The sequence below is a fragment of the Callospermophilus lateralis genome, chromosome 4, assembly GCF_048772815.1.
Source record: "Callospermophilus lateralis isolate mCalLat2 chromosome 4, mCalLat2.hap1, whole genome shotgun sequence".
Classification (NCBI taxonomy): domain Eukaryota; kingdom Metazoa; phylum Chordata; class Mammalia; order Rodentia; family Sciuridae; genus Callospermophilus; species Callospermophilus lateralis.
In genome coordinates, this window is record NC_135308.1 from 75639287 (window position 1) to 75754369 (window position 115083).

General features: G+C 38.2%; 2 protein-coding genes, 1 non-coding gene and 1 pseudogene across 6 annotated transcripts; 2 read left to right on the forward strand and 2 right to left on the reverse strand.

The window, feature by feature from the left end:
- Positions 1 to 7015: 7015 nt before the first annotated feature.
- On the forward strand, positions 7016 to 93723 carry Slc2a3 (solute carrier family 2 member 3). 4 transcript variants are annotated; one of them, XM_076852625.1, is made up of 11 exons: positions 7016 to 7082; positions 80510 to 80688; positions 82120 to 82212; positions 82715 to 82875; positions 84712 to 84952; positions 85260 to 85422; positions 85731 to 85918; positions 89112 to 89216; positions 89548 to 89649; positions 90022 to 90225; positions 91107 to 93723. In XM_076852625.1, the coding sequence occupies exons 2-11, from the start codon at positions 80674 to 80676 to the stop codon at positions 91326 to 91328; spliced, it is 1494 nt and encodes a 497-aa protein (XP_076708740.1). In that variant the 5' UTR covers positions 7016 to 7082; positions 80510 to 80673; the 3' UTR covers positions 91329 to 93723. The 4 variants fall into 4 exon arrangements, with proteins under 4 accessions (XP_076708740.1, XP_076708739.1, XP_076708742.1 ...); XM_076852624.1 differs by lacking the exon at positions 7016 to 7082 and adding an exon at positions 80277 to 80312; XM_076852626.1 differs by lacking the exon at positions 7016 to 7082 and adding an exon at positions 80353 to 80395.
- Positions 43862 to 44683, reverse strand: LOC143396678 (nucleoporin-62 C-terminal-like protein). The gene has a single exon (XM_076852623.2). It carries the CDS (start codon positions 44681 to 44683, stop codon positions 44015 to 44017), a length of 669 nt encoding a protein of 222 aa, XP_076708738.1. The 3' UTR covers positions 43862 to 44014.
- LOC143398706 (small nucleolar RNA SNORA70) lies at positions 69715 to 69824 on the forward strand (annotated as a pseudogene).
- A 1277-nt stretch (positions 93724 to 95000) lies between the features above and the next one.
- LOC143398775 (U6 spliceosomal RNA) lies at positions 95001 to 95107 on the reverse strand. Its single transcript, XR_013091359.1, has one exon. It is a non-coding gene; the product is annotated as a U6 spliceosomal RNA (small nuclear RNA).
- Positions 95108 to 115083: the final 19976 nt, after the last annotated feature.

Genomic DNA, 115083 nt, shown 5'->3' on the forward strand with positions numbered 1-115083 from the left:
AAGAGGGGGCAAGTTTTCCATTCTCCGCCCCAATTCCCCATCTTCATTTTAATTGGTTGGCTTTAGAATGGGCTAGGCCCAAGGTTGCTCGTTGATTGGCTACGTAGGCAATCTATCACAGGGTGTCGCAAGAGAGGAGTGGCCATTTGGGGAGGAAGTGAAGATTATTTTCGTACCTCCTACCCTAACTACTGATTGGTTAAGATTTGCGGTGATGTAAAACTAGAAATGAAAATGTCCACTCACGGGAATACCCTATTGGCCGTTCTCTCAGGATCGAAGTCTAGGGTGGGACTGGGAAGAGGACCAAATTGATTGAAACCCGGAAATGAGTTTAGAAGGAAAATGAGGGAAATCCGAGGCACCTTCTTTGCCCTCAAAGCAGGTCATTTCCTGTATGGGATCGATAGTTTCCTGTTTACTCCTCCGAAGTCAGAGAGTAAGCTGGCTTTTTGGAATATTCGTGACAATTTAACCTTTATGAACTTTTGGTCTCAAACTTCCCATTTATTTATGCTATCCTAGAGAATGAATGAGATGGAGAAAAAGAAAAACTGGGAGTTTATCCCTGTCTGTAGAAAAGGATGAGAAAACTGAAGGTCATGGTATCTAAGAAGATAGGTTAATAAAGTGTGAAGGAGATACCAGACCTGATTATAAAATGAAATTATAAGAACATTATAATGAAGACAGTGCCTAAGGAAAGAGTTAATTTTCCTATACTTTGTAACTTTCTGAACTCTGTAGGAATGTACCTACCTCACTTAATTGCAAGTATAAATTGTAGGTTACTATGCCAATTAACTGCTGTCTAAACTATAACATCGTTGGCTTAGTTCTTGGAAGTGTAACTCTTCAGGAGATAAAAATCAAAGTTATCTTGAGTTACTGCTGCCTTGGGTTAAGGCCACTAAACAATATTATTCGCAGGTGTTTTACTGTCTTTGTTTTACAGGTGTGAACTAGTTATTCTCTGTGCATAATGGCCCTTGGTCGCGTAGGTCAAGAATTCAAACCCACCAATGTTGTAATGGTTAAGAAATGTCAAATTTCCTATAAAAGCTACATGTAACCTCAGCTTGGGACCCAGAATTTAAGAGCACTAGTTCATCTGGGTCCGCCAGGGAAAATAGACTGTTCTCCAATACTGCAAGTGGTGCTTGGTCTCTTGCAGAGCATGATTTCCATAACAAAAGAAGTCATTTGTACAATAATTGGAGAGTGTCGGGAGTTGAAAAAAACTATAAAGATTTATCTGAAGAAAAGTCATTAATCACATACAGAAACTTTCCTGGTACTGCATTTTACTTATTGTATGTCTAGTGCCTGGCAGTATAGGATAAGGAGTCAATTGCTGAATTAAATTAAATTGCTGAATTAAATTAAACCAGCATGAGAGAACTTTAGAATGTATGCTGGACAAATCATATAAATGTCAGAATTTTAGAATGTTTTAAAAGATGGCTATGTCAATTTTATGAGCCTCAAAAAAAAAAAAAAAAATGTTTCACACTCACTTACCACCTGGATTAATTCAGCTGTAAATTCAGAAGTAGGTCTGCTTCCCAGACCTCCTGTGAAGTTATCCATCTGGGAAAATGCTACCACTTTCTCTTTAACACCCAGAGGCCTTTAACATTTGAAAGCAAATTGCCCCTCAAAGTGCCTTTCTAGAAAAATGGAAAAGATGTGCTCTACATCCAGTGAGTGCAAAATAAGAACATGTTTAACCTACAACCTGAGGTTCAAAGCTAGGAAGAAGTTACTACTTGAGAGCATTGAGAGAGATTCTCAATATTATGTTAAATAGGCAACATGAATTTGCCTTCCTACATGAATATATACTTTTTTTTTTTCTAGTACACATTTTTCTTACACTCTTCCTCCATGAGATTCTGCCTCACCTTGGGCCCAGAGCAATGGAGTTGGCCATCTATGGACAGAGATTTCTGAAACCGAATGTACTGCAACAGATCCCCAATTCCTCCACCCTCTGAAAGCGTCTCACAGAAAATTCCTTCAGTCAAAGAAGTTTCTAATTCCAGAAAACTTTTGTGTTCCCAGACTGGCAGATTTCACCAGGAAAAATACATCACCATATCCAGTTTCTGGACTAACAAGTCAATTCCAGCCATCATGGCCCAAGTGGGGCTCAGAAAGCTTCAGACCTCCAAGAAGATTCCTTTACTATGCCCCAGATTTTTACTCTCTCATTATTTTTCTTACTGAAGCTACAGCCAGATCTCTTTCCTTTCTTTCTCCACAAAATGTCTTTAAAATACTCCTCACTTATTATGTTTGTATTTCATTTCTACTCCTTTTTGCCTCTCCCTACATTTACTTCTGTAGCCTATTATGTTTGGTTTGTTTTGTTTTGGGTACCTGGGATTGAACCCAGTAGTGCTAAATCACTGAGTCACACACTTTTTTAAAAAAAATTTGAAACAGGATCTTGCTAAGTTGCTTAGGACATCACTAATTTGCTGAGGCTGGTCTTGAACTTGTGATCCACCTGCCTCAGTCTCGCCAGTTGCTGGAATTACAGGCATGCAACACCAGGCCTGGCCTATATGTTCACTTTAAAGGCCACCACACAGGCACAGTGGTGCATACCTCTAATCCCAGGAGCTCAGGAGGCTGAGGCGGGAGGATCGCCAGTTCAAAGTCAGCCTCAGCAACTTAATGAGGCACTTAGTAACTCAGGGAGACCCTGTCTCTAAATAAAATATAAAAAAGGGCTGGGGATGTGGGCTTAGTGGTTGAGCACCCCTGTGTTCACTCCTCAATACAAAAAATAAAATTAAAGGCCATCAATATCCTCCCAATGGGTCCTTCTCCACATGTCCTGTTCAATCAACAGTGTTGACCCTGCTTGCCTTTGAAAATCCCTTTTCTTTCTTGACATCAGAGAGCTTTTCTATCCCAATTTCTATTCTCACTTTTACCAGTCTTTTATAATTTCACTCACTAGTTCTTCTTCCTCCAGCCTTCCCTGAATGAGGTATTCTTTAGAATTCTGTCTTCTACCTCTACTTATTCTAAAAGTGCTCATTTCTAATCTCACACATTAATAAACAACTTCCAAATAAACAATTTCTTTCCTGGTCTCCATAAATTTTTTTTAAAGTGTTTGAAAGAAAACCACAGTTCCTTCCTAGTAATGCTAAATAAGTCATGCAAAAACAATAATTATTTTTTAAAAATATGTTTTAATTATAGACACAATGCCTTTATTTCATTTATTTATTTTTATGTGGTGGTGAGGATCAAACCCAGTGCTTCACATGTGTGAGGCAAGTGCTCTATCAGTAAGCCACAACCCCAGGCTCTACAAAAATTATTTTTAAGTTAATAATTAATACATTTATAGCACTCTTTTCCTTTAGTTATACTCTGTAAGACAAAACAAATTGTCAGGGATGATGGAAGGGGCATGGGAGTTGATAATGTAGAACCCAGCACCAAGTCTAAGAAAGGAAAAAGAAAATTATTACCGGGTGCATGACACACACCTGTAATCCTAGTGGCTCAGGAGACAGAAACAGGAGGATCTAGAGTTCAAAGCCAGCTTCAGCAATGGCGAGGCTCTAAGCAACTCAGTGAGACCCTGTTTCTAAATAAAATACAAAATAGTACTGGGGATGTGGCTCAGTGGTTGAGTGCCCCTGAGTTTAATCCCTGATACCCACCCCCCAAAAAAAAATTATTGTTCCCAGTCACAGATCCAAGCCCTTAAACAAATAAAAAGGTTGTGTGTGTGTGTGTGTGTATGTTTGTGTGTGTGTTTGCATGCATGCGTGTGCACATTTACTGGGGATGGAATAAACCTGGTACTTTGCACATGCTAGGCAAGTACTTTACCACTGAGCTACATGCCCAACCCAAGAGTGGTATCTTGACTGGTAACAACAAGAGATATTGAGTAAAAGAGAACCTTGGGTTCTAGAAAAATCCTTAATTAGAGCTTGGCTGCCTTCTCTTTTGAAATAATGGTAATTGAGTTTCTTTCATCTATGGAGACCCAAGAAGCAGCTATAAGACCTCAAAAGATCAGGGATGAAAGCAACATGTTACACTTCATTTGGCATTTGTGGAAAAAGGGAAAAAAGGGACATAAGAGTATAAGAGGAACTTATTGAGGCATAGAAGGGACAATGTACTTACTGTGGCTCAGTCAGGTATGATTTGTCAGGGTTGGTTGCACTAAACAGAAACCCCCTTAAGTAGAAAAGGCTTTAATATAGGGATGTAAGTACTTACAAAATCTTTGAAAGTATTGGAGGGACAGGGTCTCTGTTATATTCCAGAAATTGCTCTAAGCCCATGAGGGGAGCTTCAGAAAGGAGAGAAATGAAGACTATTTGGTTAGACTATGCATAACTACACTATAGTCTTATGCATAGTCGAAGCATAGTTATACTATGCTTTGAATTGAAAAGCACTTCACCCTGCCTGTGATCCAGGAATCAGCGACCTACTGCTAATGCTGCCTCAACAGTCTTCATTAACCATGAATCCAGTAATTAAGCATTGCAACACTGCTACAGAAAAGCCAACAAGCCACTGATGGTGGTATATGCCTGTAATCCCAGCAGCTCAGGAGGCTGAGGCAGGAGGATCCCAAGTTCTAAACCAGCTTCAGCATATTAGCAAGGCCCTGTATCAAAAAAAAAAAAAAAAAATGCTGAGTGCCCCTGAATTTAATACCCAGTTTAAAAAAAAAAAAAAAAAAAAAAAAAAACAAGAAAAGAAAAGCTGGCCAGCAGGAGCAGCTAATGCAGCCAGAATATGCCCTGTGCCTGACTTTCATTTATCAAGTTTCTCCAGTGTGCAAATTATTGATAGATTCGTAATTTATAGCTAGAATCCTAGCTGCAAGAAAATCTGTGAAATAGTTTTTAATTTTCCATCCTCTGCAGTACAGAAAAGAGATTGGTGACTTGAGAAGAATTCTTGGGCAATAGACAAGAATAGATATTCTAGTATACTAGAAAGAGTTAAATATGTGCCTCTTTACAATGGGGCTATATCTGTAATCCCAGCTACTCGGGAGGCTAAGGCAGGAGAATCACAAGTTTAAAGCTGGCCTCAGCAACTTAGAGAGATCCTGTCTCAAAAAAAAAAAAAAAAAAAAAAAAAAAAAAAAAAAAACTACAAAGATCTGAGAATATAGCTCAATGGTAGAGAACCCTTGGTTCAATCTCTAATAACAACAACAGCAACAACAACAAAAAAAAAAGATAGAATGTGGATCAACCATATCCACAAGTACACGTGGATGCACATTTAAAATTTTTTTCTTGGTAGCAAGTTCTGAGCCAGAAGCAGCACAAGAATGAGACAAAAGGGCTGGGAATATAGCCCAATGGTAGAATGTTTGTGGCATGCTTCATGCCTGAGTTCAATCACCAGCACTGAAAAAAAAAAAAAAAAGGTTGAAGCTATCCAGACTTTTTATTTTATAAGCCAGTTGTGAAATAAGGGGGAGCATAAAACTTATTATATTGTCAGGCAAAGACATGACCAACTGCAGTTGTCCATGACCATTATTTTAATGCACAAGGCCCCAGGTTCAATTCTGAGCACTGCAGGAAGAGTAAAGCAGGTGGCATCACTATACCAGACCTTACTTAAACTATGCTACAGAGCAATAGTAACAAAAACAGCATGGTATTGGCACCAAATCAGACTGGTAGACCAATGGTACAGAATAGAGGACACAGAGACTAACCCACAAAATTATATTATAATTATTTTATATTAGACAAAGACACCAAAAACATGCATTGGAGAAAAGATAGCCTCTTCAACAAATGGTGTTGGAAACCTGGAAATCCATATGCAACAAAATGAGATTAAACCCCAATCTCTCACCATCACAAAACTCAACTGCAAATGGATCAAGAACCTAAAAATAAAACCAGAGACCCTGCCTAATAGAAGAAAAAGTATGTCCTAATCTCCATCATGTGGGCTAAGGCCCCAACTTTCTTAATAAGACTCCTTTGGCACAAGAATTAAAATGAAGAATCAATAAACGGGATAGACTCAAACTAAAAAGTTTCTCCTCAGCAAAAGAAACAATCTGTGAGGTGACTAAAGAGCCTACTTCTTGGAGCAAATCTTTACCCCTCACACATCAGATCTCTAGGTATATAAAGAACTCAAAAAGCTAAGCACCAAAAACAAAACAACAACAAAAAATAAATAAAAATAAAAAATAAATGGGCCAAGGACCTGAACAGACATTTCTCCGATGTGGTTTTAATTAGAAGTTCCCTGATGACTCATTCAGTTACAACCTTGCAGGTGTTTAATGTCCACTGGGAAATCCTCTTTTGAGAAGTGCAGTGCAGACCTTTTTAAAAACTCAACCTGTCTACTCAACACTTTCCTTACCATATTTTCATGGTGAGACACAAGTGATTCTAAGTTAGGTCCAACATTTTTGTCTGGCGGAGGACAATCTCTAAATGACCTTTGCGTCCTATATATGGGGGGCCCTGTTGGAGACAGCAGGGAGTGACCTTTATTACCACTAACCCCCAAATTCCAGTCCTTTACAGGAGGTGAAAGGACAGTTGACCTATAATTAACAGCTGCCAGGCACGGTGGCCCATGCTGAAGCAGGAGGACCGCAGGTTCACGGCCAGCCTGCACAACTTAACAAGATCCAGTCTCAAAAAACGAAAGGGTTTGGGGATGTAGTTCATTCAGTGGTGAAGTGATCCTAGGTTAAGACCTCCACACCATAAATAAATATATTATTTTTAAAAAAGAAAACGAAGAAGAAGTAAGGAAAAAGCCTGAACTGCCTGAAAATGCCCTCAGCCTCCCCAGCCGGGACGGGACAGCCGGCGAGGATATATGGGGGCACCTTTAGGGGCATGGAGGCAACGAGCGGCCCGGGTATCTCTTAAAGCAGAAATGGTAACACCCTTTTAACCGCGGCTGTGGCGCGGGTGGGGCCCAGAAGTGTTGCCCGGTAAAGGGCTCCCCGCTTCCGCCGCAGGAAGCCGCCTGAGGGGGCGCCCGGAGGAAACCTCGAGCGGCCGTGGCTGGTCAGTTGGCACAAGTGGAAGGTGAGAAGCAGGACTGGGGCTGGGGTGGCCCCGACTTGGCCAACACGGCGGAATCCCTACGCAGAGGCGGGTGGGTGGGTGACCTGCTGACGGAAAGAGCCGGGAGTCACGTTTTACCATCCTATCAACGGATCACTCAAAATAGAATGCTGGGTTTGGTGAGGCAGAGCCGGGGTCCTAACGGCTGCGCGGCGTGGCGGGCGGAAGCGCAGCGGCGCCGGCGCTGTCACTCCGGGTCGCGACGGCCTGGGATCAGCGCGGAGGCTCGGGTGGCCGGGAGATCTAACCGCAGTTGCCGGTAGGGATGGTCGGTGCGCAGCTTTGTCCCTGGGACCTGCAGGTGGGGGAACGCGGTCTGCGGTCGTGTAGAGGCGAGGTTAAGGGAGGAAGAGGCTTGCGGTTCTGCTGAAACTAGCAAGTAGCTTCCTGGCATTGGGAGAATATTTATTTACTGAGCACCTACTATGCCCCAGCACTGCTTAAAACACTGGAATCCCACAGTGAACTGGGTGGGCCAGTACCCCGCCCTCCTGGACCGAACATTCAGGCAACAGACAAGAAAATGCATAGGTGTATAATACTATACAGACAGTGATCAGTCTTATTAAGAAAAACTTAACGTAATAGAGCTGTGAAATAGGGGGATGATTTATGTTAAGATAAGGTGGGGCAGGGGAAGATGCCTTTCAGAGAAGACCTTTCTGAGGAAGTGTCCTTTCACCCAGACCTGAAGGAAGTGAGGATGCTTTGGAAGAAGAATGGTCCCAGCAGAGAAAATAGGAGGATTGATCTGTTGCTTGGCCTTGAAACTTGTCTACCTGGAGCTTAAATGTTGTGTAGATAGAATTACCTTTGTAGGTTTTAGTAAAGGAAAATTGACATTTTCTTAGCAAATTATGTAATATTCATTCATCTAGCTCTGGATTCGTTCAGTGCTTTATTCCTGAAGTGTGAGAGAAGGGTTGGAAGGTCAACTGCCTTAGTTATTAGTTTGGCAAAATTAGTTTTTAGTTAAGTACATATACTAAGTGTAGAATTTCCACTGGTTTTCAAGAAGACTTAATCTGAATTCATTTTTAGGAAAAAATTAAATAAAAACCTCACTTTTAAAGGAAGTGTGTTTATTTTAATTAAAGGAGTAGGGAGGTGTTTTTTTTTTTTTTTTTGGGGGGGGGGGCTTTGTTTGCTTGTTTTCCCAAATAAGAATAACCTTGAGGACAAAAACTAGCTGATAGAAGAAAGAAGGGAGATGATTCTAGAAACTGAGGAAGGTAGCAGAAGATATGAAAAGAAAAGGTAGTAAGGATGATGTGAAATAACCAAAAGAAAAATCTGTCCTCATTCTTCTCCTCCTAATAAACTCAGGAAACAGTACTAGTGCTTCAACATACCACATCTCAACTGATTTTCAAAATTACCCATCCTAGTCAAGAGAATGGGTAGAAGAGAAAACAGGCTCAGACTTGATGACTGGTTAAGCAAAAAAATCATGATTTCCAACACCACCATAGCTTCCTAGCAGTTTAAGCTAAGATAAAACTTAAGGAGACAGCTTGTTTCAAATATTTTTAACTTTATATGACAAAGTAAACCACACTAAAATCGTGGAGTTTTTGGCATCAAGGTCACCATCTAATCTCTGTTCATTTTTCGATAGGAAAACTGTGCTAGTTTTTGACCAAGCAGTGACTCAAAATATAGAGCTGCTGTTTTTGCCAGCAGCTTTTCTCTCCCTAGAACCTCTAACTTGATTAAAATTCTTCCTTCCCATGCTATTGAACAGATGAAAAGAACTTTGTTGAGGATCCCAGAATTGACTTAATCTAAGATCTAAGTTGTATGAGATTTTACCTTCCACAAGTGTTTGTAGAAATGTCCTTTAGCCACTCCTAAATCACATCTTCTCTCAGGCAGCCTAATTAGATAGAGTGAATAAATAACAAGCTAATTAAAATTTATAGAAAGTTCTACTTGAAGAGGATTGAAGGGAGAGTCAGTTCTTAGTAGAACAGAGAGATGGAGAACAACACATACAATGTGAGTATTAAGATATCAAATTAGTTTGTCATTGTTATGTTGATAATCACAATATCATCTTCCTGGATTTCTCTTGTCTTTTTTATTCTTTTTTCACTTTGATTTTATTTACTTTAAGGGATAGCTAACAACAATATTGAAAATAGTTGAATATTTAGTGTTGGAGAAGTAATCTATTCATGTTTTGCCTTCTAATCTTTCATCTGGTAGTATTCAGTTTCTTCTTTATGTTAAGAACATAGTCATGATGGACGGCAATATCTTCTATATGGCATTTGCCTTGTACAAAAATTTGAGAAATACATTCTATATTTTGTTTATAGTATCTATAAAACATTCTTTTCCCAATTTTAAAGTTGTGAAATAAATTTAGAAGATTTATTTAAGGAGTACATTTCCAAAATTAGCCATAACTAGTGATATTATTTAGTGGATCTCTCATTTTTAAGAGAAACGAAATTTTTTTCTCAAGTATTAGTTATTCACTAATAGCCATATTTGTATATATAAATGGTACCTTACTACAAAATTGTATAGAATATACACATTACACATTTATTTGTTAAAGATAAAAACTTGAGGAGTTACTTTTTCCCAAAATAGAAAAATTAGTATTATCTTCGTAGTTTTTTGTCTTTTTTTTTTTTTTTTTTTTTTGCTGCTGAGTATCAAATAGCCTTTTTCACCTGTTAGTGAATACTCTACTACTGAACTGAGTCTCCAGCCCTATCTCAGATTCTTACTTGCATTATATGGTCAAGATAAATGTTGGTCTTCTGTCTTTTGATAAAAACTCTGTAAACACTTAAATTTAATTATGAAAAATGTGCACTTTTATGACTTGCAGCTTAATGAGAATTTTTGGAGATGTTCTCTATTTGTATTTTGCCCATGTACTTCATCTTATTTTCGCACTTTGAGAGAATTGTAATTTAATGCTAGATTTGGACATATATTTTTTTAATGAAGAAAGATGAAAATCAATAATCAGAGAAGAGATTGAGATAATAGAGAATAAAGTATTGAAAAGAAGAGCTACATACCTGCAAATCCAATGGAGAGTATAGATAAATCCACGTTAAGTCCAGTTTCACTATTTGGAAAATGTTTGATGTTTGAAAGGATTAAAGAAAACCCACCAAACCTTATAAATAGTTACTAAGGTAGAGTTTATCAAGGGGATTAAAATTAACATCCTAAATTTATAACAATCTAGTTTTAAGTGATACCATCTGAGCTCCAGTAATGTATATTGATTTTGCTCCTAACTCCATCCTCCCCTTCATGTTGTTGTTATCACAAATTAGAACAAATTATTAATTAAAATTTGTTCTAATCAGTTATACATGACAGCATATGATCTTTGATTCATTGTACACAAATAGAGCACAATTTTTCACTTCTCTGGTTGTTCATGAAGTAGAGTCACACCATTTGTGCAATCATACATGTACCTAGGGTAATGATGTCCATCTCATTCCTTTTCTTGTCTTGATAACACATAGGACATACTTAAGTATGGTTAAAAGACTATTATAGCCAACAGACTTTGTACATTTCTACATTTTTAAAATTCACAGTTAATTAGCATTGCCATTTGTGGTGTTTTGTGCTTAAATATGTATTATCAGAACAATAAGAACACTCATGTTCATCATTATAATTGCAAACAGGTCTCATTAAAAATTATAGAAAACTGGTTTTGAGGAAATCTTGAACCATGGCAATATAGATATGAAGAGTAACAGTGAAATGAATTTGCTCAATTATAACTATTCTTATTGAGCTGACTCTAGAGTGTGAGTCATGTTACTTGCAAAATATTGTTATAAAGATCCACAAAGACGATTAAGTAAGATGTCAGTCTTGGGGCTGGGGTCGTGGCTCTGCAGTAGAGCACTCACCTGACATGTGTGAGGCACTGGGTTCGATCCTCAGCAACACATAGAAATAAATAAAGGTATTGTGTCCACCTAAAATATATATATATTTTTTTTTCTTTAGAATGAGCTGGGACTGGGAGTAGGGTAGGTGTTCTCTGATGGTTAAATTACATGTTTCCTAAATGCAATAAGGAGGGGTCATACTTGGAAACATTTTACATAAACTGCTTCTCTGGGAATTCACTGGTATCTTGAATGACTTGCATCTTAGACTTTCAGATTGTTTTCTTCCTGGACATTTTAATGGTCATTCTTAGGGAAGCAGAACTGGAAGAAGGGAAGCATTTGTTTTCTTTCACATTTTCTAAAAGATACATTAAAAAGTCAACTCATTTTAAAAGAGCATATATTTATAGCTTGGTATGGCTGTGCATACTTGTAATCCAGCTACTCAGGAGGCTGAGGCAGGAGAATCAAAAGTTCAAGGCCAGCCTGGGTAGCTTGGTAAGACCTTGTCCCAAAATAAGAAATAAAAAGTGCTATAGGTGTACCTCACTGATATAGAGCACCACCTGTGGGTTCAATTCCTAGTGTGTGTGTGTGGGGGGGGGGGGTATTTATATAACAATTTTAAGATGGTTTTGAAAAGATATTAGAGGAATTACCACAAAAACCAAGATATGGGACATAGAAATTAGTCAAAAAGTGATCTTTTTAAAGTATATATATATATATATATATATATATATATATATATATATAATTTTTTAGTTGTGGTTGGACACAATACCTTTTATTTTATTTTATTTTGTATGTGGTGCTGAGCATTGAACCCAGGCCCCTGCACGTGCTAGGCGAGCACTCTACCACTGAGCCACAACCCCAGCTCGATCTTTTTTTTAATGTGTTCATTTCTTTAACAACCAAGAATGAGGCCCCTGTAATCTCTGCTCAATCCAGCTCCCCACCAAGTCTCCCTGGTGCAGATCCAGGCTTAATCTATTTATTTAATTTAATAATTATAATTGAACATTTAAGACCAGGAATTACTTTTTTTTTTTAATTTCAAAAATCATAAGCTATTCTACCTCTGTTATTTCTGTACTTCCTGATTATGCCAATTTTATTATTATTAAGTTATCTTCTCATTGTTGCTTATTTAAAAAGATCTGTATACCTGTGAATCTCCCAATAATATAGAAATCAAGGATAGAAACTTGATGGAAATTAAGGATAAAGTTTAAAAGTGTTTGTTGGTGTTGTTACTAGCAATTTTACTTCAACAAAACCATTTTTTCTTGGGGGGCGGTTAACCAGAAATTGAACTCAGGGGCTCTGGACCGCTGAGCCACATCCCCAGCCCTATTTTGTATTTTATATAGAGACAGGGTCTCACCTAGTTGCTTAGCACCTCGATTTTTGCTGAGGCTGGCTTTGATCCTCCTGCCTCACAGCCTCCCGAGCCACTGGGATTACAGGTGTGTGCCACTGCTCCTGGTGACAAAACCATTTTGACATAGCCAAATAAACTGATTGTGAAATTTTGTCCAAATTGACTGATTAGACAGATCAAGAGGTTCAGAATCAAGAGGAGACATCAAGAAGAGAGGTTCAGAATCAATGAGGAGACATGAATATAATACATACTATGAAAAAAATAACCTTATATCATTATCTACCCATTGGATTTTAGTTTAGGTCCAAGAGGGGATAAGGAAGGAATACAGATTCAGGAATTTTTTTTTTTTATGGTACTGGGGATCAAACCCAGGGTCTCCCACATGCTAGGTGAGCACTCTCCCACTGAGTTATATCCCTAGCCCTTTTAATTTTTAATTTTGAGACAGGGTCTCTCAATGTTATGGAGGCTGGCCTTGAACTTGTGGTCATTATGCCTCAGCCTGCTAAGTAACTGGGATTACAGGCATGGGCTATGATGTTCATTTGATAGGGATACAGATTTAGAAAACAAACCTAAAGACTTTCTTTTTCTTTTCTTTTTTTTTTTTTTTTAAGAGAGGGAGAGAGAGAATTTTTTTTTTAATATTCATTTTTTCAGTTCTTGGCAGACATAACATCTTTGTTTGTATGTGGTGCTGAGGATCGAACCTGGGCCACACGCATGCCAGGCGAGCACGCTACCGCTTGAGCCACATCCCCAGCCCCTAAAGACTTTCAAACATCCTATTTTCTAGCCCTATGTAATTCCTCAGCTTCATATGTTGAATAACATGCACGTAAAGTGCTCCATAAATATGATTTATATAAATTATGGGAATCAGCCATATTGTTCTTTTATTCAAGCATTCTTCCTCTAATAAACAACTTATGAGTTAATAAGTAACATTTATTTTCTAGAAATATGTAGTAGTTCTCCATGACTCATTTATTCATTTGAACTGCTTAAATGGCTGGTATATGACAAGTCTGGGACTGCCCTCATAGAACTTACATTATAGTGAAGGAAATGACAAATTCTAAGAAAAATATAGCAATGCAAGGGGATAGAAAATAGGACAGGAGGGGCTGGGGATGTGGCTCAAGTGATAGCGCGCTCGCCTGGCATGCGTGCGGCCTGGGTTCGATTCTCAGCACCACGTACAAACAAAGATGTTGTGTCCGCCCATAACTAAAAAATAAATATTAAAAAATTCTCTCTCTCTCTCTCTCTCTCTCTCTCTCTCTCTCTCTCTCTCTCCTCTCTCACTCTCTCTTTAAAAAAAAGAAAATAGGACAGGAGGGAAGGAATTTACTTACTCTAGTGTGGTCAAGGATAGACTCTTTAAGGTGAATCTGATAGGAAACCAGAATGATGATAAGGAGTTAGCCATAAGAAGATCTGGAGAATTGGTGTTGCATACAGAGGGAGTGACATATGTAAAGGTCATCGACAGGGGTCTTTCAAAGTTGCAGAGTCTGGCCTTAAACTCAAGCCTTCTGCTAAAGGTTTAGCAGATTAAAGCAGGGGTCAGCATGCTCTTGTGTAAAGAGCCAGAAAGTTAACTACTTTAGACTTTGTGGACCATATGGTTTGGTTCACAAGTATTCAGCAGCTCTAATGTGATATTATTAAAGCAGCCATAGACAGTACATAAATAATTGATCATGACTATATTAAAGTGAAACCTTATTTATAAAAAGAGGCAGACTTGACAGCAAAAGCACAAGCCATAAAAAGAAAAATGAATAATTGGGGCTTATCAAAATGAAAAGCTTTTGCTCTGCAAAAACCCTGTAGGAGCTGGGGACCGTTGCACACACCTGTAATCCCAGTGACTCAGGAGGCTGAAGCAGGAGACTAACATGTTCAAAACCAGCCTCAGCAATCTAGAAGGGCCCTAAGCAACTTAGTGAGACTGTGCATTTCAAAAAATAAAAAGGGATGGGATGTGGCTCAGTGAATAAGGACCACAGGGCTCAATCCCTGGTGCTAAAAACAAAAATAATGAACACACAAAAAGAGCCCTTGTGTGGATGACTATGAAAAGGGTCTTCTTGAAAAGACAAGCAGCAGAAAGAATATTTGCAAACCACATATCCAAAGGACTTGTGTATAGAAAATATAAAGCATTCTCAAAACTCATCAGTAAACTGTGATAAAACTAGTGTGGTACCAGCATATGGACAGACATATGAAATACAAGAATAGAACTTAGAGTTCAGAAATAAACCCCCTGTGTTGTGATAGTTATGGATAACTTGACCTTCATATTATTTCCCAACCCCCTGTATAAATTTTTGAGTTTTAAGACCATTTAATGGAGAACAGTCTTTTTAACAAATTATATAGGGGCAGGTTGATTGGACCCTTACCTCACATTATATACAAAAATTAATTAAAAATGAATCAAATATCTAGATGTAGGAGCTAAAATCATAAAAATCTTAGGAAAAAATATAGATATAAATCTTTGTGATATTAGATTAGGTGGTTGTTCCTTAGGGAAAAAAGCATGAGCAACAAATGGAAAAATAGATATATTGGACATAATCATAACTAAAAACTTTCTTCTTCCAAAGACACCATCAAGAAAGTGAGAAGATGACCCACAGAATGGGAGATAATTGTATTAAATCATGTATCTGATAAGGGACTTTTATCTAGAATATATAAAGGACTATTACAATTCAGTAATAAAAATACAAACAACACAATTAAAAATAGACAGGCTAAGACAGTCGGTGATTAAGCCTCCCATTTACCAGGGATGCTTACATTTATCCCTGGCAGCCCTGGATCAAAGGCTTGGGGGAAGCCTTGGCACAATGACATAATCCCAACTTCCTGGTGGAGTTTCATCTCCTAATTTTATTTTTCTGATTATAAAAAGTATATGTGCTCACTGTGTGAACCTTCTTGAACACAAAAATCACAAGAAGAAAACTTTGAAACATTTTTCTGTTTCTGCTATGTGGATAGATATACTATCAAAATTATGATATAGAAACTTCTAGCCTTTGTTTTCTATTCTTGTGCATATTTGAACATAATTGGAATAATTTTTTTGCACATAAAAAAATAAAATAAAAATAGACAGGGCCAAGAATAGAGCTCACTAGTAGAGCACTTGCCTAGTATGCATAAGGCCTATGGTTCATCCCTTGGCACCATTGAGGGGGAAAAAAAAAGGACATTTTTTAGAAGAAGATATACAAATGGCCAATAAATACATGAAAAGATGTTCAATGTTACTAACTGGCAAGGAAATCAAATTGCAACCACTGTAAAATGCACTTCAAATTCACTAGATTTTTCTATAACTGAAAAACTGAAAATCCAGGCATTAACAATTGTTGGCAAGGATATGGAGAAATTGATCCTGGTATGATGGTGCATTCCTGTAACCCAGCTACTCAGCAAGCTGTGGCCAGAGTATCACAAGTTCAAACCCAGCCTTCACAACTTAGTGAGACTGTCTCAAAACAAAAAGTAAAAAGGGGTGGAGTTGTAGCTCCATGGTTTAGACCCCTGAATTCAATCCCCAGTACTAGGGGTGAAACAAACAAACAAAACTTGGATTCAGGTGTTCATTGCAGGATCATTCATAATTTTGGAAACACTCAAACATTCATCAACTTATAATCGGATAAGTAAAATATGGTATATCCATACCATGAAGTATTATTGAGAAATAAAAAATGAAATACTGTTATATGTACAACATGAATGAACCTTGAAAATATTCTGAGTAAAAGAAGCCAGTGACAAAAGACTGCACATTAATGTGATTTCACTTTTATGAAAAGTCAATAATAGGCAAATGCATGAAGATAAAAGGTAGAGGTGATTAAACAACTTTGAATACACTACAACCTATCACAGTATATACTTTAGAGAATGAATTATATAGTATGTGAGCTTAGAGAGGGGCTGGAGCTGTGGCTGTGGCTCAGCAGTAGAGCGCTTGCCTTGCTCGTGCGAGACCCTGGGTTCAATCCTCAGTACCACATAAAAATAAATAAAGATATTGTCTCCAGCTACAACTAAAAAATAAATATTTAAAAATAAATAAGTCTCAATAGAGCTGTTATTAAAAACACAAAATGTTTTAAAAAATGATAATCATTATAAGAATAAATAAAGATATTGTGCCCATCTACAACTAAAAAAATAAAAACATTTTAAAAAAGATAGTCAAAAAAGATGAGCAGATATTTCACTATGAGGATATACAGATACAAATAAGCACATGAAAAGTTGCCTAGCATTTTTAACCATCAGGGAAATACAAATTAAAACCACAATGATTTGGGCATGGTGGCACATGCCAATCCCAGCTACTTGGAAGGGTGAGGCAGGAAGATCATAAGTTCAAGGCCAGCTTGGGCAACTTAGTGAAACCCTGTCAAACTTTTAAAAATGGGACTGGTGATGCAGCTCAGTGGTAGTGCACATGGCAAAAAATAAGACCACCAAATATCACTTTGTATTCTTTTTTAAATTTTTTAGTTGTAGTTGGACATAATACCTTTATTTTATTCATTTATTATTTTTTTAATTTTTTTTTTTAGTTGTAGTTGGACACAATACCTTTATTTTATTCATTTATTTGAAAATTGTGGGGAGAAGCAGTTGGGGTAGGAGCTTGGAGCGCTCTTAAGTTTGAGATTCCTATTAGCCATTTTGGTGTAGACATCAAGTCTGCAGCTCAGAGATAAGGTCTAGGTTGGAGACTCAGATTTGATATGGATAATAATTAAAGGCACAGGCCTTGAGGAAAACCCAGGGAGTGATTGTTAAAGAAAAGTATTTTGAAGATTGAAACTTGAGGACACAGCAACATTCAGAAATGCTGAGAAAAGATAGTGAGAATGTAGAAACTAGAATCAGGCACAGTGGCACATGTCTATAATCCCAGCTACTTAGGAAGCTAAGGCAGGAAGCTCAGTTCAGGGTCAGGGACTGGGGATATACCTCAGTTGGTAGAGTGCTTGCCTTGTATGCACAAGGCCCTGGGTTCAATCCTCAGTACCACCACCAAAAAAAAAAAAAAAAAAAAGTTCAAAGCCAGCCTGAATAATGCAAGTCTCTCTCTGTCTCAAAATAAAAATAAAAAGGAATGAGGATGAAGCTCAGTGATAGAGCATCCCTGGGTTTCAATCCCCAGTACTAAAAAAAAAAAAAAAAAAAAAAACAGGACCAGATTGGTGTATCAAGTACCAAGAAAATTAAACCTGGAGGGAGTGGTCAGTTTTACCAGATATAATTTTTTGCATAAAAACAATACAGAACTGACCATCTGGTAAATTGAAGTTTCTTGACCTTGAGTGGAGCCTTCAAACAAAGGCATAGGGACAAAGCCAAAAGACACAGGGCATGTATTAAACAGAAAGAATTTTGCTTTAAATGGGAACACAGGGCTAGTTCAGTGGTAGAGTATTTGCCTGTCATGCTTGAGGCCTGGGCTCAATCCTCAGCATGGCAAAATGAATAAATAAATAGAAGCATACATATGGGGTTCTCATCTTGAGTAGTGCATAAACCAAGAGAATTATTTATTTAATGGCCATGAAGGAGTCTGTGCATTGTAAGAATTTTTTTAAGGGGCTAGGGTTTTGGCAGTAGTACAGTGATTGCCTAGCACGGGCAGGGTGCTGGGTTTGATCCTCAGCACCACATAAAAATAAAATAAAGGTATTGTGTCCAACTGCAACTAAAAAAAGATGTTTTTTAGATAATTTTTTTTTAAAAAAATGTACACCTTGATACCCATCACATTGGCTAAGAAAGAATTTTGCCAGGCATAGTGGCTCAGCTACTAGGGAGGCTGAATCAGGAAGATCATAAACTCAAGGACAACCTCAGCAATTTAGGGAGACCCTGTCTCAAAAATAAACTAGAAGAGTAAGGGATATAGCTCAGTGATAAGAATGCTTGCCTAGTGTGTCTGAGGCCCTAGGTTCAATACCTACTACCACTAAGAGAAATAGAATCTTACAGGAATTAAGGATTCCCCCTAGCCTTATCACTATCCCAGAAGTATCCACTTTTCTGCCCTGCGGCAATAAATTGATTTGGGAAGTAAAGCTCTGCAGAGCAGTGCTAAGGATTTGCTTCAGATTATATCCTAACTTTAACTTGAAACTATTTAGCACAGTGTGGACTTTTCCCTAGCTATGTTTATTTAATTAGTAAGTATAGGCAAGAAGAGTAAGTAGAGCTGGATTTAACCAAGGGTTGGAATTTTACTATGGAATATAACAGGAGGGAAGGAAGTGCCAGATAATTTCAAGTTTATGCAAGGCAGTCTCGGAGTTGATCAATCAGAGAATTTAAATTGGTTGAAGTGAAAAGTCAAAACAGAAGGAAAGTGATGAGACAATGAAAAATTGATAGACTTGATAATTTAGAGACTGCCTTTTTTGTTGTTGTTTGTTGTTACCAGGGATTGAACCCAGGGGTGCTTAATCATTGAGCCACATCCCCAGCTCTTTTTTATTTTTTATTTAGAGACAGGGTCTTGCTAAATTGCTTAGGGCCTTGCTAAATTGCTGAGGCTGGCTTTGAAATTGTGATCCTGAGCTGCTGGGATTATAGGCTTGGGCTACCATGCCCATCAGACTGTGTTCTATCAAATTTTTGTAGAAGCCAGGCATGGTGATTCAAGCCTGTATTCCCAGCAATTCCAGAGACTCAGGCCCAGGCAATTTAGCAAGATCCTGTCTCAAAATAAAAGTAAAAAAAAGGACTGGGGATGGTACTTAGTGGTAAAGTGACCCTGGGTTTAATCCCCAATACTGAAAAAAACAAATCTTGGGAGAGAAAGTGATGGGTGGTTAGTATGAGAGGCACTGTGAATGACCACTGATGGTAGTATTTATTGTTTAAAGCAGTCAGTTTGAGTGTGAGTAGAGGTGTGGAAAGGGTACATTTTTATTAATGACTAAGGCTAGGGTATTGCCATGGAGATAAGATAGATGATTGGAAATAAGTGGACAAGAAACTGAGAGGACAGTGTACTGGACAAACTGTCTCCATGAATGTTGACAGTGGGAGTGGTTTAAAACCAAGAGAATGAGTCAAGTTTTAAAATCTTCAGGAAATGAGAGGAAGTGACCCAGGGGATCAGCACATGATTGTAATATCCTGATGGCATGAACTTCAAAGGAGTTGAGTTTTTGAGGGGACTAACAGATGAGAAACGTTTGAGATAGGCAATGAGGAGCTTCAGAAGAGTGGCAAATGACATGCTGAACCTGCTCTGTGATACTCTTGAGATGAGTGAGCTACTCTTAACTTGAAAGATGAGGAAGGGATTCGTGGGGAAAGTGGCATTTTCGGTGGATTTTGAAAGATAAAAAGAATTTCCAGGGAAATAAACTTGGAAAGATAATTACAGTCAGGGGAAATGCTGTTACCAAAGCAGGAGCTGTTGTGTCCCACCCACGACTGGTGCCTTCAGGAATCCACCTCCAAGGGCCTGTTGCTATGGAGCTAACACCGTCCCTGGTATTGCAAGATCTATTTGGCAGTAGGCCGCCAGGTGGCGGTGTATGTCTTTATGGCACCTCTCCCCGTACTGGGTGTTTCTCGGTCCAAGAGAAAAAATTCAAGAATTAGCCTAAGGATAGCTGAGGTAAGACTGGTGCCAAGCGGATTGCTGTATATAATTAGGCCCAGGAGGTAAAACCCTCGGGAGAGGAGAGTAAATTTGAAAAAAATTGGAGAGGAGATCAGGGAGAAAGTAAAAGGAAAGGCAGTGGCTGGAGTCAGGGGTACAAGGTGGGCTTTTAAGAAGTAAGAGACCAACTCTGCTCCTGACGCCCCAAGTTGTGCTCTCCCGGAAGAACTAGCAAATCAGGGAGTTAAAGATACCCCTGGAATCGAGGTGGCTAGTCTCGAATTAGAATTACTCTAACCCACTGTAAGTAAATTCCCCAGAGAAGCTATGTTCTGAATTGATCTGAGGTTCTAAGGAAAACAATCTCAATGTGGAAAACCAATTCAGATGCCCATGGAGACTGTGAGAATCACTAGGAGAAAAACATCTTGGAAAAGTTCTAAGACCTAGATTGGTTTCCAGAGGAGAACCCACAAATGATTCACTAACAAACACAGGCCTTCTGAGGTGGTCAAACAGGTTGCTTCCATCAGTATTGAACCAGGAGTTGAGAACAAAGTCACCAATGCAGATGCTTAAATCAACTATTTTAAGAAATTATTCATTGTTTAAAGCAGCAGCAGCAGCAGCAGCAACTAAAAGGAGGAACCAAAGAGAAAGGAAGAGACTTGTAGTCTTGTGGTATAGGGTGGGGAAGAGGCACCCAGGCATCACTGAAAAAAAGGAGCAACCATCTTCAACACTTTCTTTTTTCTCTGTTTACTCCCAAAATAACTTTGAAAACTATGTAACTCCCTTACACATCAGGACATCTAGGAAAAAAATATGTTTAAGTTGCTTCTAGGGATTAACTTCTGCTATCTAGTATACAGGAAACATGCATTCAGGGCCACTGCTAGCCTTTCTAGTGCTTTTGTGCAAATTAGGAAAAGGTGCTACTGTAGGGAAAAACAGGTTTTCTAAGGATGTGCCCTTATACAAAGAAACAAGTGCTGAGTTCTCTGGCTAAGGAGCAGCCCCTGACCAATATGTTACAAGCTGTATTTTTCCTCTGTCTATTCTAAGACCTACACAGAAAAGTTTCAGCCTCCACTTGTCCCCGGAAACTGTGCCATCATACATAAAAGCATTTTAGATTTTTAGCTTTTTTCTTTAAATTTGGCATACAGACTTAGCTTATTCAATTTATGGAAATATAAACAAAAGCGTCAAAGCCTTTGTTCATGGGCAAACCCATGAGCAGATCAAGTCTTACTACTTTTTTTTTTTTTTTTAATTTCAAATAAAAATGTTAAGTCAGGTGCAGTGGTGGGTGCATACCTGTAATCCCAGCTACTCAGGAGGCTGAGACAGGAAGACTGTAAATTCAAGGCTATCACTGGCAATTTATAAAGTCACTATCTCAAAAGAAAAAATATCCAGGATATAGCTCAGTGGTAGAGTGCTCCTGGGTCCAACCCTACTACCCCCAAAAAGAAAGAGTCTGTGCCAACCATCTTACCCGTTTGTTGCTGTTGTTATTTTTCCTGGTGGGGATTAAACCCCGGAATGCCAGCCTGAGCAACTTCGGGAAACCTTGTCTGAAAATAAAAGAAAAAAGGGGGCTTGGGAATGTAGCTCAGTGTGGTTGAGTGCCCCTAGACTTAAAACAGAGTATTGCCCCCCAGAAAAGTTTAAGATGGGTTAGAGATAAGCCTTTCTTTTTCAAAGTAGAAGAAAATAATGAAAAGAGTAGAGAATAAAAAGGAGTAAACCAGGCACATTCTCAAGAAAACCAGTTTTAGGAAAGAAAACACATAAAAACCCAAAATGTGGGAAATTACTTCAATTAAAACAGGTATGGCCAGGCATGGTGGCACACACCTGTAATCCCAGTGACTCAGGAGGCTGAGGCGGGAGAATCGAAAGTTTGAGGCCAGCCTCAGCAATTTATGACCCTATCTCAGAAATAAAGAGGGCTGGGGATGTGGCTCAGTGGTTAAGCACCCCTGGATTAAATCCCTGGAACCAAAAGCAAAATAAAACAGGTATTCAAATTTGAAGGCTATTAAATCAAAAAACTTGTGACCAAAGTAGTCAGAATTTTACATGTCATTTTTATACTAAAAATAAAATTTTGAACATGATATAGCTAATTATCTTTAAATTATTCTTTTCAGTTCGTTTTATGTTATGAGGCTGATACATAAGGAAGGAGTAATTGTGGATTAGAGAAAGTGGTATTTAGCATAACAGGGGCATCCCAACCTAATCTAGGAGAATATAAAGCTATAGGAGAATTATATGGCCTGCTTAGATTGATTTTTAAGTTCTCAATGTTGTTGATCCAACCATTTGGGGAACAAGGGAAAAAGTCATCAGAAAACGAATAGCAACTGAAACTGACATAACTATCTTAAGAGGATATAAAGATGGATTGCCTAATATCCAGTGTGGGAGTCATGGAGTTTCCCTGGAAAATGATGAAGTCATTGTAATGGGCCAATGTTACTTCACTGATTTCCCAAGCTACATATGAAGAGAAATGTTGTGTGGAAAGTCTGCCTGTGGACTAAGCTATTGTAAGACTTCTGGTTCAAGGAATCCTGAATTCCACGCTATGTGAGACTCAGGATAATAACAACTTAGTACTTTCCAGTTTTACAAAGAACCTTAACATGTATTATTTAATCCTTCCATTAATACTCTTTACATATAAACCTTAAAGCACAACTTGGCCAAAGTCATACAGTTTGTAAAAGGCCTTCCATTTTATATAGTGAGTGCTTTCTAACATTTGAAACTGCCCAATGTAAAGCCAGTTATTTGTACTGAAGAAAGCTATTGTGTGGGCTGGGGTTATAATCAGTGGTGCAGAGCTTGCCTAACATGTGTGAGACACTGGGTTCAATTCTCAACACCACATATAAATAAATAAAATACAAGCCAGCTTGGTGGCACATGCCTGTAATCGCAGCAGCTCGAGAGGCTGAGGCAGGAGGATCTCAAGTTCAAAGCCAGCCTCAATAAAAATGAGGTGCTAAGCAACTCAGTGAGACTCTGTATCAAAATAAAACACAAAATAGGTTTGGGGATGTGGCTCAGTGGTTGAATGCCACTGAGTTCATCCCGGTAGCAAAAAAAAAAAAAAAGAACATTTTGACAACTAAAAAAAAAATTTTTTTTTTTAAAGACTGCTATTGTGTGACTAACCCACAATAATTTATGACCCTTTCAATATCACTAGCAGATTTACTTAAATAATTATGTTTTATCCATTATTAAATATTACTATTTTCATAGCTAAGGCAGATCAATGTCAGGGAAAAATGAACCAGAAGTATACTGGGTGACTAGAGTTTGACTTTTTATGGACAGTCTACACATAGATAATTAAAATATATCAGTAGTATATTCTTTAGCCTAAGAATTGTATTAGGTATTTACTTTATCTGATTTAATTAATCCTCTTAACAATCTGAAGAGAAATGGAACTTTATCAACCTCTGTTTAGAATTGCCAGACAAGGGGCCCAGGTTGTGGCTCAGTGGTAGAACACTTACCTAGCATGCATGAGGCACTGGGTTCAATCCCAGGCACCATATAAAAATAAACAAAATAAAGGTATTGTGTACATCTACAACTTAAAAAAAAAAGGCAGACCAAAAAAAATTTTTTTGGCATAGGTATCTCCATATCTTTTATGGGACATACTTACACTTTAAAGAAAAATAGCTGGATGGGGCTGGGGATGTGGCTCAAGCGGTAGTGCGCTAGTCTGGCAGGCGTGCGGCCCAGGTTCAGTCCTCAGCACGACATACAATCAGTGTCCCCAGAAAACTAAAAAATAAATATTAAAAATTCTCTCTCTCTCTCTTTAAAAAAAAAAGAAAAGAAAAAGAACTGGATGTGGTACATGCCTGTAATCCCAGCTTCTTGGGAAAGTGGGACCAGCCTGGGCTTGATTCAAAATAAAATAAAAACGTCTGGGCATGAAACTCAGAGATAGAATGCTCCTGAATTCAATCACAAGTACTGCCCCCATCATTGTTTATCTGAAATTCAAATCTAATAGAATGTCCTGGTTTTTTTTTTTTTGTTGTTGTTGTTGTTGTTGTTGTTTCTGTTTCTTTTGTCTCTCATATTAAGAAGAAATTACTCTTCTCCTTCTCTTGGGGTAGGGGTGGGGGTCGAGGGAAAGAAGAGAGGAAACAAAGATTACTTCAAAACACATTGCAGGGCCAGGGTTGTGGCTCAGTGGTAGAGTGTTTGCCTAGCATTCGTGAGGCACTAGGTTTGTTCCTTAGCACCATATAAAAAATAAACACAAATAAAATAAAGGTATTGTGTCCATCTACAACTAAAAATAAATAAATAAATAAACAAACATTGCTGGGCGTTGGGATGTAATAGTAGAGTGCTTGTTGCCTAACATGTGCAAGTCCCTGGGTTGCATTCCTAGTACTGAGGAAAACACATACACATACTCTACAAACTTCCCTACCTAATAGTTTTTTGTCTTACAGATGTTTGGATGGTAAGAGGAGCCAAAAGTTAGAAGCGAAAAATTGTTAATGTTTTGAATGGTTTTTACAGAAATCTACTGAAGGAACTATATCAAGTCCCAGAAAATTTCTAATCCCAGATTTATCTATAAATCTAAAATCCTAAACCTAATTGTAAGTAGGATTTATTTCTCTTTACAAATCAACCTTGTTGCTATTTTGCAATGAGCATTGTAAAATGTTAGAGAACTGAAAAGGACCTTGGAGATCATCCAATCACCTAGAATCTAACTTTTAAATCTTAACCCTGACCAGTTATCTGCAGGACACGTGAGGACTTTCTATACAGTGCTTCTTTTACCTACTGCCAGGAGATTGTCAGCCTGCCTCACTTTTCCCCTATTGTTGCCTATGCTCTCTCCCAGACTCCTCTCCTTGTCTGAGTACACAACATTCCAAATACCTTTTGTTCTTAGGTCTTAAAGTCTTATCTATGGCTCCAACGTGGCTGTGATAAATACTCAGCAGGAGAGGGAAAGTGATATGGAACAATTAAAGATGAATAAAAAGAAACTGAGATTAGCTGAATATTTTCTGAAGACTTCCTTCTACAAAGGAAGGCCACTAGCCCTCAGAAAAACTGTTTTTCACGAGCAGATAGCACTTTTTGGATACTTAGCAATGGCTTTAAACCATAAGAATACAATATATCTCTATGAGTATACAGAAAATAGTGCCAAGAGGGCCGGCTTTTATAGTAGTTGATCAATAAATATTTATTGAATGAATACCCCAAGGTCAAGCTTTGTTATTTTTCCTGCTTTGTCACAGCTATGCCTTATTTTTTCCATCTATATTGAGGGGGCGGGGGGAAGAAGAAATCATGAGACCTGCTTCTCTAGAAAGTTTACTTAAAAACAAAGTTTTGCATTAGATATACTTTTTAAATCCTTTTGATACTTGATATTCCAAGTCCACTGCCAGTATATCTCAGTCCTAGTCATCATCATCTTTTAGTATAACAGCCTCCTTACTTATTTTTTCAGTGCACTCTGTGATCTTTCTAAAATTCACATCTGATCATGTTATTACAGTTCTTAACCTTTTAGCTCTTTGTGGTATTCAGAACAAAGTCCATACTTCTTGACCTGGCATGCCTGTCATATTTGGCCACTTATGATAAACCCTGTCTACCTCCTGACCTCTTCTCACTCCTTTTTTTTTTTTTTTTTTTTGGTGCTGGGGATTGAACCCAGGCCCTTGTGCTTGACTTGCACAAACACTCTACCAACTGAGCTACACCCCAGCCCCCTGACCTCTTCTCACTCTTGAATCATCTTTGCTGCAGCCAGGCTGCATTCTTGCAGGATCAAGACATACCACACCCTGTCTTTCAAGGTTTTGCTCTCACTGTACCAAAACTTAGAACACTTTTTTTCTCCTATCTCCCTTCATTTTACTTTGTTAAAGTAACTACTACTTAGTCTTCAGTTATTGATCAATTTATATTCTCACAGAGCCAGTCTTTTTACATACTACCACACTCACCTCTTTTTTTTTATTTATTTATTTTATTGATTGTTCAAAACATTACAGAGCTCATGATATATCATCTTTCATACATTTGACTCGATTTATGAATTCCCATTTTTTCCCCAAATACAAATTGCAGAATCACATTGGTTACACACTCACATTTTTACATAATGGCATATTAGTGACTGTTGTGTTCTGCTACCATTCCTATCCCCTATTATCCCCCCTCCCCTCCCCTCCCCTCCCCTCCCATCTTCCCTCTCTACCTCCTCTGCTGTTGTTTAATTCTCTCCCTTTTTTCCCTCCTCCTTTCCCCTCACAACCTCTTATAATATTGTGTAACATTGAAGGTCTCCTACTTTTTCCATATGCTTTCCCTTCTCTCTCCCTTTCTCTCCCCCCTCTTGTCTTTGTTTAATGTTAGTCTTTTCCTCATGCTCATCCTTCCTGTTCTGTTCTTAGTTGCTCTCTTTATATCAAAGAAGACATTTGGCATTTGTTTTTTAAGGATTGGCTAGCTTCGCTTAGCATAATCTGCTCTAATGCCATCCATTTCCCTGCAAATTCTATGATTTTGTCATTTTTTAGTGCTGCATAATATTCCATTGCCACACTCACCTCTTGCTGGAACTCTGTGTCTGTCTCCTGCATTCCCCATGCTAGGCTGGAAGTCTGGTACTGTCAAACTCCATGGGGAGCACCAAGTCACATACTTTGATGTATACATAATCAGACACAATCTGCAGTCTTAGCTGTGTCCCCACAGGAGTTTAGAAGTCCTATAAATCTGTGCTTCCCACTCTAACAATAGACTAATACCCTACAGTGACATTACCTGTTGTCATTCTCTTCCATACAACTGTAGCTTTCATAATGCTAAGCACTGGAAGAAAACAAAAGGAATCAAATATGTAGACCATAGGATTATGGTTAGTCCCATAATAGAGCTGTTTTTTTTTTTTTTTTTTTTTTAATGTTGTATAAACCCTAAGGAAAGCATACTTAGTTGTTTCTGAGAGTTTAAAAGAATGAAGGAACATTTGAACATTTGAAAGATCACTGAGTGCACTGAAAAGACAAGTCAGGAAGCTATTATACTAAAAGATGATGATGATTAGGACTGAGAAACTGGCAATGGGTTCAGAGTATCATATGTGTATATATTACATACACTCACAGAAATGGTAAAAAAACATATTTTAAGCAAGAAAAAGAGTGCAGAGATAGTTTGGTATGACTAACTAGATAGAAGTGAAAAAGAATGTAAATTAAGATAAATTATGTAAGGCCCTGAGTACCATACTAATCAATATGAATTTTATTCTATTGGCAGCAAGCCATTGAAGAGATTTAAGCACAACAAATATATAATCCCATTTGTATATATTTTATTTTATTCAATATTATTTTTACTATGAAATTAAGCATACTTGTTTTCATTTCTGTCTTGTTTTGTTTGCAGTGCTGGCGATGGAATCCAGGGTCTTGCACATGCTAGAAAGCACTCTTCCACCAAATTAAACCTACAGCCCTATTCTTTGTTTTTTGTTTTGTTTTAATTCTAGAAAAATGCATAAGCAAAAGAATTCTATAATCCCAATTACTAGAATTTGTCACTGTTAATACTGTGTTATAATGTTTCATATTTTCTTCCTGTGCACATGTGTTTCTCTGTAGTTTATTTATTTCTAATAATTAGATTATTCTAAATATAACTTTTTGCCACTGCTTTTTTGTTTTAGGCTTTTTTTTTTTTTTTGGTACCGGGGATTGAACTCAGGGGCACTCGACCACTGAGCCACATCCCCAGCCCTATTTTGTATTTTATTTAGAGACAGGGTCTCACTGAGTTGCTTAGCACCTCACCATTGCTGAGTCTGGCTTTGAACTTGGCGATCCTTCTGCCTCAGCCTCCCAAACTGCTAGGATTACAGGTAGGCGCTGCGCTGTCCAGCTTGCCAATGCTTTTTTAAAAGTAATCATGAATATCTTATGTGAGGACATAAATCACAAAAGCATTTTCAACCACAATAAGAACAAAGCATATGTAAATATACTCTATTTCACTGATATTAAATGTAGAAATGATATTCCATTTCATGTACAAGTTTGGACACATTAAAAAGAATGATTAATATTCAGTTTTGATGGGGATATAATGTAATTAATGGGAATAAAAGTTAGTACTTTAGGAGACGGCAATCTAGAATTTTTCAAAATTTAAAATACGTATATCTTTGAATTACCAATTCTAGATATACAGAATTTTCCTACAAAATACCCTCAGAAGTACACAGGGATAAATAAATGCAAAAAAAAAAAAAATGTTTATTGCAGCATTATTTAAAACAGAAAAGCAATCTAAATGGACAATAAATGATGGTGTCCCCTACCATATTATGATCACTGTGCAGTATGTTCTGTGCTCTAATGAAATAATGTCTGTGACTGTTGGATGAAAAAAATTAACAAAATGCTGAAATGATATGTACTTATATAATGCCATTTTTGTAAAATTAAAATTGTACATGTATACAAGTGGAGTAAGTATACGTATTCATCTGTGATTTTATGTCCAAAAATAATATGTGTGTACATATGTGTGCATTACACACACCCGAGTTTTTAACCATGGTTAAACTTGAAATACAATAATAATGCTGTGAAAGTCTTTAACTTTTTGATTTTTACATTTGTGTGTGTGTTTTGTTTGTTTGTTTGTTTTTTTGTACCAGGGACTGAACCCGGGGGTACTTCTGCTAAGCCATACATCCTCAGCCATTTTTTATATTTTATTTAGAGACAGGGTTTCACTGAGTTGCTTAGGGCCTCGCTAAGTTGCTGAGGCTGACTTTGAACTCGATACCCTCCTGCCTCAGCCTTCCAAGCCAATGAGATTACAGGCATACCCCACTGCAACTGGCTTTTTTTGAAAAATTTTTGAAACTTTTTATTTTATTTTTATTTTTTAATTAATTAATTTACTTATTTTACAATAGAATGCATTTTGACATATAGTATACAATTGGAGCACAACTTGTTATTCCCCTGGCTGTACATGGGGCAGAGTCACTCCACTACTGCAATCATACATGTATATAGGGTAAAAATATTGGTTTTGAAATTTTTAACAGTGAAAATATATTATTTTTTAAAAATATTTTTTAGTTGTTGATGGACTTTTATTTATTTATTTATTTATTTATTTATTTATTTATTTATTTATTTATATGTGGTGCTGAGAATCGAACCCAGTGCCTCACACATGCTAGGCAAGCGCTCTACCACTGAGCCACAACCTCAGCCCCAAAATATATTATTTTAAAAATATACGGGGAGCCTGGGTACAGTAGTACATGTGGGCTGGGGATGTGGCTCAGTGGTTGAGTGCCTCTGACTTCAATCCCTGGTATATATATGTATATGAATGTGTGTATAATAGATAGATAGATACACACATACACACACATTACACTAATAAAGAGAAAAAGTAAAATAAATCCAAAATGAAAAATATATAGTGAAGAAATATGTATCTAGACACTTGTTCAAATCAATATATTTAGTCATATTTTAAACAATTACATGTATTTCATTTGTGGCTACACCTTTTATTCATTCTACTCCTACTGAGAGGCTTCTCTGTAATGGGAACCAGACTGGGTATTGAAGTAAGTAAGCATTTAAACAGAAAGTACCAGAAAAGATCTTTAAGAAGGGTAATTAGGGAAGAACTCTCTACATGGTGACATTGAAGAGAATCCAAAGGAATATGCTAGTCATAGGAGAAGAGCTTTCTTTTCTTTTCTTTTTTTTTTTTTTTTTTTTTTTTTTTACACAATACCTTTATTTTATTTATTTTTATGTGGTGCTAAGGATTGAACCCAGGGCCCCACGCACATGCTAGGTGAGCACTCTACCACTGAACCACAACCCCAGCCTGTCTTTTTTTTTTTTTTGGTACTGGGGATTGAACCCAGGGCAGCTTAATCATTGAGCCACATCCCCAACCCTTTTTCAAAATATTCTTATTTAGAGACAGGGTCTCACTGAGTTGCTAAGTGCCTTGCTAATCTGCTGAGCCTGGCTTTGAACTCTGGGTCCTCCTGCTTCAACTTCCTGAGTTGCTGGGATTACAGGTGTGCTCCACTGCACCTGGCACAGGAAGAGCCTTCTTGATTGACAGAGGGAGCTTGTAAATAGGGCTCTGTGGTACAAAAGAGCTTCGCGTGCCTGAGAAATTGGAAAAAAAAAAAAATATATATATATATATATATATATATATATATATATATATATATATATATATATATCATTGCAGTTGGAACCAGTAAGTTGAAGTAATAATAGTTTGAGGTGACAATATTCTTTCTAAAAAATTCCTGGAGGTGAGGTTGTAGTTAAGCAGTAGATTGCCTGCCTAGTACTCTTGAGGCCCTGAGTTCCAACCCCAGTACCAAAAATAAAATTTCTTTAGATATTTAGGTTATTTCCACATTTCTCTTATGACATTTAAATGCTATTTTTTCTTTTTTTTTTTTTTTCTTCTTCTTCTTTTTTTTTTTTTGGTGTTGCTGGATAATGGAAATCATGGCCCTTTTGCTTGCTGGGCAAATGCTTTACCACAGAAATACTTTTCTAGCCCTTACGTTTAACTTTATAAGGAACTGCCAATCTCTTTTCAAAATGGGACACTGTATGCCATTTTATACTTCCCTCAGCAATATATGAAATTTGTCATTTCTCCGTATCTGCACCAACAAAATTTGTTGTTATTATTATTATTATTATTATTATTATTATTATTATTACTGTAGCCTATTTGAGTAGGTATGAATTGGTATCTCATTGTGAGTTTCATTGTATTTCTTTCCTTTTTTTCTTTTTTTGGTACCCAGGGATTGAATTCAGGGGACTGAACCATTAAATCACATCCCCAGCCCTATTTTATTTTATATGTCATTTAGAGACAGGGTCTCACTGAGTTGCCTACCACTAGCACCTAGCTTTTGCCAAGGCTGGCTTTGAATTCACCATCCTCCTGTCTCAGCCTCCCTGCTCGCTGGATTACAGGCGTGCACCACCACACCCAGCAGATTTGTATTTCTTTAATGTCAAGCATTTGTTGCTTTTTGGACTTATATATTATATGTCTAGTGGAGAAGAGTCTTTCTTTTGCCCATTTTTTAATTGGGTTGTCTTTTACTGAGTTGTAAATTATCAAATATTTAGGATATGTGCATTATAAGATACATGTTGCAAATAATTTCTCCTATTATGTAGGCTGTATTTTTACTGTGTGTGTGTGTGTGTGTGTGTGTGTGTGTGTGTGTGTGTTATTAGGGATTCAACCCTGGAGCAACCCTGAGCCACATCTCCAGGCTTTTTAGGAGACAGGGTCTCACTAAATTGCCAATACTGGTCTCAAACATGGACTCCTCCTGCTTCGGCCTCCTGAGTTGCTAGGTTTATAGGGATGTGTCATCCTGTCTGGCCCTGTATTTTCACTTTCTTGATGATATTTCTTGAAGCACAAACATTGTTGTTATTATTATTTAAGAGAGAACCCTATCATGGGATCATGGGATTCCTTTTTTTTTTTTTGTATCAGGGATTATGCCCAGGGGTACTTAACAACTGAACCTATCATATCCCCAGCCCTTTTTTATATTTTATTTAGAGACAGGGTCTTGCTGACTTGTTTAGGGCTTCACTATATTGCTGAGGCTGACTTTGAACTTGCCATCCTCTTGCCTCAGCCTCCTGAGCTAATGGGATTATGGGCATGCACCACCAAGCCTGTCAAACATTGTTATTTTTAATAAAGTTTAATTTATCTTAATTTTTCATTATTTTTGCTTATGCTTTTGGTAATATATCAAAAAAAATTTTTTTCAAACCCAAAGTTCTCAGAATTTACTACTTTTAAATATGTGGCCCATTTTGATCTTATTTTTATGTGTAGGGTGAGGAAGGGATTCAACTTTATTCATATGCTTACTTCTGACTGTCCACTTCTTACAGCACCATTTTCTTTTTTTTTTTTTTAATTTTTTAATATTTTATTTTTTAGCTTTCGGCGGCACAACATCTTTGTTTGTATGTGGTGCTGAGGATCGAACCCAGGCCACACGCATGCAAGGCGAGCACGCTACCACTTGAGCCACATCCCCAGCCCCTTACAGCACCATTTTCAAAAGAAAATTTAATCTTGCATATAATTAGTTTAGTGTGGTGGGTCATTTTTTGAAAGCAAATTTGAAAGGACTTGACAACTAGAAGGTGAAGGGTATAGAAGAATCAAACATTTATTTGGGGAATAAGATTATTTTCAATGCCATTAAGAAAATTAAGCAAGTCGAGAGAAAGAGCAGAAGAATTTTGAAAGGTCAGTTTTAGGTATGTTGACTTTGAGATACATACAGGATATCTATGTGAAGATTTGTAGTCATCAACTATAAATTTGGTCTGAAATTCAAAAGAAAGTTCAAGGCTGGAAATGTAGCTGAGTGGCAGCGCAAGAGACTCTGAGTTCATTCCCCAGTATCAAAAAGAAAAGAAAATACCTAAAAGAAAGTTCTAGGGGAAAAAACACTAGTTTAAGAAGTCTCCATTCTCTGTAGGCAAGGTTAAGACCAGTGAAAATCTGATCACCTGAACTCAACATTGAAGAGTCACTGAGGAAAACTTGGCCCAGTGGTACATGCCTATAATTTCAACTACTTTAGAGACTGAGACAGGAGAATCTCAAATTTAAGCCCAGCCTTGGCAACTTTGTCTCAAATATCAATTTATTTTTTTTTTTAAGTTATTGAAGAGGAGGGTCGGGGTTGTGGCTCAGTGGTAGAGTGCTTGCCAAGCATGCATTAGGCACGCTTGCTCAATCTCGGCACCACATAAAAATAAACAAAATAAAGGTATTATGTCCATCCACAACTAAAAACATATTTTTAAAAAAGTTATTGGGGAGGAAAAATCAATAAAAGAGAAGTAGAATTAGAAGTTAAAAGAAGTTGAAGAGTACCCAGAAAAAAAGTGTGGAAGGCAAAATACTTACTTGGACTGTTTTATGATGATGCTGGGGATCAAACCCAGGGCACCAAGTAAGTTAGGCAAATGCTCTGCCACTGGACTATAACTGCACTCTTTGTGGCAGAAGTTTTAAAATTTTAAACTATTCTTCTACCTTATTGAGATCTTCAATCCATTGGCCTCTGGTAGATTAAAGGTGACCACAAAATATTTGCTTCTCCACCTATTGAGAGATGAAGGCTAATCCTTCTTTACCTATTTCAATTCTGGCCTTATTAACTAATATAATGTGGTGAACTAGATGTTCTGGAACTTCCAAGACTTAAGTCTTCTTAGATCATAAGAAGCCTTTCAGCTTCTCTTCTAGCCTTTCGAAACACTTACTCTTGGAACTCATCTGCAATTCCATGAGGGAACCTAAGTAGATCTGTGGACAGACCCATGTAGGAGAAACCACAGCACTCCCATCAGTAGTTCCAATTAAAAGTTTGAAGCAATTAGCCAAGGTATGGAGAAGTGGAGTTGGTACACTATGTCTGCCAATGGACCGAGCTGGACTATAACACCAAGGTACTTTGCCAGTTATGCAAATAAGCCATCTTGGGCATGGATCCTTACCATCAAGTCACTCCAGCTAATGTTGTATGGAACAGAGTAGAGCCATCCATCTGAGCCCCTCACAAATTTTTGATCCACAAAATGATGAATAAAATAAAAATCTTTAAAGCCACTGAGTTTTGAGTGGCTTGCTACTCATTAATAGACAATTTTTCCATCTCTTTTCACTTTCTTCCCTATTGGTTATCTTCCCAATATCCTAAATCATTTGTTAGCAAACTGGTTTATAGATTTGTCAACAACTTTATAAATAAAGTTTTATCAGAACACAACCACAGCCATTTATTTTTTTTATTGTCTGTGGATGTTTTTGTGCTATAAAAGCAAAGTCGAATAGCCACAACAAGACTTTGTGGCCCCCCAAAGCCTAAAATATTTATATCTGGCCTGTTACAGAAAAAATTTGCCAATTCCTGTCCTCCAGTCCCTTGTCCAGTAGTCTGTCTCGTTCACCCACCTGAAAAATCCCTAAGATTTGTTTTAACTTTGTTTGACACTGCACCCAGGATGCTGAAAATAATCAAGACAACTGGGCAGAGGATTGGTACTATTGTAAATTAATAGTCACTAATCCCATTGAATTATCAACAATTCCTAGCAATGTATAATTGTGTAGTCCAATTTTCTGCCTAATGTAGGAGTAGTTATCCAACTCGTGTACATCATTATTTGATTATCCTTTTATTAAACAAATATTACTTGAGGATCTAGTATATATCAGATTCCCTCTAGACATTAAAAATGAAGCAGCTGGGCATGGCACCTGTAATCCCAGCAATACAGGAGACTAAGACAGGACTGGCAAGATCAAGCCTAGCAAGAACCTGTCTCAAAATAAAAATAAAAAAGGGATGGAGCATTAGAGCCTATGCCCCTGGGTTTAAAAAAAAAAGGATATGCAACAAATAATGTTGATAGAAAAAGTCCCTACTGTAATGGGGACAAACAATAACCAAATAAATAATTTTCAGTAGTAATAAGAACTACAAAAAATTAAAACAAGGCAATATGATCCATGGTATGTGGCTAAAGGGGCAACATTAGATAACCTGGTCAAGGAGATCTCTCTGAGGAAAAGGCTTTTGAGCTCAGACTTGAATGACAAAAAGGATCCAGGCATTTGAAGATATTTCCAGGCAGGCTGAAAAGCAGAAAGGACAGAGAAAATATCTTATAATCCTGTATGTCTTGATATTAATAAATCAGGGCAAGAGTGTTAAATAGACTGGGAAAAGAGACATGGGGGAGGGGGGTCAGATACAGATACTGCTTTCTAGGGTTTTGTTTTGTTTTGGTACCAGAGATTGAACTCAGGTGCTTTACCACTGAACCTCATCCCAGCCCTTTTTGTTTTGTTTTATTATTTTATTTTGTTTTGTTTAATTTTGGAGGTGCCAGGGATTGAACTCAGAGGCCTTGACCACTAAACCACATTCCCAACCTTTTTTTTTTTTTTTTTTTTTTTGGTAGTTGTTAATGGATAGCATGGCTTTATTTTATTTGTTTCATTTTTACATGGTCCTAAGGATCAAACCCAGTGCCTCACACATGCTAGGCGAGTGCTCTGCCTCTGAGCTATATCCCCAACCCCCTTATTTTGTTCTTATTTTGTATTTTATTTAGAGAGGGTCTCACTGAGTTGCTTAGCGCCTCACTTTTGCTGAGGCTGGCTTTGACTTCACGATATTCCTACCTCAACCTCTTGAGCTGCTGAAATTACAGGCCTGTGCCACCATACCCAATCCTTTTTATTTTTTAATTTGAGACAGAGTCTTATTTACTTGCTTAGGGCCTTGCTAAATTGCTGAGGCTGGTCTTGAATTTGTGACCCTCCTGCCTCAGTCTCCCAAGCCACTAGGATTACAGGTGTGCACCACCACACCCAGATCAGACACTGTTTTTTTTGGGGGGGAGTGGTACTAGATATTGAACTCAGGGGCACTCGACCACTGAGCCACATCCCCTGTCCTATTTTGTATTTTATTTAAAGACAGGGTCTCACTGAGTTGCTTAGTGTCTTGCCATTGCTGAGGCTTGTTTTGAACTTGTGATCCTCCTGTCTCAAACTCCCAAACTGCTGGGATTACAGGCGTGTGCCACCACACCCAACTCAGACAATGTATTGATAGCCCTGTGAAGAATGCATTGTAAAGGAGTATCCTACCAAATCCATAGTCTGGTAGGATATCCTTGTAATAGTTCCGGTGACAGGTTATGATGGTCTTGACAAGGGTGATTCAGCAGAGATGTGAGTATGAGGAATCTGGATGTATTTTGGCGGTAAAGCTGGCAGGTTTTCCTATGGAAAGTGTGGAAAAGAGAAAAATCATGAATGACTCCAAACTTTTAAAGTTTTGCGATAGAGTGAATAGTGACAACATTTACTAAAATAGAGAAGATGAGAGGAAAATAAGATTGACAAGTTTGGAAGATAAATCATGGTTTCTCCTTTGGCTATGCTTAGTTTGAAATGCTTTTTGGTCACTTGAGTGGAAGATTTCATCCCCAATATTGAAAAATTATATATATATATATATATATATATATATATATATATATTATATAATATAAATAATTTATATTGTTATATATATCTGGAAATCAGGGGCTAAGTTATCAATGAGAAATATAAGGTAGTTTATTATATTTTAGATAGCTCTAATTCTGAAAAGATTTCCTTCTGTTTTATTGAGGTGTGTTTTATTCAGCTTTGAGTCACTGTAACCAATATACATGACAAGAACAACATATAAGAAAAGTTTATTTTGATTCAGTTTCAGAGGTCTCAATCCATAGATAGTGGACTTTATTGTTCTGGGCCTGGGTAAAGCAGAACATCAGGGCAGAAGGCATGGCAAAGGAAAATAGCTCAGGACAAGACAGAGAGCCCCATTCACCAAGGACAAAATTTACACCCCAGAGACATGCCCCTCAGTGACCTATCTTTTTCAGCCACACCCAACCTTCCTATAGTTACCACCCAGTTAATCCATATCAGAGGGTTAATCAATTGATTAGGTTACAACTTTCACAATCTAATCATTTGGCCTCTAAATGTTGTTCTTGAATTATCTCATGTGAGCTTTTGGGGAACACCTCACATCTAAACCATAACAAGGTGATTATAAATGTAATATAAATATAATGCCATTTCCATCAGGGGTTACTAAAAATACTTTTTTTTTGAAACATCAAATATGTAAAGTTATCATGTTCTCCTTTTTTTGGGGGGTGGGGGGTGGGGATTGAACCCAGAAGCATTCTACCTCCAATAAATCCCCAGCCCTATTTTGAGACAGGGTCTTTCAGAGTTGCTGAAGCCGACCTCCAACTTGGTGTTTCTCATCCTTCAGCCCTTGGAGTCACTGGAATTACAGGCATGTGTCACCACGCCCAGCTCTTCCCTAATGTCTTTTATTCCTTTTGCTAAACAACATTTCTTCCTCCAGGGAACACACCATGACCCTGTTTCCAGAAATGTCATAGTCCTAGCCACATTCCTTTTAAGGTAGCATGCTAAGGACTAAAGTGATCTGAATAACAACCATAAAATGTAGGACTTTTACCCCTTTGATCTGCAATTCTCTCAGAAATGTTCACCTTCTATAGTATGTATATTTTCTTTCCTGTTATCATTAGTGTGTCAGAGTCTAACTATATGACTTCTAATTTTCTTCTAATTTGTTGTTGGGATTAGATATCAAGTAATCAATTTAAGTTCTGTAAAGAATGTTAGCATTTTGACTTGTATTTTTTGTAAGATTTATATTTAAAAGGAGAAAGGATAAGCCTCCTGAGGTGGGACTAAAAAAGTGCTTTTATGAGTAAATGAGTGAAGGTAAAGCTCTGAATTTTAGTGAGATACTTTTTATCTTTGGCAATACTAAGGATTGAACTCAGGGACACTTCACTATTTAGCTACATCCCCAGTCTTTAATTTTTATTTTGAGAAAAAGTTCTTTCCAGGCTGCCTTGAACTTGTGATCTTAGTGCCTCAGCTTCTCAAGTAGCTGGAATGGGCTGCAGTACCAGATTATTTTTCTAACCTATCTTCAAAATCAGTGAGTTTTCCAAAGATTTGAGTTTCAGATGAGTGGGGTATTTCATCCTTTTACACATGGGTCTCATTAGAGATTTTCTTCAGAAATCTTCCTGAAACCAAATTTCAAATGCCTTATTGAAATTAAGGTGTACAATTTTGAAAAGACAGTTATTATTCTCAACCAGTGGTCATTTTGCTCCCCAAGGACATTTGGCAATTTTTGGAGATAGTTTTGGTTGTCTCAAATGTGGCAAAGGAAGTGCTGACATCTAAGGTTTAGAGGCCAGGAATGCTGCTAAACAGCCTATGATACACAGGACAGAACCCATAACAAAGAATGTTAATAGTACCTGGATTTGGAAACCCTGGACTTTACAACTTCTCTGATTTTATTAACCTTATTGGGAAAAAAATAACATGTTTTAATGAATTAATTGTACTTCCAGATAATAACTGCTTTCTCCTTTTATTACATGCCAACTATATGTTAGTAATTCCTCTAGAATTTGGTGGAAAAATAATGAAGCATTACTTTTTTCCACTTGAAAAATTTTCAAGCCAGGTAAAGTGGTATATCCCTGTAATCCCAGTGACTCAGTAGTCTGAGGAGGATCTGAGGGAGCTCTGAGGAGGGTTGCAAATTCAAAGCCAGCCTGAGCAATTTGGCTAGACCATGTGAAATTTAAAAATAAATAAATAAGGACTAGGGACTCAGCTCAGTGATAAAACACCCCTGGATTCAATCACCAGTACCTCCAACCCCCCCAAAGTCTTCATTTTTCCGTTACCTCTCCCAGTTCTTATGTTTTTCAGATTATTAACAGTGCCCAGCAATTAAATTTGGACATTCTTTCTATATTGTTATTGAAAGCAAAATTATACTGTCTTGCCCCCCTGGCCTTTAGCTTCTTTCCTCGTGTTTTACATTCTTTCTAGTTGAAAGGTCATTTTTCTTGAGCAGGTGAATAAACCTACTATTTTTCTATCATATTTTAATATTAGGTAAATACAGCGTAAACTAGGAGCTCTGTTCTATCTTTCAGGAGCCATAACCAGGCATGTGGTTATTTTAGGATGTGACTGTACTAATCATGTTGACTCGTTAGTTATTGGTAAGATAAGTGGAGCAGAAGTCACTGTCCTGCCACTGATTGTATCTAGAAGTAATGGTGTGCGAGACAAAGAGGAATGCTCTTTCTTGCACGTCCTCCATGGTGGGATTGTTTGAGTCTTTTCCTGGGGCTATTTTAGTAGTTCTTCATGTTGACTGCAGCTGTCAAGATCAAAGAGAAACAACTAAGAGCTTCATTCTCAGGGTACCTGAAATGAACAAGTTATGATAGAGTTTAAAAGGTGAAAGGGGAGAAATAAATTCTTTCTCAGCTATACCCAGAAGCAGCTAAGTAGATCCTTTCAAATGCTTCTAATTCTTCAAGTTCCAGCTGTTACCACTCAGAATTTAAAGGTAAAAATAATCTTTCCCCAGTACCTTTATGTTTATAGCTAAAGATTCATTCATTCAGATATTTATTGAATGTAAGTACCAAGGAAATCTTCCAAAAAATTTGGAAGTTTAAGTATGTATTTAAAAGAAGAATGATAATCAAATACTTGTTCAGTAATTGAAATATTTATAATTTTTCATCTTTTTTCCATTGCTTTACATGCATGAATCATGAAGTATCTATGTAGAAGTTATATTAGAGGACAATTGAGATTGCAAAGAATAAAATGGCTAGAGTCCTTCTCCTTTGACAGTAAGATCACCTTTTAGAATTAGAGAACTGAGACAGGTTTAATGGCTCAACAAATTTTAATACAGTCTGTAGCATAGCAAGTCAATTCTCATAGTCTGTGCTGATGCCCGGGTTTTCTAACTTTCAACTTGTCTGTTCTAGAACTAGAAGTGAGAGCCAGTTATTTGCAGAAAACGATTTCCATCATGGTACCAATTTGTTTTCTATCCAGAAAGACTTCTAACTGAACAATGGACAGTTAATAGTGAAGTGAAACAACCAAGTTGGAGTTCAAGGTTGGGGGGCAAAGGAATCAATGGAAAGGCAAAATCAGAAAATGCATACGGGGCTGGGGGTATAGCTAAGTGGTAGAGCACTTGCCTAGCAAATGTAAGACCTTGAATTCCATCCTTAGCACTGCAGAGGATGGGGTGGGTAGACATAGAAAAGGATGAGGGGTGTGTGTGTGTGTGTGTGTGTGTGTGTGTGTGTGTGTTTTGTGGTACTGGGATGCTCTACCACCTGAGCAATATCTCCAATCCTTTTTATTTTTTATTTTGAAACAGGGTTTTTCTAAGTTGTGCAGCTGGCCTTAAATTTGAGATTCCTGCCTCAGCTTCCCAAGTAGCTGGGTTTACAGGTGTACACCAACACACATGGCAAGAAGACTTTTTAATTGGGGCAGAGCATATGAGATAGAAGTGATGCATTTCACATCTGGAGTACAAGTAAGATGTAGTTTCTGTGACAAAAAAAAAAAAAAAGAAAATCTGGCACAATGGGGCAGGTATATAATCCCAGCTATTTAGGAGGCTGAGGCAGGAGAATTAGAAGTTTGAGACCATCCTGGGCAAAGGGATGGGAATGTAGCTTAGTGGTAAAGTGCCCCTGGATTCAATCCCTAGTACATTACTTCATTCTCCACCAGTGAATGAGCTTACAAAAGAACACCACTCATATTCAAAGACTGTTGCAGCATAGCCCAAACTTGTTTTACCAGGATTACTTCTTACTAGACTCCCATAAGTAGCCAACTCCTTTGCTAAAATGGACTAAGCTATTCCTTAGTCTTCTCTACAAACTTTCTACCGCATACATTTCCCCAGGCCATTTCATGTTATGAAAATTCCCTTCTCTCTGTCTCTTATCTCTTAATCAGTTAAATCCCAAGTTTTCAATTCTGCAAATCTTTCAATCAGATTGACACAGGTGCATTAAAATAGGTTGGAAATCATAATACAGAGCATATATGTATATATTTGATACTTATAGTTATTTATTATATAATTATATTATATATTACATTGCATACTATATTTAAGTTTTTATAGGTGTTCCACATCTGGGATGATGGACAAAATGGATTAATCTAACATTCCAAGGTCTATTCCAAATATAGTAGTCCCATTTTGCCAGTGGTTTTCTTTTCCAGTGTTTCAGTTACCCACAGTCTCCTGTGGTCCTAAAACATTAAGTGGAAAATTCCAAAAATAAATAATTTACAAGCTTTAAATTGCATGCCATTCTGATTAGTGTGATGAAGTCTCACAATGTCCCATTCCATCCCACTAGGAATATGAATTATCACTTTGTCCAGCCTATCACACTGTAAATGCTACCCACTATAGACAATTATAGGCTTTCTTGATATATACAAGTGTATATATTTTATTTTTTCATCATCACCTTTATAAAAAAAAACCTCATTCAAATCTTCATGGTCTCGGAACTTTTTTTTTTTTTTATTATTATTAAGATGTTATCTCATCCAAAGATCTCCATTATGAAATTGACTATGAACAAGGTGTTTGTGTTCCAGTAATCCTAACTTTACTATTTAACAGTGGCTTCTAAAGTACAAGAGTAGTGATTTGTCAACCAAGCTTGGTGGTACATACCTGTAGTCCCAGCTACTTAGGAGGCTAAGGCAGGATGATCCCTTGAGCTCATGAGTTAGAGACCAGCCTGGAATGTACTGAAACACTTCGTCTCAAATTAAACAAAACAAAGAGAAACTGTAAAGTGTTGCTTTATAAGTGAAAAGGGGAAAGCATGTCATAGCTATGTACGTATAGGAAAAATATATAGGGTTTAGTACTATCCACAGTTTTGGGCATCCACTGTGGTCTAACTGCAAGATGCCTTTCTAGATTGTTCCTACATGCAAAATATTTCTTGACTCTATCTTTATTCACACTTTATATTCTCTCCATAACCAGTTTATAACTTGAGGGCAGGGACTTCATTTTCTATATCATTTAGCAGAGCACTCTGCATTTTGTAGGCTTTTTTTTTTTTTTTTTTTTTAGTTGTATATAGACTCAATGCCTTTTTTTAACCTTTATTTTATTTATTTATCTTTGATGTGGTGCTGAGGATTGACCCCAGGGTCTCACACGTTGGAGGCAAGCGCTCTGCCACTGAGCCACAAACCCAGCCCCCCTTTATTTGTTTTTATATGGTGCTAGGATGGAACCCAGTGCCTCATACTTGCACAACAAATGCTCTAGCACTGAGCTACAACTCCAGCCCAGGCTTTCTTGATATATACAAGTGTATATTTTATTTTTTTTAATTGAAAACTATTTTATTTTCAAAAAACAGTTGGAAAAATTACAATATGAGACAATGCGTTTTTAGACAAAATATAATGCCCACAAAAAAAATATTGTCCAGTTAATTGGGTAAAGAGAAGACTAAAACCATTTTTCTTCTCAAAACACTATCTTTTCTTTACTGATAGAACTTATATTGTGGTTACTGTGTAAGAATTGAATCTCCATAAACAATGTGGTAAATGTCTTTTATGTAGGAGATAATAGTAGTAATAATATGAACTCAAAAATTAGATATTATTCAAGATTCTACTCAAAAGTTATATTTACCTACATAAATCATTTACAAAATAAACAGTCTCTGGATTACTTTTACATTTATAATTCTGAGTGGTACAAAAACTTACCTGGGTAAGAAGTGACTTCTTGGAAAAGTTTGGATAAGAAAGAGACACCATGCAAGTTCTAGCATTTAGCATATCTATAAGACTAATAACTAATAATCACTATCACTAACATTCACTTCAAAATATTTTTCTTCCTGTAATATATACCCCTCAGGATGGTCATGTGAAGACAGGACAACAGAAATTTAGCTCAGTAATTATAGGCAGCTGAGCTCCAGTAACTTAAAAACTTTTAAGTGGTTAATTTTATTTTAGTGTTGTGTTTTCATTTAGTAGAACATCACATTTATTTATGATTTAAGTGAAATATAAGAGATATAATGTTCCAAAGCTAAGAACATGGCATTTTCTTGAAAAGCAAATAAAGAAATACACAAAAACCAATAACTATAAATCATACGCTAAAATCAAATAAAACACCAGGACATGTGTATAATAAAACAATAATTAAATTGCCTGAACCTTGCTCTTTTAAAAATAAACTAGTTCAAATATGTGGTATAGTTCATTGGTAAAGCACTTGCCCAGCATGTGTGAGACCCTGGGTAGGATTCCCAGTACCACACCATACACACACACACACACACACACACACACCCAACAAAACATAAAATCCAACTGAAACCACAAATTCATCCTAACTATTCCTTCCTTCTCTGAATTTTTCTTTTTGTTATTATCATTGGTGGTGGTGGTACTGGGGTTTTACTTTAACCCAGGGGCACTCTACTACTGAGCTATACTCCAAGCCCTTGTTATTTTTATTTTGAGTCAGGGTCTTGCTAAATTGCCAAGGCAACTTAGGAGCCTCTTGCCTCAGCCTCCTGAGTCACTGGGATTATAGACATAAGCCACCATACACCTGGCCCTTCTCTGAATTTCAATAACATACATTTATAATGCATAACATACTTCCTTGTATTGTTTACATTCATTTTACACAGATAGAAACTAATCTTATCTCAAACTAGACATTAAGTTCCATTGAAGAGAAAGACTTTACAGTATATCACACTTTATGCTGAATCTAACAAGCACACAGTAAAGATTGGTTGGCATGTACTTTTGGGCAGACATCTCTCTACATTTTAGTTGGAGAGAGAAGGAAGATGTGCATTGTCGGAAGTATGTGAATTCTAGGAGAATAAGGTATGTATTACACATACAGAATCAATATCTAACAGGTTGCTACCTGTATAAGGGAGATAATAGTTTTATTTAATTCTGAGAAGAATACTATAGTATAATTCTTCATATCAGAGTATTCAGATAAAGAGCATGCACATTTTATCGCAATGAAAGATTAAGTAGTAACTGTAAATACGTCAACATCATCAAAATTTATAGGAAACAATCCAAAATCAGTATGCTAACGATATGACCTTTAGTCAAAGGTAATCTTCACATTGCGTTCCTGCTCCTTGCTTTGAAAATCCTCAAAAATCTTTGTTATCTCTTCCACCTTCTTTTGCATCATGCCTGAATTCTGATTAATCCACTGCAGAGAGTCCAGATGAGCATTCAGAATTTTGCAGATCTGCTAGAGCCGATCAGTAGTGGCAGCAGGATTTCCAAATGTATTCAGGTGACCAGTAATGTCCTTGAGATCTTGGGACATTCGTTTCAGCTGAGCATCTATAGTTTCTGCTAATTTGCAAATCCTCTCATACTCCTTATCTTCATGCTGCAGATAAACAGACACGCTTTGGTCCTTCACAGTCTTCTCTAAAGGAGTCAAAAGATCTTCTAGTTCCCTCTGCTGTGACAGGATAAAATCTAATTCTTGCTCTAATCTTTTCTGATCCAGTTTCACGTTTTCCACTTCTCCATGTAAAATAGAAATCTCCTCAGCATTCTCCATCAATGTGCAGTCCCAAGCATTGACTCGAGTGGGCTGACGAAGAAAATACTTTTCTTGATCCTCTAGCTCAAGACTCCACTTGTTTATCAGACCATCCAGCTGACCATATGTCATCACTGGAGTTACTATTGAATTAACAGTTGAAGTAAGAGGTATGAAAGAAACACTGACTGGATCAGTGTTATTAATCCCAGGGGATGTCAGTGGTCTTAGATTCAGGTTAAAGCCACTAGTAATTGTGGTAATAGTATTGGTGGTAACAGTGGTGGTGGTAGTTGTTGAAGTTGTAGATGAGAGCTCTGAGGCTGCTGTAGATGTACAAGCATTTGATACTGAAGTAAACAGCATGGTGCTTGAACTAGCAGTAGTGGTAACAGTAGTAGATGGTAGAGTCAAACCGTAGTAGCAGTTGCTGCTTTCTGTCCCGTCTGTAAAGTAAACCGGTTGGCCTCCAAGGCTGTGTAGCCACCAGAGGCAGACCCAGACCTACGCAAGCCGGAAACAAGTGACTCTCTAGCTGAAGAGACGCTAACCGCTTCTCTGTTTTATTTTTTCATCATCACTTTTATAAAAAACCTCATTCAGATCTCCATGGTCTTGGAACGTTGTTGTTATTTGTCTATTATTATTATTATTATTATTATTATTATTATTATTATTAAGATGTTATCTCATCCAAAGGTTAAGATGTCCAAGTATGAGCTTGACTAATGAGTGAAAATAGAGAGTAGAATTAAAAGAAACAAAATTTACAGCTAGGATGGGAGAGGGTAGGGACAAGGATGCCATTAGGTAAAAGGAGACATGAAAAAGAGAATGGAATACACATAAGGAACACTAAGTTAGTGGCTTATAACACCTTGGGAAATGGAGGGGAAAGAGAAGAAAGAAGAAATTGTGAAAATTTTAAGATACACATATTGAAGAGATAAAAGAATAATAAAGACAAGGGTTATGGTTATATCTAAGGGAAGTATTCCTAGAATTTGGTTGGCTTAGGGAGGTTTCTTTCTATGTATGCCAGAAGACCACTAGCAAGGAAAGGAAGTGGAAGCACAGAAGTGAAGGTACCCTCTTTATAACCTCCCATTGGTTCCTTCCTTGGAAATAATAATGACTCATGGAGGCAGATGAGAACAAATACACATTTCCTAGGAACTGTCTGCTCTTTGCCAAAATCTTTCTGCAGCTGCTTTCTGCAGAATCATGAATAATCTGGTTCATCATCTGACTGTGTTCTCCTCTCCTGTGTCTCTACATATATTTAGGTTTCTGAGTTTCCTTAGGTTTGTTTTCTTGGTTCCTCTACTTTTGTTCCTCTAACTATGGACAATGCCTTTATCCATTTCTATAAGGATGTTTATTTATATCACTGTATCACTTGTGTAGTTTCTCTCTTGATTATCTCTATCTCATCTATGTTAGTGCCTATTCCTTTTGCCTTAGTCTTTTTCTTTTTCTTTTCTTTCTGTACTCTTTCCTATTATGCTGCTGTCATTGCTTTTCTTTACCAGGTATCCTACTATGACAGTACTCTCCCCATTGCAACCCTTACTCTAGGTGGAAAACATGAGGGAAAAAAAAAGAAGAGAGGGCTAAATTAGATGGGCAAAGAAAAGATAGATTGGAGTTGGAGGGTGAGTATTAGAATTGAGTTCTAGAACAGAGTATAAACTATATCAATTGAGATCAGTCATGTTATACAAAAACCTAGGACCCAAAAGGAACTCAAGGCTAGGTCCTGCTGGCAGACCTCATTCAGCAAATCCTATCTGTTATGTATTGATTTGTTATCTGTTTCCTCTCCCTGTGATCTAGATAAAGTACTCTTTCTATTTCTAGGTTTATTGATTCTTATACCTGTACAGTTTCTAATGTACCTTGAAAAATAATTATTAAGATTTGTTAATAATCACATTGTAACTACAAGGTCTTTCTTTTTATTTTCTACAGTTTTGTTTTGTTTTGTTTTTAACCAAAATTAGTTCTGGACACCATAATTTTAGAAGTACATGAATGACTTTAGAAAATGAAAGAAAAAAACCTGAAATGATATTTCACTCTCATTTAGGAACAGAATGTTAGATGAAAATTTTCATAAATAATAAGCCAGCCACGATGTTGCACCCCTGTAATCCCAGTGGTTTCAGAGACTGAAGCAGGAGGATTGCAAGTTCAAGGCCAGCCTCAGCAACTTAGTGAGGCTCTAAGCCTCAAAAATAAAAGTTAAAAAAAGGCTGAGGATGTGGCTCAATGGTTAACTTCAATCCCTAGTACCAAAAGAATAAGAGGCGGGGGTGGTGGGAGGAGGAAGAAGAAAGAAGAAAATTTAATAAATAAAAAATTTCGGAAAAACAACATTTCATATAGTGAAAGCTTACTCAGTGAAGTAATGGAATCATTCTGCCAGAGATCTTTTGCAGTACAGGGGATTCAACCCAGGTGCTCTACATCCCCAGCCCTTTTTACTTTTTATTTTGAGACAGGGTCTCTCTAAGTTGCCCAGACTGGCCTCAACTTGGGATCCTCCTGCCTTAGTCTCCTGAGTAGCCAGGATTATAGGTGTGCACCACCGAGCCTAACCTGCCCAGATACCTTTAAAACCATATGAACTTCTTTATATTTGTAAAGGAAATTGACTAGAACAGTTGTTCTCAAACTTCGGCTCTTATTTCTCAGTGCTTTCTTTGACCCAACTTAGAGAATTCATTAGACACAAATTCATGAGCTCCATTGTTAGGGATCCTGATTCTGTAAGTTTAGGGGGATGGATGTGTGGTAGGGCCTGGATTTGCACTTCTAATAAGCACTCAGGAAATACTAAATGCTGCTGGCCCATGGACCACAATTTGAGTAGAGTCAAGGGGTACAATTGATATATGTAGTACATAAATGTATTACTATTGCATTATTCCTTTGATTAAAAATTAAAAATCCTTTTTTTTTTTTTTTTTTTTTTGCTCTGGGAATGAATAAATAAATAAATCAGGTAGGTTTTGTTTTTTATCTGCCCATTTGCAAGCTTTGATAACCATTTTACTCCTTGCATCACTTTGTAGAGTGATTAACCATCCAGGTTGGCCCAGGACCTTTTAGTACTAAAGCCATGATAGTTCTGGGCAAACTAGATGGCTGGGTGACCTGTCCATTCACATGAGGCCAATAAAAATAAAAGGAATACATAAGGAAAAATAAACTTTAAAGAATCAGGAAATATGATTTTTTAGTCCTAATTTACAACTTATTAATTTTGTGACTTAATATTGGGCATTTGAACTCTCTGAGTTCACTTTCTATATCTATAAAATGGAGATGATAATACCTACTCTACTTACTGCACAAAAGTGTTTTGCAGATTAACTAAAATAATATATACAAAAAGTTTTGTGTTTTGTTTGAGTTTTGCTGTTTTCACTGCTGGAGATCAAACCCAGGGCCTCATGCATAAGGAAGTGCTCTACCATGGAGCTACACCCCAGCCCTGAAAGATTTTTTTTTAAATGCCATACCCTTATAAAGACAAAGATGTAGCACACTTATTTTTGTTTAGAATTTATTGTTTATTGCCAAACAATAAAAACTCAGTATCTCATTCCTAAGTATATCAAAAAAAAAATTCATACAATTGACAAATGAAAGGAATATGTTTAATAGCTCAAAAATAGAAGAAATTATATGTTCATCAAAGGAAGAATGGACAATAAATTTTGACATATTAATGAGTACTACTCAACAACAAGCAACAAACTACTGATACATTCCAATAATATTCAGACAGTATGTTCAATTAAAAAAAAAATTCTAGCACAAAATAGTACAAGGCTGGAGGCTAAGGCTGTGGCTCAGTGGTAGAGCGCTTGCCTAGCATGTGTGAGGCACTGGGTTCAATTCTCAGCACCACATATAAGTAAATGAATAAAATAAAGGTCTATACATTTTTAAAAAAATATTTAAAAAATAGTACAGGGCTGGTGTTGTGACTCAGTGGTAGAGCACTTGCCTAGTATGCTTGAGGCACTAGGTTCAATCCTCAGCACCACATAAAAATAAAATAAAGATATTGCGTCCACCTATAACAAAATAGTATGTATTCTATGATTCCATATAAAGATCAAGAACAACAAAATTAATTGAAGTTAGAAATCAGTATAGTGGTTTCTCTTGGGATGGAGGCTATAGTCTATAATCTGGCATAAGGAAAGCTTCTGGGAGGTAGAAATATTCTGGAATCCAGATCTGGGTAGGTATTTTATAGGTGAATACAGATACAAATATTCACCCACATCTATACTTAAGTTCATTTTTTTTACCTGCATTTTAACTGAAGTATATATTTTATACTTAAGTTTAAAAGGAAGACAAATTCTTTCTTTTGAAATGGTTCAAATCCGGTACTGTTTAAAAAAAAATCTTTAGTAAGTTGAACATTTAATGAGTAGATCTAGAGGTTATCCCCTAGTTCCAAGTTGATGATCAAGATGTCTGGGTTTCTACACTTTAGCAATATAACAGTAAAAGGAAGTGGAAACCCTGTGTCACTGGTTCAGGAAGAGGGCCAGGTTTACATCAACATTTCGAGAAATCTGAGTGGTTTTTTTTTTTTTTTTCTTTTTCTAATTGTTCTTTTTTCTTCTTTATGTGCTTCCTTCCTTCCTTTTGTTCTTATTTTTCATCTTTGTGTCCTTGTGCCTACTGTTTGTCTTAGATTGATTTTTCACCCTGCCACACACAACACACCCTTTGGGGAGGAGAGGACTTCTACTGTCTTTTAACTTTTCTCAGTAGCCTAATGTGTCTCATTAAACTCAATGGTCCGTGATGACATTTTCTGTTACAGTCTATTCCAGGGGCTTACATCCTGTCCTCCTGCCCAAGGAGTCTTCCAGTAGCCTTTACAGCTACATTCCCAGACCTGTATCCACTTGTTCTTGAAACTGCCTGTGATAGTCCCACTTTCATCGGGGCAGGCCCCCTCCCAAGCCTCCAGGAAATTCTTCCCACATTCCCATCCTGCTTTCTATTTAGCAGCTATTCTAAGTCTAATGTGTTTCTTTCACCCTCAGCCTTCCTGAGGAAGAAGGAAAAAAGAAAACAATGTGTTTTTCCAGAAGGATTAGTCATCCAACCAAGTTGTCTAAGGGTCTAATAAGTGTGGTGTTGGGGTTGGGGTAATCAGTTATCAGAAATATTGTACATAGGTTAAGACCAACAAAACAAAATACCTATATCTCGCAGGGCACGGTGGCGACTCACACCCGTAATTCCAGCCACTTCCGAGGCTGAGGCACTAGGATCGCAAGTTGGAGGCCATCCTCAGTGACGTGGGAGACCATCTCAAAAAAATATAATGACTAGAGATGTGGGTCACTGGTAAAGCGCCTGTGGGTTTAATCCCGGGAGAGAAAACGGGGCGGGGTGGAGGAGAATACCTCTCAATATATGTGTCTTCCCTTTTAAACTGAGTTGCTGTAATTTCTTCTTTTGGTAGTTCTAGTGTTTAGTTCATACAAAGTATTTATTTAATATGTGATTGAAAAATGACCTAGTAACTGCAACAAGAATCAGGTGCAAAGGGAATTTTATAAGATGCGAATCTATGTGCTTATTGAGGCGATGGTTACGGGCATAAAAGATTAAGTATCCGTCAAAAGTCATCGACTTGTACAACTAAAATGTATGGACGTAGTTACTGTATACATTTTACACATAAATAAAATTAACTTTCAGGAAACAAAACAGTATGTTGCAGGGCATTATGCAGAGAAAGATTTGGTAAAAATACAAGGCAACGAGGAAGCCTGAAATGTGGAATGTACGTGGGGGTAGGGAGGAGACCTGCGCTGAAGAGGCAGTGCTGTCATAGTAAGATGGAGTAAGGAAGCAGAGATTGACCCTGCTGAGTGATGCTAAAATGATATTGGAGAGTCAGTTGCCTTGAACAGAACCATCTGCCTTTAAGGCAAGACTCTTGCAAAACCTTTTGCAGCTCCCTTGAGATGCCTAGGATTCCTGAAAATTGCGACTTGCTCTGGCCAATGGGGTGGACGCTCCTGCGATTCCTCACAGCATGTGGCCAGGGCGGGTCGTCGGGCTCCGCGTGATCAGCGCCTTCCTGTGACTGCAGAGGACGTGCAGGGTGGCACGGCGCCCGCCGCAGGCTAGCATCACTTCCCGGCTCTAGTAGTCCCCAGAGAGGGGCGCGGAGCTGTGTTCTCTCTTCTCATTCTCCATTCACTGACGCACGCACGCGCACGATTTTCTGTTTCTGCGCTTGATTTCTACCTCCGGCCAATTTAGGGTCAGTTGGCTAAGGAGGGAGAAATCAAAATGAAAAGCATGGAAATGTGGAAAAGCATGCCGAGAGTTTAGAAGAAAAAGAGTGAATGGGGGCTGGGATGTGGCTCAAGCTGTAGCGTGCTCGCCTGGCGTGCAAGCGGCCGGGTTTGATCCTCAGCACCACATACAAACAAAAGTATTGTGTCGGCTGAAAACTAAAATAAATAAATAAATAAATATTAATCTCTCTTGAAGAAAGAAAAAGAGTGAATGGAACACAGGACACGGGGAAAGTATCTTCTTAGTGTAGGGATGGACCGAGAAAAGACGAAGAAAGGGCTATTTTGAAGTAATCAAAACGTTGAGAAAGATAGGAGACTGGAAATGATGAATGAGGATGTAGCTCAGTGGTAGCGGGCTTATCTAGCGTATGTTGAGACCCTGGGTTAGATCCCCAGCATAGGGGAGAGCAAAATAACACCAAAGGATTGAGGATGGAGGAACAGTAAGAATAAGGGAGTCAAAGAAAAATTTGTATGAGGAAATGGAGAAAAAGCAACTTGCTGGCTAATTGGAGTTGTTTGTACCCTGCCTGCCATTGCAGAAGTTCCTGAGAGGGAAAACTAGGAAAGCAGGGGAATGCAAAATCAAGGACTTTCCTGTACCTGCCTCATTTTCCTTACTGTTGAGATATAAACAAATTTCTCTGTTGTTATTTATCTTTCTTGTCCTTTTCACATTATGTTGAAAAACATGGAAGCCTGCCACATTTAAAAAATGAGGTGATTTATGTATCATGACCTCCGATTTGTGCATTACAGTTATGCACTTAATAGTGCCCTTCATGTCACTTACTATAAGCATTTGAGAAATTTAGATAGATGTATTGGAGTCTCTTTTCTCTCTCTCTCTCTCTCTCTCTCTCTCTCTCTCTCTCTCTCATCTCTCAGTGAACTAGGAAACTAGTTTATAGAGCCAATGTCCTGAAGTAGAAGTCACCCTCAACACATGATTCTTTTCTTTGGAAAAGCATGTGGCATAGTGTAAGTCAATATTAGGAAACTCAAGCATGTTGTGCTTTAAACTACCCTATTATCCTCTTCCCAGTATGAATTTGCAAACAAATTCATTAAAACAATCATTTATTTATATTATAGAATTATTCGGGGCTTCAAATAGTCATGTAGGGCTTGAGTTTTATAACAGGATCCCAGAGTGTATTTTAAAATATGACTCAGCCTCTAGTATCGATAATATAATCAGTTAAGTGTAGAATAAACAAATGACTAACTTATGTTTAGTATTCTATTCATACTGATTTATTCAAGGACTAATTCCACTGAGGTCCTTATTGCTATGCTGTTACCCACATCCTATTTCTTTTATCACATCATTTGGTAGATGGGGGGATGTGATGGTAACTCTGGGGCTCCCTCCAGTTTTCATTTCCCAACTTTTCTCCAAAGTTGGAAATGGAGACTTCCATTTCTGCAATTTGAAAAAGAAATATAATTTTTTAGAAGATAAAAAAAAAAAGTCCCTGGTAACAGTCTTATTAGTACACTACTATGCACTTCAGTCATCCTTACAACCCCCCTGCCTATATCATCTTCGGTCATTATATAAAAATGAAGTATGCTTCCCACCTGTTGAAGGGTCACAGAATATTCCCATGTAGCTAAGGTAGATAGACAGGGAGATTGCACTTGAAGATGTCTTTCTTTAACCATTCTCTAATCCAGTCTTAAGTTCTCCTCTTCTAATAACATGAAGGGCAGCACTATGTTCAGAATAACCACTAGGGATTTAAGTGATAGAATATCTATACTGTACTTCTAAATAAGTAAAAAGAACCAAGAGTCTATCATCTCTCAGTGAACTAGGAAACCAGTTTATTCAGCCAAAGTCCTGAAGTAGAAGGCACCCTCAACACTGGTGTTTCTCCCATTCCCTGTTATATGAAATGAGAGAAATTTGGAGGAAAAAACCCCTTCTATTTCCTAATCTCAGGCTTTTGGCATCTTCATTTTGGTAGGCACACTTTTTGGGATTTTTACAACTCAAAATGTATATATCCCAGCTTGGTGTGGTGGCACACATCTGGAATCCCAGTTACTGGGAAGGCTGAGACAGAGGATTCCAAGTTGGAGGCCAGCCTGGGCAATTTAACCAGACCCCATCTCAAAATTTAAGCTGAGTGCAGTAGTGCATACCTGTAGTCCCAATAACTTGGAATTCTGAAGCAGGAGAATTGCAAGTTCAAGATCAGACTGGACAATTTAATAAGACTCTGTCTCAAAATTAAATAAAAATGTTTGGGGATGTAGTTTAGTGGTTTAGCACCTCTAGGTTCAACCCCAATACCACTAAATAAATAAAGAAAAAAAAATCTTTTTGATGGGTACTGGGGATTGAACTGAGGGACACTCAACCACTGAGCCATATCCCCAGCCCTATTTTGTATTTTATTTAGAGACAGGGTCTCAGTTGCTTAGCTTCTCGCTTTTGCTGAGGCTGGCTTTGAACTTGCAATCCTCCTGTTTCAGCCTCCAGTTGGGAATTACAGGCATGTGCTACCACACCTGGGGTAGGGGGTGGGAGGGGGAATTAAAGGACTAGGTTGTAGCTCAGTGCATAAAGTCCTGGGTTCCATCCCTGGCATTAGAGGGGGAAAAAAAAGTGTATTTCCCACCCATTCTTTCTTTCTTCATTCACCCTTTGCTACCACAGTGCCCCTTCCCATTTCTTCCCCTGACTTGGGGCTAATATGACCCTATCATCTCAGAACTTTATCATACCATTTCATTTGATTCATCTATTGTCTAAATCAGGAGTTGGCAAATTTTGCTGTAAAGGGTCAGATAGTAAATATGTTAAGATTTATGGGCCATACAGTCTTTGTTATAACTACCTACTTCTGCTGGTATCATGAAAAAGCAGCCATTGAGAATTTGTAAATGAGTGAGCCTGGCTGTGTTCCAATAAAATTTTATTTTTGGACATTGAAATTTGAATTTTATATAATTTCATAATCACAAAATATTATTCTTTTTTTGACGCTCTACCAACCATCTAACATGTAAAAAGAAATTGGTTTATGGTGGGAAAAATCAGATATTAAGGGGGTCTATGATGTAGTTCAATGATAGAGGACTTGACTAACATGTGCAAGGCCCTAGTCCATCCTTGGCACCAAAAAGAAAAAGAAAAAAACAGGTGTTAAATTGGATTTGGCCCTATTGTCACAGTTTGCAGACCCCTAGTCTAACTGAACAGAAAGGTAATTATCTTTCTAAAGCCATTATTCCTGAGGAAGACTCCACTTTTCCCCTTGTGTTTTTCTGTAAGCAAAGAGAACACTGATAAATTTCAAGAGCTTTCCCTCCCTCTTCCTGCCATCCTCATCTTCCCTCCATCTATGAGGATCTTCTCTAATAACCTGAGAATAAAATCTTCACTGAAATACTAGAAAAAGATGTCTCCCTTTTCCTACAACCTCTGAACAGCCACTTATCATCTGCCTCTAGATTTCTTGTACCCAGGCCATACTTCCTGTTTATGACAACCTTCTTAAGAAGGGGTGGGAATAGGGATGAAGATATACTGGTTGTCTGAGGTATTTTTTTCTTAACTTTCATTGGCTACATCTTTCTCTTAACCTACAGAAATAAAATGTAGTACAGTTAGACAGTTTGTTCTGCCTCAAACTCTATAGCCAAGTACTTTAAGATTTCTTGTGGTAAATCAAGTTGATAATATCAAATTTATTGTTAGCCAGGATGGGTGTGGTACTAATCCTAACTACTCAAGAGGCATAACTACTCAAGAGCATAGCTCCTGGAAACATCCAGATGTTTTCTTTCTTTCTTTTTTTAATATTTTTTTATTTGTCTATGGACCTTTATTTTATTTGTTTATTTATATGTGGTGCTGAGAATCAAACCCAATGCCTCACACATGCTAGGCAAGTGCTCTGCCACGAGCTACAACCCCAGCCCATCAAGAGTTTTCTTAAAATAAAAAATGAAAGAGACTTGGGATGCAGCTCATTAGTAGAGTTCCCTGGGTTCAATCCCCATTGCTGTAGTAGTAGTAGTAGTAGTAATAATATTTTAAAAATTGAAATAAGTGGGTGAGGAGGGTGAACACAAGAAAATAAAATGCAAACCCAGCCACAATTTAAGATCCATGCAATTAAGGAATAGAGTTCCCCAACCACATCCACCACAGTATGCCAATGGCTAAAACTAGGCCTGACAACATAGTGTATCTATGAATGAATCCATACCTATATCCTCTTGCAGATTTTTTTTTTTTTTTTTTGCATAGTGGGGATACCGGGAATTGAACTCAGGGCACTCCACGACTGGGCCACATCCCCATCCCAGTTTTTTGTATTTTATTTAGAGACAAGGTCTCAGTGAGTTGTTTAGCACCTCGCTTTTTGTTGAGGCTGGGTTAGAACTCAAGATCCTCCTGTCTCAGCCTTTCAAGCTGTGGAATTACAGATGTGCACCACCCTGCCTGGCCCTCTTGCAGATTTTTTAGACCATTTGTTTTTATTCATTCTTGTTGCCAATACACTGATCTATTGCTGCTTTTTAATAGTATTGAAAGGGACCAAGGGCTGGGATTGTGGCTCAGTGGTCAAGGGCTCCCCCTAGCACGTGTGAGGACCTGGGTTCGATGGTCAGCACCACATAAAATACATAAATAAATAAAAGGTATTGTGTCCATCTACAACTAAAACATAAATATTTAAAAGAAAAAAAAAAAAAAAGGGCTGGGGATGTGGCTCAAGCGGTAGCGCGCTCGCCTGGCATGCGTGCGGCCCGGGTTCGATCCACAGCACCACATACAAACAAAGATGTTGTGTCTGCCGAAAACTAAAAAATAAATAAATAAATAAATAAATATTAAAATTCTCTCTCTCTCTCTCTCTCAAAAAAAATAAATAAATAAATAAAAATAAATGGGTACTGTTTTAATCCATTAAGTCTCAAGTTTTCAATTCTGGGAATAAGTCAATGAAATTAACATGAGTACATTAAAATAGGTTGGGAACCATAATCTAGACCTTGTATATATTAATTATTAATGTTAACAAATATTATTATAAAAAAATAAAAGAAAGAAAGAAAAGGGAAAAAAAAGAGAGACCAGGTCACAGGATAGTCAGAGGATTTAATGGATTATCTCTCTCCTCTGAATTTTGAAAAAAATATTTATCTTTTTAACTTTATTTTAATTGTAGTTGGACATGATACTTTAGTTGTATTTATTTGTTTATTTTAATTTTTTTAGTTGTAAAAAGTTATAAACTTGCTTATTCCCAATTAGCTTAAAGCATTCCACTTATATATAATTGGAATTAAACTGGATTTAAAAGTCTACCCTGAACCTAGTTTTGTTTTTTTTTTAAGTTGTTGATAGACCTTTATTTTATTTATTTATATGTGGTGCTGAAAAAACGAACCCAAGGCCTCACACCTTCTAGGCAAGCGCTCTACCACTGAGTACAACCCCAGCCTTGAACTGAGTATTTAAAGAATATAAAATGTATCAGGAACTGGGCCACACACCTGTCATCCCAGCAACGAAGACTAAGGCAGAAGGACGGCAAGCTCAAGCCTAGCCTTAGCAATTTAGCCAGCCCTCAGCAGTTTAGCGAGACCCTGTCTCAAAAATTGAAAAGTGCTGAGGAATTATCTCAGTGGTAAAGTGCCCCTGGGTTCAATCCCCAGTAACATGGTGGAAAAAAAGTATAAAATGTGATTACATATTGCAATTAAAATAATTTCCCCACAATCTAACATCTAAATAGTTACAGAATTCTAGGTTCAAGCCATTGACGTCAACACTTCCACACATTTTAAAAATAAGTAACATTTCATCCAATAAATTTGTATCCCACCATACAAGAAATACGAAAGATTTTGCACACCCATGAGATTTTGCAGATTCATGCCAAATAATGACGGAAAGCCAAAGGATGAAGTAAAACAGAATGATGAGGGAGATACTGGCTGCATCTCTAGGCAGCAGCAACACAAAAATAAATTCCATAGTAGGAGGGGAAAAGTAGAAAATGAAGGGACAGGAGCATGTGGTCAGCTCTGAGTGATGGAGCTGGTTGCTGTGGAGATTCTGCTGACCTGCTGACGGTCTTCATTGCACGTCTGCACTGGCTTACGCAGCCTCTTAAAAAAAAAAAAAAAAAAAAAAAAAAAAAAAAAAAAAACATAGGCAGGCGGTGCTAACCTAGGGGGAGACAGTGAAGAGATTCTTTGGTTTCTGGGCCCGCCTCATCCAAATACTTCTGTGACTGTCTCAGCTAGAGGTTCAAAAGTAAGAAAGTCAGGTTGGGGATGTAGCCTAGCACATATGAGGCACTGGGTTCAATCCTCAGCGCCACATAGAAATAAATAAATAAAGGTTAAAAAAAAAAAAAAAGAATGCAACAACAACAACAAAAAGAAGGTCAACAGCCTGGGTTCTTGCTGAAAAAGAGGTGTATTTGGGAGAGTGATTTTTTGCAACACAGAAAAATTACATTAAGCATATGCAGTAGAATAGCACCAAATCATACACTTAATCCAAACACAGTGGCTGGGATACTGTGTAACAGGCAATAAGTACTCAAAGAAAATGACAACGATAACAATAACCACAAAAACTTGATCAATGCACGTAGTATGCCAGAACAGTGGCTCATGACTATAATCCCAGCTACTTGGGACACTGAGGCAGGAGGATCACAGTTCCAAGGCCAGCCTTGACAACTTAGCAAGACCCTGTCTGAAAGTGGATGGGGATAAGCTATGGTAAAGCACATCTGGATTCAATCCCCAGTAGTCACACCCATAATACACATAATATGGAAGGTTTTGATAAGAAAGAAAACCAGTTCTCAATTTAGCTTAAGAGAACTTTGCCTCCACTGTTTCACATCTCTTTCTCCTAGAATTACTAAAGGCAAATGCTAAAGTATTATAATGACTGTTTTTGGACAAGTGAAGGTGAAAATTTTAGTTTCTTCTGACTATGGCCTGTTCTGAGGATGTGTACATTTTGCTAAAATACCCTAATCCCATTTGGGCACTACACCAAAACTCTGAAGATATTCATTCTTTTTTTTTTTTTTTTTTTTTTTTTTTTTAATATTTATTTTTTAGTTCTCGGCGGAGCCAACCTTTGTTTGTATGTATGTTTGTATGAACCTGGGCCGCACGCATGCCAGGTGAGCACGCTACTGCTTGAGCCACATCCCCAGCCCCAAGATGTTTATTCTTAAGCTCCCCCTTGGGCTGGGGATGTGGCTCAAGCGTAGCACGCTCACCTGGCATGTGTGCGGCCTGGGTTCCTCAGCACCAGGTACAAACAATGATGTTGTGTCCGCCAAGAACTAAAAAATAAATATTAAAAAAAAAATTCTCTCTCTCTCTCTCTTAAAAAAAAAAAAAAAAAAAAAAAAAAAACTCCCCCTTGCTAGGAAGGATTTAAATCTGTGATTTACACAGAACTTGTACTTTTTAATTCCATGTGGACAGGAGGCCAGACCATCCTGAAGGGTGGGAATAGTAGGAAACAATGCCTACAGTTTCCACCCTGTAGTTCTCCTGAGCACCTAAGGACAGGCGGATTTTTCTCCCCATTCCTCTACAACTCTCAATGTTTGGCAACCTCTCCAGTTGTTTCTTAGGTGTTATACTATACTACTTTTCTAGAGACTGTGATAAGACATTGTGGACCCCTGCCCTCAGAAAAGTAGATTGAAATATAACATTTGCATTTACTTTTGTTGTACTTGCCTCGTCCATTTTGGAACTCCACATTAATAAACACCACCTTGGAGCTTCAATAGTCTTTTTCCCTCTAGAGAACTTGATAAATTTCTCCTGGGGGTTATGCTTTATGGGACTGGAGGGCCAATAAAATTAGGGAAGAACCCTGCTAAAAGAACACAGGCCTTTAATTATGAAACATTGCATTGAAAAGTGCCCACAGACTGGCATGTGGTTATGTTTTTTTAAAAGGGTGGATATGAGTCAGCATGAGTACTTTAGTTATCATGTAGCTATTTTCCTGAAGTTACCCAGGCAGGGGTATCCTGCTGATAGAGTAGCTACATAAAGAAGGAAGGACATTCATAGTTTTAGAGAATTGTTAAGGTAAATTTCAAAAACCCTCTTTAATTCATGTAAGTAATAGTCCATATTCTTTATTAACACTTGTATAGAAGTTGACATTTAAAATACTGCTTATGGGGCTGAGAATGTAGCTCAGTGGTAGAATGCTTGCTTAGCATGTGTGAGGCCCTGGGTTCAATCCCCAACACAGCAAAAATAATAAATAAAATACTTGTTTGTGGCTGAGCATGTGGTACACACCTGTAATCCTAGCTGCTCAGGAGGCTGAGGCAGGAGGATGGCAAGTTCAAAGCCAGCCTCAGCAACTTAGCCAGGCCCTAAACAACTTAGTGAGGCTTTGTCTCAAAATAAAAAATAGAAAGGGCTGGGGATATGGCTCAGTGGTTAAGCACCCCTGTGGATTCAATTCCCAGTACAAAACAAAACAAAACAAAAAAAAAATTGTTTGTGATCACCCTTTTGATATTTACCCAAATAAGTTGAAATCCTCCATCCATAAAATATTTATAGCAACTTTATTCATAATTGCTAAAACTTGGAAGCAACTAAGATGTTCTTAAGTAGAGAACTGGATAAACTGGGGTACATCTATGTAACGGAATATTTATCAGTAAATGAACTATCCACAAAAAGACATTGAGGAAACTTTAGTGCATGTATGACTAAGTGAAAGAAACCAACACACACAGGCTGCCTCACAAGTTCAACTATATGACATGCCAGAAAAGGAAAACTAATGAAGACGATGAAGAAAGCTGTGTTTGCTAAGGGCTTGGGGAAGAGAGAAAGGAGGATAAAGCCTGGGATTTTTAGGGCAGTGAAACTGTCCTGTATGATACTATGATGGTGGACATATTTCATTATGCATTGATCAAAACCCACAGAATGTACAACACATAAGAATGAACTCTGATATAAACCATGAACTTTAGTTAACAGTCATGTTATCCATATTAGCTCATGAATTGTAACAAATGTCCTCCACTAATTCAAGATGTTAAAGATAGGGAGAACTCTGTGCTTTCTTTTTTATTATTCCTTTTGTTATTTAATTGCTTTTTAAATTTTTTTTATTTGTTCTTTTTATACATACATGACAGTAGAGCATATTTTGATACATTATTCATACATGGAGAATAATTTAATCTAAGATCCCATTCTTGGGTTGTACATGAGGTGGAGTTTCACTGGTGTTCATACATGAACATAGGAAAGATATGTCCTATTCTCCATATGCTTTCCATTCAATTTTTCTGTAAACCTAAAACTACCCCTTCCCAAAGCAAAGTCTATTAATTTAGTGGGTTTTTTATTTATTTGTTTGTTTAAATGTGGTGGTACATGCCTGTAATCTCAGCAACTTGGGAAACTGAGGCAGGAGGATCACAAGTTTGAGGCCAGCCTGGGCAACTTAGCAAGACCTTGTCTCAAAAATAAAATTTAAAAGAGAAATGCTAGGAAGTTATATTGGCCAAATTACATTGTTATATGCATGTATGAATATATAACAATAAACCCCATCACTATATAAAACTATAATGCACCAATAAAAATAGGGAAAAATGTAATAGTGAATCTTGAGCATGTCCAATGGAGAGAGATCTCTGCATCAGGCCCACATGTTCCTACCACCTGTCAGTGTTGATGAATGCATTAGATTCATGTAACTAGATGAAATCAGCCACTAAAATCATTCTAGCCATTGCCAAAAAATAAAAATAAAAATTTTAAAAAGTGATCAGGATATAGCTCAGTTGGTAGAGTGCTTGCCTCCCATGCGCAAGGCCCTGGGTCCAATCCCCAGCACCATTAAAAAGAAAAGAAAAAGAAAATGATAGGCAAATAGTTCAGTGATAAAGTGTTTGCCTTGCACTTGGCGGGTCTTGGGTTCATTCCCCAGTATGAAAGAAAAGAGAAATAAATAAAAACTACTCACTTATGTTGTCTCTTTCCCTCTCCTTACCCACCATTAGATCTTAAAGGCATGGAATGTATCTTTCTTTTATATTTATGTTCCAAGAATCTAGATATGAAAGAAAATAAGAGCATTCTAACCCTTATTAATGCATATCCTGACAAAATCTCAGACTTAACACGTTTCAAACAAAACTTAATTTGCTGGGCACGATGGCTCACACCTGTAATCCTAGCAATTTAGGAGGCTGAGGCAAGAGGATCAAGAGTTCAAACCCAGCCTCAGCAACTTAGTAAGGCCCTAAGCAACTCAGTGAGACCCTGTCTCATGCCAAACATCTAGACCATCAGCTAATCTTGTTGGTTCTACCTTGCAAATATATTTAAATCCAACAACAACTCACTATCACCCTGGTTTAAGCCTCTGTCATTTCTCACCAGGACCAGTAAGCTCCTAACTGGTCTCTGTGCTCTTCTCTTGCTCTCTGTCTTAGCCCATTTGTGGTACTATATAACACTGATCAGGTGGTTTATAAACAATAGAAATTTCGCACAGTTCTAAAGCTGGGAAGCTAAGAAATTAAGGCACTGGCAGACTTTGCATCTGGTGAAAACTACTCTCTCAGCTTCCATGACAGCTCTTTCTTGCTGCAACCTCTGAAGGGAGCAATATGTATCCTTACATGGTAGAAGGTGGAAGAGAAAAAAAAAAAAAGAGAGATTTTGAACAACCAATAAAAAAAATATTTAAAAAAAGAGAGAGAGAGAGAGAGAGAGAGAGAGAGAGAGAGAGAGAGAGTTTGGAGGACAAACTCTGTCTGGAGCCCTTTTCATTTAGTTTTGTTTTGTTTTGGTACTGGGGATTGAATTCAGTGGCACTTGACCACTGAGCCACATCCCCAGCACTGTTTTATATTTTAGAGACAAGGTCTCACTGAGTTGCTTAGCATCTCACTTTTGTTGAGGCTGGCTTTTCAGGGGATCCTCCTGCCTCAGACTCCCAAGCCGCTCCCCATCCACCATGCCTGGCTGGAGCCCCTTTTATAAGGAATTAATTGGCTCATTCTTAAAAGAAAGTCCTCATGACTTAATTTATTTTCCCCCCACACGTGGGCCTCATGCATGCTAGGCAAGTGCTCTACACTGAACTATACCCTCAATCCCTTGGTTGATTCTTATTGTTGTTTTGCTTTTGCTATACTAGAGATTGAACCCAGGACTTTGGCTCACACTAGTTAAGTCCTATACCACTAAGCTACATCCCTAGCCTCCTTGGCTGCTTCTTAAAAAGCCCCATTTCATAATACCAACACAATAAGTTTCACCATGAAATTTCAACATGAATTTTTGGAGACCTCTTTCAGCAGAGTTTTAGATTTTCATTTTTTATGTTTTTGTTGTTGTTGGTACTGAGGTTTGAACCCAGGGATGCTTAACCACTAAGCCACATCCCTAGCCTTTTTGTATTTTATTTAGAGACAGGTTCTCATTGAATTGCTTAGGACCTCAGTAAATTGCTGAGTCTGACTTTGAACTCTTGATCCTCCTGCCTCGGCCTCCGGAGTTGCTGGGATTACAAGCATGTGCCATCACCATGCCTGGCGTATTTTTATGTTTTTCAAATAAATTAATAGCTTTCCTTTGCTCAAATCCCTAAAATGGCATTGTAGTTTCCTGAATTTTTGTCACATTTGAAATATAATCCAGAACCTTCACCAAGGTTTACAATGCCCTGCACGATCAGACTTCTAGCCATCTCTCAACATACATTCTCCTACCACTCTGCCCCCTTCTTCATTCCATTCCTGATGAATCAGCCTTTTGACTTCATTCCAAGCACTAATCAGTGTCTTTGCATTTGGAATGCCTTCTGTTTGAAGTGTTGTTCTCACAAACTCCTGAGGCTCACTTTCTCATATGATTTGGGTTTCAGTTCACATGTCATCTCTATTGAGCAAGCAACCTAGACTACCCTATCTTGTATGGTCTGTGTGTGTGTGTGTGCATTTTGCATTATTGGCAATCAAATCCAGGGCCTTGCACGTGTTTATTAAGTCCTCGTGCTTCAGCCTGCATAGTAACTGGGACTACAGGTGTGTTCTACCTGGTAGAGTGTTCACCTAGAATACATGAGGCTCTGGATTTGATCCTCAGAACTGCAAAAACAAAAACAAAAGTGAAAACAACCCATAATTAATCACATCTGTAATCCCAGTGACTGGGGAGGCTAAGGCAGAGGGATCACAAATTTGAGGCTAGCCTGGGTAACTTAGCAAGACTGCTCCTGAAAATAAAAAATCAAAAGGGCTGGGATGTAGTTCAGTGGTAAAACACTCTAGGTTCAACCTCAGTATCAGGAAAAAGAAAAGAAAAGAAAAAAAAAGTTTATCAAATATTCTTCATTTGCATTGTTTTAATTTTTTCAATAATTCTACAAGATGGATAACATGACCGCCAATTTAATGCTGGAAGTCAGATATATAGAAATTAAATATTTTTTTTTAAATGCCTGAAGTCTACTTCATGTTCCAAAACTGATTTTTCTTTTTTGACTTTCTACTTTGTGTCCAGTTAACTACATCAAACTGAAATAATTCTCTCTCCTACCTATTCTTCTTGGTGTTGACCATTTGAGGAAGTAGATAAAGTAATAATGCCAAGTCACAGGTTGTCATTTATCTTTCCGTCCTGCTGGGTGTTAAACAATATACAATGAGTAAGGAGGATATTTGCACCAGCTCCACCCAAGGTAGCGGCAGCTATGATCTCTAAGGGGAGGTGTCAGAGGAAACTTCTGCTTTAGGGCAGATCCTCATTTCAGGGAAGCACTAAGGTACTCTGCAAAGAGATGCTTTCTAATCATGGAAACAAATCAGCTAGGAAAACACTTGAGGGAGTCTATAAATATAAACACAAAAGATTGTTCTCAGCCCTGTTTATCTTTTTGGATTAGTTTGGCATATGGGGATTGGTGAGAGCTTGGAGCTCAATTACTGGTAGCTGTTGTATAACCTAGTGGTTTCATGGATTTGAATTTTGACATAGACATCCACTTCCTCTTTAGTAACCTGTTCTTCCTTTTTCCTCAAATCTTCCTTTGTCAACAATAATGACCTACTTATCTTTATAGATATCTTTGTGATCTTTTTTTAGAGCATACTCTGACATATTATTGATTATTAAAAATAAGGACAGTATGTATGATGCTGTAGTACAGTAGAATCAATTTAGTTTCTGTCAAGTACAAGTATTAAAAAGTATCTGGTCCTCAATCCCTAGCACCACAAAGCAACCAAAGGATGAACAACAAGAACAAAAACAAACAAACAAATATAAAATGAAGGTTCTAAGGAGATAAATTTGCTTGGTTATTGTCTTTCTGCTGTTTATTCTGGCTGTCCTAGGGATGGAACCCAGGGCCATCCCATACTAGGCAGAGGCAAGACTAGTTGACTGTTTAGGCAGAGTTTAGAAGATGAATAAAACTGACAGGAGAGCCGATGAGGTGGTGCATTCCTATAATGCCAGCCGCTAGGGAGGCTGAGGGAGGAGGATCGAGTTCAAAGCCAGCCTCAGCAAGGGTGAGCGAGGCACTAAGCAACTCAGTGAGACCCTGTCTCTAAATAAAATACAAAATAGGACTGGTGATGTGGCTCAGTGGTCAAGTGCCCGAGTTCAATCTCCAGTACCAAAAAAAAAAAAAAAAAAAAAAAAAATCCTGGCAAGAGACCAATTATATTTTCTTTCTTCTTTGAAGTACTAGATATTGAGTTCAGGGCCTTTCACTTGCCAGGCAAGTGTCTACCACTTAATTACATTCTCAGCTCTTTTTTTCTTTTCTTTTTTAATTTGTTCTCTTTAGACACGGCAATAGAGTGTATTTTTACCCCCCCCTTCTCCTTGGAGATTTGGGGCTACCTAAGTTGCTCAGGCAGGCCTTGAACTTGTGATCCTCCTACCTCAGTCTCCTGAGTCTTAGGAATTACAGGTGTGCATAACCTCACCTAGCTAAAATAGATTATAAAATTTTAATTGACATTCTGGTTTACCAATACATTAATCAACTTTTCATTGCTCTGACAAAATACCTGAGAAAATCAACTTAAAGGAAGAAAGATGTATTTTGGCTTATAGTATGAGAGCTTTCAGTCCATAGTCTATTGGCCCCATCTGTGTGGGCTTGTGGTAAGGCAGAATGTGATGGTTGCGAGGGTGTGGCAAAGCAAGGCTCCTCTCCTGTTGGTGGGGGAGGGGAACGCATACCCTTACAGGGAATGCTCCCAGGGACATTATCCTCTAACAAGGCCCTGCTCCCATAGTTTCCACCACCTCCCAATAGTCTGTTCAGCTATGAATCCACCAAAGGGTAAACCATTGCTGAGGTTATAGCTCTCATGATCCAATCATTTTCTAAAAGCACCACTCTAAACATTGCTACACTGGGGACCAAGGCTTCACTGCATGAGCCTTTGGGGGACATTCTAGACCCAAACTATAACATTGGAAAAAAGAGAAAGTGGGTCATCTTCACCTATCACACCATTTACCCACATCTATAAAAGGATTTATTTATGTAAAGGACTTTTTTTTTTAATTTTTATTTTTTTTTAATAGTTACACACGAGAGTTTATTTGTCAGAGCTGACAAATAAAGGCCATCTCTCCATAGAGGAAGAGAGGCAAAACAAGCCTGGGGTTCAGGACTTTTATGGGGCAGGCTCAAGGATTAGAACCGGGCAGGTCCTAATGTGGGAGGTTAAGGGTAGGGAGGTATGAGGGAGTGGTGAGTCTTTCTCAGAAAGGCCCTTGGGGAGGAAAAGTAAAACTTTTTCTTAAGATGGTGGCTGTCACTTAAGTGGATCCACATGGTGAGCAAGGACATTACACTCCCCTGTTTGTTATTGGGCCTCTTAAGGGACAGGGGCGTAGATCAATCTTCTGTAGATTCTTTCTGCTGGGAAGGGGCAGCGTCTGGACACTTATTAGGGGTGCAGGGGTGTCATTGAGGCAATAGTGATGGTCAGGAGGTGCTGGGCAATGCTGACTTTCGATGGCCCAGTTTTGGTGAGGAGTTGGAAGTCCTGTAACACAAGTCATGGTTCTACAGTGTCCTCATGGTTCTCAGAGATTGAAGGAAGATTAGGGGTTCCAGCCTTGGAGAAAAGCAGCTTGAAGAGGGTTTGTGGGTGTCACTGAAATGTCTGGTGGTGGGTGCAGAGAGGATGTTGGGCAGAACAGAAGGCCTGGTCCCCCAATGGATTTCGGATGGGGTCCATGGATATTCAGTGTCCCTCGGAGAGGGGAGCAGGCACACCGGGAAGCCATATCCCAGGTTTTGGCACCAATGAAAGGAAAGCGAGGAACTGGGAGATGGACGAGCGAGAAATGAAAGACTGAGACCAGGCAGAGGTACGCAGGAGAGTGTGTCAGAGATGACAAATAAAGGCACATCTCTCCACAGATGGAGAGAGGAATAAGGGACTTTTTTAAAAAGAAGTTTTGCTATGTTGCTTATGCTAGCTTCAGACAGGATCCTCCTTATCTCAGCCTGGCTGGGACTATAGGCCTCTGGCTAAGGGGCATTTTTTGAGACTTCTATAAATCATTACTTTTATTTAATGAATCCTTACTATAATATTACATAATTCAGTTACAGCTTATTGAGATAATTAACAGTCCTAAGAATATTCTTTGAATGTGTTTTATTTAGTTAGTTTAACATATTTTGATCATCTATCTATAGTCTGCATAGACATAGAGATAGATAAAATAATAGACAAAAAAAAAAATACTCTCACCGGGTGCAGTGGCACACACTTGTAATCACTGTGGCTTGGATCTGGAGGCTGAGGCAGGAGGATTGCCAGTTCAAAGCCCCTCAAAGGCACTAAGCAACTCAGTGAAACCCTGTTTCTAAATAAAATAAATACAAAATAGGTCTGGGGATGTGACTCAGTGGTCCAGTGACCCTGAGTTCAATCTCCAGTAACACCCCAGTCCCCCCAAAAAGTCTCTGCCCAAAGTGCTCACAGTTTAGATACATAAGCAAATAATCACTGTGATATTTATTAAATACTCTATTTTAAGTATGTTTGAAATGGATAATGGCATAAACGAAATCAGATCTTCTTAGGTTTGCCTGAGATATTTCACAGAGGAAGAGATCATACTAAAGTATGATCGTGTTAGTTTCAAAGGATATTCAAGATGGAAGAATATAAAAGAGTGAGTCTACAATAACATGATGTTATATGCTGAATTGCATCCCCCAAATTCATCACTACTACATCACTCTATGAGGAGTCAGAGCTCACCACAGATTCTGTTAGTACAGACTAATGACATAAATTTTAAAAATAAAATAACTACTGGAAATGAAATTTAAAGACAATTTTTGTCAGCAAAATATCTACTTTAATATTATTTATTATTATTTAATATTATATTTAATATCTTTTAAAATATTATCTACAATTATAGACAGTGTTCTAATGTGTATGAATGACAAATATGTCTGCTCTAAAATGACATATGGTCTATAGATTTGAAGTCCTACTACAATTTATTATAAAAAGGAAAAAAGATGTTGATTGTTTCTATGTATGTTAATCTGTAATTAATTCAACACCATTAAAATTTTCTATGTGTCAAGCACTTACAAACTTTTTTAAAAGATCATTTTTAATTGGTGCATTATAATTGCACATAATAGTGGGCTTTATTGTTACATATTTATACATGGTCAATTTTATTCCCCAGTACCTCCTCTTTTCTTCCCTTCTCCCTCCCTGTGGTAACCTTCCTCTCCACTGGTCTCCCTTCTATTTTCATGAGATCTCCCCCACTCCACTCCCCTTTTTTTTTTTCCCTTTTTTTCTCTAGTTTCCACATATAAAGAAAAATATACCATCCCTGACTTTCTGAGTCTGACTTATTTTGCTTAATGTAATACTGTCTAGTCCTACCCATCTTCTTACAAATTATATAATTTGCTTCTTTATGGCTGAGTAAAAACTGCATTATGTATATTTATGGTACTTTCTTTTCTTTTTTTCATTGTTGTTTTTCAGTAGTAGAAGTGCTTTGCTACTGATCTAAGTCCCCAGTCACCCCTGCAACCCGCCTTTTTTTTTTTTTTTTAATTTTGAGACAGGGTCTGGCTAAGTTGCTTAGGGCCTCACTAAATTGCTGTGGCTGGCCTCCAACTTGCAATCTTCCTGCCTCAGCCTCCTGAGTCACTGGGATTACAGGAATGCATTACCACATTTTCTTTCTTTCTTTTCTTTTTCTTTTTTGTTTTTTTAAACCACAATTTCTTTATCTGTTCATCTATTGATGGACACCAGGCTGCTTCCATAATTGACTCTTGTGAATTGTGTCATTATAAACATGGGTATGCTTGTATTGCTATAGTATGTTAATTCTTTTGAATAAACCAAGGAGTGGTCTAGCTGGGTCTCAAGGCGTTTCATTCCTAGTGTTTTGAGGAACCTCCATACTGATTTCCGTAGTGATGGTACTAACTTAGAAAGCACTTACAAACTTTGAAAGTTTCAAAATTATACAGACATGTTGATAAAAACACTATACTGGCTGTTGTTAGTCCATTTTCTGTTACTATAATATCTAAGGATGAGTACTTATTAAAAAGTTTATTTAGTTTATAGTTTTGGAGGCTGAATTCCAAACAGCTTAGTGCTGGCTCTGGTGAAGGCGCCTCTAGTGATATCACTTCATGGTAGATGACATCCAAGAAAGAGTTCAGATAGCAAGACAGGAAGTCAAGAGGGATCCATCGCTATGAAAGAATATTAATCTCTTCTGAGAGTACACCTCCCAATGACTTAATAATCTCCTAGTAGGCTCCATTTCTTAACAGTCCCATCACATTGTCACACTGGGACCAAGCTTCTAACACAGAGGCCATTGGAAGACACATTTAAATCATATCCAAACCATAGTACACAATGACCAAATGCTCAGATTTTCAAGCCAATTCTGATTCAATGTTTTGTTCCAGTTTCAGACCATGTGGGATTTTTTTTTCTTTCTTTTCTTTTTTTTTTTTTTTTTTTTTTTGTACCAGGAACCAAACTCAGGGCTGCTTAACCACTGAACTATATCCCCGGCTCTTAAAAAAGAAAAAAAAAAAATATTTTGAGACAGAGCCTTGCTAAGGCTGCCTTTGAACTTGCAATTTTCCTGCCTCAAATTCTAGAGCCATTGGGATTACAGGCTTATACCATCCTGCCTGCCATGCAGGATAATCTTAATATCTCAGTTAATCTACAAGTTCATTGTGCCCTTGAATCTTCCAGCAGTATTATTGTATTTATTCAATGATAGCTCTATAGACATGTAAAATAAAAGAAAACCTTCATTATGGGTTAATATATATAATAACCTTGCTCCCACTACCAGCCTTGTCCTGTTTGTGTGGCTTAGTAGCATGACTACATAACTTTCCTAAACTGAATGCTTTAGTGGAACCTATTAAATAATTTAGTTCGTTCGTTCGTTCATTTATTCATTCATTCATTCATTCATATGCCCAGCACTATGTGAAGTACTTGGGGATAGAGAAAAGGCACAAAATCCTTGCCTCTAAGGGATTCATTTGTGAGTTAGAGAAACAGACAAGAAAATTTTAAAACACAGGAACAATGTGGAAAATGCATTTCTTGGGCCTGGGGATGTAGCTCAAGCGGTATCGCGCTCGCCTGGCATGCGTGCAACCCGGGTTCAATCCTCAGCACCACATACAAACAAAGATGTTGTGTCTGCTGGAAACTAAAAAATAAATATAAAAAAAAAATTTTTTTTTCTCTCTCTCTCTCTTTAAAAAAAAAAAGAAAAGAAAAGAAAAAAAGAAAATGCATTTCTTACAGGAGGACATGCTTCAGTCAAAACTAGAAGGCTTTCCAGCCAGGTGCAATGGCTCCTATGGCTGCTGTCCCAGCTACCCAGAAGGAGGCCAAGGCAGGACAAACATTTGAGCTCAAGAGTCAAGGCCAGCCTGAGCCATATAGCAAAACCCTATCTCAAAAAATACAGACACTGGTGTGTGATGGCTACAAATAGCCATCTCCTTTGTAGCATATACAGCCTAATACTTGTATGGGTTGTTCTTAGGGACCTTGGAGACAATACTTTCGAGTGGATCTTCTTATTTCTCATCTCATGATGTCCCCAATCTAGGCTTCAGACAGGTATGCGGGGTGCCTTTGGGAAATCTGAGAGCACTGTGGCAAGGGGTCACATTGGCCAAATCATCACAGCCATCTTCATGAAGCTGCAGAGCAATGAACGTGATATTGAGGACCTATGCAGGATCAAGTTCAAGTCCCCCAGCTTCCAGAAAATCTGCATCTCAAAGAAGTGGGGCTTTCCCAAGTTTAATGCTGATGAATTTGAAGACTTGGCAGCTGAAAACAGGCTCATTCCTGTTGGCTTGGGGTCAAATATATCCCCAGTTGTTGTTACCTGGACAGTGGTGGGTCCTGGACTTGTGAGGGCTTCCTCTGGATTGTCCCCATCTTAATCACACTGTCTAATTGGGCAAAAGATGCGATTTATGCAGTCGAGGGTGAGAAATAAAGAATGTCCACATGCTTCCTCCCTTTTCAATGCTTTATTCACTCAAACAATTTCACTCTATATGTTTTTTTTTTAATTTTTTTTTTAGTTGTAGATGGATACAATACCTTTTATTTTATGAATTTATTTTTATGTGGTGCTGAGGATCATACCTAGAGTCTCATATTAGGCAAGTGCTCTACCACTGAGCTACAACTCCAGAGCTCTCTCTATATATTTTTTAGTTGTTGATAGACCTTTATTTAGTTATACATGGTGCTGAGAATTGAACCCAGTGCCTTACACATGCCAGACAAGTGCGCTCCCGCTGAGCCCCAGCCCCAGCCCATCTCTATAGATTCTTTTTTTTTTTTTTAAAGAGAGAGGGAGAGAGAGAGAGAAAAAAAAAAATTTTAATATTTATTTTTTAGTTATCGGTGGACACAACATCTTTGTTTGTATGTGGTGCTGAGGATCGAACCCGGGCCGCACGCATGCCAGGCGAGCGCGCTACCTCTTGAGCCACATCCCCAGCCCCATCTCTATAGATTCTTAATCAAGAAAACAACAAACCTTAATGCCAGACACTGCAATAGATATAATCAATTTACAGCAAACATTTCTAGATTAATTCTAAGTACCAAAAACACACTTAATCATGACAGGCTCATGACAGACATTCCATCTACATGTTAAGCTCAAGTGCCAAATCTAAAGTCTCAAGCCTTAGGGTCTAAGTCCAGGAGATGCACACTCACTCATATGGTGGTGATCAGATCAGGAACCAAGGCAGGCTTCTCCTGGAGTGGAGCTGACAGCTGGCTGAGGAGAGACAAGTTCTTTTCTCACCACAGTTAAGAGGCTGCTGTGGAGTTTGATAGTGGTGAGAACACAGAGGGTCAGGCAAATGAGAAGAGTTGGGATGTCAGTCTAGGTCCTCATCAGGCTCTCAGGCTGTGCACATCAGTGTCAGCTGGCTGAATGTCATGTTCATTTGCTCCATCACTTATACTAAATTTGGGGGCTTCTACCACCCTTTCAATCCCTGTCAGCTGCTACCAGATTTCTCAGTGATGTCATTCATCCTGAGGTTAAAGCATCTGGTCTGGTGGTCCCCACCTTGATTATCTTGCTTCTCACTCTTATCAGGGTGAGGGCAATATGCCAGACTTCACTCTGAGTTTGTCAGGGTGGAAAGAAGTGACTTGTTTGTGCCCAAGGGCCTTACTGGAGGGCTCTGTAGGTGTGCCTGGTAAGACTGCAGATTTCAAACTGGAGTTTTAAAATGGAGTTGCTTCAGTTGAGGCCTAAAGCCATCCTTACACTCACCAATAAATTCTGTATTAAGAAAGAAGGAGAAAAGAAAAGAAAACTTGAAGATGTTTCTACTGCTGTTCTTTTGCATCCCCCTGGGAGGGGGGATTTTCCATCACATTGCAACTTCCACACATTTCTACAAAAACTTGTGCATATAAACATTGATTTAACTAACATGTATTGGTACCCTATTCTATTTGGGGACCAACAGAAACAACCAAGGTAGATCATATTCCCTTGGAGTTCCAAATTAGAGATAAAATGGAGCATCATAAGATATATGTAACCTTCAAATGTCATTCTTTTGGCCAGGAGAATTTGCATTTAAATTAGAAAAGATTTTTACACAAGAGTGAAAGATATTATGTTTAAGGCAGAGTAAGACAAAACTATAAGGTAGAAAACAGGGCTTGTTTTAAATGTGAGAAATAGTTTGGTTTGGCTGGAACATAGGATAGATATACTCTTAATTTTTTTTTCCTTTGGTACATATTCTAAATTCCAGATAAGACTGGGTTAATACGGGGCTGGGGATGTGGCTCAAGCGGTAGCGCGCTCGCCTGGCATGCGTGCGGCCCGGGTTCTGTCCTCAGCACCACATACAAAGATGTTGTGCCTGCCGAAAAACTGAAAGAATAAATATTAAAAAATTCTCTCTCACTCTCTCTAAAAAAAAAAAAAAAAAAAAGACTGGGTTAATAGATTAGAATTATGCAAAGAGTTGAGATCTACACTGTCAAATGTCATAGCCACTAGTCACATGTGATCTTAACCACATGAAATATGGCTTGTAAAACTGAGGGACTTAATTGCTAATTTCATTCCATATTAATCCACTTACGTTTATATTTAAAAAATGAAGCTGGGAATGTAGATCAGAGGTAGAGCACTTGACTGGCATGAGTGAGACCCTCGGTTCCATCCTCAGCACCAGAGGAGAGAGAAAAGAGAAAATGAAGCAGAGTGTGGTGGGGGATACTAAAGCAGTGTAAAACCTGGAAGCCAGGCTGGGGATGTAGCTCAATGGTGGAGTGATTCTCTAGCATTGTGAGGCCCTGGGTTCAATTCCCAGTACCACTTATACACATGAAACTGTTTAAAATACTTTTGTAACACAGTTATTGTTTTAAAAGGAGTACATTTCACCTTGGTCATTGAAAACTTACTGTTCCAATTGAGATGTGCTATGTCAAATACACATTGAATTTTAAAGGCCTGACAAAATTTTGAAGGCCTTACAAAAAAGTAAAATGCTCATTAATAATTTTTGTATTGCTGGGCATAGGGGCAAATGCCAGAGACTGAAGCAAGAGAATTGCAAGTTCAAGACCAGCCTCAGAAAATTAGCCAGACCCTCAGCAATTCAAAGAGACCTTGTCTCAAAATAAAAAAGTTTAAAAAGCCAGGCAGGCACTCACCTATAATCCCAGCAGCTTGGGAGGCTGAGGAAGGGAGATAACAAGTTCAAAGCCACCCTCAGCAACTTAGGGAGGCCCTAGGCAACTCAGTAAGACCCTATCTCTAAGTAAAATATTTAAAAAGGTGGCTGGGATTGTGGCTCAGCTGTAGAGCGCTGGCCTACTATGTGTGAGGCCCTGTGTTAGATCATCATCACCACATTATAACTTAAAAAAAAATAATAAATAAAAAAAAAATATATATATATATATATATATATATATATATATATATATATATATATATAGGCTGGGGATGTGGCTCAGTGGTTGAGGACCCCTGGGTTCAATCTAAAAAAGAAACAAAGAAACAAAGTTGAAAAAAGGGCTGGGGTACAATGGCACACACCTCTAATCCCAGTAGCTCAGGTGGCTGTGGTAGGAGAATCTCGATATCAAAGCCAGCCTCAGTAATAGCGAGGCACTAAACAACTCAGTGAGACTCTGTCTATAAATCAAATACAAAATAGGGCTGGCAATATGGCTCAGTGGTTGAATGCCCCTGAGTTCAATCCCCAATACCAAAAAAAAAAAAAAAAAAAAAGGTCTGGGGGTGTAGTTCAGTGGCAAAGTACTCTTGGGTTCAATTCCCTAGTATTAACAATAATAATGACTTGTATATCTTAATCTAGGTATTAAAATTTTAAATGAACAACCTTCTTTGTTTTAAATTTTATTATATATTACAGCATAATGCATTATAATTCATATTACACATTTAGAGCACAATTTTTCATCTCTTTGGCTGTACACAAAGTAGAGTCACACCATTCATGTCTTCAAACATATACTTAGAGTATGTCTATCTCATTCCACCATCTTTCCTACCCCCATGGCCCCACTCTTTCCCTTCCTCCCCATTATCCAATCTAGAGTTCATCTAATCTTCCCTTGCCCCATCCCAACCCTGTTATGAATCAGAATCCTTAAATCAGAGAAAATATTCAACATTTGGTTTTTGGGATTCACTATCATATCATTTATGAAGGTCATTTATTGGATTTGTAATTATATTCATTATAGTCTCCAACTCCACCCATTTACCTGCCATGATTTTATTATCTTTTATTTCTGAGTAATATTCCATTGTATATATATATATACCACATTTTCTTTATCCATTCATCTACTGAGGGTCATCTAGGTTGGTTCCACAGTTTAGTTGTGAATTCTGCATCAGTGCATCAATAAACATTGAAGTGGCTGTGTCCCTGTAGTATGCTGTTTTTAAGTCCTTTGGGTATAGACTGAGGAATGGGACAGCTGGGTCAAATTGTGGTTCCATTCCCAGTTTTCCAAGGAATCTCCATACTGCTTTCCAGATTGGCTGCACCAATCTGCAGTCCCACCAGCAATGTAGAGTGTGCCTTTTTCCCCCAGATCCCCACCAACACTTATTGTTGTTTGTGTTCTTGATAGCCGCCATTCTGCCTGGAGTGAGATGAAATCTTAGAGTAGTTTTTTTGTTTTTTGTTTTTAAATGAATGTCACTTATTGGATGTGCGATCTTTTTTTTCTTTTTCTTTTCTTTTTGTATCAGGGTTTGAACTCAAGGACACTCAACCACCAAGTCATCCTGAGTCATATCCTTATTTTATATTCTAGAGATAGGGTCTCACTGAGTTGCTAAGCGCCTTGCCATTGCTGAGGCTGGCTTTGAACTTGGGATCTTTCTAATCACAGCCTCCCAAGCTGCTGGGATAACAGGCGCATGCACCACCACATCCAGCAGCATAGTTTTGATTTGCATTTCTCTAATTACTAGAGATGTTGAAATTTTTTTCATATATTTGTTGATTGATTGTATATCATTTTCTGAGATGTGTCTGTTCAGTTCCTTGGCCCATTTATTGATTGGGTTATTTGGTTTTTTGGTGTTACGATTTTTTTAATTCTTTATGTATCCTAGACATTAGTGCTTTATCTGATGTGCATGTGGTAAAAATTTGCTCCCATTCTGTTGGCTCTCTATTCATCTCACTGATTATTTCTTTTGCTGAGAAGAAGCTTTTTAGTTTGAACCCATCCCATTTTTTGATTCTTGATTCTAATAAAATATACATTATATATTACATTATATTTCCACTGGACAGTGCTGGTCTAAACTTTATTTAGGAATCATTGAAGATATTTGATTAAGAGAATTTCAATTTAGGGTAATTCATCTTCACTGCTATGGAATGGATTAATTTCTGAAGAAGAAATTATAGGAGGGAAGATCCCTTAGAAGCTGATAAGGGCATAAGAGTTGGAATTAGGTCCTTCAGGATCAATGGAAGTAATGAATGGTTTAAACCTAGTTCATACAGGAAAATCAACATTTCTCAATTTTTTTTTTCTTCGCCAGAGGGTTTGTTTCCTAGTGTTTTCAGATTCAAAGTGACTTCTGCTGACACCTAACCTGATAAAGGAAGCTTTAAAAGTAACACCCTATGACACAAGTTATTTTTATGAATAATATTATAATGTAAGCAAAGAGTAGAATTCATTTTGACAGTCTTTAAAGAAGTCAGTAGGTTTTCTGTGTGTCTTGAAATGCCATTTATGTTGTTCTATAGAAGAAACAGTTTTCCCTATTTTACCTTAAGGTGTTTAAAACTTTGGATTCTTTGATTTTAAGATTATTTGTTTTCCAGCCTGTTTATCACAAAGTAGCAGTGGCTAGGATTGAGATTTACATTCCCCAGGTATCTGCACTTAGAACAAAGAAATCCCAGACAAGAATTTCCTTTGTTCTGGGCTAGGGATACAGCTCAGTTGGTAGAGTGCTTGCCTAGCATGCATAAGACCCTGGGTTCAATCCCCAACACCACAAAAAAAAAAAAAAAAGAAAAAAAACCTTTTTTCTAAATTAACCTACATTAGTTCCCCAACCTATTCCATTTCGAAATGTACACATTTCCATATATGTGTGTGTGTATATATATATATTTAACTTTATTTTATTTATTTCTATGTGGTGCTGAGGATCAAACTTGGTACCTCACATTTGCTAGATGAATGCTCTACCACTCAGCCCCAGCCCCCCATTTCTTCCCTTAAAAAAATATTTTTTTAGCTATAGTTGGACACAATTCCTTTATTTCACTTATTTATTTTTATGTGGTGCTGAGGATCGAACCCAGGTCTCAGGTCTCACACGTGCAAGGTGATCTTTCTACTGCTGAGCCACAACCCCAGCCCATTTCTTCCTTTTTAATTTCTCTTAAAGACAGAAGATCTTACAAGGAATGAAATGACACAGAATAAGTGTTTGGCATCTAGACTTAGTGGCCCGCCCTAGCATACTCTCTCCCTTATGATTGGTCATAAATTCTGTGACGGATTTGGAGGGCCTTGGAATCTAGTGGGGCCTCCTCCAAAAGGACACAACCTTAGTCAACCAATTAATCTCCCCCAAACATTTAATTGAGCAATGGTTATCTGTTGCCCAAGGTGAGGATTTATCTAACTTGAACTCTGTTATGTGAAGCTAAGGTCAATACTAAACTGATCTTTGATCTTCTTAGGTCCTCCACTTGTTCGAAAGAGTATTTGTTCAGCACACATTTAGATTCTTGAGATTCAGCTGAATTCCAGTTGTAACCTTTAAGATGGGCATATTGTTAGAAGTAGAACCTGCTCTTTCATTACCAAGCCATTTAGCTTTTTCTTTCTTTTCTTCCTTAGTGTGGCACAGAGAATCTAACTCAAGGTCTCATACATGACAATATAAGCACTTTATCACTGAGCTACATTCCCAACCCACCTGGTTCCTCAAGAAAATCTCAAATTGAGTTCAAACAACAAAAATTCTCAGATCTGTCCCCCTTTCACCTCCCTTTTTTCTCACCAAGAAGAAAATAGAAGATTTGTTACAGACTTCAAACATCTAAGACTCAAATCTTCAGTATTATCTTTCTCCATAGCAATTTTACACAAATTTGGGAAAATAAGTATAATCCTGGGCCTTCACAATGATTTCATTTGTTCCCATTCAATAACTGTTGGGAAAATAATTACTGAGGCAAATATTGTGTTCTGACTTGCTTTAGAGTCTGCTCTGTATAACTGAATGGAGTGGTTCAGACCTATCTTTTACTTTCTTACTCTTGCAAAATGTTTAAACATGCCAGTTTGCTGCACCCTGTGGTGTGTGCCTATAATCCCAGCTACTCGAGGTTGAGGCAGAAGGATTACAAATCTGAGGTCAAGCTGGCAATTTAGAAAGACACTGTCTCAAAATAAAAAATAAAAAGGGCTGGGGATGGGCTCAGTGGTAGCGCATTCCTGGGTTCAGTCCCCAGTACTACAAAAACATTAAAAATTAATTTTAAGACTAAAAAGAGGGAGAAAGAAAAGACAAAATGATTTAGAACCAAGAATAAGAGTGGAGAGGTTGTTATGCTCGAATTCAGGACCCCCAAAAGACCACCAGAGACCAAGATCGATGTAAGCAGCAAAGAGGTATTTATTGTGAGCTAGCTGGTTTCTCAAGGTCTGGGGGTATAGTTTAATGGAGGAGCACTTGCCTAGCATGCATGAGGTCCTAGATTCAATCCCCAGTATTGGGAGGTGGGGGGAGACATTTTGTGACAAAAAATAATAAATAAAAGTCAAAGATTTAAAAAGAAGAAGAATCATCATCATCTAGAAGTAAAGAGGGCATCATGGTTTTCCTACCTTAAGCTGCACTGTGATTCATGTTATATTACATATTTATGTGTGGCTAAGTTTAATTTTAAAGTTGAAGCAGTTTTAAATATTGTTCTACTAGGGCTGGGGTTGTAGCTCAGTGGTAGAGTGCTTGCTTAGCATGTGTGAGGCACTGGTATCAATTCTCAGCACCACATATAAATACACAAAAAATAAAGGTCCAACAGCAACTAAAAAAAATTAAGAAAAAAATTTCTACTAAACACAACTTTGTTGTTCTGGTAGGACTACATATTGCTGCTGAAAGCACGGTCCTTGTCCTTGATGCCAATCCAATAATGAGGACAAGGCTATGAGAAAAAGGAAAAAGAAAGTGTATTGCTTTGCTAGCAAAGGAGAAACACAGGGACTCCTGTCCCAAAGGCTGTGATTCTGCCCATCCACAAGAATGGGGCCTTTTACAGAGGTAATTCAGAGAAAATGAGATTAGGGAGGAGAGGGGGAGGGGAGGGAAAGAAGATCAGGGAGGAGAAGTTTAGGGAAAAGAAGATTGGGAAAAAGGAAAAAAACATGTAAGTTTCAAAGCCAAAAGAGATATAGTCAAAGCATCAAGTGAACCTCTGTTACAATATCACTTTACACAGGGTTTCAAAAACATGCAAAACAAAGAAAGTAAACTCTAGTCATTTTTTCATTGATTACATTCTAAAAATATAATATTTCTGTTATATTTGGTTCAATAATTATTACAATTAATTTCTTTTGTTTCTTTTAAAATTTTTAATATGCCTACTAGAAAATATAGTATGCACAATGGCTTGCATTATATTTCTGTTGGACAGCACTGCCATATAGGGATATTCTTTTTTTCTTTGGCTTCTAAGTTTAGTTGCTGTGGTAATTAATGGGGCTTCTGGCTGCCTGTTTCCTGGAAAGGATGAAATGGGGGAGGAGAAGTGAGATCTCAGGGACAGTTTTCTTTGATGTCATATTTCACTCATCTTCAATTCTCTCTCAGCTAAGGATCGAACTTATAAAGTATCCTTATTTAAGGAAAACAGAAAATATAATCTGATTGGCTTTAGGTCCAGTGGTATCATTTTGGATTGTAGGCCCAGGACCAAAACTCTGAAGGAAGATGAACTTTCCCCATCTCACCATCTAGAAAAATTTTAACTATTTTACCAACTTGCTTCCCCCTACCTCTCACCCCAGTCTCCGGGTACTGAAGGTTGCTTGGCTACAAATTAATGGGCACAGGAATTTGACCATTGATGTTTCCCCTCCAGCAAAGCCTTGATATTATCTCTCACTTACACAACTGTTTAACCACAAACTAAATTGCTTGCTTTGTTTACTTGCATACTGGAGCCGATCTTCTCTCCTATTCATTATCCTTCATCTTCTTCAATTCTCATTTTTCTCATTTTTTCCTATTGTTCGTTTTTTGTGTATAGTGCAGTAATCAGATATTTATCTCAAACTTTTCTTTCAAGAAATTCACAGCCCATAACTAATAAGATATTAATAATCCTTTCCAGGTGTGTGAGAATCATTAACCCTTGTCCCCTTTTTTTAGTTTAAATTTTTTTTTAATTTATATATTTTTAGATGTAGATGGACAAAATACCTTTATTTTTTTATTCATTTATTTTTATGTGGTGCTGAGGATGGAACCCAGTGCCTCACATGTACAAGGCAAGTACTCTACCACTGAGCTATGATGACCCCAGCCCCACTTTTAATTTTTTTATTTTTTAAATGGCACTTGTGTGTGTGTGTGTGTGTGTATGTGTGTGTGTTTTGCTGGGGATTGAAACCAGGGCCTTGTACATGCAGGATGCAGGGCAGGCACTCTTTCAACTGAGTTATACCCCCAACCCCGGCTTTTTTTTAAATGGAAGAAAGGAAACACTAAATTCCTTAAGAGCAGAACTTTCTGATCCTATTCACTGAAGAATCACCACCTTCTTGGAAAGTACCTTAAATAGCAAATATCTGTTTAATCCAATGTGATATTTATTGCATTTCTAGATGCTATAAACCCTGGACTAGAGGCAAATCATTGCAGAATTAAGAAGGGGTGTTGTGGCAAATGGTATTAAGGAATTTGGATTGTATTATAACAGTTAATCTCTCCTTCCTACAGCCCAACAGAGTTAGTCTGACTCCTAGAAATTCAGTTTTAGTCCATCCTAGGTGAGATTATGCTAATCAGAGGACAAGTAGAGCTAAAAACTGGTCAAAATTCTTCTCCCAAATTTTTTTTTTTTTGGCCAGATTGACCTTACTTTCTTTTCAAGATTTGTACACCCAACCTATAATTTAAAAAGCAGCTGATAAATTATAGGATTATGAATTCTTTCTGCTTACAGTCTTTCAAACCGTTTTGAATCTGATAGAAGCGCCTATTCAATTTTGCCTTATATAGATAAATTTATTTTCTCTTTGTAGATTGATTCAATTCCGAGCAGATTCAAGAGCTAAAAGTCATGTATTTGCCCTCCCTCCAGGCTTTTCTGGTAGCATTTTGTCTGTGAAACTAAGAGGCTGTAACTGCTATTAGTAAAAGGAAGGGATCTGTATGAGCTTTAAAAAGAGAAAGAAAAGAGGAGGTGGAGAGTGACAGGATGTGGTTTTAAAAGGGATGGGGTAATTGCCTGGAAGGGGGAGGGGGCTGAGGGTGTGGAGAGGAGCTCCGAAGTTCTGATAATACAGTTCGCTAAATTCCTGAGGTCGGATTATTTGGGGGCGGGGTAGTTTGTGGGTCGGGGATGGGGTTAGGGGCGGAGAAAGGTTTACGAGCTCCACCTTTTGCAGAGATTATAAATAGACTTGTTCCAAACCAGAGCTAGAGATGCTGTATTGGTGAGAGTGGGTACCGATCGCAGCTGAAGACGTGAAGAGAACTTGCTGCCGAGGACATTTTGAAGGTTTTGTTGGCTGGAAGAGGCGTCTCTGGAATTCCATCCCAGATCTTTCTTCAGGATTTGAAGAAAATTAAATTAGGACCATGGGGACACAGAAGGTAAGGATGATACTGTTGTTTTGGCTTGTTTGTGGTACTCGGAGGACGGCAAATCTAGATGCCGATTATCGTGTTCTGTTTTATTTTAACTCACTAAGCCATCTTAAGGCCTTTTTTTCATTTCTCCTTCAGCCTGTGAAGCAACAGTTTAACCAGTTCTCTCTGAATGTCACACATGATAAAGAGAATATCCTGCTTCCATTCACCTTTCTCTCATAGCAAAGTCACTGCAGAAGTTTTGTTTGCTTCTCAATTTTATTTTACATAAGTATACCATGAGATGGTTGCCTAGTCAGAGGATTAGGGCTGCTGATTGTGTGGCTTAAAGTGTGGGTCTCAGATCCAGCAAGACTCTGGTTGGTTTGGGAGTACAGGTCATGTGTCCAGCCCTCTGTAACCTTATGGAATTCCTTGAATAATAAGAGAATTCCAGTTGTCATCATTGTGATTGTGAGTGCAGGATATATTAATATATTATTCTGGGTGGTGTATGCAGTATTTGTAGGGGAGAAAAGCATTTGCACTAAGATAAAATTATTTGAAAATAAAGGAAATTAGGGAAAAGGGTTGAAAGGAGATGGGACAAAAAAAAAAAAAAAGGCCCTCATGATGGTGAGAGGGGAACCATGGGGTTTTACTAAAAGGAAAAGGATTTAACAGAAAGAGCTTTGTAGCAGCAGAGTCCTGAGGGGTGCTTCTGCTCAGTGGGCCTGAGGCGGCTGCCACCAGTCATGGGGAAGGTCAGTTCGCCTACAGAAGCTCCCAGCCTGTCACCTTGTCTGACCTAAGTGAAAAGGAGTTTAAAATAAGAAAAGATTGAAGACATTGTGAGGGAGCCTTGGAGGATGGCCTCACGTGTAAGATTGGAGCTGCCCACTTGCTGTCTTGAATAATTTCCCAGCTAGGTGAGAGATGATTGGTTGATTCTCCCTCTAGGAGATGTTTCCTAATGTTGGAAGTAAGCAAGTATCCTCCCCTGCTATACTGTAGCAGTATAGTATTTAGTAACCAGGCCAACTTGGGGCCAGCATGTAGCACATGTCTATAGTAGTTTACAAGATCCAGAGGTAAGAGAAGCCCAGTGATGAACCCACCACCATTTATGTGTATTTATTCTAGGGTACTGCTAAGAATACACTGGATCTGTTTGCAAAATAATCAGTTCTTAGGAATTCCAAGGATATCTTTTCCTCTGCCCTTCCAATCCTGGACTTCAGTTTTATGCTTGCCTTTTCGTGGTGCAGTTTTTAAAATGCTCCCAAACCAACTAACCAGGTCCTCTGAACCTGTTTTCCAATTTTTTCTAAATCTTGTATTTTTGTCCTCTTCCTATCACTCAGGACAGGTTCTCCTGGTCCATTTCTATAATTAGTAAGAGACAATCATCAGTTAAAAAAAATTGTTTCCTCCCTGTCTTCCTCTACTCCTCAGGTGACCCCATCTCTGATCTTTGCTGTCTCTGTTGCTACAATTGGCTCTTTCCAGTTTGGCTACAACACTGGAGTCATCAATGCTCCTGAGACTGTGAGTACCAGTCATTTAGATTCTGACTATGGAATAAGGGAAGTATTCTTTTATTTTAAGAAGGGTTTCAAAAAAATTCAGAATTTAAGACATTTTTTGTCTTGCCTGGCTAAGACAGAAGAGGGGGAATGTATTGGGAATGTCTAGGTGAGTCACTTAAAGAAAGCAAAAAGCTTATTTGTTCCCCTATACCCTGGGCTGGTCCTTCCTCTTACCCTCTAGTGATAACACTTCCTGTATTATCCCTTAGGGGTTAGTAACAAAGAAGTGGTGGAGGGGGGTGCAGAGGTGGAGGTAGGGGGAGGGGGGCACTCTTAAGAGAGTTGGGGCAGACAATATCACTGCTGCCACCTACTGGGATTTTTCAGACATCCCGTGATTCCCTGCCTATAAAGCCATAGCAATGCTGTCCTTTTAAGGAGGAAACAATCCCTAATTTTTGTCTCTTGTTCTCATCCAACTGTAACAAGTCTGCTCTTCCTCCAACCATTTTATTTTGCAGATCATAAAAGACTTTCTCAACTATACTTTGGAAGAGAGGTTAGAAGACCTTCCTAGTAAAACATTGCTGACAACCCTCTGGTCCTTGTCTGTGGCCATCTTCTCTGTTGGTGGCATGATGGGCTCCTTTTCCGTTGGACTCTTTGTCAACCGCTTTGGCAGGTATTGACCAGAAATTGGAAGTGGGCTATACAGGTTGCTTTGAAGATAAGCATAGAAAATTAGATCAGGGAGATGATGATCCATCTTAATGAGACTCATCAAATTCCAATCGATAAATATGTGGTCCACCTGGCTCTGAATATGACTGCTCTTGCTTGAATTTCTACTGCCTTGAACTCCCACTCAGCCTTCAAGAGATGGGCCATGTGAGTGATGGGCCTTTGCAGTCTGACTTATGTTAATTTGGAATTATTCTCTAGAAACTTCAACTCTAAAGTTTCCCAGAGTGTTTTTATTTAAAAAGTTAGAAGTTGTTTGCTTTTCTAAATAGTTGGGGTTTCATGCAAATCTTTTCATTATTTTATATATTTGAAATATTTCAAAAAATATATTTGAAATCCTTGCTTTCTGACAAATGTGGATAATGGCCAAGTAATTGAATTTCTCCCTAAAAGAGAAAAATGAATATTCTCACTTAACCCTAGCTTAATAAAATGTTTTAGAGGGTAGGATATTGTCAGTAATGACTGAAGGAACAATTTAGTTTGTCAATTAGATGTTCTAGGGATACAAATGGAATTTAAGTTTGCAAATAAAACACCTATTTAATGTGATGATGTTTAATTCTTACGTTATTTATTCATGTATTTGTTTTTTGTGGTACTGGAGATCAAACCAGGCCTTGTGTTGGCACATACCTGTAAACCCAGAAACTCAGGGCTGAGGCAGGAAGATCACAGTTCAAGGCTAGCTTCTGCAATTTAATGAGGTCCTGTCTCAAAACAAACAAAAAAGGCCAGTGAAGTTGCTCAGTGGTAGAGTACCCTGGTTCAATCCCTGTGCTACCTAAGTCTTCATTTTTGTTTTACTGTTTTGGTAGAGGGTGTTGACTCCACTATCTGAGCTACATTCCCAGTCCTTTTTATTTTTTATTTTTGAGACAGGATCGTGCTGAGTTGCAGAGGTTGGCCTCAAATTGATCATTGTGCCAACTCTCAATATTAATTGTTAATATCATTACCACAGTATAGCCTAGAGACTATTTTGAGTATAATTTTCTGTGATATAGAAAAACTTTTGCCTGAATTAATTTGCTATCATTATAGTATTGGTGATATCTATACATTGCATAAAAGGCATTAAAAAGCACTTAATGGCAACTGGGAATGTAGCTTGGTGGTAGGGTGCTTGCCTAAAATACATGAGGCCCTAGGTTCAATCCCCAGCACAGGAAAAGAAATCATTTAATGGGGCTGAGGGTATAGCTCAGAGGTAGCATTTACCTAACATGTCCAAAGGACCTGAGTTTGATCGCCAGCAATCAAATAAAATAAAGGTATAAAATGATTAGCACTGATCCAAAAATGTCTGTGTGTTGGTAGACCAGCTGTGTCAGAATTGCTGGCCAAGGGCAATTGTTCTCAAAGTTCACATCACCTGGAGGGCTTTTCAGAACACTGCTGGGACATGTCCCCAGAGTCAGATCTAATGATTAAATCTAGATGAAGTGGAAGAGTTAATTTCTAGGAGATTTCTAACTGTTGTTGGCTGGTTAGATCACTTTTTGAGAACTGCTTGGTAGGATGCTTGGTAGGATCTTAGGTTACAGCTGGGACTTGCACAAAGTCTTAAATGTTCTTTGAGTTTTATGTATGAAGAAGTTTAAAAACCATTGTTCCAACTAGAAATGTTCCAAGGATAGAAAATGGAAAAGAAAATTTAAGCCACAGGAGAAAATAAGAGCCTGCAGAAGGGCAAAACATTGAGGAAAGAAAAGTAGAGATTAGGATCTTCTCACTTTACTAACCTTACTTTTGTCTCTGGTTCACCTGATAGGCGCAATTCAATGCTTATAGTCAACCTGTTGGCTGTTGCTGGTGGCTGCCTCATGGGGTTCTGCAAGATTGCTGAGTCCGTTGAGATGTTAATCCTGGGCCGCTTGATTATTGGACTTTTCTGTGGACTCTGTACAGGTTTTGTGCCCATGTACATTGGAGAAGTATCTCCTACTGCTCTGCGGGGTGCCTTTGGCACTCTCAACCAGCTGGGGATCGTCATTGGGATTCTGGTGGCTCAGGTACCCTATAATTTCTTACTTAATGAGTGTTAGTTTCATGTTCATTGAATGAAGTAACATAGATTAAGAACTCAAAAGGATGACTGGCACACATTCAATTGTATATGGTGTATGTGTGTGTACACATAGTTTCAGTTAACGTTACTATAGCTCATAGATTGTAGCTCTTGAAGCAAGCAGGACAAAAAAGGGTAAGAAACACAATTTATCTTTTTTCTGTGTTAAAAGAATGATGATTTTTAAACTTTTAAAAATGAACTTGTGGCCTAGGAAGTATGGGGTTTATAATATTATCTTTGATTTCTAGATATTTGGTCTGGAATTTATCCTGGGATCTGGAGATCTGTGGCCTGTGCTGTTGGGCTTAACAATTATTCCAGCTATCCTACAAAGTATAGCCCTTCCATTTTGCCCTGAAAGTCCTAGATTCTTGCTCATTAATAGAAAAGAAGAGGAGAATGCTAAGAGGAGTAAGTATCTTTCAGACCTCATAATAAGAATGACACTCCCTTTAACTTGGTCCTGCCTTGTACAGTTCCCACTACCTCCTATTAGCCCATTTAGCTGTAAATACGCCAATTGATCAATCCTTTGAGGTTAGAGCCTTTATGAGCTAATCACTTGAACATGGCTCCTTGGGGACTCATGAGCCTCTGGGGGACACACCAAATCCAAACTACAACAGTCCCTTCATTTGAAATGGCTTCTTCCTAGCTGTGTGAAAGGAATTGGGGGCAGCACAATGTCTTTATCCTTTTCATTTCTTTCTTTTTACCAGTCCTCCAACGGTTATGGGGCACACCAGATGTGAACCAGGATATCCTAGAAATGAAAGAAGAGAGTGTTAGAATGTCACAAGAAAAGCAAGTCTCTGTGCTGCAGCTCTTTAAGTCACCCAACTACCAACAACCCCTCCTCATTTCCATTGTGCTCCAGCTCTCCCAGCAGCTCTCTGGGATCAATGCTGTGAGTATCTACTTTTAGGTCAAAGGAATCCTACAGTATTTCACTTAAAACCTGATCAGCCAGGCATGGTGGTATGATCCTGTGTTCCCAGCTACTCTGGAGAGCATCGCTTGAATGCAGGAGTTCAAGAATGCCTGGTGAACAGCATTGAAAGACTCCCACCTCAAAAACATTAAAATGCTGGGGTTGTGGCTCAGTGGTAAAGCGCTTGTCTAGCACAAGTGAGGCACTGGGTATGATCCTAGCACCACATTAAAAAAATGAATAAAATAAAGATATTATGTCCATCTACAACTAAAAAATATTAAAAAAAAATAAGGAATGAGTAGTTTTAGATGTAGTTCTTTTTTTTTTATTTTATTTTATTTTATTTTTTTATTGGTTATTCAAAACATTACAAAGATTTCAGAATCACATCGGTTACACATTGTAGTTCTTAAGGCACTCAGAAAATACTGATTATTTAGTTTTTGACTGAGTTTTATTTTTGTTTTTTAAAATTATATCTATATTTCACAAGGAGGAAAATAGAATGAAAATTTTATTGTCCTTAGTCTTAGAAATGAATTAATATTTGTCCTCTTCCAAATTTTTTCACCATATTGGCATCACATATTTATCTTTTCCTACTAACTTTTTGATGCTGGGCCTTGCACATGCTATACCACTAAGCCACATTCCCAAACCTAATCTTCTTTGACCACTCATTTTTTTATTTCTTTAACTGATCTAGCTTATGATGTCATCAAAGATAATGTTGATAATGTAAACTATACAACTTAAGTAGATCCTAGAATTTATACACCTTGGCTTTTTTTCCCAGGACTTTATAGTCTAGAATCAGAAATTAACTACAGAAGAATGATTTTTATAGCTAAAAGTGGATGGCAAAATAGAAGTTGCCTTTGTATAGTATGCAAATATTAGCTTCCTGCTTTTGAGCATGGGTTATGATAAGAGAATGTTTTCCTATACTTTCTGTCCATTTGCAGATAAAATATTTGGATGTGAAAATTACTCTTGCCCATCTCTTTAAATTCTGACTCATTCCTGCAATTCCATCAGTCTTTGATCAATGTGATCAAATAATTTTCTAACAAAGGTCTTTTTGCAAAACACTTGGTACTCAATATCTTGGTACCTGTAATCCCAATTTCTACTTCAGAAGCTGAGGTGGGAGGATTTTAACATAGTGAGACCCCCATCTTGGGGATGGTGGAAGAAATTGGTTTCGGATCTGTTCTCCTTCCTAGCATACAAATAGAAGGATATTTTGGTGTGTTTTGCGAGTTGGGGTTCTGGGAATCAAACTCTAGGGCATGCTAAACGCACTCTACAACCCCAGCCCTGGATACTTATATTTAAAGTAGCAATGCTGAGCCAGGCAAAACAGTGTGTGCATGTAGTCCCAGATGCATGGGAGATTGAGACAAGAGAATCACTTGAGGCCAGCCTGGGCATTGTAGCAGGACCCAGGCTCAAAAATATAAAAGGGATATAATAATAGCAGTAGTACTTCTTGTGAGACTCTTTTTATCAGAATCTAGGAGGAAACAGTTAGAAAAAGCCTCGCAGTCTGAAATTTCCTCATTTCAAAATGATGATCGGCTATATTACTAGAATAAAATATGTTCCCAAGGCTTTCAAAGCAGCAGGACTGGAAGTGAATTGAGGCCCTTAGGTACAAACAAGCCCAGCCCTGGAAATAAAGAATAACACTCAATGTGCCTCCCTTGCTGCCTCACCCTAGTCCCTGCTCTGCAAAACAGGATCAGAAAAACAGCAAATGACAGGAGCACTCTGTAGGAGAGACTTGTTCCACTTCAGGAAATGGTGTGTAAGTTTATTATTGAACTAAGATGGCTCCCAATTTAGTCAGGGACTAGATTTTGCAATTGGAATAGTCTAACCCAAAACTGTCTGCATTAGAGTTATAGGGTGGGAATCCTGAGCCACTGAATCAATATCATGTAAACAGCCTGGAAATTCTTTTCTCTAGAAAGTAAACGATACAGAACAGGCTTGGAAATCACTTGTTTTCTAACTTCCCTTAAAGGCAGATGGGTAAGATAGGACAGTCTTTACCTAATAGTAAACTGCTTTTTTAGATGAGGATGTAGGATTTAGCATACTTAGCTTAATTGTACTAGACAGCAAAGTAACCTTACTATAAGAAATTTGTTTGAGATATGTATGTACATTAGTTTGTTTGGGTTTTTGTTTGTTTCTTTGTACTGGGGATTGAGACAGGGTCTCTCCAAGTTACCCAGCAGGCCTTGAACTTGTGATCCTACTGCCTCAGCTACCAGAATCAGTGGGATTTCAGGAATGTGCTACCATGCCTAATTTGTAATTTTATTTTAGAAGATATAAATATGTATACTCTCCACGTTAGATACTAGAGATTTGAAGAGTTGTTTTTTGAAGATAAATTCCAGTGTAAAGAGATATATCCAAAAGACTGGGGAATGTTGCTATAGCAGCAAATACTCTGGGTGAAGTCATGAACTCCAGAGCTGGACCTGAGGGATCTAGATGTTACCTTGTTACCATACAGTCTGAGAACAACCCTACATTTTAGCCTAATGCCCAACAAATAATACTGAGGTTGGGGGTGTACCCCAGTGGTAGAGTGCTTGCCTAGTGTGTAAAAGGCCCTGGGTTTGGTCCCCAGCACCACAAAAACAAAAGTACAAAAAAGAATAATTTTATTTCATAGTGTAAAGTAAATAAAATTAATAGCTGGTATTAATTCCTTTCCTTGGAAAGTACTGAGGTCTAGGAAATCCATTCTAACACTGCTTATTATATGATAAAGCTAAGGTTTTTCAGTTTCTTCACTGTCAAAGTAAGACTCTCAATGTTCATATCAATATCTTGAGTTTGGGGAAGAGTCCATTAAAGTTCTTAGTAGGACTTAAATCTTTATATGAATTAATAAAGTGAAATAATGAATAATAAAAGGATCAATGGGAATGAGCATTAGAAGAAAAATTCAAATGAGTAGCTGGAATGGAGCAGAATTAAGAGAATGGAATAAGATAGAGAAGACAATTCATTTGCAGAAGAATACTGTGCACAAAGACTCTAGAAAAGACATCTTACCTCCTGGGACCCTGAGTTTAGTTTTTGAGAGTTGTATTTAACTGTTACACATAATCATATCAAAGGTATGTCTTTTGTTTGTTTTTAGGTGTTCTATTACTCAACAGGAATCTTTAAGGAAGCAGGTGTTGATGAGCCAATATATGCTACCATTGGAGCCGGTGTTGTTAATACTATTTTCACTGTAGTTTCTGTAAGTTGAACACTTGGATGATTTTGAAGGGGGGACGAAAAGAGGAAATCTGTTCAAAGACGAATTGCGTGTCCTTCAACCACCATACCATCAGTTAGCTGTCTTTTGTTGCATTCCTCTTTGGGAAAAAGAATATTGTAGTCGTCTTCACTCTTCAAGCAAAGATGGAATGACAGGAAAGGGGGAGGTAGAAGGATTATATATGCAACTGGAGAAAGATAGTTGTGGCTATAGCAAATATCCTGCTGTTGGTAAGGCAGATTTCTAGTAGCTCTTAACTGGGTTTTCATGAAATGGAAACCAGAAGTTTCATGTTATGTTCTTCTTTCAGCTGTTTCTGGTGGAAAGGGCAGGAAGAAGGACTTTACATATGATAGGCCTTGGAGGAATGGCTGTATGTTCCATCATCATGACTATTTCTTTGTTATTGAAGGTGAGTGTTCTTTGAGTGAAGTAAAGGGGAATGGTATGGAGGTTACATTTGACTCCCCTGCAAGGGATGGGTTGTTGAGGTTGAAGTTCATTGATAAAGTCAAATTTAAGAGGTGCAAGATAACCCAGAGTGTTTAAGATCATCAGAGCATTTAACCTAATATTATCCTTAACCTGTGTAAGATATGGCTTATAAGTGAGATCACAGAATTGAAATTTCAGAAACCTAAGGTTCTGGATTCCAAATCCAGTAATTGCACTGTACCACAGGATAGAAGGAACTTGCCATTTAATCAGCTCTCATCTAAGTGAAACTAGACCCCTGGATCACACTTCTTTAATATCAAATTTCTTCCATTTCTTCCTCTTACAGGATAACTATAATGCAATGAGCTTTGTCTGTATCACAGCTATCTTGATCTATGTGGCCTTCTTTGAGATTGGACCAGGCCCTATTCCATGGTTTATTGTGGCTGAACTCTTTGAACAGGGACCACGCCCAGCGGCCATGGCAGTGGCTGGTTGTTCTAACTGGACCTCCAACTTTTTGGTTGGACTGCTCTTTCCCTCAGCTGCAGTAAGTAAATTCAAACAAAACAGCTTGTCTTAACCAACCCACTTAGGTCAATATGTTTAAGTTACATCTTAATAATTATTACTGACCTGTGAAGGATTAGATCTCAAGTGCTTTAAATCAGTTTTTTCTCATTTTCATGAAAAATAGAAAAATAAATAACAGAAAAGATTAAAGCAGGAGGGCAAAACTGGGAACTTTGTTTTTGGAGTACTAGGGATTGATCCCAGGGACACTCTACCACTAAACTACATCCTTGGCCCCTTTTGTTTATTTTGAGATAGGGTCTCACTAAACTGCCGAGGCTGGCCTCCAATTTCAGGCTTAATATGGAAATTTTTAAAGACTACTATTCTGAGATGATGTTTGTTTGCCTAAAATCAGAATGATACTGAGCCTCAAAGGATTCCAAATCCATTCTTAATTCATAATTTTAATTTGCATTAATGACTTCATGATTTTAAAATGCTTAGTAGGAGGCCAACCTCAGCAGTACACACACCTATAATCCCAGAATCTCTGGAGGCTGAGACAGGATAGAAAGACCTGCCTGGGCAATTAATTTAGTAAGACCTTGTCTCAAAAAATAAAAAGAGCTAGTGGTGTAGCTCAGGGGTAAAGAACCCCAGGTTCAAATAAATCAAATGGTTTGCAGGTATTGGAAAGCAGCTAACTTTAGTGAATAGAAAATGAAAATAAAAAATTGCAGAGAAACATAGGAAGTTAGCAATGGCATTGTGAAGGAATCTCTGAAGAAACCTTGCATTAAATTAACCATTAAATATAGAGGGGCTTGAGGCCTATTAGAGACATAGCTGTGAAGGAAATCATCAGTGACCAGATTTTTACGTGAACCTTTTTTTTTTTTTTTTCCCTTTTTCTAGGCCTATTTGGGAGCCTATGTTTTTCTTATCTTCGCCACTTTCCTCATTATCTTCCTGATCTTCACCTTCTTCAAAGTCCCTGAGACTAGAGGCAGGACTTTTGAGGATATCACAAGGGCCTTTGAAGGGCATGGTAATGAGTCCAATAATAGAGCTGGGAAAGGCTCTGTGGGGGAGATGAACAGCAGCCAGCCTGCTAAGGAGAACACCACCAATGTCTAGTCAGACCTCCTTCCACCTCTCTCCCAACATGGAAAGCAACCTCTCCCTGAATAGAGAGAGAGACTTCATCAGGATGAACCCAGGACTGCTTCCGAATGCTGCTACTTGATTCCCTTCTCATCCCACACACTTCTGAACACTCAGATGAACCCAGTGTTGGGGTTAGTCAGATCTTCAATGCTTTTTAAATATTTAATTTCTTGAACATTCTCTCCTGTTTAGGAGAGACCAAGTGAACCGACCTTCTTTATTTCAGGAGGGATTGGCTGCTTGGCATATGACAACGTTGCCAGCTCTTCTTCCCTTAGGTTCTAATTGCCTCACTGGGGCACATAGGGGAGTAAAGAGTTAGGGTGCAGTTCCCCCAACCTCATACTTGTCAGGAAGCAGATATACATAGTGTGGAGGGTTATGGGAAATTAAATAAGAGCACCTTCCTCACTTTCACACAGCTCTGCACAGCAAAGTAACTTGAGTTTTATTTATTTTATCTTCTGGTTTTATTGCATAAATATTTATTTTTTTTAAGTGTAAAGTAATTTTACCAAATAATGAAAATATAAGGAAATAAAGGTTAGAGAGAGGTGTTTAAAGAGGTTCTAGGGCAAAGACGATTTGATACTGGAGAGGTACAACAAGAAGGAAGAATTGAGGAAGAACTATCTGTTGGTGGAGGGTATGTGATATGGTGCCTGAAATCTGCATGTTGCCTAACGACAATGTGTTTCAGACAGAAATTTAGTTTGATTTCTCAGTCATGTGCCTGTATAGAAAAGCTACTGGTTTCCTTTGGGATTTTTCTTTAAGATTATAGTTTATAGTATTACTTGAAATCTAATGTTTATTAAGATGGGTGTTATAGTTAATGGCGGTTGATGGGTTTTAATTTTGGATGGAGTCCAGAGAAGGGAAGGATGTTTATTTGCAGAAAGCCTTCCTAGTCCAAACAACTCCTTCCCCTGATAGTGGACTCATATGCTTTAAGTAATTCCATCACCTATCTGGTGGCAGAGCCCTCCAAATGAGAAACAAACAAACAAAAAAATTGGTTACTGCTTAGGTGTTCGGTATTTCTTCACTTTGTTCTTTAAGATTATATGTTTTAACTTGTTTTAAAGGGATTCAAAGGAAAATGTTTATAGCTAAATTGGAATTTGTAACCTCAGCTCTGGGAGAGGGTTTTTTATTTTTAATTTTTTAAAACAATTATCTAGTTTTAGTATTTTTGCTCTAAGGTCATGGCATGCCTGTCTGTGTCTGTTACGTGTCAAAATTATCCTTATTACCATGTTACCCTGATACTATATCAGGTACCCTTAGGGGACTTGAATCTTTCTGATAGACACATTTGAAATAGTATGAGTAAATGTACAGTGTAGCCCACACTTGAGAGAATATGAATGTATGTGCACTGTCACTTTGCTCTGGTTGAAAGTAGTTTATTGTTCCTTTGTTCCTATAGTCTTCTTTTGGATCGACTGTATTAAAATTCATCCCTATGTACATAGGTAACACTGCCTCTGCTGGGTGGAACTTTAGATTTCTGGTTCATCTGGCTACCTTTCCCTATTGGAGTTGGGGAGAGCTTCTACATCTTGAGGTTGAGGGTGGAGGAGGGTTCAGCCTTACTACAGATGGGAGGGACAATGGGAATAGGAAAGAGTGTAAGATCAGGGCATGTGGCTCTTGGAGATGTTGGATATGGGAAGAAGGAGGCATTCTCTTAGAAGAAACAAAGGAAGACTGGAGTGTTTCAGAGGGTTAGAGATGGTGAGATTTACTCCTGCCCCATAGAGGTCCTGGACACCTCCACAATCATCTCCAAATTCCCCAGTACATTTGTAAGTGGAGATTGGCCCTGATGACACTCAGCCTCTTCCCTTTTTCATAGGTTGCCTGATCTCCCTTCCCTCTTTGGTGCTTACTCATGTCAGACCCTTTAGCCAAACCCTTGCATATAACAGTATTTTACTCTTCAGTTCTCATCATTCCCTCTGGTCATTGAGCCTTTAGAAGAAAACTCACATAGCTATGGAGCAATGCTTTGTTGGAAAAGGGGACTTACCTGACTTTACCTCTTCTGGCTCCTCAGTGAGTTGGCAGTTAAGCAGCGTAGAACTTCTCCCACTTTTCAATGACCAGGTTGTGAATATTTCCATATGGATTTTCTATTAATGTTATTGTGGTTCTTTGTTTTGAAATAAAAATTCTGAATGTACATATGACATCACAAGCTCATTTTTTGTTGTTGTTGTTCTAACTATAACAATAAAGTTAGCTTTAAATCCTGGCTTTGCTTACTGGGTACCTGTTGTGACTTGAGCTAGTTTCTTTGAATATCATATATGAAAATAGCCATACTTGTTTATTATGCAGCTTAAATTTAAAAAGCTTCCCTGCATTACTTTTTATACTCAATAAATTAAGTTGCTTTCTTCAGTGAAAATTATCTGTTGGCTTCTGCTTTTCTCATGCTTCTACTTTCTTCCTCCAGTCTTTGCACTCAAAAATTCATCCTACACTTCTCTCAGGTGATCCATAAGTCACTATCCTATTTAAAATCCAGTCACTTCCAATAAATTACAATAAAAATTAAAGCCCCATAGTGGATCACACAAGCCCTCCAGGTCAAAGTTCCTGTTACCTTTTCAATTTTGATTTACCACATCAGTGAGTGAAAAACAAATTTATAGACAGGACTAGATAACAGCACACCTGTAATCCCAGCAACTCCAGAGGCTGAGGCAGGAGGATCTCAACTTCAATGCCAGCTCAGACAATTTATCAAAATCTTGTCTCAAAATAACAGAATTAGAGGCTGGGATAAGGCCCTGGGTTCGATCCTCAGCACCACATAAAAATAAAAAGGAACTGAGTAGATCTTTCCATCTTCTAAGGTCTTTGATTTCTTTAGGGTTCTATAGTTTTTTTTTTAAGAGAATATTTTAATATTTATTTTTCAGTTTTCAGTGGACACAACATCTTTATTTTATTTTTATGTGGTGCTGAGGATAGAACCCAGCACCCTGTGCATGCCAGGTCAGTGCGTTACCGCTTGAGCCACATCCCCAGCCCTATAGTTTTCATTGTATAGATTTTTCACCTCTTTTGTTGATTCCCAAGTCTTTTTTTTTTTTTTTTTTGAGGCTATTGTAAATGGGATATAGTTTTCCTCATTTCCCTCAGAGGATTTGTTACTGATATACAGAAATGCCTTTGATTTATGGGTGTTGATTTTATATATCCTGCTCCTTTGCTGAACTCATTACTTCTAGAAGTTTTCTGGTGGAGCTCTTTGGGTCTTCTAGGTATAGAATCATATCAGAAAATAGTGCTAATTTATTTTCCCATAAGTATCCCTTTAATTTCTTTCATCTGTCTAATTAGCCAGTGTTTCAAAAACTATGTTAAATAGAAGTGGTGAAAGAGGGCATCCCTGCCTTGTTCCAGTTTTTAGAGGGAATGATTTTAATTTTTCTCCATTTAGAGTGATGTTGACCTGGGGCTTAGCGTAGATAGCCTTTACGATGTTGAGATATGTTCCTGTCATCCCTAGTTTTTCTAGTGTTTTTTGTTTGTTTGTTTTGTTTTATTTTTTATTTTTTTATTATTTCTTACATACATGACAATAGTATAGTGCATTACATTCATAATTTTTTTACATTACAATTCAAAAATATGGAACGCTTCACGAATTTGTGTGTCATCCTTGCGCAGGGGCCATGCTAATCTTCTCTGTATCGTTCCAATTTTAGTATATGTGCTGCCGAAGCGAGCACTGTAGTGTTGTTTTTTTTTTTAAGAGAGAGAGAATCATTTTAATATTTATTTTTTAGTTTTCGGTGAACACAACATCTTTGTTTGTATGTGGTGCTGAGGATCAAACCCGGGTCGCTCGCAGGCCAGGCAAGCGCGCTACCGCTTGAGCCACATCCCCAGCCCCAAGTGTTTTGAACATTAAGGGGCGCTGTATTTTGTCAAATGTTTTTTCTGCATCTATTGAGATGATCATATGATTCTAAAGAAGACCTTAGAAGATGGAAAGGTCTTCCTTGCTCTTGGATAGGCAGAATTAATATTATCAAAATGACCATACTACCAAAAGCACTATACAGATTTAATGCAATTCTGATCAAAATCCCAATGACATTCCTTTAGAAATAGAAAAAGCAATCATGAAATTCATCTGGAAAAATAAGAGACCCAGAATAGCTAAAGCAATTCCTAGCAGGAAGAGTGAAGCAGGTGGCATCACTATACCAGACCTTACTTAAACTATACTATAGAGCAATAGTAAGAAAAACAGCATGGTATTGACACCAAAACAGATTGGTAGACCAATGGTACAGAATAGAGGACACAGACATTAACCTACAAAATTACAATTATATTAGACAAAGGTGCCAAAAACATGCACTGGAGAAAAGATAGCATCTTCAACAAATGGTGTTGGGAAAAGTGGAAATCCATATGCAACAAAATGAAATTAAACCCCTATCTCTCACCATGCACAAAACTCAACTCAAAGTGGATCAAGGACCTAGGAATTAAATCAGAGACTCTGCCTCTAATAGAAGAAAAAGTAGGCTCTAATCTCCATTATGTGGGATTAGGACCCAACTTTCTTAAGACTCCTTGGCGCAAAAATTAAAATGAAGTATCAGTAAATGGAATGGATTCTTCTCAGCAAAAGAAACAATCTGTGAGGTGAATAGAGAGCCTACATCTTGGGAGCAAATTTTTACCCCTCACACATCAGATACAGCACTAATCTCTAGGGTATATAAAGAACTCAAAAAGCCAAACACCAAAGAAAAAAACAAATAACCCAATTGATAAGTGGGTGAAGGACCTGAACAAACACTTCTCAGAAGAGAATATACAATCAATTAACAAATATATGAAAAAAATATTCATCATCTCTAGCAATTAGAGAAATGCAAATCAAAACTACTCTAAGATATTATCTCACTCCAGGCCTATTATGAAGACAACAATAAGTGTTGGCGAGGATGTGGGGGAAAAGGCACACTCATACATTGCTGGTGGGAATGCAGACTGGTACAGCCAATTTGGAAAGCAGTATGGAGATTCCTTGGAAAACTGAGAATGGAACCACCGTTTGACCCAGCTATCCCTCTCCCCAGTTTCTACCCAAAGGACTTAAAAACAGCATACTACAGGGACACAGCCACATCAATGTTTATGTTTATAGCAGCACAATTCACAATAGTTAAACTGTGGAACCAACCTAGATGCCCTTCAGTAGAGAAATGAAATGGATAAAGAAAATGTGATATATACACACAGTGGAATATTACTCAGCAGTAAAAAAGAATAAAATCATGGCATTTGCAGGTAAATGGATGGAGTTGGAGAAGATAATGTTAAGTTAGCCAATCCCTAAAAACCAAATGCTGAAAGTTTTCTCTAAGGTGACTGACTCATAATGGAGTAGGGATGGGGAGCATGGGAGGAATAGAGGAACTCTAGATAGGGCAGAAGCATGGGAGGGAAAGGAAGGGGGCAGACGATTAGCAATGATGGTGGAATGTGATGGACATATTATCCAAAGTACATGTATGGAGGGGGCTAGGGATGTGGCTCAAGCGATAGCGCGCTCGCCTGCCATGCGTGCGGCCCGGTTTCGATCCTCAGCACAACATACAAACAAAGATGTTGTATCCACCAAAAAATAAAAAATAAATAAATAAATATTTAAAAAATTCTCTGAAAAAAAAAAAAAAACAAAGTACATGTATGAAGATCTGAATTGGAGTGAACATACTTTATATATAGAAATATGAAAAATTGTGCTCTATGTGTAATAAGAATTGTGATGCATTCTTCTGTCATGTATTTAAAAAATAAAATCAATTAAATTTTTAAAAATTTTTTAAAAATTAAAAGAAAAAAGGGGAACTAGGGATGTAGCTCAGCCACAGAGCAATCCTAGGGCTCAGTCTTCAGTACAGCAAATAAATAAGCTTGATCATTGATCCCAAATTTTCCTATGCAGGCTTCACCAAGTGTGGTATATACAAGATAGAGTCTAGGGCAGATAGTCTAAAGAAATCCTTGGACTGGAGTACTCAGCAATAGAGCACCTGCTTAGCATGTTTGAGACACTGGGTTCAATCCCCAGCATTAAAAAAAAAAAAAAAAAAAAAAAAAGATCCCTGCATCAAAAGTAAATAAAAGATAAACTTGTGGTTTAGAAGAAGATAGCTATCCTTCTGTTTTGTTTTTATCTTGGCAACTGGGCAGAAGAGGAAAAAAGTCACCAAGGTTTCTTGTGTGTGTGTATGTGTGTGTGTGTGGGGGGGGGAGGTGTGTGCATGAGTGGTCCTGAGGATTGAACCCTGGGATGTTCTACCACCAAGCTATACATTCAGTCCTTTTTATATTTTATTTTGAGACAGTCTCACTAAGTTGCTGAGTCGGTCCTTCAATTTGCAGTCCTGTCTCAGAATCTGAGTCACAAGGATTATAAGAGTGTACCACTGTGCCCAATGTGCCCAACTCAACTCAAGGTTTAATGTACTTAAAATAGGATAACTATTAAATGAATAAGCTTTAGACAAGATAAATTCCAAACAAGTAAAGGGGAGAAATAAACCATGAAAAAACCTGATCAACTTTAAAAGAACATAAAAGTTGTTGGGAAAAGAATAAAAATAAGCATGAAAAACAGTGGATAGTAAGATGATAAAAACAAGCCCAAATAAAAAGTCAACAACAAAAAACATTTTTTTAAAACTTTTTTTTTTTTTTTTTTTTTTTTTGTACAGGGGATTGAACCCAGGGATGTTTAATCACTGAGCCACATCCCCAGCACTTTTTATAAATTTTATTTTGAGACAATATCTGGCCAAGTTGCTTAAGGCCTCAATATATTGCTGAGGCTGGTCTGGATCCTCCTGCTTCAGCCTCCTGAGTCACTGGGATTATAGGCATGAGCTACTGTGTCCAACAGGCAACAACAAACAAACTGAATAAACTTCACAATTAATAGAAAAAGGTTATCAGATTTGATTTTTTTAAATGAGTCTTTAGGGGTTGTGGTTCAGTGGTAGAGCGCTTGCCTAGCATGTGTGAGACACTGAGTTCAATTCTCAGCACCATATATAAATAAAAAAAAATAAAGATCCATTGACAACTAAAACATATTTTAAAAAAATGAGTTTTTTGTTGTTTACATCTAAAACATAAGGACCAAGATAGAAAATATAAGGCTAGAAAAAGGCAAGTCTCAACCAAAGGAAAGCTTGTCATCTATATTCATATCAAATAGCAATTATTGAAGCAAACAGTATAGCAATGAAGAACCAACACCGGAGCTCCCATTTTTTAATGACTTACTATGTGGTAAAACAGTATATGCTGTTTTTTTTTCCTTAGGATAGGAAGAAAATTTTTTTTTTAATTTTTATTGTTGGTTGTTCAAAACATTACATAGTTCTTGATATATCATATTTCACACTTTGATTCAAGTGGGTTATGAACTCCCATTTTTACCCGGTATACAGATTGCAGAATCACATCGGTTACACTTCCATTGATTTACATATTGCCATACTAGTGTCTGTTGTATTCTGCTGCCTTTCCTATCCTCTACTATCCCCCCCTTCTCTCTTTACCCCCTCTACTGTAATTCATTTCTCCCCCTTGTATTTTTTTCCCCTTTCCCCTCACTTCCTCTTGTATGTAATTTTGTATACCCCCAGTATATGCTTTTAACATAAATATTTCAATTTAAAAATTAAAAAATAGGGGCTGGGGATGTGGCTCAAGCAGTAGCGTGCTGACCTGGCATGCGTGCGGCCCAGGTTCGATCCTCAGCACCACATACAAACAAAGATGTTGTGTCCGCCGAAAACTAAAAAATAAATATTAAAAATTATCTCTGTCTCTATCTAGCTCTCTTGCTCTCTCTTTAAATACATACATACATACATACATACATTAATAAAAAATAAACGTAATGACTAGGGTAACTTCATAATGATAAAATGTTTAATTCACCAGGAAATACAACAATTCTAAATTTATATGCCGTGTATTCACTAGCAAAACATTTAAATATAAAAAGCAAAAATAGTAGTCAAGGAGAACATGGCAAATCTATCATAATAATGAATATTTACAAACCTCAATTATTGATAGATGAAGCAAATAAAAGTAAAAATCAATAATTAGGGGCTGGGGATATAACCTAGTGGGAGAGTGCTGGCCTAACATGGACAAATTCCTAGGTTGAATTTCCAGCATAGAAAAAGAAAATAGCAAATGAGATAGTTAGCAAGTGTGATATAATGATATAAATGTTGTACTCAACATTTGCACACACATTACATTAATGCAGTCAACTATGTGCAAAACCATAAATCTAGCCTCAACAAAATCCAAAGAAACAATATATCTGATCATTCATACAATGCAATTATGATAGGGTATTAATAACAATAAAAAGAAAAAGCTCAAAATCCTGGAAATTTAAAAACATTCTTTAAATGAGTTGAAAAAAAATAATGGGTGTACTCAGTGGCGCACGCCTATAATCCTAACTACTTAGGAGGCTAAGTGAGGCAGGAGGACAGCAAGTTCAAAGTCAGCCTCAGTAACTTAGCAAGAACCTGTCTCAAAAAATAGAGCTGAAGACAAAGTTCAGTGATAAAGTATCCTGGGTTGCAAAAAAAGTGTCCAGGGGGTTGGGGGTTGTGGCTCAGTGACAGAGCGCTTGCTTAGCATGTGTGAGGCACTGGTTTGATTCTCAGCACTGCATACAAATAAAGGTCCATTGACAACTAAAAAAAAAAAAAAAAAAATGTGTCCATGGTGTAGCTCAGTGCTAGAGTGCAAAGCATGAAAGAAGAGGCCCTGGGTCCAATTCCCAGTGCGGAAATAAGGAGATAAAATGGAAACTAGAAAAAAAAAAAAAAAAAAAGTTCCTTAATTGGTAAAAAAAAAAAAAAAAAAAAAGAAAGGAAGAAAAATAATCCAGGTACACTGGCACCCACCTATAATTCCAGTGAATTAGAAGACTGAGGCAGGAAGATCCCAAGTTCAAGACCAGCCTCAGCAATTCAGTAAAACCCTCAGCAACTTAGTGAGACCCTGCCCTAAAAAATAAAAAGGACTGGATGGACTGGATATATAGTTCACTGGTAAAGTTCCCCTGAATTCAATACTCCCTACAAAAACAAAACAAAACTATCTTGTGGGAGGTAGCTACAGTGGCACTCAAACTAGAAATTCATGTGTTCTTTGTGTAGTGCTGAGGATGGAACCCAGCGCCACAGTCCCAGCCCCTTTGATGACTTTATTTTTAATATTTATTTTTTAGTTGTAGTTGGATACAATACGTTTATTTTATTTTTATGTAGTGCTGAAGATTGAACCCAGGGCCTCACACGTGTGAGCAAGCACTCTACCACTAAGCCACAACCCCTGCCTTTCATGACTTTTTAATATGTCAATTTACCTACACTGAACTGTAGTCCTCAAAATTCACTTTCTAGCATAGCAGTCCCTTTTTTCTTTTGAGGATAATTTCCAAGATTACCAATGGATTTGTGAAACCAGAGATGGTACCAAACCTTATACACAGGAGTCAGCTCTCCTATCCCTGGATTCACCATCCTTGGATTCAACAAACTGAAAATAGAAAGTATCTGAAAAACAAAATGAGTCTGTATTAAACATGGACAGACTTTTTTATTGTCATTGTTTCTAAACTAAGCAATATAGCAACTACTTATATTATACTTGGATAATTTTAGGTATTATAAGTAAACTAAAGATGATTTAAAGCATGTAGATTATATGTAAATATTATGCCATTATGTAAGAGAATTGAACACCAAGATTTTGATATCCATGGGGGTCCTGGAACTATTCCCCACAGATACTGAGGGATAACTGTATCAAGATTTTTCATCATATTATTCCATTAATATGCACAAATTGGGGGCTTAGAATGTAGCTCAGTGATGGGCTGGGGGTGTGGCTCAAGCGGTAGTGTGCTTGCCTAGCATGCGTGCGGCCCGGGTTCGATCCTCAGCACCACATACAAACAAAGAAGTTGTGTCCGCTGAGAACTAAAAAATAAATATTAAAATTCTCTCTCTCACTCTCTTTAAAAAAAAAAAAAAAGAATGTAGCTCAGTGAGAGAGCGTTTGCCTAGCAAATCCAGGCTCTGAATTCAATCCCCAGCCCCACAAAAAAAGTACAATTTTTATGTTTTTAGGTATAAGTTAAAAAATTAGAGACAAGCACAGTGAAAATAACAATAACTTAACTGTATATCTTAAAAACTTCAACATATAACTTGTTTTTCTCTTAGGTGGGAACTTTGATCTTTTCACTTAAATAAAGCAAATGAAGTAACTTATGTCAAGCCACAGTGGCACACACCTGTAATCCCAGCTGCTCAGGAGGCTGAGGCAGGAAGATAGTGAGTTCAAATCCAGCCTCAGCAACTAAGCAAGACCCTGCCACAAAATAAAAAATAAAAAGGCCTGGGGAAGTAGCACAGTGATAAAGTACTCCTGGGTTCAATCTCCAACCATACACAAAAAGTGGGGGAAAAAAGGACAAATACCTGAATCGACATTTCTTAAAAGAAGACATACAAATGGCCAACAGGTATATATGAAAAGGGGCTCAACTTCACTAATCACAAAAATGCAAATCAAAACAATGAACTCCCCTCACTCTAATTAGAATGACTATGACTAAAATGATAAAAGATAACTTGAGCAGACCAGAATGTGGAGAAAAGGGAGCCCTCACCCTATTGTTGATAGGAATGTAAATTAGCATTATATAGAAAACAGAATGGAGGTTCCAGAAAAATTAAAAGTAGAATTACCATATGACCTAGCAATCTTACTGCTGAATATAAATCCAAAGGAAATTAAGTCTTTGTGTCTGCCTAGAAGATCTTCACTCCCATATTTGTTGCAGCATTAGTTATGATAGCCAATAAATGAAATCAACATAATTGTTCATCAACAGATAAATAATAGCCAGGTGAGGTACTCTCACCTGTAATCCTGTTAGGGTCTGTAAACAAGTCAAGATGGCGCCTGGCATTTTGCCAGAGGGCATGGTCATTAAGTGTGGAGATTCCTTACTGGTTGACTGCTGTATCTAGTTTATGTTAATTAAGATTAGCTGTGTGTAATGTATATATACCCCTCCTGTCCTACAATAAATGGCTCCCACTCCTGCTGTATCAATGTACACAAGTTGCTCGTCACCCCCCGGTTATTTTGCTGCAGCCGGACTGCAGCATAATCCTAGCAATTTCGGAGGCTGAAGAAGGAAGATCACAAGTTCAAAGCTAGCCTCTGCAATTTCGAGAAGCCCTATCTCAAAAAATAAAAAGGGCTGGGCATGTGGCCCAGGGGTATAGACCGCCACTGAATCCATCCCAAGTACCAAAATTAATAAATTTTAAAATAAAGACAAAATAAAACTTAAATACATATTAGGGCAGAGTGGTGCATGCCTGTAATCCCAGCAACTCTGAAAGAACAGGTTGAGGCAGGAGACTTGTCAAATTCCAGGTTAGCTTTAGCAAATAAGGCCCTAAGCAACTGAGTGAGATTTTTATCTCAAAATAAAAAATAAAAAGGGGTGGGGATGTTGTGCACTGGTAAAACACACTGGGTTCAATTCCCAGTACCATACACACACATTCTGAATACTAAAAATACCTAAGGTAGGAATTGGTGGTATATGCCTATGATCACAGCAGCTCAGAAGCCTGAGGCAGGAGGATCTCAAGCACAAAGCCAACCTCAGCAATTTTGTGAGACCTTAAGAAGCTCAACAAGACCCTATCTCAAAAAATAAAAAGAACTCAGGATGTGGCTCAGTGGTTAAGTGCACAGGGTTCAATTCTCAATACAAAAAAAAAGGTCATGATGTCAAGATATTAATATTCTCATCCCCAGCATGGGGGAGTTTTCTGGGGTTGGGGATATAGCCCAGTGGTACAGCACTTGCCTAGCATGCAAGAAACCCTCAATCTGATTCCTAGATCCACAAAACAAAAGCAATAACAACAACAATTAAGGCTCTTTTTCTTTAAGTTTTTTTTTTTTTTTTTAGAATTTTAATATTTATTTTTTAGTATTTGGCAGACACAACATCTTTGTCTATGTGGTGCTGAGGATTGAACCCGGGCCACACGCATGCCAGGCGAGTGCGCTACCGCTTGAGCCACATCCCCAGCCCAAAATTTTAATAGTTACTTTTTAGTTTCCAGCGGACACAACATCTTTGTTTGTATATGGTGCTGAGGATCGAACCCGGGCCGCACACATGCCAGGCGAGCTCTTTAAGTTTTCAAGCTGAAATCAGGTCAGGTTTTTTGTTTTTTTTTAATTATGGAGGATCTGATTTCTTTCTCACATCCCCTACCTGTGTATATAGAAATCCACACTTTACATCTATTTAGCTATAAATCTGCCTTTCCAAATTTTACTATTGTCCTTTATTGCTGAAAGATTGGGACGAGGAGAAAAGCAGGGATGGATGAAAAGCTTCCTGGGAGATGGAGAAAACTGTGAACAAGGTCAACATTCTGACAATCCTAGAGTCAGTGTTAGCCCTGTAGTTCCCATGGCATGCTAACAGTCCCGAGGTTTCTTATTCTGGTTCCCTGTGCAGTGCCTGGAGGTTTTGTTGTATGTTTTGCTCAGTCTGCTGCGCATACACAGGATGACCCTATTTTCCCTTTTAGGACTAAGTTTTTGTAGGGTGGCAAAAACCTTGAGTTCTCTTTTAAACTTTTTCCACCTTAAGTGGTGTCTATTTGTAGAAGAGTCAGACTCCTTTCATTGGGGGGAGCCATTTTGCTAGGTAAGCTGTGTGTCATTCTTCAGCTCTTGGTTTGTAATATGGAGCAGGCTTGCAATGAAATGCTTGTATCCATAATGGTAGGCAGCACAGACATGGAGTAAAGAGATGTCACAGGGCTCAGTCTATTTCACCAAAGGCAGCCTTTCCCCAGAATGCCTCTTAATAGTCCAAATGCCCAAGGTAAAACTTATATCAGGAGTTGTTTTGGCAGCCTGTGCTCTTTCTAAGAAAAAAAAAAAAAAAAATGTAGGCTTTTCCACCCCCTCCTCCTCCTGGCCAGCACTGCTAAGACTGCACTGGCTAGGAGCAGCGCCAATGTGTCTTCCTCCAGCTGCCATCATGATTATCTCCCAAGCCCTGATGAGCTGTTCTCTGACATTTTACATAATCTGGGAGATCACAGATGACTGTGCCTGGAGGTGAAGGGGGAGATAGTCAGTAGGACAGAGGGTAACATTGCTCATTGGCAGGCCCCAAGGGCTAAGGGACTGAAAGAACAGTGATCACAGGTGTTGATACTGTCCTGTGCTATCACTTGTAAGAAACCAGCCCACAAAAGAAACCTACAAGAAGTGCATCAAAGATTGCATGAAGTCAATCAAGGAAAAAACTAGATGGCATAAGCTAGAAAGGGTTAAAACTCTGTGGAGGAGCTGGGGTTATGGCTCAGCACCACATAAAAATAAATAAATAAATGCCCAACTACAACTATATATATTTTAAAAAATTAAACAACAACAACAACAACTCTGTGTTGGTGGGGAGATGATAATAGGATTGAACCCAAAGTTGCTAGTTGCTCTACTGCTGAGCCACATCCCCAGCCCTATTTATTTATTTATTTGCTTCTTTATTCATTCATTCATTCATTTATTTTGGTAATAGGGATTGAACCCAGGGCATTTAATCATTGATCCACATCTCCAGCCCTTTTTATTTTTTATTTGTAGACAAGGTCTCACTGAGTTGCTTAGGGCCTTGCTAAACTGCTGAGACTGGCTTTGAACTCTAGATCCTCCCGCTTTAGCACTGAGTTGATTGAATCACAGGCGTGCACCACTGTGCCAACCTTGGGATAAGATCTTTTACTACAGGGACTACAGAACAAATCAAGCACATCCATGCGAATTTCAAAAACTACCAGATCAGCCAGGTATGGTGGTACACACCTGTATTCCCAACAACTCACGTGGCTGAGGCAGGAGGATCTCATTTCCAAGGCCAGCCTCAGCAATTTAACAAGATGCTCAGCAACTTATTGAGAACTTATCTCAAAGTGAAAAATAAAAATGAATGGAGATGTAGCTCAGTGGTACAGCATTTGTCTAGCATGCGTCAGCCCTGAGTTCTTTCCGAGTACCTCACATACACCCAAATTATGTTTTTCCTTACACACATGAACATACAAAGACCCATTCCAATATTTATCAAATGGTGAATAGAGAAGGAGGGGTTTCATGGCATTCCATATGGGAGATTAGACATTTATTTGGTACTTAGCAAGTAAGGAAAAGGTGGACCTTATCATAAATTAGTAAACACCAAAAAGGCTATTGGAAAAGTATACATAATATACATATAAAAAGGGTACTGATAATCTAAACTAGAAAAATCGTCAAATGTACACTTGAAAACAAAAGGAATAACAACGTTTAGAAGAACAAAGAAGAGTATAACATTGATATCTATAAATGTATTATGATGTTTGTCCAAGTGAGTTAAACATTAAGCATCTTTTCTGCTAATTGAATTTGTATTTTATTTTTTTTTAATTTTTTTTTTTAAAGAAAGAGTGAGAGAGAGAGGGAGAGAGAGAGAGAGAATTTCTTAATATTTATTTTTTAGTACTTGGCGGACACAACATCTTTGTTTGTACGTGGTGCTGAGGATCGAACCCGGGCCGCACGCATGCCAGGCGAGCGCGCTACCACTTGAGCCACATCCCCAGCCCCTGAATTTGTATTTTAATACGTGACTTATTTTTATTACACAGTCAAATAAGATAAAGATTTGCCATTGTATTTATTTTATTAATTAATTAATTTTGCAGTACTAGGATTAAACTCAGGAGTGCTCTTCCACCAAACTACTCCTCCCTAGTCCTTCCTTCCTTCCTTCCTTCCTTCCTCCCTTCCTTCCTTCCTTCCTTCCTCCCTCCCTCCCTCCCTCCCTTCCTTCCTTCCTTCCTTCCTTCCTTCCTTCCTTCCTGTTTTATTACAGGTGTGTGCCACCATGCTTGGCTTTGCCACTGGGTTTAGCAATACAAAGATCATTACAGTTTTTTTCTTTTGTAGTTGTTTTTTAATAGTCTTCTTGATATGAGCAGCAGTTTTTGTAAAGTGATATGTTTGAAAACCTAATTGTCAGCTGGGCATGGTGGCTCACACCTGTAATCCCAGCACCTTGGGAGGCTAAGGAAGGTGGATCTTGAGTTCAAAGTGAGCCTCAGCAATGGAGAGGCCCTAAGTAACTCAGTGACACCTTGTCTCTAAATAAAATACAAAATAGGGCTGAAAATGTGACTCAATGGTTGGGTCACCCTGAGTTCAATCCCCGGTACCCCCCCCACCCCCCAAAAATGAAAAGAGCTGGGAATGTAGCTCAGTGGTAGAGCTCTTGCCTAGCATACATGAGGGCCTAGGTTCAATCCCAAGTCGGGGGTGTGGGGGGGGATGGGGTGCGAAGGGGGTGGGGGTTTGTGGAGAAGAAGAAAGAAATTTATGGAAAATCCTGACCAAAAAATAGAGAGGAAAAAATAAACTACAGAAAAAGTAATCTCACAAGCCTGCAGATTGCAACGGTAGAGCGTTTGCCCAGCATGCAGAAGGCCCCCTCTCTGTTCCCCCAGGGCTGCACAAGCAAAAATACTCTGAGTATAATCTCTGCTCAAATTCCTGAGCTGACCAGCAACATCTTGTTGGCCGGGCAAGTTTTCAGGTTTAAAAGCCATAGTCAGAGCAGAGATGTCAGCAGCTGAACATTGCTGGGAAGACATTAGCTGCCTACTAGAACAAAAAAGACAAAAATCTCCATAAGGAGTAGCTGCTCCAGCCAGAATGGAGGAGCTTGCTGCAGCCAGAGAGCAGGAGCTACTGACACTGGCCTCAGAGCACAGGAGTCTCCCCACCGCCGCCGACCACCAGGGGACCCAAGCGGAACCAATGCTGCGCAAACCTTGGGAGCAAGGGAGGAAAGCTCCTGCTGCCACCATTGCTTGCTGCCCAGCACAGTCCAGCTTGTGACCAAGAGGCGGAGCCCAGCAGAAGTTGCTGAGCACCTTGAAGAAGGAGATTGTTTAACTAAAGAGGAACTCAGCAGACTGTCACAGAGGGCCTGCAGTGCTCTGAAAACAATGAAGACCACCTCTTCCTAAGTAAGCCTGTGATCCACAGGTATTTACCTCACACATACTTTAGTCTGTGATGGAGAAAACATAGACTACTTCAAGAAGATTCTTCAGAGAGATTGGAGGCTCCTGAATGCAGGAACTTCATCCTCAGTAATTAGTATATAAAAGGCAATCAAGGAATACTGGATAACTGTGACTGATGGGAACATGGAACTGAACCAAAGGATTTTAAAAGGATATAAACATTGCATGTCAACCAAGACAGAAAGGGCCAACTACACAGACGCCCAGAGAAAGCTGCGGTTCAGCACCATTGAAGAATTTTCCTATATTAGGAGGCTGCCATCTGATGTCATCACTGGCTACCTGGCTCTAAGTTAGGCCACAAGCATCATTCCCTGAGCCTAAGCAATGGAGATGAAGTGGGAACTGTTTCAAAGGCAGACTTTGGGCTCGTGATTGTGTTTCATGGAAACAAACTCACTCTGCTGTCAATCTGAAAATGTTAATGCTGTGCCTTGGAAAGAATGTTTGGCTTTAATTTAAGGTTTTTTATTTTTTTTTATTTCTCTGTTTTCCCCTCCCAGTGTGATATTTTCTGTTGAATTAAATTATATTTCAGTTGTTGCCTCAAGTAAAATTGTTTGACAAGAAAATACAATAAAATTGTGCTTTTAATTTAAAAAAAAAATCTTCATAAGAATACAACACAATCCAAAATTGCTACAAATAAATTTCATGACATCAAGTTTTCAATCCAAAATTCAGGGCTCAAAAAAATATATATAATAAAACAAAACTCCCCAAATTACTAGTTCATTTCATCCTCACAGAAATGTTGAACAATGTTATCTACTCCTAAAAGCTAGAGGCAGATCACAGTACCTTGGCAGAGGCTCGGTCTCAAAATTAAAAGGGCTAGGGATATGGCTTAATGGTTAAGCTCCTGTGGGTTCAATACCCAGGACCAAAAAAATAAAATTTAAAAAAAGTACTGAGAGGTTGGAGATGGTGAGGAGACCAAAGAGATGAGATCTTAGGTGGTGCTTGCTGGAGTCTTGCAGGACTCACCAATGGTGAGTGCCGAGAAGGCCATGGGCCCTGCAGGGCCTTTCTCGAAGCCCCTTATTTTTGAATCACACCTAGAGCCTTGCCGGCGGAGTAGGGAGGTCTAACAGCTCAAAGGGACTAAGACCTGCTTTGCTCAACCTGCTGAGTAGGGGACAGGCCAAAAAAGTCTAAAACTAGACCATCAGGGCTGGCAGCTCGCAGGGTGACCTTTGCTGAGAGACTAGGTGGCCTTTTGGTATGTTGCAGGGGGTGTGTAGGCCTAGAGGCTGTGGCTGCCCTCTAAGGCCCCCTAATCTTTACATGGAGTCACGTCCCATACAAAAAGGGAGCCCAGTCCTGAGTATCAGCTCTGAGTTACCTGTCGGTTGGGGGCATGCAGAGGTGATGCCACTCAGAGGTGATGCCGGGACTCATGGTACATTTCCACCTTTGTCTTAGCCATGCAGGGCCGGCCCCACACCCTTTTCTCTGTAAAAAATACCTTTCATGGGGTTGGGGATGTGGCTCAAGCGGTAGCCCGCTCGCCTGGCATGCGTGCAGCCCGGGTTCGATCCTCAGCGCCACATACAAACAAAGATGTTGTGTCTGCCGAAAACTAAAATGTAAATAAAATATATATAAAAAAAAAAAAAACTAAAAAACCTTTCAGAGGGGCCTCAGTGGCTCCCTAGCCCCCTTCAGCTGCAGTGGTTGTTAGCCAAGTCCAGGACCTGCTTAAGATAATTTTCTGGAAAGCCTTGTGCTGTCTTCCACCAATCCTGACATTCAGCAAGGACACTGCTTGTTTCCTTTTCTGATCATTTGGGCACTTGGCTCACCAATGATGAAATCCAAGTATTTTACTGGCTGCAAGTAGCCATTCTCCTCTCTGTGATCACATCTCTCCATGATGACAGCAAGTTGTGCTGTGGCACTGGCTGATAAACATTCTTTTGTCTTTGTTTTGGTACTGGGGGTGTTATGCTTGAATTCAGGACCCCCAAAAGACCACCAGAGACCAAGATCGATGTAAGCAGCAAAGAGGCGTTCATTGCGAGCTAGCTCGGTCCTCCGTGTGCACACAGCAACTGGTGACACTGAGAGGCCCTGAGCCCAGGGTTTGCAGAAGTTTTATACACTCTTTGGGGAAGGCAGGGACTTCACATACATCATAGCATCTCTTAGCAAATCATCACACACCTCGGGAAAATCAAACAACTCTAAAACATGATTAGCACATTCACTGGCGGGAACAAGTTGGGTAGGGGTGATTGGTTACTACAAGAGGGGGATTCGTTTGAACTGATTGGTTTTAGCCAAGAGGGGTGTTCCTGCTGAACTACATGGTTTCCCAACCATGGTTATCAACCACCATAACCTACTGGGAGGGTCATATGGCATCCCAGGTATTTCCCTGTCTCATGCTGATTGGTGGCTGCTAGGGAGTCGCTATGGATCCCCTCCTAGCCTGACTGAGTCAGGGACACCTGGCCAGCAGATCTCTCCTGTTAGCAGGATGGGTATGTGCCTAGGAGTGCTCTGTGGGTCTTTCCAAGGACAAAGGTCATTCCCCTTCCTAGGACAGGCTTTGCTCTGAGATAGAGGCTGGTTTTTCAGGGGCTGAATCCAGGGGCGCTTTACCATTGAGCTACATCACCAGCTCTTTTATTTTATTCTGTGACAGGGTCACACTAAGTTGCCATGCTAATTTTAAATTTGGTATCCTCCTACTTCAGCCTCTGGAGTGGCTGGGATTACAGGCATGTGTGACCACATCTAGCACCGTTTGATAAATTTGAACTTCCTCAAAATGTGAATCCTAAATCTAGTTCCCATAAAGGTAAGTTATCACTGTCATTTTATGATTGTTTGATACAGTCTATACTACATAAATGATGTTTCTGGATGTTGTATACTCTATGTCATATATGACTGAGGATCAAACCTAGGGGCTCTCTACCTTAGCTAAGCTACATCTCAAGCCTTTTTGTTTGTTTTTACTTTTTTTTTTTTTAAGTTTTGAGACAGGGTCTTGCTCAGTTGCTGAGGGTCTTGACAATGGTTGAGGCTGACCTCAACTTTCAACCATCTTGCCTTAGCCTCCCGAGTTGCTGGGATTACAGGCAATCACCATCATGCCTGGTTTCTTTGTCAGTTTAATTATTACTGACTCTTTCTAGATATGTTTCTGTAAACCTGCAAGCCTGGTCACAGATTTCACTTTAAATGTTTTAATGTAAAAAATAAGGATTAAAAAAAAAAAAAAAGAAAAACCAGGATTAAATTATTAACACATAATTTTCACATACCATATTGCCTTCAAGCTGATTTTTCTTATTTATTGGAATTTTTTAATTAAATTATTTAATTCTAATTTGTTATACATGATGGCAGAATGCAATTCATTTCATATTACACAATTTTTCAAGTCACTGATTGAACACTAAGTATTTTCACATCTCTCGTGTCTTCATACATGTACTTAGGGTAATGATGTCTAACTCATTCCACCGTCATCCCTACCACCATCCTCCCTACCACCATCCTCCTTCCCTTCCCTTAGTACTATCTAAAGTTCCTCCATTCCTCTCATGCCCCGCCCCCCTCCATCGCCATTATGATTCAGCATTTTTGTTTTTATTTTTTTACATTTATTTTTTAGTTGTAGTTGGACACAATACCCTTATTTTATTCATATATCTTTATGTGGGGCTGAGGATCGAACCCAGGGTCTTGCACATGCAAGGCGAGTATTCTACCACTGAGCCACAACCCTAGCCTTTTCAGCATTCTTATATCAATGAAAACATTCGCCCTTTGGTTTTTGAGATTGGCTTATTTCACTTAGCATTATATTCTCCGATGTCATCCATTTACCTGCAAATGCCATGATTTTATTCTCTTTTAATGCTGAGTAACATTCCATTGTGTATATTTACCAAAGTTTCCCTATCCATTCTTCTACTGAAAGACATCTAGTTTGGTTCCATAATTTAGCTATTGTGAATTGTGCTGCTATAAACATTAATATGGCTGTGTCATGTAGTATGCTGTTTTTAAGTCCTTTGGGTATAGATCGAGGAGTGGGATAGTTGGGTCAAATGGTGGTTCCATTCCAAGCTTTCCAAGGAATCTCCATACTAATTTCCAAATTGGCTGCACCAATTTGCAGTCCCACCAGCAATGTATAAGTGTGCCCTCCCACCCCACCCCCCACACCCCCCCCACACACCCCCCATCTTCGACAACACTTATTGTTGTTTGTATTCTTGATAGCTACCATTCTGACTGGAGTGAGATGTCTTAGAGTAGTTTTAATTTGCATTTCTCTAACTGCTAAAGATGTTGAACATTTTTTCATGTTTGTTGATTGATTCTATATCCTCTTCTGAGAAGCATACACCTTTGGGGATGTAATACACACACACACACACACACACAAACACATATATATACTGGGGATGTAGTTTATAGGTACAGTACCACCTCTAGTACCACCAGAAGAAAATAAAAGATATGGCACAAATTAACAATTTGTAGGGAGAATTAAGAATGATGAGAGATGGAACTTTTAAAACATTTGGGCTGTGGTTGTAGTTCAGTTGTAGAGTGCTTGCTTAGCATGCTTGAGGCTCTGAATTCAATCTCCAGCACTGCAAAAGAACCCCCATATAAACAAAAAGCCCCATAATTTGAATGCCAAACTGATACTAATTTACCAATATGTTTCCCCAGGAATCCTATAATTAATTAATCCTATAATGGAGGACATCAAGAAAACTAATTTGTGGCTTCATCTTCATATATATGTACACACACACACACACACACACACACACTGGGGATTGAACACACACACACACACACACACACACACACACACACACACACTGGGGATTGAACCCAGGGGCACTCTACCACTGAGTTACTTGTCCAGCTCTTTTAATTTTTCAATTTTGAGATAAGGTTTTGCTAAGTTGCCTAGGACCTTGCTAAATTGGTGAGTCTAGATTTGAATTTGAGATCTTTCTGCCTCCACCACTCAAGTTGGTGGGATTATTGGCATGCACCACCACAGCTGGCTAGACAGACTTCTTGATTGCAGTGCTAAAATGCAACCTCTTTATATGTCAGAATTTAGAGATATCTATTTGGAATAATATAAAAATATAAAATAATCAAGATAGTAACTATGTTCAAAAACAGTAAATTCCCCTATTTTCCTGAAATCTATTAGCCAAGGTTAAGATGATTTCTTTCCTATCATTAAACACCACCAACCAGGCTATATACTAACAGCCCAGCTTTTTCTACTTAGTATATCAGATATATTTCTACTTCATGAAATTTAAATCTGTTACACAGTGTAAATTTAGATATTACACATTACAGATGCAATTCAATCTATTTTGTTGATATTTATTTTGGTTATTTGTTGATATTTGTTTTGGTTGTTTGCCACTACAAATAATGCTATTAACATCTTGTTATTATTTAATTTAAAATGCTAAGACAGATGTTTTTAAACATTAAAAAAATGCATTCATAAACAGAAAATTGTCTCAAAGCTGCAGTGTTTTTGGATTAGTCATTCCTTTGATCATTCTGTTTTCATGGCCAAATGAGAACTCATCGCTGGTTACTTTATCAGAGATTGTTACATAAGACTGATTAAAAGAGAGAAAAAAAAAAAAAAAACTGACAAAATAGTGCATGCCTATAATCCAGCAGTTCGGGAGACTGAGGTAGGAGTATTTCAAGTTCCAGACCAATCTCAGCAATTTAACAAAGCAAATAAACTTTAAAGCAAAATTCACTCTCTGTGTAAGCAAATCACCATAAAAGACTTCATCGGCACAAGGTGAACCAAAAGAAAATTAGTTACAAATTCACCTTCCAGCCTCAGTTTTTTTGTTTGTTTGTTTGTTTTGTTTGTTTGTTTGTTTTGGTATTAGGGATAGAAGCCAGAAGTGCTTAACCACTAAGCCACATCCACAGCTGTTTTTACTTTTTGAGATAGGGTCTTGCTAAATTGCTTAAGACCTCACTAAATTACTGAAGCTGTCTTTGAATGAGCAACTCTCCTGCTTCCAGCCTTCTGAGCCACTGGGATAATAGGAGTGTACCATAGCACATCACCAGGCTCATTCTTTTTTGCATTCCTCTTTTTCCCTTAGAAATTTCATTCCTAGCTGGGTGCAGTTGTGCAACCTGTAATCCCAGTAGCTTGGGAGGCTGAGACTGAAGGATCCTGAGTTCAAAGCCAGCCTCAGCAAGGGCGAGGCGCTAAGCAACTCAGTGAGACTCTGTCTCTAATAAAATACAAAAGAGGGCTAGGGGTATGGCTCAGTGGTTGAGTTCAATACCCTCCCACCCACCCCCGTACCAAAAAAAAAAAAAAAAAAAATTTCATTCCCTGAGGACTGGGAATGTGGTGCAATGGTAAAATGTTTGCCTGGCCTATGTAAAGGCTCTGGGATTTAATCCCCAAATTCCCAGAACCATTAAAAAAAGGTGGGGAGTGCTGGGGTTGTGGCTCAGTGGCAGAGTGTTTTGCCTACCATGTATGAGGCACTGGGTTCGAATCTCAGCACCACATATAAATGAATAAAACAAAGGTGCATCGACAACTAAAATAAATAAATAAATAAAAATTGGCCAGGCATGGTGGCACACTCCTATAATCCCAGTGGCTGGGGAGGCTGAGGCAGGAGGATCGCAAGTTCAAAGCCAACCTCAGCAATTTAGTGAGAACCTGTCTAAAAATTAAAATAATTAAAAAGGGGGAGCTAGGGATGTGGCTCAATGGGTTCAATCTCTGATACCCCCCAAATAAATAAGTAAACAAATTTGAAAATTTTACTTTCTCTTTTCTCCTTCTATAAGGTGGATGTTACTTCTAATTATGTAGGTGAATTGCTTTATTAAAATGTATGAAGTTTTAAAAACCAACCACAGAATGTGATCCTAATTAGAATAAGATGCATTCCATGTATGTAAAATACGTCAAAATATACTCTATTGTCATGTATACCTAAAAAGAACAAATTAAGGAAGCAAAAAAACAGTAATTACAAAGAACAATAATAAAAGAAAATGAAAGTTTTAAAAATTCAGTGTTTTGGTCAACAAACGTTGGATTCTGTTTTGAATAATACCACTGATCACAAGACCTGGTGTCTACAGCTAAAAAACAAAAAATTAAAACAGCTGCAGGAAAATGGAGGAGGGCTGTTGGTATATTGCTTGTCTTCTGAGGCCAAGAGGACTTTGCCTCAAGCAAGAGATCAAGGGAATTGGTTACATAAAGAAGTCAACCAGGTTTTGATTTGCATTTCTCTAATTGCTAGAGATGATGAACATTTTTCATATACTTGTTGATTGACATCTCTGAGAAGTGTCAGTTCAGGTTCTTGTCCTATTTATTGATTGGGTTATTTGTTTTTTTCATGTTTGGCTTTTTGAGTTCCTTATAAACCCTA

Bases quoted from the DNA above. Each gene is read 5' to 3' on its own strand.
- LOC143396678 (XM_076852623.2), bottom strand. From the start codon at position 44,683: ATGCTGTTTACTTCAGTATCAAATGCTTGTACATCTACAGCAGCCTCA.
- Slc2a3 (XM_076852625.1), top strand. The intron at 85,423-85,730 runs GTAAGTATCTTT...TCTTTTTACCAG, and splicing joins AGAGGAGAATGCTAAGAGGA to TCCTCCAACGGTTATGGGGC. The intron at 89,650-90,021 runs GTGAGTGTTCTT...TTCCTCTTACAG, and splicing joins CTATTTCTTTGTTATTGAAG to GATAACTATAATGCAATGAG.